The following is a 115,164-nucleotide window of genomic DNA, read 5'->3' as shown; positions in this document are numbered from 1 at the left end:
TTGTCGACCAGGTAAGCGGTATGCACAGCGTAATATAAGAGACACGAGATGGTTTAATGGGGGCCCTGTGATGTTTTGGGGCGGAATTTCCCCATTTTGGGGAGAATAAGCACAGATTTTTTTCTTTAAACATTCTGTTCCTTTCCCACTATATGTAGAAAATAATTTCATCTTAGTGGTAAGATAAGACATGGCCTCTTCACGTATCGCATGTCGTCAGTTAAAACAGATACTAAAGAATAAAACCGTCTAGTTTCTTTATTATTAATGATATCAGAAAAATTAAAAAAAATAAAATATTCGCAAAATATGAGACTACAACACAATATCGATGTATACCCAAATGTGTGTCTTTTCCTCCCTACAAGGCGTCTCAAACTTTTGTTTCGGTTAGAACACATGTTAAACTACAAAACAGTATATTTTCTTTGCTTCTAAAGATATCAGGGACATTCAAAAAACAAAATGTTCACAAAACATAAGGTTACAATACGGTTCTGATGAATACTCACGTTTGTACCTCGTCCTGCCTACAAGGCGTCTAAAACTTAACATAAGGGAAAAATGTCTTTTCTTCCAGCCTGTATAAGTACAAAAAAGAAGTTTGAGTAAACCTTTGCACAATTGTATAAATACTAAATAGAAATCTAAAATAAAAAAAAATTAGCGGAATCCGTTAATTTATTCTCCAAAAAATCAGCTATGAAAATGAGCATAATTTTCTATATCTTTAATAACACGTTGACGGACAAAACGTCTATAGACGTCTAATTTCCATTGATGTAATGTGACACAAAGTCCATAGACGACATTTTTAAAATAACGAATTGTGACAAAAAATCGGTCTCAAAAAATAATGTAACAGTACATCTACGATGCATATTAAATGTGACACGATGTCTATGGTCGTCGTCCACATGTTTACAAAATATGTTAAAAAACTCATTGTTTCCATAAAATATAAGCGCTAAAAGAATTTCCCTACTCTACTTTGCAATATACATAGTGTCACAACACTTGCCTATACATTTGACGCACTCTCCGTCAGCGAGTTACCTTCTGACGAGCAGTTTATTTTCTCTCGATGGTCGATGAATATCATAAAGACGAATTACAGATGTACAGTGCCGGATTATAGACCACGGCGCATCTGTAAAAATATTAGTACATTTGGACGTTGAGAGGTGACTTAAAATTGTCTGCAGGAATTGCTTGAAAATAACTCAAATAATAATATTTGAGTTATCCTCCCTCTCAAAAAGGTCCGGAACATTTTTTAAATAATCAAAATGTCAAAAAATTAAGGAAAAATTCGATTTTTTTCTTGGTTTTTTTATTATAACTTTAAAAGCATTCATTTCCGAGAAAAGTTGTGCTGGCATAAAAGTTGCGTCATTAAATTTCCTACAATATAGAATTGGTTAAAAATTTAAAAAATAGTTACCCTTGTTGCAAAATAGTAATAATTGCGAAAAAACCGTACAAAAACAAGTATTTGCATTTTACGTTTTTCAACCATTTATGCTACAATTAGGACCTTCATATTTCACCCAGAAAAACTTTATAATACAGTAAAACAATACTGTAAATTTAATTAAGATCAGTTTAGTAGATTTTGCAAAATAAATTTTGCAATCCAGCTTTCGCAAAAAAATTCATTTTTTCAAAATGTTACAGGACTGAAAATAAAGCAGATAGCAAGTTAAAATTTTTTTGCGTATAGAAGTGTACTGTCCCTTTCATTTGCAATTTGCAAAATTAAAATCGATTAACTACCACGGCGTCAGGAATTTTTTTAATAAACATTAAGTATTGGTGCTACCCGCAGGACAGCGGATAGTTTGCTCTGATTGGGCATTCCAATGACCTTTGATAATGATTGATACATTTTAATTTTTATTACATTTCGATATAAATAAATAAATTTGTTTATTGCAAAATAAAAACACATACTCTATCCTTTGAAATAACACTTTTTTTAGCAAAAACTTTCTTTGTTCATATATTTTAACTTAGAGAATAAAACTTTATTATTTTTAAACATATGCAATTGTTTAAACAATATTTCACAAACAATAATAAAATTAGTTTGATTTTTGTGGAATTAAAATATTAAAATACAACAAAATATAGAGTAAGAAAATAATATATTAGATAAAGATTGAAAGAAATTTTGGTGGAAATCAACTTGTGTGAATCGAACACCGCTGTCCTGCGCGTAGCACCAAAAATTAATGTTTATTTAAAAAATTTCCTGACGCCGTGCTAATTAATCGATTTTAATTTTGCAAATTACAAATGAAGGATACGGTACACTTCTATAAGCAAAAAAAGAATCAACTTCCTATCTGCTTTATTTTCAGTCCTGCAACATTAAAAAAAAATGAATTTTTTTGCGAAAGCTGGATTGCAAAATTTATTTTGCAAAATCTATTAAACCGATCTTAATGAAATTTACAGTGTTGTTTTACTATATCATAAAGTTTTTCTGGGTAAAATACGAAGGTCCTAAGTGTAGCATAAATGGTTGAAAAACGTAAAATGCGAATACTTGTTTGTGTATCGTTTTTTTCGCAATTATTGCTATTTTACAACAAGGGTGACTATTTTTTAAATTTTTAACCAATTTTATAATGTAGGAAATGTAATGTCGCAACTTTTATGTTGGCACAACTTTTCTCAGAAATGAACAGTTTTAAAGTTATAATCAAAAAACCAATAAAAAAATAGAATTTTTTCTTCATATTTTGACATATTGATTATTTAAACAATGTTCCGGACCATTTTGAGTGGGAGGCTAACTCAAATATTATTATTTGAGTTATTTTCAAGCAATTTCTGCAAAAAAAATTGAGTCACCTCTCAACGTCCATCTCAAAACAGATGCGGCCTGGACTATTAACCATTAGGCAAAGTAGGCAATTGCCTAGGGGCCTCGGTCCCAAGAGGGCCTCGCAGGCCCAACAAAATAATAATTAGATTTAAATAAAAAATATAAATAATATTGTGTTGAAAAATTCATATATCCCGCAATACTATGAAGGTGATGGTGAATAAAACTACATTAAAATGAATAACTTTGTTCACATAGGCAACCTATGTTGTGAGAATAAGTCGCTAATTAATGCCGTTTAGTACAAGGAACAGTACTGCGCCTATCAGTCTGCGCGGTTTCTTAGAAAAGTAGTAAGAGCAAGAGCAACAAATAAGTCAGCACCCCCTCGCTACCCTCTACTTCTACTTTATTACGCATGTCTATCGCTACATGTCAGGAAAATACAATGGTCTTCAGGCTCATTTATCTAAGATTAACAAACTTGCAATTTACATTCTTGTGCCGCACACTCTTTTAGTTTGAGTCTGCTGCTAAAGTTGCGTTGGATCAATATCGTATTTTGGATTTGTTCAGTCCGTGTACAACTTTTTTTAGTCTATACTCACCGTTGGGAAGCTACGATCAAATGCTTAAATGAAGCTTCTCTAAGCGATCCCATTCGCCACGATCTAAACCTTGTCCTGAGAAGAACAAGCAACACTAGATGAACTGCAAGGTCTGATGCAACAAGAGTATTGTCTAAAGATTAAAACGCCTTCAAATATGCCTTTCATACTCTTACTGAAGACCATAATCAGAAAGCTGAAACGTTTCGTGAGGCTACTAAGTGTTTGTTGAAAGAAATGTTAAAAGAGAAACGTTCATAATGAAAAAGTTTTGGGCAACAATTTTAGAACTCATCAACGTTGTCAGCAAATCATTACAGAGAGAAAAGATTGAACTTTAAACTGCAGTTCAGCTTTAAAATTTACTTTTGGAGTTCTTAAATTCCCAAAGAGACAATTTTGCTTACTACGAGCAGAAGGACTGCGATCTACAATACTCTGGATATTCCGACGAGAGTAAACAAAATCCAGCATGAAAACTACATCTTAGTGATGCTAATTCTAATGAAGTTTTTAAACAGGGTGGAGAAAAGTTAAATTTTGAAAAGATTCTACCAATTTTGGATAAGCTAATTATTGAGCTGAGTCGTCAGTTGACAGCGTACGAGTTAATGAACTCAGTATTTTGTGTTTTGTGTGTTTTTTCAAAACTGAGTGACACTCGAATTTAGGAGTTTGCTTCAAAACTACATAAAACTATACTGATGATATAGAACCTGAAATTTAAAATAAAATATTGCAGTTGTTCCTACTATCCTGCTGCATAGTCTTTTTAGGTTATTTATGAGATCAAATTCTAATCGAAGATTCAAAATTTGTCAGTAGCTTTTAAGATTTATCTTACGCTAATGATTACAAATGCAACAGGCGAACGGTCATTTCAAAAATGAAAATTAGTAAAAACTGTCGCCGTTCAACAGTGGCACAAAACAGACTAGCATTTCCCTCAATTATGCCTATTGAGAATTATGTGCTCGAATATTTGTAATCTGAAGATATTTTAAGTAGTTTTGTTTCTATGACATTCAGAAAAGTTGCTTTTATAAGGCTTTGAAAACTCAAACTAAATTTAATATACATTTATTTATTTATTATTACATAATTATGTAATAAGTATAAGTAATAGTATATTATTCAACGAGCATGTAATCATGGATATTATACAGGGTGACACGAGCCGAAGGCTCTTCTTCTTCTTCTTCTTCTTTTTATATAGACATTATTCTGTCTGTTTTTCAATGTGCCTCCAGTAAGTTGTCATTCCATCTTTTTCGTGGTCTTCCCACTGATCGTCTTCCTATTGGGGAACTCTCTCGCCGTACATACTACTCTATTTGCTGTCATTTTACTTATGTGATCGTTCCATTCTACTCTTCTGCTTTTCACCCAGTTATTAATGTTGTCCACCTTGCACTTCCTTCGTATATCTGCACTTCTAGCTCTATCACACAGCGTCTTACCATCGATTTTTCGCAATGTTTTCATCTCTGCTGTTTCTAGCATTCTTTTTGTCCTTTCTGTATCAGGTCGTGTTTCTGCCGCGTATGTCATAATTGGTCTTATGACTGTTTTGTAAATTCTGCCTTTCACTTCTTTTCCGATGTTTTTATTTCTCCATATTGTTTACTTCAGGCAACCTGCGGCTCTGTTTGCTTTATTCACCTGATCTTCCACTTCTGTTTAGAGCTTTCCGTAGCTGCATAGTGTGATGCCTAGATATTTAAACTCCATGACTTGTTCTATTATTTGACCCTCCAGCTCTAATTTACACCTTATTAGATCTGCTGTTATAACCATGCATGTCTTTTTTGGGGAAATTAACATGTTAAATTTTCTAGCGGTTATACTAAATTCGTGCACCATAAGTTGTAAATCATCTTCACTTTGAGAGATTAGTATTGCGTCGTCTGCATAGCAGATTATTTTAAGTTGTTTTTCTCCCATTTGGTATCCTTTTTTGTTCTTACTTTTTTTATTATTTCGTCCATGATCAGGTTGAACAACAGAAGACTCAGGGAATCTCCCTGTCTTATCCCATTGCCAGCTTCAATTGGGTCAGTTAGTTCTTCATCTACTTTTACTTTTATTGTGTTGTTCTGGTAGATATTTTCGATCGTTTTAATTATTCCTAGAGGTACCTCTCTTGCGTAAAATAAATGGATAACGTCCTTTAATTTGACCCTGTCAAATGCCTTCTTAAGGTCCACGAAATATAAGTATGCCGATTTGTTGTATTCTAACGATTTTTAGTGAATCTGCCTCATTATAAATATAGCGTCGGTGCATGATCTTCCCGACCTAAAACCTTGTTGTTCTTCTGCTAATGTTATAATATTATTCAGTTTGTTTGCTATCACTTTGGTCGTTAATTTTGGTGTTGTGTTTAATAAATTAATTCCTCTGTAATTCTCCGGGTCCGATTTTTCTCCCTTTTTGAAGAGGTATTAGGATGCTTGATTTCCATTCTTGTGGTATTCTGTTTTGTTTTATTATTTTTTGGATTAGTTTTAATAATTGTTTGGTCAGGTCTTGCCCTCCATACTTTAGGAGTTCATTCGATACTCTGGCCTCTCCTGGTGATTTTCTATTTTTTAATTTTTTTAATGCTTCCGTTACCTCTGCTTCTTCAATATTTATTTCTTCGTTTGGTGTCACTTTAGGTGTTGGTGGTTCGTTATCGTTATTTTTAGCAAACAGAGATCGAAAATAGTCTGCCCAAGTTTTCTTCTGAATGTGTTTCGTTTTTATTAGTTCGTTCATCTCTTTTCTTTGTCCTCTGATCATTCTTCATATTTCCTTTTGTGCTCCTTAGAAGTCGTGTTCCATCTGTTTTGAGAAACTCTCCCAGTGTTCTCTTTTTATTTATCTGACTAAAGTGTTTGTTTCGTTTCTAATTATTTTATAGTGGTTGTATGCCTGTTGTGTTTGTTGTGTTCTGTATTGTAAAAAGGCTTTCTTCTTTTCTTCACATTTTATCTTCACTTCCTCTCAAAACCGTGGGGTTTTTTTTTATATATTGGTATTCGTTACTTTCCTCTCTCCAGGTGATCCTGTTGATGCGTTAATTATGTTACTTTTGAGTTTTTCCCAGCGTTCCCAGCTTTCCTCGAGCCGAAGGGGAGTGTCGTTATTCATCAGAGTGAGTAATAGCCATTACCTGTGAGTAGAATACTATACTTTTTTTACGACCTTTTTTTCATTAGTAGAAAAATTTTGTACTTTAAAATAAATCGTTCGTATATTGATAACTACAACAAAAAAAATCTACAATTGAAGAAAAAGATCTTCTGTGTAAGAGGTATATTTATTTGAAAACCCCAATAAAGGGCCACATTAAAAAACAGAAGGTTTTAGCTCTAAAGAGAGCATCATCACTGTTCTAAGCAAGCTCTACATGCTAAGCCACCAAAAATACATGGGTTGAAACATTGGCGTGTTATATATTAATCCCTGGCGATGGGTGAAATTTAAGAAATATATACCTCAAAGAATAATATGACTATACCACGAGCATGTGGGTGGTTGAATTGATTTCTCTGTCTTCAACAGAGACAGAGAGATCAGACAGAGGAATCAACTCAACCACCCACATGCTTGTGGTATAGTCATATGATGCTTTGAGGTATATCTTTCTTAAATTTCACCCATCGCCAGGGTTTAATATATAACATGCCAACGTAAGGCTTTTAGTCGGCATTTTAAGGGTTTTAACCCATGTATTTTTGGTGGCTTAGCATGTAGAGCTTGCTTAGAACACTGATGATGCTGTCTTTAGAGCGAAAATATTCTGTTTTTTTAATGTGGCCCTTTATTGTGGTTTTCAAATAAATATACCTGTTACACCGAAGATATTTTTCTTTGATGTTTGTAATTAATGGTATACAGCCAGCTACAGGAAATTTTTCCTTATGGATTTAAAAAAAAAACTAAAATACATAATTTCTTATTGCTTTAAAATTTAAAATATCTTTTGAATTATTTTCGTTTTAATTTAAATATAATTATATAAATAAACAGTTTCTTGACTATTTCTTGGTTTTATTTCTTCAAGCAAGTCGTTTTACAAAACTGCGTACCACATGCCCTGTTCTTCTGAGACTATTAGGCTTTATATATCTGACTAGATTTTCCTTTCCGAAGAGAGACTCAATTAGTCCAGAAAGCCACTGCGCATCCGCTAGGAAAAATATTGTAATTCGGATTTTTTGCACAATCTTACTCAAAAAGGACTCCTTTTAACAAATTTGCATGTTGCCAGGACCAAAAGGTGGTCAAAATTTTATAAACGTTTTTTTTTTTGTTTTTTTCCTAAAATTATTTTTTTTGTATAGAACAAGTTTTTTTGGATTTTTTGGATCATTCTAAACAGAAAAGGTCTTTAGTGACTTTTCTCTAAAGTTTATAGTTTTTGACATAATAAGCGATTAAAAATTGAAAAATTGCGAAATCGGCCATTTTTAACCCTAAAAAACTATGTGAAAAACTGAAAATTTGAATGTTGCCAAGGTAGATAGTTATTCTTTAAACATCGATTGATGAAATCCCAAAGAGCTTTTTGCAATACAATATCAACCCCTTTGTTTTTTAATTGCTAATCAAGCGTGCGCGACACTATTTTCCACCGTTGCATGTATACAGTATGGTGCAAATGAAAGGAATAAATTCGTTATTTCGTAAACCGGTGACTTTAAGGAAAAATCAAAAAACAGGCCGGTTTTTATTTTTAAGTTATGATATTGTGGCATATATGGTATACTAGTGACGTCATCCATCTGGGCGTGATGACGTAATCGATGACTTTTTTAAATCATTTGAAAGGTTCTTCAATTATCTATTCAGAAATATAAACATGTACATAATTATTTATACAGGGTGTCCAAAAAATTTTTATTAAATTAAATCATTTGGCAAATTGACAAAAAAAATAAATTATTGGACACCCTGTATAAATAATTATGTAAATGTATATATTACTGAATAGAGAATTGAAGAAACTTTCAAATGAGCTAGCACACGACCCCTATTCTTATTTAAAAAAAATCATCGATTACGTCATCACGCCCAGATGGATGACGTCACTAGTATACCATATATGTCACAATATCATGACTTAAAAATAAAAATCGACCTATTTCGGGATTTTTCCTTAAAGTCGTCGGTTTACGAAATAATGAATTTATTCCTTACATTTGCACCATACTGCATACACATGCAACGGTGGAAAATAGTGTCGCGCACGCTTGATTAGCAATTAAAAAACAAAGGAGTTTTGAATATTGCATTGCAAAAAACTCTTCGGGATTTCATCAATCGATGTTTCAAGAATAAGTATCTACCTTGGCAACATTTAAATTTTCAGTTTTTCACATAGCTTTTGAGGGTTAAAAATGGCCGATTTCGCAATTTTTCAATTTTTAATCGCTTATATGTCAAAAACTATCAACTTTAGAGAAAAGTCACTAAAAACGTTTTCTGTTTGGAATGATCCAAGAAATTTAAAAAAATTTTGTTCCATGCAAAAAAAATAATTTTAGGAAAAAAACAAGAAAAAAACGTTTAAAAGATTTTTGACCAATTTTTGGTCCTGGCAACTTGCAAATTTGTTAAAAGGGGTCCTTTTTGAGTAAGATTATGCAAAAAATCCGAATTAGAATATTTTTCCTAGCGGATGCGCAGTGGCTTTCTGGACTAAATTGTCCGCACAATATATAAATTTTAAATTGTATTGTATAGCGCCTATTCGGTTGTCAACTTACATTTAAGAAATTGTAAGCATCTTATATTTTACCTTTGTACAAACTGTGCTGAGATGTGCAAATCATTTTAAATTAAAATATGTTGAGAATACAGAGCTACCGATTTCGCGTTTCTATCATCCGATAGCATTTCCTATGACTTATATTTTTTACCTCGAGTTATTTCATCAGTACATACTGTGGATAAAAACATTGAAAATGAGATAATTTTTTCACTAAAATCCACTTTAACCTTATACAATAAAAAAAAACTTGCCGGTCCTAACTGAACTAATTAAGTTATAACTAGTTATTTTAACTAAGTCTTATAAGCTAGTATTGAGAACATCCTATTTTCGTAGACACAGTTCAATTTATTTTTATAAAAAAATTATAACAAAATAGTTTAACCAAAAAATCAATAAATATATAACAAGATTCAACAAGAATTATTCATGTCTTAATGATGGTATGATGGAGCATGGTGGGCAGAGGGAGCGGCTAAGAGCACTTTTCCGTGTCCGTAAGATGGAGCTGGATGTACAGGGTGTCCAGATTTTTCTACAACAGCGTTGAAACCATTGTGGTCGTCAGCGGTGTAGTGTACAGTACGAAGAGTACCATCAGGTTCAGCTACGGTGTAGGAACCTTTTACTACGTCACCATCACGTACTTCGTGTTGAGTTTTGTGGTCTCCAGTGTGGCCATCTTGAACTCCGTAGTTGAATTCGTATTTGGGGTGAGCCTACAGCAGTAAATAATACATAGGTATATGAAAATATATAAAGTATTATTACTTTTATAACAAAAAAAGCAATATACAAATGTAGTATGCTTACATAATAGTCTACATCATGATGTGCGGAATGTCCATGGGCTGCCAATGGAGCAGCATATCCATGTCCATGTTCTGGTCCACCAAGATTTGATGAAGCATATGAGGTAGCATGACCATGACTATAGTCCAAAGCTCCAGCTTGGGCTAAAGCTGTTAGGGCTAGCACCGACAAAATCTAAAAGCGTGAGAAAATTAGATATAATAGTCCTTAAAGTTTACTTTTATTACTACTATTACTTTCGTTATAAAAAGGGAATATTCCAAAGGTTGTAAAGATTTTTTTACACTATACTACATGTCAAAGAAAACTTAAATATGAGTAGCTTAAGTATCAAAAACTGATAAAAATGTGGTGTAGGATGCTTAGAGAAATATAAAAGAAGAAATATTTAGTACACAGAAAACACGAAACGAGTACAAACGAAACAATACAAACAATAATTTGTGAATTTTTCCGTCATAGCAATAATGCTATTTGAATAGAAATAGTTCAGAAGACTTACTTTAGAGTACATATTGTTGATTTAATGAATAGGAATTAACTGAATAAAAATAAATTGGCTACGCCTTTTATATGCAATAATATGTAAGCAAAACATTCTTAAATTCCAATAATCACGGTCAAATTATGAAAGAATATCAAGCGTACTCACTAGCCCACTTTATTACTTTTATTTTATTTTATTACCTATATCAGTTTGATGGCGGTGTTAAAAACTTCTATTGTTATAATTGCCTTTGACAAATTATTCGCACGAAATGATTTATAATAAATATTTATTATGGTTTATCAGTGGCTATTTACCAATTATTATCTTAAAATATTCAGCAAAAATAGATAAAATACAGTAATCACAAAAAGTATCGCATAATTTTTGAAACAGAAAAAACGTTTAAAAATAATTTTTAATTTTTAGCAGAATGTGATAATACGCGTCTATCGTTTTCTTTAGGTGTCTAAAAACCCATAACATTTCAAGTTGAAGCGTGTTTTTGCTGAAAATAATAAACAGTAAACCAAACGTTGTTAAAGGAGAATATTTATTTTGGACATTTGTGTTCGATAATTTGATCTGTTAGTCTAAGAGCTAGTGAATCCTAGAGAACCCTAGAGAACCCTAAGAGCTAGTAAATAACGTTCATCTGCGGGGTTCGTGCACCTAGGACGTTCTAGAACTGGTTTTCTTGTGTATCTTCCACTTCCTCTACACCTTCTTAAAGCTCTTGAAACGCTGGATTTTTGGATTCCCATAATATCAGCAAAATTTTGCTCCCATAGTCCATCTCCAATTAAACCTACAATTTAACCTGCTTGTTCTGACCTTATATTATTCATTTTTTGTAAGAACTCACATCTTCATTGAAAACTTAAGCAGACATAGTGCACATGGCCTAAGAGCTAATGAACCCTCCGACTAACGGTCTTCCTGTAAGGCTAGAAATTTGTATAGGGATAATTTATAGCACACCAAGGTTAAAAACCATGACTTGGCCGGCGTCAGCCCTGCACGTGTATCTACCAGGTGAATCCAAATGTGCATAGTTTAGGGGGAAAATAAAGTTCTCCTGTAAAGTTTAAATTTAATTATGTGTTTGAGTAAGTCATTTAGAAGAAATGTGTACAATGACAGGCGATTCTGAACAGCATAAGACCTTGCCAGGCGAGGGGAAAGATTAGGGGTTTTTCTTAAAATTATTTTTTTTGCATTGAACAAATTTTTTTTAGGTTTTTTGAATCATTCCAAACAGAGAAGGTCTTTGGAAAATTGCGAAGTCGGCCATTTTTAACCCTAAATCGGACATTTAACTAAAAATTTCAATGTTGCCAAGGTAGGTAGCTATTCTTTAAACATTGACTGATGAAATTCCGAAGCGTTTTTTGCAATACAATATCGAAAACCCCTTTGTTCTTTAATTGCTAATCAAGCGGGCGCGACACTGGAGTATAAGTGACGACGTTTGAGTTTGCATAAATTCATTATCTCGAGAATAAGCCAATTTGAAGAGAAATCCTCAGAGAGGTCGATTTTATTTTTAAATTAGACCTTTTTCGCATATATATAATACTAGTGACGCCATCCATCTTGGCGTGATGACGTAATCAATGATTTTTTTAAATGAGAGTAAGGGTTTTGTGACAGCTCATTTGGAAGGTTATTTAATTCTCTATTCAGCAACATAAACATTAATATAATTATTTATACAGGGTGTACAAAAAAAAAATTCTTTTTTTGTCCAAATTGATATAATAAAAAAATAAATTGTTTCTGTACACACTGTGTAAATAATTATGTTAATGTTTACATTACTGAATAGAAATTTAAATAACCTTTCAAATGAGCTATCACGCAACCCCTACTCTCATTTAAAAAATTCATCGATTACCTCATTGCTCGCAGATGGATGACGTCATTAATATTATATATATGCCAAAAAGTCCTAATTTAAGAATAAAAATCGACCTGTCTGAGAATTTCTCTTCAAATTTGCCCTTTCTCGAGATAATGAATTTATGCAAACTCAAACGTCCTCACTTATACTACAGTGTCGCGCCCGTTTGATTAGCAATTAAAAAACAAAGGGGTTTTCGATATTGTATTGCAAAAAACTCTTCGGGAATTCATCAATCAATGTTTAAAGAATATCTACCTACATTGACAACATTGAACTTTTAAGTTAAATGTCCGATTTCGCAATTTTCAAAATTTTTAATCGCTTATAATATAACGTTGATTGGGAAGAATAGTATGATAAGTCAAAAATGCTTCATTTTTAGTTTATATCAACAAACTACTCAAAATAAATGGATCTATGATGGAGAAAAGTATTGTAAGTGCAGTTTAAACGACAAGCACTAGAGAGCTCTGTGACCATGACCAAGTATGGCATCTCCCACTTCCACACAACCGGTGTGGAGAAGACTCGGGTAACTCAGTTGTCTACAGTTCGTGCTAAGCTTAGGTCATTTTTATTCAATCAATACTATTATAAGTCAAAATATTAACACTGCTTGCATCTTATTAGTGAATATTTTTGGAGCAAGAGAATTATATTTCAAAATATCATACTCTTCTTTAACAGGTAAGCATTTATTTTTATTATAATTTTGGTCAGTATGATGATTACAAATAATATGATACTCTTGATAGGAACAGCAGAATAGAAACACAAGAAACGATCTACCGTAACGAACATCAATGCATGGCCTACGCCGACGACCTTACACTCCTAGCAAAAAATAATACCGAATTAAAGAAAATCATGAGAAGATTAGTCAGAGAGGCAAAAAAATTCGGCCTAGAAATAAATGAAGAAAAGACGAAGTATATGGTGCTAGGCAACACAGAAAGAGAACCTGTAGATATGCTAAAGTTAACAGCGTTCGATGGAAAAGAATATAAATTTAAACGAGTAAATCACTTTACATATCTAGGTGCCATTATAGATGAAAAAGGACACGAGCAAAACGAACTAAAGCACAGGATAGCTAAAGGTAACCGAAAGGTCGGCAGTTTAAAAAAATTATTAAAGTCAAATTACGTATCAAGAAAGACGAAAATTAGAATATACCAAACTGTAATAAGAGCAACAGTCACCTACGGATGTGAAACATGGGTACTAAACAAAACAGAAGAAGAAATGATAGAGAGATGGGAACGCAAGGTACTGAGGACTATTTTCGGGGGAAAAAATACGGCAGATGGTTGGCAAAGAAGAACTAATGAAGAATTAAGGATGCTTTACAAGGAACCAACTATAACAAGATACACAAAGGCACAAAGAATCAGGTGGGCAGGTCATGTCGAGAGGATGGATAGGTCAAGAATGCCAAAGAAGATACTATTAAGAAAACCAGTTGGGACAAGGAGACGAGGTAGACCAAGAAAAAGATGGCACGAAAAGTTTCAAGAAGATATAGGATCGATGGAAATTACAGACTGGAAAGAGAAAGCGAAAAACAGGATACAGTGGAGAAACATAGTGCAGCAATTTCTACATAGTCATTAAATCAAATTATATAATAAATATAAGACATTAGTATATATTGTTATTTGTATTATGTAAAATTGTTATTGTTAAGTTGTAAAGCCCTAGGCCTCCAAGGTCTGTAGAGCATGTTAAATAAATATGATACTCTTGAATAAAATAAGTACACCTGTGGGCATTTTATCTTTATTTCATTTTGAGTTAACATAGTTTTGAATATAATTTTGCGCTAAGTATAACGTGATATTTTTAGTTAACATTGTCTTCAACATAATTTAACTCAAATCCAAGAAATGATTTCGTTTTATCATTCTATTCCTTAAAATTTTTTTTTCTTACTAGATACTTAATAACGCATTTTTTTTCATACGCAGGAGAAAAAATTCGTGTTTGCAAATCCTTCTTTATGGCAACTCTTTGCATTAACTCTTAAGTAATTAAGACCATTTTTCGCAAACAATATAATAAAGTAAATGGAATAATACAGGCAGATAATCGAGGTAGACATGGAAAACATAGCAGTGTCCCTGAGGCGTTGAAAGAAGAAGTGCGTAGTAATATTCGATCTATTCCTCAGATGGAGAGCCACTACTGCCGATTTCAATCAAAGAAAGAATACATTGAAGAAGGAAAAACTATTGCCGACCTGCACAGAGATTATGAGCAGCGTTGTAAAGAACTCGGGAAACCTAACGTAAACTACTTGATGTACTCCAATATATTCAAAGGAGAGTTTAATTTATCTTGTTTTGTTCCAAAGAAAGATAAGTGTGATTTTTGTCAGGGTTTTACTAATGCCTCCGAGGTAGAAAAACAAGAACTTCAGGAACAGTACAATAACCATATTGATGACAAAGAACTGGCAAGAAAAGAGAAGGACATGGATAAAAATTCTCCGGATAAAATTGACGTTGTTTATGATATGCAGGCAGCATTGCCATATCCACAAGGGGACTCGTCTTCTTTTTATTATGTATCAAAACTAAGTGTGTATAATGTAACATTGTATGAGCTTAAAAGTACGGAAGCAATGTGCTTTATATGGCACGAAGGTCTTGCTCACAGAGGTGCAAATGAAGTGGGTTCGCGCGTTTGGAATTATTTGCAGTCTGTGAACGCCAAAAATACTAAAATGGTAGATGTATTTTATACTGACAACTGTTTCGGACAAAATAAGAACCGCTCCGTATTTGCTTTATACATCTATGCAGTTTCTATTCTGGAAAATATTAGGTCCATCACCCATAAATTTTTAATTAGTGGTCATACTCAGAACGAGGGAGACCACGTTCATTCTGTAATTAGAACGTTCAATTTATAGAACATATATAGTGTTATAGAACGTTTACGTACCAGATAGATATGTAACATTGGTTAGACAAGCAAAGAAGCATGGAAATCCATTCAATGTACATGAAATTAGTCATGAGAAATTTTATGATCTAAAACAACTATCAAGTGATATGGGCATGAAGGATTATTTTAAGACGGAAGAACGTGGGTCAGTCCCTCTCTCAGGAATATGCGTTTTAAAATTTACCAAATAAAATCCTAGTCACCTGCTATATAAAATGTCGTACAAAGAACAGGAATTTAAAACCATAAACGTTCTTCAAAGCAAACGACGAATTCCATCAGCACGTGACGTTGCTCTAAAACAAACTTACAAGAAGAAAGTGGGAATAAGTGAAAAAAAGAAAGCTGGCCTGCTCCCTCTTTTTGAAAAGAAAAAAAATATTTATAGCAAATTTTTTGGTTTTTTATATTGGTATTGTACTATAACTGCGATTTTTTTCATTCATTGTTGTTTAAACTCTAATAAAACATTTAAATTGTTCCGTTTTATTGTCCCTAGTAACCTTATAATTGTGAAATAGTACAAAATTTTTATGAAGAAAAGTATTATAACTCAAAATGGGGATGAAAAATATGAGTTGGGGGTGGTATATGGATTGGATGTAAAACCCATATTGTCAGTTAATACTGTAAGTTTTAATTATTCTGATGAAAAGGATATTTAATATTGTATTGCTTAAGTAATCAGATCTCGTAACCCATCTCAATCTTTAATTGTCTTTTCTGAAAACTTAATGTTTTTTAAATATCATACTATTCTTCCCAATCAACGATAACAAAAACTATTAACCTAAGAGAAAAATCACTAAAGATCTTTTCTGTTTGGAATGATTCAAAAAACCTAAAAAAACTTTGTTCGATGCAAAAAAAATTATTTTAGGAAAAACCCCTAATCTCTCCCTTCGCCTGGCAAGGTCTTATGCTGTTCAGAATCGCCAGTCATGGTACACATTTCTTCTAAATGACTTACTCAAACACATACTTAAATTTAAACTTTACAGGAGAAAGTTTATTTTTCCCCTAAACTGTGCACTTTTCGATTCACCTGGTAGATACACGTGCAGGGCTGACGCCTGCCAGGTCATGGTTTTTAGCCTTGGTGTGCTATGAATTATCACTATAAAAATTGCTAGCCTTACAGGAAGACCGTTAGTCGGAGGGTTCACTAGCTCTTAGGCCATGTGCACTATGTCTGCTTGAGTTTTCAATGAAGATGTGAGTTCTTACAAAAAATGAATAATATAAGGTCAGAACAAGCAGGTCAAATTGTAGGTTTAATTGGAGATGTACCATGGGAGCAAAATTTTGCTGATATTATGGGAATCCAAAAATCCAGCATTTCAAGAGCTTTAAGAAGGTGTAGAGGAAGGGGAAGATACACAAGAAAACCAGTTCTAGAACGTCCTAGGTGTACGAACCCCGCAGATGAACGTTATTTACAGCTGCAGACTTAACGTACACATAATGTTACAGCTAGAAAATTGCAAAATGAGTTTTCCACAGCCCCTGGCCCGTAATGTTTGGTTCGTAAAATGCCAATTCGGTTAGAAACAGATTAAGGGAATTTGAAATCATGGCCAGACTGCCTGCTACTGTTCCACTGTTAACGAGGGCACATCGTATGACACGTTTAAGTTTTGCACCACGACATGTCGATTGGGATATTAACGACTGGGCTAATCTCTCTGTGTTCAAGTAAGTGATTATCACTTACTTGAACGTTACCGCCAAAATAAGGAACTGTCATTCATTGTTCTTACATTTTTCTTGACAAGATGAAGTATCCGGCAAATTTTAATTAATTTTTGATCTGTTTGTCCTTCGTCCAGTGTGTGTTTAATGTTATTTATTAGTTCCAAAATTTTTTGAAATAAGTTCTTGCCATACAAATGTCATCTACATTTTGCTGGGATATCTTCCTGTTTTGACGAAGTAAGTCTACGTTATTGTAATTTTGTGTCCAACATCAAATTTAATTTCTTGTCAAAGTTTTTTCCACTTATTGCGTCTGTTACATTGGCGTTCTTTTGGCTTATTTCAGATGCCCCTGATGATGCCAAGTTAGCGAAAGTATACTTGGGCAAGAATTGATTATACTTTATGCTCGAAATCTGCCTTTTATTCCTATAAATTAATTTAGTTCTGTCATTGTAATCAGTGTATTGGTAGTCGAAGCAATAAAGCACTGAAACTCCGAAAAAAAAAACAAAAAGACGGAACTTAATAATTTTTTTGCATTTGATTTGTGAATGCGCCAGGAAACTTTGTGACCCCTAGCCATGAGATAGTATTGAAAAAGTGCACACAAAAAACGTATTATAAAAGTGCACCTCAAACAGACAATAAAAAAATAAGAACTCGTCAATTATCGGCGGAAATGAGTTCAATTTGGTTACCTGGGAGTTTTTGGGGTCGCTGAAAACGAATAGGATGTCGTAAGTGAGTTCTGGAGTATCTGTTGTCCAGGGTACCTACTGCTTACCTCGTCTTCTGGAGTTTTCGGCAAATTCATTAAAAAATTAGTCAAAAATCATTACTCGGGGGGTTTTTGAGGTCGCTGACGACGAATAAGACATCTGAAGTGCTCTCCGGAGTACCTGGTGCCCAGGGTACCTACTCGTTACCTCGTCTTGTGGAGTTCTAACTTATTAATCCACGCACAAAAATTTAAAGACGGGCACTTTCTATCGAAGAAGTAGTTGAACATGGCTGTCAACTACTTCTCGCGATGCAAATTGCTTCAATAACTTTTAGCAAACAGAAATTGCCGGAGGAAATTCTATTGAGTACTAATCAGTTGGCTGAAACCTACAGATACAGAATGTATCTAATGGCAAGTTCTAAAAATAAAAAAGTTTCTGTTGGTAAAATACTTCTTATTGTGGATGCCTTCACCTAACATTTCAAAAGGATTTACTTCCAAATTTAAAGTTGGATATGGAGAAGGAAATGTTGCGAAATTTAAGGGAGTGGTATGGGTGCAGTTCAAGAGAGTTGTTCAGAGCTCCATCCAACACAGTTAAGATTGCTGTGATGGTAGCCAACCTCCGATAGGAGACGGTACTGCAAGAAGAAGAAGTATCGAGAAGGTGAAGTTTGGATCCAAAACAGTGGGGATGGGAATTAATGGATAAATGATTAATTCCCATAAGCATGACTTAGATGCCTGGTCCACTCAGTATAATGAATTTGATATCCTGTAGTTGTAAGACAGACTGCGGAATTCATGTGGGTGCAGGAAATATGGCCTTGCAGCTCCATTGCATATAAATATTGTGCAGGAGTAAATTGTACTACATATAATGTTAAATGAAGCCGTCTTTGAGCTTTCCCTAGTTTATAATAAAAATCTTAATCTTTACATTATTTGCATCTAGAGATCACCTGACTCCCCCGTGGAACTATTTTTTCAGAACCTGCTAAATTTGTTAGATGACTTGCCTCATAGAAGCAGAAAAATTCTATGCGGGGACTTCAACATTAATTATGATGCTGCTTGTGCTACCCAAATGTCCTTGGTCAATATATTTGAATCGTATGGTCTCTCAATGCACGTTAATTCTCCTACAAGGATTACAAAAACTTCATCTACCCTAATTGACTATATTCTCTCAGATTTCTCACCCCTTGATGTCTGCTCTACAATTATTAATGCGGGATTATCAGATCATGAAGCAGTATTTACGAAGTTTAACATCTTCAGCAAACCCTCCTCGAAAACCCGACGTTTAGGTAGGATTTTTTCCGCTCGGAATTTTCATAAATTTCAAAATTTATGCTTAACTTCTGAGTGGCATTTTCCTTCTGCGGACGTGGACTATAATTTCAACGATTTTATAGAAAAGCTTGTCTCTATCTTCAATAAGGTATTTCCTTTAATTTCAATTAAGCCAAAACATCACAAACCCTGGGCTACCAAAGGTATCCGCATATCAGCCAAAAATATGCGCTCACTATTGTATATCAAGAATTTTGCTACCAACGTCTCTGTCACTCAATATATCACAAAGTACAGGGTAACCTATCTAAAACTCATCAAATCAGCTAAAAAAGCCTACTATCAAAATCGTATGGAAAGCTCTAAAAGTGTTGCAAAAGAAACTTGGTCCATAATAAACGATCTTCGAAATAGAACTCACGCAGTTCAAACATTTGCCCTTCCAGACCCGGAAAATCTAAACGAATATTTCGTTAATGTTAGTAAAAATATAACTTCTACTATTTTGCCACAAAAAGATCCCATTTCCTATCTCCCCAATTCAGGAGTGTTCTCGAATTCATTCTTTTTAAGACCAATCGATATATCTGAACTGATCCAAACTATCAATAGTATCAAAAGCAAATCATCCTGTAGTACTGATGGACTATCCATAAAAATCTTCTCAAATCTCACAGAAAATGTGTTGGAAATCCTCGTCTCACTAATTAATGATTCATTTGAAAGAGGCAAATTCCCAGAGTGCCTAAAGATAGCCATTATTATTCCCCTTCATAAGGGTGGTGAAAATCTAATGCTTGCTACTATAGACCTATTGCCTTACTACCTGTACTTTCAAAAATTATTGAGAGACTCATAAAAACCCGTCGTATGTCCTTTCTCATTGATAACAACATCTTGTCACAAAATTAGTTCGGCTTTTTAACTAATAAATGTACCACTGATGCCTTGTTTTCTGTGCTTCATGAGGTTTACCAAGCACTAAACAATAATCTTTATACTGCCAGTTTTCTGTGACTATGCCAAAGCTTTTGATTGTGTAAATCACGACATTTTGATTAAAAAACTAAATTTCTATGGGATTCGAGGTATTTCTTTGAATTGGTTCCAATCTTACTTGAATAATAGGAAACAACTAGTTAGAGCAAATGATACTGACTCTAGTCTCAAAAACATTGTATGTGGAGTACCACAAGGTTCAGTATTGGGTCCTCTACTGTTCCTTATCTTTATAAATGACATCACTAACTTAAAAATCGATGGAAAAATTTTTCTTTTTACTGATTATACCAGTATCACTTGGAGCAACTCAACTATTGCATCTCTTCATGCAATTATAACTTCTGATCTGCTTACGATAAAAGCCTGGCCTGACTCTAATTTACTCTCTTTTAACGTGGATAAGACAGTAGCGTTATCATATAAAAGTGCTCTTCAACCCCTGCTTGTAAATAACGGCCAGATCTCTACCGTTGATTCTGTAAAATTTCTTGGTATTTTTTTAGACAGCAACCTCAAATGGTCCCTTCATATCGATTTGTTAAGTAAGAAACTCGCCTCAGCCTGCTATGCTATAAGATCTGTTTCGAAAGAACTCAATTTAGCATCTTCTAAACTAACATATTTTTCTTTGTTCGAGTCTCATCTTCGATATGGACTGCCTTGTTGGGGTTCTAGTACAGCTGCCCAATTAGATGTTATTTTTAAATTACAAAAAAGAGCAATAAGGTATCTGTTTGGCCTCAGAAGAACAACACATTGCAGAAGTTACTTCAAAGATCACGGCATTTTAACCCTTACATCTTTATATATTTTAGAAACTGTTTGCTTAATTCGTAAACACATGCATGTTTTCCAGCAAGGCCTCGTCATGACTACTCCACCAGAAATTCAAATTTTGATGTCTATTTACCGATCCCGTCCTCTGAGTTAGTAAAGAAATCTATATTATATTCCGCAAAAAAACTATACAACCATCTTCCTTTAACTCAAATCTGCAACATCGTTCCCCAAGTTCCGTAAAATGACAAAAGCTTATCTATCTAAAAGATCATATTATTCAGTAGAAGAGTTTCTTAATGACTAACTAAGAAATTACAGTAATGCACAAGTAACCAAACTTATCTATATTTGAGTGTCACATGCAGCAGCTTAAACTTATTAGTTCCTATGTCTATAAATAGAGTACTTTGTTGTATATTCACTTTGCAATTTCTATAAATTGTTGCAATATATCGATTTTGTTTTTTTTTTCTTTACTTTATTAACTTATATTTTGTATTTATGTATATTTTTTTTATATTGACGATTTATCAAATTTCAGAAAATTGTATTTGTTATTGTTATGGTTAGATGTTATTTATTTATTTTTTTCTGACTTTAATTAAGCTTTGTCCATAAAATTTGTATTTTCAGTGACAATAAAGCATATTTCTACTCTATTCTATATAGTCTATTTCTTCTTCTTCTTGGCTATCATCACAGCTATCCGTACCTTATTGGCGGCTGCTCTGAAAAGATCTACTGAGCTGCAACTATTCCACTCTCTTAAGTTTCTCAGCCAGAAAATTTGCTTCTGGCTATAGATCTTTTACCCTTTATTTTACCTTGCATTATGAGCCTTAATATCTCATATTTCGCACCTCTGGTAATGTGTCCTAAATATTCTAGCTTCCTTGTTTTGATATTCTAGAGGTCTATTACAGATAGTCTAATAAATCCATTGGAAAACGAAGAAGAAGAAGAAGAAAATATTTAAATATAAACATCTATGTATCCATCTATTTAATTGTATTTTTTTTAATAAAGGTATTTCTAAAATAGAAAATCAAAGAATTCGCATTAAAACCAACTGCAATCTGTATTATATACCTTGAAGAATATTAACATTCAGAAATTTACTTTCGGTGAATCCAATAACTTCAAATTTAGAGGTTTGACTGATTGTATAATAAAAATTCCAGAAGTTGACGTAAAAGGTAGGTATCCAGGCACCAGGTAGTATGGACTGGAGATAATTTTCAATGTCATCTTCTTTTTCAGCGAGCCCAAAACCCCCGAGTGACTAATCTTTAACTAATTTTTTAATGAATTTGCCGAAAATTCCAAAAGACGAGGTAAACAGTAGGTACCCTGGGCAACAGGTACTCCGGAGATGTCCATCAATTTAGCAGAACAAAGTCAGCAGAACAAAACTATTCTTATACCATAATTAAGTGTAAATTAATTGCAAATTTAATATTCCAAGAAAAAATTTACTGCTCTTCTTCTTTAAAACTTATCGCATGTTCTGCTAACTTGATAATCAAGCTAGCAGAACACTAGTTCAAAAATTTGATAAATCATTTATATAATTGAATGCCAAAGTGTTATCTGAATTAAAAACTAATTTCAGGTTACAAGAAAAAATTTATTGCTCTTCTTCTTTAAAAGTTATCGCATGTTCTGCTAACTTGATAATCAAACTAGCAGAACAGTAGCTCTAAAATTGATAAATCATTTATAATTGAATGCCAAAGTATTCTCTGAATTAAATGCAAATTTAATGTTCCAAGAAAAAATTTATTGCTCTTTTTCTTTAAAAGTTATCACATGTTCTGCTTACTTGATAATCAAGCTAGCAGAACACTAGTTCAAAAATTTGATAAATCATTTATAATTGAATGCCAAATTATTCTCTGAATTAAATGCTAGTTTAATGTTTCAAGAAAAAAATTATTGCTCTTCATCTTTAAAAGTTATCGCATGTTCTGCTAACTTGATAATCAAGCTAGCAGAACAGTAGCTCAAAAATTTGATAAATCATTTATAATTGAATGCCAAAGTATTCTCTGAATTAAATGCAACTTTAATGTTCCAAGAAAAAAATTATTGCTCTTCTTCTTTAACAGTTATCACATGTTCTGCTAACTTGATAACCATCTAGTAGAACAGTAGTTCGAAAATTGATAAATCATTTATAATCGAATACTAGAGTATTCTCTGAATTAAATACAGATTTAATATTCCAAGAAAAAAATTATTGCTCTGTTTTTTAAAAAGTTATCGCATGTTCTGCTAACTTGATTTCAAGCTAGCAGAACAATTATCTGAAGAATCTCCAGTCTTCGTTTGTGGGGTGAGTTTCTGAATTTCATCCTGTATATAGGCTGGTTAGGTTGCCAAGGTGTTATATTTTCTCGACTCTGCTTTATGGGATAGAAGCATGGACGCTTAACGCGTCGACTACTAAAAGTTTGGAAGCATTTGAACTGTGGGTGTCTAGAAGAATTCTGAAGATATCATGGACCGAGCATGTAACAAATAACGAAGCCATGGGAAGAGTCAACAACGGAATGGAAATATTGGAAACCATTAAGACATGAAAGCTGCAATACCTGGGGCATGTTATGCGTAATAATAGATACAACATACTTCAATTAATTATACAAGGAAAATCCAGGGCAAGAGAAGCGTAGGAAGGAGACGAATCTCGTGGTTGCGTAACTTGAGGGAATGGTACGGATGCACATCAACCGAACTATTCAGAGCAGCAGCATCTAAGATCAGATTAGCCGTGATGATTGTCAACCTCCGTCGCGGATATGGCACGTAAAGAAGAAGACCAGAGTATTCTCTGAATTAAATGCAAATTTAAACTTCCAAGAAAAAATTTATTGCTCTTTTTTAAAAAGTTGTCACATATTATAAGAATACCACAGTATTCTCTGAAATAATTGCAAATAAAATGTTCCAACAATAAATTTAATTCTCTTTTTTTTCGGAAAACAAATTTAATTCCACTGGTGCTATGTAATACCTAGAGTTACGTTGTTATTCTTTGTAGGGGTCAAACCTTACCGGGGCTGCATTGTACAAATTCGTTTACAGTTTTGCTTAACTCTTTACGGAATGAGATTTTATAGATTTTCTAGACACTTGCTGCACAGAAACAATCAACTGTATGTACAAAATGATCTTACCCTCACATTTCAAGAAACATATCGATACATCAGTATCAGACTGCACCAACTCAAAATTTTTCATTATTGAGATAAGTGTGAGGAAATGGTTAAAATATGTTTATTTATCAGTTTCAAATTACACCATCTCAAAATTCCAACACCATTGTAAAAATTTTGACTTGTCAACATGCAGAATCGAATATTTTTTTACAATGTCCTAGTTTCATACCGCATCACTTTGAGTTAGTGCATAATGAAACTTGATCGGTAGAAATAATGTCAGCTACTAACTCAAAATAGTCTGTGAAAGCTGTTTGCACTGACCGTTACTAAATTAAATGTTCGAAACAATTTAGTGATACAGAAAGAGAAGAACTGTCAAGTTCCTACTGGAGTCTTGGTGATTTAAATAGGCAGCGAGATTTTATAGTTAACAATGTAATGCCGGTTAAGCCAAAAATCAATATAAGAAAGAAGGGAGTCATAGAAGCGAAAATATAGCTAATTACTTTGAGATGAGAAATGAAAAAATTAGAGTATTTAAAGTTTTCTTTATGAATACTTTAAACATTTCGAATAGTATAATAATGAAAAAGCATGCACAACAATTAAAAAAAACAGAGCTAGGGTTTGTACAGCATGACAACCGCGGAGGAAAAAAAAATGCTGGGCGACCAAGGGTGCTAGATGATGAAAAAGAATTCGTGAGGTCCCACATCAAATCTTTTCCAGTAAATGATTCTCATTATTGCGGAGCAAGAAAAATCAAATCTCTAAACTTAGCCATCGTGTACAGACTGTACCAAGAAAAATGTAGAGAACTGAAAATTCCCGTAAAACTCCATTATTACACCAAGATTTTCAACAGGGAATTTAATATTGCCTTTTTCAGACAAAAAAGACCAGCGTTGTAAAAAGTATTACAGTAAAACCTGTCAATAACGGTCACTAAAAGTGACAGAACTCTTGGCCGATATAAAAAAGTGGCCGCTAATACCAGGTTTTATAGTCTATAAATTTTGGTTTGGAAAACTTTGAAACTGGCCGGCTAGTTCAGGTGGCCGGTTTTGATAGGTGGACGTTAACACAGGTTTTACTGTACAACAACTTAAGTATGATGAAGTAGATTCGGTTAGAGAAGGAGTTGGATATCAAGGATTCAAAGGAAGATGACAGTACTCTGTAGTTTGTTGCTTTCATCTCAAAGTTGTATTATCGCTACCTAATGGAGATCGGAGTGATTTTCTTTTTACATGAGACGCCTATCATGTTACAACTTCACTATATTTGATATTTCTCACAAACCTAGCTATAGTTTTTTGTGGCACGAATGTATCGGAAGCAGAGGTGTTAATGAAATAAGTACGTGTCTTTGACAGTATCTAAAGAACCATGGGACCTCAATATGAGCACATATTTTACTCCGATAATTGCCTGGGCCAAAACAAAAACAAGTTCATAGCTTTCTTGATTTTATGTTGCTGTCAAAACTTAGCAATTAAAAGCCTAACCCACAAATGCTTAGTAGTTGGACATACTCAAAATTGAGGGTGATGTGATGCAAGCCCTCATAGAAAAAGAAAAAAAGATACCTAAAAGGAAACCCGCTCTATATTTTATCGCAAATGGTACCGATAATAATTAGCCTGGCTAAGAAAACTTCCGATAAAAATATCGGAAAAGAAATGAAAGGCAGAATTTACAAAACAGTCATCAGACCAATAATTACATACGCGGCAGAAACACTACCCGACAGTGCCCGACACAGAGAGGACAAAAAGATTGCTCGAAATAGCCGAGATGAAAACCCTTCGAAAAATCGATGGTAAGACTCTATGGGACAGAGCTAGAAGTATAGATATACGACGGAGATGCAAGGTGGATAACATTAATAACTGGGTAAGAAATATAAGAATAGAATGGAATGAAAACAAATATAGTAGTCAGGACAGCGAGAGACGGTTTCCCAATAGGAAGACGATCAGTGGGAAGACCACGAAAACGGTGGAAAACGACAACTTACTAGAGGCACATTGAAAAAACAGACAGAGTCACATCTATACCAAAAGAAGAAGAAGAGAAGAATAAAACTGGATGGCCTGGTACGCTAGAGAAGAAATTGCCGAAATGTATGAAGTAAAAATTTACAAAAAATTGGGAACATTTTTATATAAATGAAGCCGGAGACAAAATAGACAAAATAAAATGGAGAGAAATACAAATTCTAAGAGTTGAGAAAAACCAGCCACACAAAATAATGTAAAAGAAGTCTTATTTTGATGAAAATTATAATGTCAAATATTTGATAAAACAGAACCAGCATGGCTTATGAAGAACCATCTCTCATCCTCTCCAATAAACCTCCTGGAGTGCCACCACTTAAAAAATGTTATTTGTTGTCGCTCTGCTCCTCCGGTTGAATACCCAGAATTCACTGTGAGTTTTTTCAGAACTTACCACTTTTGCCGCTACTGAAGAAAGTGACAATTCAGAATTATTTTGATTTTATTATATTTTTTCATAACACGGAAATAATAATGATATTATAATAAAAAATACTTAAATAATTTTATTTTATTTCCATACAAATACCCTATACAAAATGCACTAACTGTTAAAAAATGATGTGTCAAGAGTTTCATAGTGCACCAACTCAAAAAAAATCTGAATTCTTTAAAAAAAAATTAATCAAAAACTATCATCTAAAAGAACCATAAAATAAACATCAAATTCCAAAATTTTGTTCCATTTGCAAAACAAATGGACCATTTACAATAGATTAAAAATATTTACTTCCAGAAAAAATAAGTTAAAGCTGATTTGTGAAGAACTATGTTTTTTGAGTTATTGCACTCTGATACTGATGTATCGATATGATAACCATTCGCGTTTGGCTGCACGAAGCTAAACCGTGGGAATTTTACCAATAATTACCAAAAGCAGATGCGATTAGAAACTCTAGATCTATTCTCCTTCACTACACAATTGAAGTTTTTTTACCATTATTATTTGTCAATATTGCTTCAATAATATTGACCGTGTAAAGTTCGCCTTTCTGACAATTCAACAAAATTCATTTCTTGGCAATTCTCAACGATTCGGACTATAACGTTTTCGATAATATTAAAAAATATTATTTTACAATGACTTACACCGACTGAGCAACACAAAAAAAATGATTTCGGTATCACTATTAAGAACTTGTATGATTCTATACAAATACCACCTTCACATGTGCTTAAAAAATTTAAGGATGAAAATTTAATGGTCACTCGTGTCCCAGTAGAGGGTGTACATTCAAGGGTTAAAGAGTTAATAATTTTTTTATTGGAACATTAAATTTTCATTTAATTCAGAGAATACTTTGGCATTCAATTATAAATGATTTATCAAATTTTTGAACTACTGTTCTGCTAGCTTGATTATAAAGTTAGCAGAACATGCGATAACTTTTAAAAAGAACAGCAATACATTTTTTCTTGGAAAACTAAATGTTCATTTAATTCAGGGAATACTTTGGCATTCAATTATAAATGATTTATCAATTTTTGAACTACTGATCTGCTAGCGTGATTATCAAGTTAGCAGAACATGCGATAACTTTTAAAGAAGAAGAGCAATAATTTTTTTTTGGAACTTCAAATTTGCATTTAATTCTGATAACACTCTGGCATTCACTTATAAATTATTTATCCATTTTTGAATTACTGTTCTGCTAGCTTGATTATAAAGTTAGCAGAACATGCGATAACTTTTAAAAAAGAACAGCAATACATTTTTCTTGGAATACTAAATTTGCATTTAATTCAGAGAATACTTTGGCATTCAATTATAAATGATTTATCAATTTTTGAGCTACTGATCTGCTAGCGTGATTATCAAGTTAGCAGAACAAGCGATAACTTTTAAAGAAGAAGAGTAATAATTTTTTTTGGAACATTAAATTTGCATTTAATTCAGATAATACTTTGGCATTCAATTATAAATTATTTATCCATTTTTGAAATACTGTTCTGCTAGCTTGATTATAAAGTTAGCAGAACATGCGATAACTTTTAAAAAAGAAGAGCAATAAATTTTTCTTGAAATATTAAATTAGCATTTAATTCAGAGAATCCTTTGGCATTCAATTATAAATGATTTATCAAATTTTTGAACTGCTGTTCTGCTAGCTTGATTATAAAGTTAGCAGAACATGCGATAACTTTTAAAGAAGAAGAGCAATAATTTATTTCTTGGAACATTAAATTTGCATTTAATTCAGATAATATTTTGGCATTCAATTATAAATGATTTATCAAATTTTTGAACTACTGTTCTGCTAGCTTGATTATAAAGTTAGCAGAACATGCGATAACTTTTAAAAAAGAACAGCAATGCATTTTTTTCTTGGAATACTAAATTTTCATTTAATTCAGAGAATACTTTGGCATTCAATTATAAATGATTTATTAATTTTTGAGCTACTGATCTTCTAGCGTGATTATCAAGTTAGCAGAACATGCGATAACTTTTAAAGAAGAAGAGCAATGATTTTTTTCTTGGAACATTAAATTTGCATTTAATTCAGATAATACTTTGGCATTCAATTATAAATGATTTATCAAATTTTTGAACTACTGTTCTGCTAGCTTGATTATAAAGTTAGCAGAACATGCGATAACTTTTAAAAAAGAACAGCAATACATTTTTACTTGGAATACTAAATTTTCATTTAATTCAGTGAATACTTTGGCATTCAATTAAAAAAGGTTTATTAATTTTTGAGCTACTGATTTGCTAGCGTGATTATCAAGTTAGCAGAACATGCGATAACTTTTAAAGAAGAAGAGCAATAATTTTTTTTTTCTTGGAACATTAAATTTGCATTTAATTCAGATTATACTTTGGCATTCAATTATAAATGATTTATCAAATTTTTGAACTACTGTTCTGCTAGCTTGATTATAAAGTTAGCAGAACATGCGATAACTTTTAAAAAAGAACAGCAATACATTTTTTCTTGGAATACTAAATTTTCATTTAATTCAGAGAATACTTTGGCATTCAATTATAAATGATTTATTAATTTTTGAGCTACTGATCTGCTAGCGTGATTATCAAGTTAGCAGAACATGCGATAACTTTTAAAGAAGAAGAGCAATAATTTTTTTTCTTGAAACATTAAATTAGCATTTAATTCAGAGAATACTTTGGCATTCAATTATAAATGGTTTTTCAAATTTTTGAACTACTGTTCTGCTAGCTTGATTATAAATTTAGCAGAACATGCGATAACTTTTAAAAAAGAACAGCAATACATTTTTTCTTGGAATACTAAATTTTCATTTAATTCAGAGAATACATTGGCATTCAATTATAAATGATTTATTAATTTTTGAGCTACTGATCTGCTAGCGTGATTATCAAGTTAGCAGAACATGCGATATCTTTTAAAGAAGAAGAGCAATAAATTTTTCTTAAAACATTAAATTAGCATTTAATTCAGTGAATACTTTGGCATTCAATTATAAATGATTTATCAATTTTTGAACTACTGTTCTACTAGCTTGATTATCAAGTTAGCAGAACATGCGATAACTTTTAAAGAAGAAGAGCAATAAAGTTTTTTTCTTGGAACATTAAAGGTGTATTAAATTTAAACCTAATTATGGTATAATAATAACTGTGTTCTGCTCACTTGATGGACGTGATCCGGAGAACGCCTACAACGTCAAATTCGTTTTCAGCAATCCCAAAAACCTCCAAGTAACAAAATTGAACTCATTTTCGCCGATAATTGACGAGTTATGATATTTTTTTAATTGTATGTCTGAGATGTACTTTTAGAATGCATTTTTTGTATGCACTTTTTCAATACTATCTCATGGCTAGGGGTCACAAAGTTTCCTAATAGTCCAGGGCGCAGCTGTTTTGAGATGGACGTTGAGAGGTGACTCAAATTTTTTTGCAGAAATTGCTTGAAAATAACTCAAATAATAATATTTGAGTTATCACCCCGCTCAAAATGGTCCGGAACATTGTTTAGATAATCAAAATGTCAAAATATGAAGGAAAAATTCAATTTTTTTATTGGTTTTTTGATTATAACTTTAAAACTATTCATTTCTGAGAAAAGTTGCACTGACATAAAAGTTGTGTAATTAAAGCTTCTAGAATACAGAATTGGTTAAAATTTAAGAAATAGTAACCCTTGCTGCAAATTAGCAATAATTGCGAAAAAAACCATACAAAAACAAGTACTCGCATTTTACGTTACTCAACCATTTACGCTACACTTAGGACCTTCATATTTTACCCAGAAAAACTTCACGATATAGTAAAAGAACACTGTAAATTTCATTAAGATCGGTTCGACAGATTTTGCAAAATAAATTTTGCAATCCAGCTTTCGCAAAAAAAAATTCATTCCTTCAATCAACAGGACTGAAAATAAAGCAGGTAGCAAGTTGAATTATTTTTTGCATATAGAAGTGTACTGTACCTTTCATTTTAAATTTGCAAAATTAAAACCGATTAATTACCACGGCGTCAGGAAATTTTTTAAATAAACGTTAATTTTTGGTGCTACGCGCAGGACAGCGGTGTTCTTTTCACACAAGTTGATTTCCACCAAAATTTCTTCCAATCTTTATCTAATATATTATTTTCTTACTCTATATTTTGTTGTATTTTAATATTTTATTTCCACAAAAATCAAACTAACTTTATTACTGTTTGTGAAATATTGTTTAAACAATTGGATATGTTTAAAAACAATAAACTTGTATTTTCTATGTTAAAATATATGAACAAAAAACGTTTTTGCTAAAAAAGTGGTATTTCAAAAGATAGAGTATTTGTTTTTATTTTGCAATAAACAGATTTATTTATTTATATCCAAATGTAATAAAAATTAAAATGTATCAATCATTATCAAAGGTCATTGGAATGCCCAATCAGGGTAAACTATCCGCTGTCCTGCGCGTAGCACCAATAATTAATGTTTATTTTAAAAAATTCCTGACGACGTGGTGGTTAATCGATTTTAATTTTGAAAATTGCAAATGAAAGTTACAGTACACTTCTATAAGCAAAAAAAAATTTCAACTTGCTACCTGCTTTATTTTCAGTCCTGTAACATTTTGAAAAAATGAATTTTTTTGCGAAAGCTGGATTGCAAAATTTATTTTGCAAAATCTATCGAACCGATCTTAATGAAATTGACAGTGTTCTTTTACAATATTATAAAGTTTCTCTGGGTCAAACACGAAGATCCTAAGTGTAGCTTAAATGGTTTAAAAACGTAAAATTCGAATACTTGTTTTTGTATGTTTTTTTCGCAATTATTGCTATCTTGCAACAAGGGTGACTATTTTTTAAATTTTTGTAGGAAATTCTATATTGTAGGAAATTTAGTTACGCAAGTTTTAGGTTAGTACAACTTTTCTAGGAAATGAATACTTTTAAAGTTATAATCAAAAAACGAAGAAAAAAATCGAATTTTTCCGTCATTTTTTGACATTTTAATTATTTAAACAATGTTCCGGACCTTTTTGAGAGGGAGGATAACTCAAATATTATTACTTGAGTTATTTTCAAGCAATTTCTGCAAAAAAATTTGAGTCACCTCTCAACCTCCAAATGTACCAATATTTTTACAGATGCGCCCTGGTCTATAACGCATTTACAAATCAAAAATGAAAAAAAAGTTATTAAGATCCGTCTTGTCGTTTTTCTTTTCGGAGGTATGGCCGATTTTAGTGCATATGACATGCTGATTTCCATAGAAGTCTTTATCAAATAAGATAGTATTGAGGAAAAACTATTTTTGTAAATTAAGTTCAATTTATTTTATTTAAAAAAATTGATTACACAGTAATTCAGCCAAAAAGTCAATAAATATATAACAATAGTTAACAAGCATTTTTAAGTCTTAATGATGGTATGCTGGAGCATGGTGGGCAGCGGGAGCAGCTAAGAGCACTTTTCCGTGTCCATAAGCTGGAGCTGGGTGAACGGGATGTCCGGATTTTTCTACAACAGCGTTGAAACCGTTGTGGTCATCAGCGGTGTAGTGGACAGTACGGAGAGTACCGTCTGGTTCGGCTACGGTGTAGGAGCCTTTAACTACGTCACCATCACGTACTTCGTGTTGGGTTTTGTGGTCTCCAGTATGGCCGTCTTGAACGCCGTAGTTGAATTCGTATTTGGGGTGGGCCTAGAATAATGAATATGGTAGTATGAAAATATTTTTTTTTAATTTTAACTAAAAATGAAATTAACAAATGCAGTATGCTTACATAATAGTCTACATCATGGTGTGCGGAGTGACCATGGGCTAATGAAGGAGCAACATATCCGTGGGTAGCAGCTACTGGAGCGGCATAGGCTTGACTTAAAACAGGAGCAGCATATCCATGTCCATGTTCTGTTCCACCAAGATTGGATGAAGCATATGAGGTAGCATGACCATGACCATGACTGTAGTCCAAAACTCCAGCTTGGGCTAAAGCTGTTAGGGCTAGCACCGACAAAATCTAAAAGCGTAAGAAATTTAGATATAGTCCTTAAAGTCTACTTTTATGACTACTATTACTTTTGTTTTAAAAAGTGAATATTTAGTATACAATCATGTTTTACATTTTGTATCATTTAGTTAACATTCCAAAGGTTGTAAAGATTATTTTAATCCATACTATATTTATGTCATAAGGAAAACTTGAAGATGAGTGTTATAAGTATCAAAAATTAATAAAATTGTGACATTCTAGAAAAAAATATGTGGTATATGAGGCATAGAGAAAATATGGAAGAAGAAACATTCACTATAGAGAAATATGAAAAAAATACAAACGAAACAACATAAACAAATAATAATGAATTTGTCGGTCACAATAATAATGCTATTTAAATGGAAATATTTCAGACTTACTTTAGAGTACATATTGTTGATTGAATGATGAAAAATTAACTGAATAAAAATAAATTGGCTACGCCTTTTATATGCAATAATAGGTAAGCAAAACATTCTTAAATTGAAAGAATCACGGTCAAATTATGAAAGAATATCAAGCGCACTAACTAGCCCACTTATTACTTAGGTGCTATTATTGTGGTAGCGGTGTTAAAAAATCCTATTCTAATAATTGATTTTGGTAAATTATTTGCACGAAATGATTTATAATTATAATTTATAGTTTATGAATGAATGGTTATTTGGTGATTATTTTGAAAACATTTAGCAAAAGTACATAATTATGTAAATTTTACGTTATATGCATTATATATGTTAAGACCCCATCTGTCTTATATGTGTACAACTTTTATATTTAAGTTCATCATCATCACAGCTGTTCAACCATAGTGGATTACAGCAATGACGAGGCATATAGTAATCCTTTTTTCCATGTGGATTATTCCTGTTTAGTTTATTTATTATAGTTCTATATGGATCTTTTGGGTCTTTGCAGCGTTGGTTATGTGTTTCCAATTGTTTCTAGTTGTGCATCTTGTCTTCCGGTCTTATAATTTCAATGTTTTTATGTCTTCCACTATCGGGTTACAGCATCTTATCCTCGGTCTTCCTCTTTTTCTTGGTCCCAGGGGTGCCCAGTTCGTGATTCGCTTTATCATTTCTGTCGGTGCTCTTCTCATTATGTGGCCCGCTCATTCTAGTCGTCTTGCTTTTGTGTATCTTACTGTGTTCTCACCTTTCATTTCTTGTTGAGCTTCTTTATTGGTCTTCATTTTTCTTTCTACTATTCTTAGATCTTCATCTTTTTTTGTCAGTGTCGTGTTTTCCATTGCTTCTTCTTCTTCGTCTTTTTGTATAGACATGACTCTGTCTGTTTTTTCAATGTGCCTCTAGTAAGTTGTCATTCCATCGTTTTCGTGGTCTTCCCACTGATCGTCTTACTATTGGGGAACCGTCTCTCGCTGTCCTGACTACCCTATTTGTTGTCATTCGGCTTATGTGGTCATTCCATTCTGTTCTTCTGTTTCTTACCCAGTTATTAATGTTATCCACCTTGCATCTCCGTCGTATATCTGTACTTCTAGCTCTGTTCCATAGAGTCTTACCATGGGTTTTTCGAAGGGTTTTCATCTCCGCTGTTTCGGGCCATCTTTTTGTCCTCTCTGTGTCGGGTCGTGTTTCTGCCGCGTATGTCATTATTGGTCGGATAACTGTTTTGTAATTTCTGCCTTTCATTTATTTTCCGATATTTTTATTTCTCCATATTGTGTCATTCAGGCAACCTGCGGCTCTGTTTGCTCTATTCACTTCTGTTTCGAGCCTTCCGTAGCTAGATAGTGTGATGCCTAGGTATTTAAACTCCATCACTTGTTCTATTATCTGACCTTCCAGCTCCAATTTACATCTTATTGGATCTGCTGTTATAACCATGCATTTTGTCTTTTTTGAGGAAATTAACATGTTAAATTTTCTGGCGATCTTGTTGAATTGGTGCAGCATACGTTGTAAATCATCTTTACTTTGAGAGATTAGTATTGCATCGTCCGCATAGCAGATTATTTTAAGTTGTTTTTCTCTCATTTGGTACCCTTTTTTAGTTCTTACTTTTTTTATTATTTTGACCATGATCAGGTTGAACAATAAAGGACTCAAGGACTCGTCTGATGTTGTTCCCTAAAATTTCATTTTTGCTTTGGGGTCTGCAGGCACATCTGCTGTAGTTTTATCAGTTTGTTTGAGATTTCTATTTACTTTAGTGCCCTTCCCACATTGGTTACATTTATGGAGTCAAAGGCACTTCTGAAATCAATGAAAATTATATGTCGGTTCTTATTATATTCCGTATATTCCTGTATTATTTTTTCTACTGTGTGCATTGTATTTGTGGTTGATCTTCCTGGACGGAAACCGCTCTGATTATATCCTATTATATTCTCTGCCTGTGCTTTCAGTTGATAGTTTACTAGATTGGCTACGATATTGTAGGCTGTATTAAGGAGTGTAATAGCCCTATAAATAATTGGAACATTTCTCATTGTGGCCTTTTTTGTGTATTGGTAAAACTACGCTACTATTTCTAATTACTTAGATTCCTTAAGCAATGAATTTTGAGAAAAGATTTATTGATTTTAGAGAAATTAGGAAATGTCTTCTATAAGTGGAAAATTGCTAGCACTTACAGTCCCTACCCATATTATTATGACCACCTATGAATTTTTTACAAAAATCAACTATTCCACTAGGTACGTTTTGTTTAAAATATGATTTTTTCTACGGCCGTGCTAAAAGAGCCACTTTCACGCACGCATTTCGTTCCCGAAAGTTGCACTTTCCCACACAGCGTGCGTGAAAGTAAATTTTCCCGCATGGCGTTCGGAAACGTAGAATACCGTGTAATATTGCATTATAGTATATTTTAATACATGCAATAAACCAATCTTTAGATATTTCAAATTTATCTTATTTGGTTAATGTTTTAATGAAATTAACGCAATAATTCGATGAAATAAAATTTTTTTGACATAATATTTAAAAGTCAGATCATTAAAAAATTACAATGGTTTTGAATCGTCGTCATGGAAACCAATATCGTTGTCGTGGTAACCCATTAAATTGAAAATTTGGTTTTGACAACCTTGTCAAAGAATTAATTTGTGAATTTTCACTTCTAAATAAAAATTGATATAACTTAATTTTTTGTGGCTTTTTTCCAAACGTACGGCCGTAGAAAAAATATTGTTTCTAACTCATGCGGAAAGTGTCTTCTCCGCACTCGACTTCTTGCCCGAACTCCGCTATCGCGTCGTTCGGGTGAACGTCAGTCTCGTGCGTGAAAGTATCACTTTCCGCACTAGTTGGGAAAATAACTATTTAAATTTAATTTTAACTAAAATATATTTAATAATAAACAGCAAGAAAATATTTGAAAAAATTATATATTTATATTTTTTTAATAGTTTGTTGAATTTCTGATCTTAATCAGATGGAAAATATTTGGGAGCTTTTAAAACGAGAAATTTCCGATGAAAAGGTCACTAACGAAGTTGTTTTGATTAAAGAACTAATATATCGTTGAAACCACAATGACAAATTTAAGCAAAAAAAATTTAACTGGATTCAAAATATTCCATGACGGGTACTAGCGGTAATCAAGTTAGAGGGGGCTCAGCAAAATATTAAAAAAATAGAAATATGTGATATTTTCAAATGGTTTATTGCTGTTTATTATTAAATGTATTATATTTAATAATAAACACTAATAAAACATTTAAAAATATCGTATATTTTTATTTTTTCAATATTTTGTTGAGCCACTTTTAACTTTGATTACGGCTTGTATCCATATTGGCATACTTTGAATGCAGTTAAATTTTTTTTGCTTCAATTTGTCATTGTGGTTTCAATGATATATGAGTCCTTTAATCAAAACAATTTAGTTAGTGAGCTTTTCATCGGAAATTTCTCGTTTTAAAAGCTCCCAAATATTTTCCATCTGATTAAGGTCAGAAGTTCAACAAATTATTAAAAAGTATATAACTATATAAGATTGTCAAATGTTTTATTGGTGTTTATTATTAAATATAATATACTTAATATATAACATTAACATTACATAACAAAATTAAATTTAAAAATACTATTTTTAACAAAACGTACCTAGTGGAATAGTTGATTTTTATAAAAATTCATGGCTGGTCATAATAATATGGCCACGCACTGTAGAATTATATTAGCCGCTACGACATAACTTGCGACATTGGGATTTAATAGCGCAAAGTTTACAGATGAACTAATTGATTTTAAAAATGATACAAATCTGGAGGAAATTTTTAAAGAAACAATGGACGCAAATCAATAAGAAGCATTCTGCATTTGGAAATTAGTGTGCCGGATAACTACAAAACTCTCAAAAGTCGCCCTTACTCATACCTGTGCGAATCCTCATGTTCAAAAATGAAATATGCAAAAAATGTCTACCAATCCTGACTCACCGATTTGCACCTGGACAACGTTGGTATTTCGTAATCGGGCGACTTTGGGGAAACATCTTGAAACAGGTGGTTTTTTATTTTTAAATTATGATTTTTTTAAATATTTGTTATATATCATATTATATGAATAGTCATCCATATGAACGTAATGACGTAATCGATAATTTTTAAATGAGAATGAGGGTCGTGTGCTAGCTCTGTTTGCTCTAAATGTTCTCACACAGCTATGATTGGACTTCAATCAAGAGACATGCACCAGTTTCGTTAATTTCTAAAAGGCTTTTGACAGGGTATGTCATAATTTCTATCTAAGTAGTTAGCCCTAAACATCCTTTCTTAAATATAGACCTCCTCTTCCTTCTTCCATGCCATCTTGGGCAATTTGTATTCATTTTAACACGGAGTGTTTCTTCAGGTCATCTAGCTATCGTATTTGTGGCCTTCCCCTTTTTTCTTTGTGGTTCCGTTCCACGGTCTCCATGTCCCCACCTACCATGTCATGATTTAATTATGGATATTATTGAAAGCACCATAGATGATAAAGATCTAAGAAAAATCCTGAGTTTATAATAAAATAACCCAGCAATTAGAAAGAATATAAAGAAGATGAAATTTCAGACGTAATAAGTGTTACACGTGGAGTGAGGCTGGGCCGTATATGCTTTGTTGTCGACAAGAGCATCTGAATAGCTTCAACTTTGACTAGAAAATATAAATACAGCATACAATGAATACGGTATACAGATACAGATTAATACCAAGAAAACCTAGTATTAACCATCATCATCTTATGGATTTATAATTAGAAATAGTCGAAATCTCACTAATACTAAGGCCATTAAATTACTGTTTTACACTTTTGTACGCTGTAAACTGGAATATGCTTCTATCATTTGGTCACCGTTTTATGATGTACACATCCAAATTATAGAACGGGTTCAGCGTAATTTTTTAAAATTTTTGTCTTATAAAATTAATGGTATATATCCTACGAGGGGTATAGTCTGTTCGCTAAACTCAGACGCAACTTTCTAGATATTTTAGTCGGTAATTTTGCCAATTTTAGTAAAATTGGCAAAAATAATTACTAAACGGTTAATAATCACTAAATAGTTAGTAATTTTGCCAATTTTTGCAAAATTTGCAAAAAACAAAAAAATTATCGACTAAAATATCTAGCCAGTTGCGTCTGAGTTTAGCGAACCGACTATATCAGCAATAATGAGTTATGTAGCGGTTTGGACGTAGTTTCATTAGAATCTAGACGAATTAATGCCTCCCTGGTATTCCTGTACAAGCTACTGCATAATCTCATTGACAGCCCTGTTATCATTCGACAAATAAATTTTAACGTTCCGTCTTATCCAGTAAGAAATTCGATTACGTTCAGAAATACACAAGCTAGAACTAACCTTATGTCAAATTCTCCTCTATTCGTCATGTGCAGCTATTATAATGCCTTAAGTATTTACTGCGATATATTTAACTGCAGTTTAAAGCAACTGATTTCTATGGCCAAGATCTACCTAGGTGATTAATAATTTATTTCTTTAGGTTCAAATTTAGTTTTGTAAAATTTTTGTTATATTATCGATACCTATGAATTACTAATATTTTATTTAATTTTTTATTTGTGTAATATTTGTCCTGTAAATGGATTCTGTTGGACAATAAACGCTATTATTATTATTATTATCATACAGATACATTTTTACAAATAGCACCCCCATTCAAACGGTAAATAACTACAAATACCTAAGAGCTATCATAAACGAGAAAAGTTAATAAAATATAGAGATCAAAACATGTATTGAAATTGTTAGCTATATTTTGTTTTGTTAGCTACATCCTTGGTACGAACGTCAATGAAAATTGGGACCATTCCATAGAAGTCAAATGTAGGATAGAGAAATCAAGATCTGCATTTCAAAAAATAGCTAAGGTATTCAAATGTCCTGATTTGTCCATACCTATAAAAATCAGGTTACTGCGATGTTATATCTTTAATGATATACTGTTGTACGAAAGTCGTAGACTTCTCACACACGCCACATGCAGGAAAATTGAGGCTTTTGAAAGGTGGCTTTATCGCTGAATCCTGAAAATATCCTTATGCCGACCACATTACTAATCAGGGTGTTTTGATGAGAATGCAAAAAACAAGAGCTGCTAATCACAATAAAAAGAGCCAAAATCGAATACCTCGGTCCTCGGTCACATCACGAGGACCAGTGAAAGATATGGACTGCTGCAACCGATCTTGCAACGAAAAGTGGAAGGAAAGCGAGGACCAGGAAAGTGAAGGATTTCCTGACTGGAAAATGTACGTACGTGGTTCAACACAACAACCATAAATCTTTTTATAGCAGCAGTGTACTAAGTACAGATTTCCATGATGGTCGCCAACATCCGAAATGGATAAGCACTACAAGAAGAAGCTACATTTTGATAAAGATGAAGGAACTGTTTATTATTCGTGATATCAATCAGTCTCCACGAATAAGAATGTTAAGAATATAATATGTGTCTAGTAGCTTGTATGGCGTGGGAGCATGGACTCTCTAATAAATCAATATAAAAAGCATTAAGAATTTAATGAGACTGAGACACAAATGAAGAACTATTATTACGGCCAATTGATAAAAGACCTAAAGTAATAGGCTATTGATTATGTAGTTTAGAAGGAACTACAACGTTGACGGGGTCATATTGTTTCATATAGTCAATGGACCTGAAAACATGAAAAAACCGCGGAGTGCTACCATTTAAAGGGGTGTGTTTTTCAGAAAGGGGTGAATTAGTGCCTAGGCACAGGGCGAATTCTATGCACTTTTGGTAGAAACACGTCTTCAGGTAAATTGTATGTATACACCGTTCTTAGGCGTCAACGCCCTTCGGTAGGGATCTATGGAGGAGTATCACCAAGCCGGAAGCCCTTATCCCTTCCCGTACCGCTCCTCCATAGGTCGATCAGACGCCAGTTTATTCCAGACCAAGCCGTAGACTCTATTGAGTTTTATACTACGGCGTTGGCCTTTTATAAATTTCATGACCTAGCTGAGGCTCGAACCAGCGACCGCAAATCGCAAATCCACTAAACTTGTCGATCGACTGAGCCCCAGCTAACTGGACCGTCAAGACCGACAGGTAAATTGTTCCAGGTTAAATTTGTTATCGAAATATCACATTTTAAAATCAAAAATATTTTTTTTACAAAAATATATTCAAAAGAAAAGCAAGAAAGAAACAGGAAAGATAGCAATTTTGTTTTTGCCCCATAACTTTTTTCCACAGAGATAGTATTGGCATTGATTTACAGAAAAAAAACTTCCATCTTTCCTCTTTAAAATATCTTATAGTAGAAATCTATAATTTACAGTTTCCAAAATATGATTTTTCAAAGTTCGCCACTCACAGCGATTTTGGGACATTTTCCTTGTTACTTCGCAAACATTGTTCTGTAACTTTTTTTCTACGTAGCTTTGGGTATATACAATGTCACATTTAATAGGAAGAAAAGTCAATTACCTTTAAAATGGTTTACTATGGAAAGCTGTAAAACTATTTTTAAGCAAGATATGATTTTTCAAAGTTTTATATTTTTAATGATTTTTGATATATTTTACAATTATCTTTAAATTTCTCATTATTTTTTATTAAACTTTTTTATAATCAACTTTATAAAAAAAGATTATTCTTTATAAAATACTCTGCATAGCCTAAAACCTAAGATGCATTAGATATAAAATTTTATCAATAATGTACGAGGTATGTTAAAAAATATGAATTTCGCTCAAGAGTAAAGTACCTTCATATTTCACAATATCAAAAAGGGTTATTAAGAAAAGTTATTTTTAATTAAAAATTATGTTATAATATGCATTTGTGTTCTTCTAATTGAAAAAATCAAAAAATTTTTTTTTTTTTTAAATTACGGATACCCTTGGACATCCTACAAATATCTTGTTTAAAAATAGTCCTAGACTTTTTTGCAAAACACCATTTTAGAGTAAAGAAAATAAGCTTTTTTTATTCCACAATGTATGTACCTAAATTTACAAGAAAAAAGTAATAATGAGAAAATAATCATAAAAAATATCAAAAATCATTAAAAGTATAAAATCTTGAAAAAGCATAACTTGCTTAGAAATAGTCGTACAACCTCAACCAATAGACCGTTTTAAAGATAATTGACTTCTCTTTCTTCTATATGTACCATTGCATATACCTAAAAATGCGTAGAAAAGTTACAGAACAATAAGACTAAGTTTTCACTCTAATGGCATATAAAACAACATAATGCTATTCTACATCCCACCAGAATGAAAACAATGGGAACCTTCTCTGGTTACACCTCCAAGGCTTCTACAATTTGCAAGCCATACGGATTCTGAGACTAAGGAAGATGAGGGAATTCTACAATTTACAATTCACGTCCCATCTGCTCAGCGCGGTAAAGTTCCAACGAGAATGGTTCCCTTCATACTCCACACAGAGTAAATGTAAATCAAAAATTAATAACCATTTTCAATTTCGTTGCAAAACGAAAACACAGCCGAACCATATTCTAGTCCAATCAGAGAGTGCTGCAAGCACCCCTACCGGTTTCGAAACTTATTAGCCTCTCATCAGGAGGCAGATATGCTGCTCTTCCTGATCCAACCAAAACAAACCCCAGCGTGCAGTCCCGGATTGCAACGAACGAAATGGCATAGATGCCCTAGCGGCAACTGCTAGCAAAAAGACTAAGTTTTCACTCTAATGGCATATAAAATATGGGGATGTAGAATAGCATTATGTTGTTTTATATGCCATTAGACTGAAAACTTAGTCTTTTTAACTTAGTCTTTTTGCTAGCAGTTGCCGCTAGGGCATCTATGCCATTTCGTTCGTTGCAATTCGGGACTGCACGCTGGGGTTTGTTTTGGTTTGGCAGGGAGAGCAGCATATGTGCCTCCTGATGAGAGACTAATAAGTTTCGAAATCGGTAGGGGTGCTTGCAGCACTCTCTCATTGGACTAGAATATGGTTCGGCTGTGTTTTCGTTTTGCAACGAAATTGAAAATGGTTATTAATTTTTGATTTAAATTTACTCTGTGTGGAGTATGAAGGGAACCATTCTCGTTGGAACTTTACCGCGCTGAGCAGATGGGACGTGAATTGTAAATTGTAGAATTCCCTCATCTTCCTTAGTCTCAGCATCCGTATGGCTTGCAAATTGTAGAAGCCTCGGAGGTGTAACCAGAGAAGGTTCCCATTTTTTTTTCATTCTGGTGGGATGTAGAATAGCATTATGTTGTTTTATATGCCATTAGAGTGAAAACTTAATATTTTTGCTAGCAGTTGCCGCTAGGGCATCTATGCCATTTCGTTCGTTGCAATCCGGGACTGCACGCTGGGGTTTGTTTTGGTTGGATGAGGGAGAGCAGCATATGTGCCTCCTGATGAGAGACTAATAAGTTTCGAAACCGGTAGGGGTGCTTGCAGCACTCTCTGATTGGACTAGAATATGATTCGGCTGTGTTTTCGTTTTGCAACGAAATTGAAAATGGTTATTAATTTTTGATTTAAATTTACTCTGTGTGGAGTATGAAGGGAACCATTCTCGTTGGAACTTTACCGCGCTGAGCAGATGGGACGTGAATTGTAAATTGTTGAATTCCCTCATCTTCCTTAGTCTCAGCATCCGTATGGCTTGCAAATTGTAGAAGCCTCGGAGGTGTAACCAGAGAAGGTTCCCATTGTTTTCATTCTGGTGGGATGTAGAATAGCATTATGTTGTTTTATATGCCATTAGAGTGAAAACTTAGTCTTTTTCTAGCAGTTGCCGCTAGGGCATCTATGCCATTTCATTCGTTGCAGTCCGGGACTGCACGCTGGGGTTTGTTTTGGTTCGATCAGGGAGAGCAGCATATGTGCCTCCTGATGAGAGACTAATAAGTTTCGAAACCGATAGGGGTGCTTGCAGCACTCTCTGATTGGACTAGAATATGGTTCGGCTGTGTTTTTGTTTTGCAACGAAATTGAAAATGGTTATTCATTTTTGATTTACATTTACTCTGTGTGGAGTATGAAGGGAACCATTCTCGTTGGAACTTTACCGCGCTGAGCAGATGGGACGTGAATTGTAAATTGTAGAATTCCCTCATCTTCCTTAGTCTCAGAATCCGTATGGCTTGCAAATTGTAGAAGCCTCGGAGGTGGAGGTGTAACCAGAGAAGGTTCCCATTGTTTTCATTCTGGTGGGATGTAGAATAGCATTATGTTGTTTTATATGCCATTAGAGTGAAAACTTAGTCTTTTTGCTAGCAGTTGCCGCTAGGGCATCTATGCCATTTCGTTCGTTGCAATCCGGGACTGCACGCTGGGATTTGTTTTGGTTGGATCAGGGAGAGCAGCATATGTGCCTCCTGATGAGAGACTAATAAGTTTCGAAACCGGTAGGGGTGCTTGCAGCACTTTCTGATGGGACTAGAATATGGTTCGGCTGTGTTTTCGTTTTGCAACGAAATTGAAAATGGTTATTCATTTTTGATTTACAGAACAATGTATACGAAATAATGGGGGAAATGGCAAATGGCAAATGCTGTGGGCGGCAAACTTAAAAAAAAATCTTAAAATGGAAGTTTTTGGCTGAAGCAATGCCTATACCTATATCCCCGTGGAAAAAGTTATGGAGCACAAAACAAAATTGCTTTCTTTCGTGTTTTTTTCTTGCTTTTCTTTTAAATATATTTTTGTAAAAAAAATAATTTTGACTTTAAAATGTAATATTTCGATAGTAAATTTAACCTGGAATAATTTTCCTGTAGACTTGTTTCTACCAAAAGTACGTAGAACTCACCCTAATTCGCCCTGTGCCTAGGGATTAATTCACCTTTTTTCACAAACGCACCCATCTAAATGGTAGCACTCCGCGGTTTTTTCAAATATAGCGGTCCATTGACCATATTATGAGATAATAAAATCCCGTTAACGTTGTAGTTCCTTTCAGCTCTCTTATTTCGAACATAATCAATAGCCTATAATATTAACCCTACAAATAATTGGTATACTTGGGCCATCTAATGATTAGATTAGTTTGGTTGTACCACTAAAAAACTGTTTAAAACGCACCTTGAGAAGAAGACTGCTCCAATTCAAAATATATCATTTTACAGGAGAGGCATTTTAATGTTTGAAGCAAAATGTTAAATCCAATAGTAGAAAAAAGATATTTCTTTTAGCGGATATAAATAAAAAACAACATCATAAATGAAAGTAAGTTTTAGTATTTTATTAAAATACATCTTATAAATAATTATACACATTATTTTGACTTGGTACTGTTTTCTTCCCAAAAAGAGTTCTATTTTTTGGTTTTGGTACAGATACTCAAAATTACTCCCATTATGATAGTTGTTTATTATTATTATTTTTCAAACGTAGAGATCAAGATTTTACTACAGTAAAACCTGTCAATAACGGTCACTAAAAATGACAGAACTATTGGCCGATATAAAAAGGTGGCGGCTAATACCAGGTTTTGTAGTCCACAAATTTTGGTTTGGGGAACTTTGAAACTGGCCGGCTAGTTCAGGTGTCCGGTTTGACAGGTGGCCGTTACCACAGGTTTTACTGTAAAATGAAACACAGTAGCAGAACTAACGTACATTTATTAAGTTACATAGAGCTGATTACAAATTATAAAAAGGTTGGTTACACTTAAATACATACTGAAATAATTATTACTTATATTAAATCTTTAATTACATTAATTATCTTAGTAAATTTTCATTGACTTCAGCTAACAATTGTTTGTATCAACTGAATTTGAAATCGGCAAAGACTCATAAAAATTGTGATACTGTTTATTTATTATATTAGATGTACAAAGGGACAACAAATCTTGTTTTTTAGCAGACGAAATGCCAGGAGGGTCTTGTACGCTGGTTTCAATTTTAATTGTGCTTGTCGTCCTCTCTTTTTTTCTCTTATATCTAAAACCTTAAATTCATCTTTGAAATTGTACTTATAAAAAATATGGAATGGGCTTCCTCTTTCAACTCGAACGACACTAATTTCTTTCCATTTCACAGTCTCGCCTAAGGTATTTTTTGAGAAATTTGATTTATTTCCCATCATTTGCTTTATGTCCTTAACATCCTCTGTACTCAGCTCTTGAACCTTTAGTGGATTACCATTTTTTTTAGCTGTCTGAATAACAGTGATCCATTGCGCTGGAACAGAAATAGTGCCAGAACGTAACGCTAATTTTTTTTGTTTTTCGATCAATGAGTGGACCATGTCACCTTCGTTTTGGGTATGTCCAGTCGGCAAAAACTTGTGAGTAATAGAATTAACATTAAATTTTTCTACTGCATAGAGAAAGGCTAACGGGATTGTCTGATTTTTATTTTGCCCAGGACAATTGTCAGAATAGAATATGACATCTCTATTTTGGCAATTGTTCTGTAGAAAATATAGAAGACAAGAACCAATTTCGTTACTGCCTCGTCTTGCCTGAGCTTCGTTCCATACATAGCAAAATCCAGTGGCATTTCCTATATCATATACCGTAAAATTTAAGGTGGAAAGTCGTCTTTTATAATAGAATAAGGATGCATCTCCACATGGAGTTGGTAGCACAGCTTGTAGGTCAAAAGCAGCTGTGACACACTCTTTATTTTTTGCCCTTAATGAATCTATTCTTTCCTCTTCCCTAGCTTGTTCCTTTACTTCTAAATGTGCATCATAAATTAATTTAAATTCTTCATTTTCTGGACAATTTTTATATTGTTCACATGTACTGCAATTGTCTTTTTTCGGAATAAAAAAACTTATGTTAAATTTTTCTAAAAATTTTTTTCTGAAAGCTGTATAATTACCAAACAATGTTTTATTTTGTTGGCATTCAAGTTTATAATCTCTATGTAAATCAGAAAGGGTTTTGCCACCATCTATGTATTCCCTTGTAGTTTGATTCTTCAAATAATGGGATTCTATCCTAGGAATTGCATTGATAAAATTGAACATGCCTTGTAATAAATTGTCATCAAGTTTTATGTGTTTCCCATGCTTACCACGTCGCTCACCTTCAATAAATCCCTCATTGTTGCATTTTTCTAAAGCAGTACTAACAGTTCTTTTACTAATGTCTAATGTGTTCAAGAAAAAGTGCCTACATACCTGTATTTTACTACCATTACATTCAAAAAAATAATTGTTATTATAAGATCGTTTGCTTCCTTCTTTAGTATACCGATATTTTGGTTGGACCTTCTTTATATTCCTTACAATCCAGTCTCTCTGACGTGTTAGGTCTTGTAAAGCATAGAAGTTGTTGAAAATTATTTGACGTTCTTGATTATTAATCTTCTCAGTGCATTTTAGACGACAGTTTATACTGCATGGAGGCTTTAATGATTTTGCTTCAATCGTTTTACCACTTGAATTAATATACGAACTTCCTGAATTGCGTTTGATTTTTGCTGCAGTTTTTTTCCAATTTAATTCGTTACGAAACCTTTTCCGTACACGCTTCTTAGGCGTCTCTGCTATGTCACTATCAGAACTACTTATAACTACATTATGAGTACTAGCACTACAATTTTTATTAATATTACTACTAAACCTGTCTGATGAAGTATCTGTGTCCTCTGAATCACTTGAATATACTCTATTATAATACCGTTGCTTGCTTTTTTTTGACAATGGTTCCCAATTTTCATCCTCGGAAGTATTATCAACATAGTCATCATCACATGATGTAATTATTTCCTCCTGCATGGCTGAATTAGAAGACATATCATTTTGAGATTCAGCAGTTAAATCAGGTGCAGCCAATTCAGTAGACCCACTTGTTTGTGTAGCATCATCATAAATTTCTATTTTGTTATTAACAGCTGTCTCATTATAAGATTGTGATACATCATCTGGAAAGAAAAAGTGATGAATTATAATCATAATAATTACTTAAACTGGTAGGTAGGCTTACTTTGTAAAGTTAAATGAAACCCTCAACTAAATTGAAATGAATACATAAACAAATATTAGCTTACTATTTCACTTCGAAATAGTAGGTAAGTATGTATCTACATAAAATTCTTTTCAGAAACTAATTTAGATGCTTATAGAAACAACAAAAATTAGGTTATATAATATGCAAAATTACAACTTACCTTGAGATATTTGTTTTAAAGCCGACTCAATTATTCTTTGGGCTCTTGACATTTTTTGATTGGATTTTTCTACAGATAATCTATTTTCCATTCTGATATGAACGAAAACCGAAAAGTACTAATGTTTTAACCAAAATCTCCTGTCAAAATTAGTAATTGTCAGTCATAATGTTAAGTATGCATAACATAACCTAACTTTTAATGGTGCCAACCCACGATCAGCTGTGTTATTATTGGGAGAAGAGTGTACCAATTCAAAAGGAACACTCTTCCAGCAAATTATAATAATAATTCTGACTGCATATTTTACAAGAAGACTGTTCCATTCTACTTGGCACAGTATTCTTGCCAATATATGAAAGATTTAGCCAAAGGAATACTGAACTTTTAAAAACTGAATGAACTATGAGAGGTTTTAGAGTTGGAACACTCTTCTACCCAAAAGAGTACATTAAAAACTATCGTTTAGTCAACTTAACTCAAAATTGCCATTTTTTGAGTTGGCACACTCTTCTTCCCAAGGTGCGAAAACATCTCTAAACAAAGTTCGATCGGCCATAATGATATCGAACCTCCGATGGGAGAGACAGGAAAAGAAGAAGAGTAAATACTATGTTTGTAGATTCAGTTCAATTTATTTATACAAAAAAATTTATTACACAGTAATTCAATCGACAAAATAAATAAATATAATAACAATATTCAACATGCATTCTTCAAGTCTTAATGATGGTATAATGGAGCATGGTGTTCAGCTGGAGCGGCCAAGAGCACTTTTCCTTGTCCGTAAGATGGAGCCGAATGTACAGGGTGTCCAGATTTTTCAACAACAGCATTGAAACCATTGTGGTCATCAGCGGTGTAGTGTACAGTACGAAGGGTACCGTCAGGTTCAGCTACGGTGTATGAACCTTTAACTACGTCACCATCACGGACCTCGTGTTGGGTTTTGTGGTCTCCAGTATGGCCGTCTTGAACGCCGTAGTTGAACTCGTATTTGGGGTGAGCCTAGAATAATAAATATAGTAGTATGAAAATATTTTTTTTTTAATTTAACTAAAAATGAAATAAGCAAATACAGTATGCTTACATAATAGTCTACATCATGGTGTGCGGAGTGACCATGGGCTAATAAAGGAGCAGCATATCCATGGGCAGCAGCTACTGGAGCAGTATAAGCATGACTTAAAACAGGAGCAGCATATCCATGTCCATGTTCTGGTCCACCAAGATTTGATGAAGCATATGAGGTAGCATGACCATGACTATAGTCCAAAACTCCAGCTTGGGCTGCAGCCGCTATGGCTAGCACTGACAAAATCTAAAATAAATCAAAGTATGATATTTACATAGTCTGTAACATAAAAATTAGTTTTAATTTAGACATCAATATTTTTTATTATTTAATCAAGTTTTACATTTTGTATGATTTAAGTAGAACTTACATTTTGTAAGCTTAGTAAAGATTATTTTACTGTGTACTACATGTCATGAAAAAATGAATATAAGTGTAAAATATCAAAAGCTGATAATGGGGTGCATTCCTAGAAAGAAAAATATGATATAGGAGATATATAGAAAACATTGATGAAGAAACATATTGCGGGGTTCAATTATTGGCAATAATACATCTTAGTTTAGGTCATACCAGTACCACACACAAGTTTTTAATAACAAAAGAACCCGAACCGAATTGTGAGCAATGTAAGCCAAGCCGCACACCAAAGAAACATGAAACGAAAAACATGAAACATGAAACGAAAAACATGTTTCATGAAACGAAAACACTGCTAAACAAATCTCAAAGTCCGCCTACCAATGAAACGAGTGTGATTCATGCTCATGACACATTTTTATTTTCGGAGAGTTTCATAAATGGCCGGACATATATTTGTTTAGCAGTGGTTTATTTCCATGAAACGTAATTTACGTTTCATGTTTCTTTGATGTGCGGCCTGCCTAACGTTAAACCCTCAGTGAAACATAAAATTGTATACTGTCCAGTTTTCTCCACAACAAGAAGAATTTACAGTATCCCAATAAACTTAGAGAAAGTACTCGGTGACAATTGTTCATTCACAAATATGTTCAACTTAAAAGCTATTAATTTTAAGCTCTCCCTAAGCCAAGCCGCACACCAAAGAAACATGAAACGAAAAACATGAAACATGAAACGAAAAACATGTTTCATGAAACTAAAACACTGCTAAACAAATCTCAAAGTCCGCCTACCAATGAAACGAGTGTGATTCATGCTCATGACACATTTTTATTTTCGGAGAGTTTAATAAATAGCCGGACGTATATTTGTTTAGCAGTGGTTTATTTCCATGAAACGTAATTTACGTTTCATGTTTCTTTGATGTGCGGTCGGGCTTAGGGTTGATCCGAATTTCTAATTAAAAAAAGCATATGGCACGAACTAAGTAAGTAAAATAATTTATTAATATAAGAAGCCAGAATTAATAGAACTATCATTATCAATGAAATAAAATTTATGTGGCACAATTTAAAATTTTCTTGTTGTGGTATTTGACGAAACATTTGTTTCGGTATAACTAGGACTTACTTTTGAATACATATTGTTGATTCAATGACTAAGAATTAACTGAATAAAAATAAGTTGGCTACGCCTTTTATATGAAACAATATAAAGGCAAAACATTCTTAAGTTGAAAGAATCACGGTCAAATTATGAAAGAAGCCTACTAACTAGTCCACTTACTATTATTATTTTGGTGGCGACGTTAAAAACTCCTTTTCTAATGCCTAATTGGTTTTGATAAATTATTTGCACGAAAAGAGTTATAATTACAATTAGTAATGATGGTTTATCAGTGACTATTTAAGTATTATCTTAAAATATTTACCAAATGTAGATTAAGCATTAGAATATCTTAATTTTACATTAGCTTAAATATGTATATTAATAGTGCATAAGTTTTTTTGTGCGAATTTGATGACCTTGGCCTAGCTAATTAGCCAGACATTTTGTTATTTTAAAAACAAACAAATTTTTGTTTTCAACCAACTCTAAATATATAATAAATCAACATACTACAATTATTATCTAAATAATACACTGTTGGTTGTAAATATTTATTTTTTTTTTGTATTTTTTTTTATTTGGTTAGGTATACATATTTTTAATTTGTTTTTTATTATTATTTTTTAATATTATTTTTTATTAATTATTTTTTACCACGCTAAGTCATAAACCCGATTCAACATCTCGGAGGTTTACAGCTTCTTAGTTTTTTTCTCTTTTTTTTTGCTTTTTTTTTCTTTTTTTTTTCTCTTTTTTTTTTTCTTTTTTCTTATTTTTTTCTTTTTTCAATTCTAATATACAATAATTACTTAAATCTACAGGGTTTAAAAGAAATAACAACAAAACAAACATGTTTGTTTTGTTTTAACAATATTACTTAAATACAGGGTTAATTTTATTGCTACAATTTATATTTACAATTTTTGATATGTTGGTAAATTGCTTTTAATATATTACTCAGTAGCCATGGCAGGAGAAGCACGTTCAAATAACACTGCCGATATCAGTAGTAATATAGTTTGCAGAAAATGTAAATCTAAAGTTGTTTCACCGGTAAAGTGTATAATATATGTGATAGCTGTTATCATCCCAGTTGTGCCAAAAAACTGGAGTTACAAATTTTTGACAAAGTTTTTACTAAATGTTGTGAAAAAACCGAAGATAAAGCAAACGGCGACTGTGATGACAAATTTTTCGATGCCTTCGAAAACTTAGCTGCGTCGACAGAAAATAAGGTAGATATACACATCTTTAAATATATTATCAAACAAAAATGTCTCTTAATATCAGAACTAAAGGAAAAAATATTCCTATTAAATACACAAATTGACTCATTGAAACAATTAGAAACAAAACAAGTTCCGGAAAAAACCTACTATTCTTTATTTAAAAAATCTAAACACAAAGCTGATAACAACAAACAAGTCTTCAATTCACCAGAGTCAACAATAGGCCAGGAGAAATATAAGGAAAACAATTCAATTAGCGCTAAAGATGTCAGCGAAGCCATAAACCGAGCGCAAAATATAATACCTGCATCTAGTCGAACCGAAAAGACTGGAGATGCCAACATGCAAATAAGCAGTAACATTCCTAGGGATTGGCAGAAAGTGACTTACAAAAAAAGAATACCCAGAAAAAACTTATTAGTGGGTAACTATTCTGAAAATTCTAATGTAGAAGGAGTGGATCAAACAGTTGCTTTACACGTATTTAATCTGAAACCGCAAACATCTGCAGAAGACCTTCAATCATTTTTATCAAAAAACCTGCCAGAAGCCAGCTGCTCAGCTCTTCCATCTCGTCGTCCTGCTATATATTCTTCTTTCAAAGTGGAAATTTTGAAAGCAAACTACAATAAGGCGTTGGATGCCTCGATTTGGCCAAACAAAGCCTGTATACGAAATTTTTTTCAATTGAGGAAAAAAAAAGAGCAAATCGAGTAGAAGTATCTATCGACAATGAAACAAAGCATACGGCAATTTTTAAAATAAATACAGTTAAATACAGCGTCCATTAGAAACAAACTTGAAAGGTTGGAAATTCTGCTTGACCAAGAAAATCCCATTGTCGTCAGTATTGCGGAGCACTGGTGTAAGCAGGATGAAATATCTCTAATGGTAACTCCGGGTTACGATCTTGTAACCAGTTATTGTCGACCTATCCATGAGCATGGCGGATCGGTTTTGTATGTGAAATGTGGGTATGAATATCAGATCATCAATGTGTGCCAGTTGGCTGTGGAGATGCATTATGAGTGCAGTGCGGTAAAAATAATGTTTTGTGAAAGAAAAGTTGCAGTCATCAGTATCTACAGGCCTCCCAGTGGAGACTTTTATTTGTTTTTGAAGCAGTTTTCCTATACGATTGAACTCTGTAATAGGTATGTTGACGACATTTTTATATGTGGTGACTTAAACATTGATTATTTAGAAAATAGTTTATTTAAAATTCTTTTTTAACGATGTTCTAATGAGCTACAATCTTAGCATAACCTCTATGGTTCCCACAAGGGTAGCGACAAATTGTTTGAACCAAACTTCTATCAGTAAGATTGATTATATTATAACCAATACAGCTAATATACTTCAATGCAATTCTAATGTTTTTGAAGCGCATTTAAGTGACCATAGAGCAATTAGTTTGGAATTTGTAGTAGACATTAATAGTAGCTGTATTAAATCCAATGACCAGCCTAATTATAAATATTTTAGAGACTTGTCTGACAACAACCTTAAACAAATTTCTTCTGTGCTATCTGTAACTGACTTTGACGATATTTATTTAGCCGATAATGTTGATAAATCCTTTGAAAATTTTATAAGTAGTTTAATATAATATGTGTTAGATTATTGCTGTCCAGTAAAACGGTATAATATGAGTAAGCAAACTTGCAATAAAAAATGGATTACTCCGGAAGTTAAGCAGTCTAGTTCCTTTAAAAAATGCTTACTGGCTTAATAAAGAACTAAAAGATGCCAATTCTCTTGAAAAATATTAAAAAATTAAGAAAGACCACGCGGAACTATTACAAAAATCTAAATTAAAATTCCATGATCAATTGATAAATAATTCAAGTAATAAAAATAAAACTGTATGGAATCTTGTTAACAAGGAAACTGGCAGGAAGTCTATCCAAAGAAACATAGCATTAAATATAGATGGTGAAAGTTGTATTGATTCTAAGCAGTTGTCTGAAGTTTTTTGTGATTATTTTGCTACAGTAACCGAAGAGAAACTGTCAAATCATTTTGGGAATTCTCGATCTAATAGTTGCACATCTTCTACTATTCTTAAAAACAGTTTTTTCTTTAGACCTGTTGTTGGTAATGAGTAATGAGGTAATGAATGTGACCAATAATTTAAAAAATAAAAAAAGCACTGGACTTGATTCTATCTCGATAAGAGTATTAAAGGCTATGTCATCTGATATAATAAACCACATTGCACATTTGATAAATTTATCAATAGGTAAAGGAGTCTTTCCAAGTATTCTAAAAAAAGCAATCGTTATTCGTATTTACAAAAAAGACGATCCGGAAGACATTTCAAATTATAGACCTATTTCCTTATTGTGTGTACTTTCCAAAGTATTTGAGAGAATTGTGTATAACCGTATGTCTGAGTTTTTGGGTAGATTTAAAATTGTAAGTGATTGTCAACATGGCTTCCGTACCGGTAGATCCACTCAGTCTGCTGCCTGCAGATTTTGTGAAAGGGTCTACAGATCTTTGGATGCAGGTTAATATGTGGCAGGTCTCTTTTTTGATCTAACCCGTGCCTTTGATTGTCTTGATAGCCGTTTTGTTAGCAATAAACTGTATAATATTGGTTTTAGAGGTATATTTTTAGATTGGCTAATCAATTATCTATCACATAGGATAATTTGTGTTAAAATCAATGAAGCTATTTCGGAGGAACGTTTTATTAATCTGGGAGTTCCACAGGGCTCTGTATTAGGACCCCTAATTTTTTTGTTGTTTATTAACGATGCATCTAACCAGTTTGATGCTTTGGACCTGACGTTATTTGCAGATGATACTTCTCTTGTAGTCTCAGCACAGACCTATGAGAAATTGGCATCTACTTGCAATAGTTTTTTAGCTCGATTTAATGACTGGTGTCGATCTAATAACCTAATTTTAAATGTAGACAAAACAAAAGTAATATATTTTAATAACTTAAATTCTGTAAATCCTGTACTACACCTAAGTTTTAACAATGTACTACTGGATTCCTCAAATCATACAAAAATTTTAGGTATCCAACTCGACTCAAAATTAAAATGGTCAGTTCACATAGACATGCTCAGTAAGTCCCTTAATAAGTCGTACTATGCATTATCCCGTATTAAAAATATTATGCCCATCTCTGCGCTGTTAAAGGTATAGGTACTATAGCCTTGTTTATAGTAGACTTTTTTACAACATAGTTTTATGGGGGAATGCAGTCAACAGTGACAGAATATTTATAACACAAAAACGTATAATACGAAAAATGTTTGGAATTAGACCTCTTGAGACCTGTAAGCCCATATTTATTAAGAATAATATTTTAAGTTTTCCATGTATTTATATCTTCAGAATGTTACTATATGCTGTTGATAATAGTCATACGTATGACAGAAATTCTAGTTTCCACAATTATTCGACGCGAGGTGGCGACTTGCTGAGTGTACCTGGTCATAGATCGAGTAAATTTGAAATGTCACTAAAGTATATGAGCATTAGATTGTTTACCGTTTTACCAAAAAAATATAGAACAATGAATAAATATTTCTTTAAGAAATCCATTAAAAGCTTATTGCTTATCAAATGTTATTATACTGTGGAAGATTTTGTTTAGGACAGAAATATAACCTAAATGTTATTAATTCTATGTACCTTCAAATGTTTATAAAATTTATAAATGTATCAATTTTATTGTTTGGTTGTTTGTAAAACTAATGACATGTCCTATACATTGTATGCCTTAAAGGACGAATAAATATTATTATTATCCAGATTTAGCCATACGGTTCACACTCCCTCTAAGGGGAAAATTGACTCATCCCAGATACCTACGGTATCAAAAGGATTGAGCTCTGGTGGGACTCTTTCCGTGTTATCGAGCCCTAGGTGACTTGGTATGCAGGTGTATCTCCCAAAAATTTTCGTACACATCTGGCCGTTGCGAGTAGTACAGCTTTCTGCATGGTCTTGTAAAGATGTTCATTTAGACCCAGCCTTTTTATGCTTTCGAGGAGGTTTTGCGGAATGACTCCAGTAGTAGACATAACAATAGGTATCGTCTGGGTACTTTGCATTCTCCATTGCCTTCGTATTTGAATTTCTAGATCTCTGTACTTGGCGATCTTTTCAGTGAATTTACTACGTAGATTATTGTTGTTAGGTATCGCCACATCAATTAGTGTTGTTTGTCTTGTTAATTTATTAACTAGTACGAGATCTGGTCTATTATGTGCCACTGTTTGGTCTGTGAGCACAGTGCGGTCCCAGTATAGCTTGTAGTTGCCATCCTCAAGCATACTCTCAGGGACGTATTGATAATACGGGAGATGGTCCGTTTGGAGAAGTCCCAGCTTGATAGCTATCTCTTGATGAAGGATTTTTCCCACTGCGTCATGCCGTTCCTTGTATTCAGTTGCAGCAAATGCCTGGCAGCCCCCTGTAAGATGTTGGATGGTTTCTTGGGCTTGACATCCATATCGGCATCTGTCGTTTTGAACCTGAGGGTCTTTGATGATATATTTCAGGTAATTTCTGGTTGGTATAACCTGATCCTGAATGGCCAGTAATGAACCCTCCGTTTCAGGGAACATCTTTCCTGATGTCAACCAGTAGTTCGACGCTATATTGTCGACATAATCTTGACTGACCTCATTGGGATGTCGCCCGTGCAAAGGTTTACCCATCCAGGCGCGCACTTTTTCGTCCTTAGTAAGGTGGTTTATGCGCAGTTCTGCTTCCCTCAGTTTGATCGGTGTTGTGTCATCTACTGCGCAGATAGCGCGATGTAGAGTAGATGTCTCAGCCTGCATCTGAAAATAAGTTCTTAAATTAGCAATTTGTATATCTAATTGCTCACCTATATCCATAAGTCCTCTTCCTCCTAAATACCGAGGTAATGTCGTTCGTTCTACTGCACTTTTAGGGTGGTGTTTTTGTGCCTTTGTGAGGTGTGTTCGTACTTTTCGCTGAAGATTTTCTATATCCGTTTTTGTCCACTTAACAATACCAAATGAATAGCTAAGCGCGGAACAAGCGTAGGTGTTTAGTGCCTTAAACAAATTTTTACTGTTAAGGTGTGAACGAAGCAGCTGTTTTACCCTTCTTATAAACTCAGTAGTTATCTCAGTTTTCATTTGCTTATGGTCAATTTTCCGCACCTGCTTTACTCCAAGATATTTGTACATATCGTTGTCGCCCATGGCCTCGATGTTCTGGCCATTTTGCATATCGAATCCACCGAGCTGTACCTTTCCTCTGACTATATTCAAAACACGGCACTTGTCTAGACCGAACTGCATACTAATATCATTAGAAAATGTTTCTACAGTTTTTAGCATCTCTTCTAGGTGTTCTCGAGTGGAAGCCATTAATTTCAAATCATCCATATACAACAGATGATTGAGCTTCGCTACCACAGTATTATTGCTTTTAATGCTAAAACCTGAGTCAGTGGAGTTTAATAGCTGGGAAAGGGGGTTCAAAGCTAAACAGAACCACAATGGACTCAACGAGTCTCCTTGAAATAATCCCCGGTTGATTGCGATATTTTCGGTTTCGATATTGTTTTCACCAGGTATTTGGAGGTGAATTTTAGTCTTCCAATCTCTCATTATATGCCTTAAAAAGGTCACTATGTTATCATCTACTTTGTATATTTTCAATATATCTATTAGCCATTCATGCGGTACTGAATCAAAGGCCTTTTTATAGTCAATAAAAGCAGCAAAAAGGTTCCTTTTTTTAGTGTATGCCTGGTTAGAAATGACTGAGTCGATGATAAGTTGTTCTTTGCAACCTATGGAACCCTTAGCGCATCCTTTCTGTTGAGGCTCTATGATATTGTTTAGAGCACAATGTTGGTAGATACGCCGGGTTACACAGGATGTGACCAATTTATACAAAGTTGGAAGACAAGTAATTGGGCGGTACTTGGATGGATCTTGGGTGCTATTTTGATCCTTGGGTATTAAATAAGTAGTTCCCTGAGTTAGAAATGATGGTAATTCCTGCGGATTAGAAATAACATGATTAATTAATGTTGATAAGCACTCATGAATACTCCAAAACTTTTTAAGCCAGAAGTTCTGAACTCCGTCTGGTCCAGGAGATTTCCAGTTATGAAGCTCTTTGATGACATTTGAGACTTCTTCAGTCGTGAATGGTTCGTAGTTAGCAGTGACGTAGTGGTGACAGTTGTGCGTCGTATCTTCTATCCAGCCAGCATTGTTGTTAAAAGCAGCTGGTGTGGAAAGTTGATTTCCCCAAAACTCATGAATTTCTTCTTGGCTTGGGTAAGACTTGTCGACACTTTCTACGGTGGAATTGAGTTTTCGGTAGAACGCCTTCTCAGAGTTCTCAAAAAGTGCATTGTCAGATTTTCGGTTGTTACTAACTTTATACCTTCTTAATCGTCCTGAATAGACGGAGAGTCTTTGTTTTAATGTATCCAGACACTGTTGGGCTGTGTTATTTTCTGGATCATATCTCGAGTGTCTTGCAGTGCTCCGCATTATTTCTTCAGCTCTTTTAATGACTTTTCTACTTGTTACACCTCTTATATATTCCGTGACTTGCCCAATATCCCTACGCAGTAATTCAATTTTTCCGAGAAGTCTTTTTTCCCAGGGTGCAATTCTGTTACCAGTCCTTTCGTTATTAGTACCCCCGTCGTGTTCTGATCTTAACGCCCATTACATTGGCAATTGCTGTAGCTGCACAGTAGATTAGCATATGCAGATACTCCAATGTGTGGGCTTCTACGACATAATTGGGTAGGACTTCAGTATTCACAATTTGTAACAGGGCACCTAGTTTCTTACAAGAGTTTATTCGTGGTAGCGGTGGTCTGCTAAGTGGATTTGTTCCATTAAACTCTTGTACGGCACGAGCCATTTCGTTTTCTAGGCTATCGCGCAACTCGTTGTTTTCCTGCTGTGTATTGTCAGGTTGAGTTTCTGGTATGGGAATCTCAGGAATCTGCTCATCAAGGATTTCATTAGGGACTTGATCTAAAACTAGCTCTTGGTTATAATCTCCCGTTCGACTTCGCTTTTGATCGTATTGCGTCTAGTCTCTGGGATAAGGTTGTTTCTTACGATTACCCGGTATTGATCTGATACTCTTTGCTCCGATACTTGAATATCTGGGTACTCCCTGCAAAATTCGGCATACATCTGTTGTCTGTAGCCGATCGTTTCTTGACCGAGGTTTGTCACCTTATAATAGAAGCGCAAGATGCTTTCGTTAATGGACACAGTCCATTTCATGCGCTGCCTCGGTCGTCCCGCTTGAGTGAGCGCCGGCTGATGTTCCGGCGCAGCACCTTCAGCGAGTGGAGCTCTTGCTGTTGTTTGGCTCGCTTGTGGTTGTTGTTCTTGTTGTTGGGCTGTAGCTGTTTGTGTGACAGGGGCCCGCCTCCTCAACACCCTGCCACCGACGTCCCGCATGCTGTCACGTCCAGCGTCGGCTCCAGACGTGCCCTGGCGATCCCCAGGCAGCGGCCCTAAACATAAACTATTTGTCTCCATTCTAATGGGTGTGCATTTTATACCTACTGCCAGGTGTCAGTTTTTGTTCCACGGCAAGTATTCCTGCTACTCTCTGGGTATTGGCGCTACGAATACCCAGAAAGCATCCCCCATTCGCAGGGGGCCGCGCCTGATAGAAGAACTGACATAAAACTCCCACAGCTTTAGCCATACGGCTCACACTCCCTCTAAGGGGAAAATTGACTCATCCCAGATACCTACGGTATCAAAAGGATTGAGCTCTGGTGGGACTCTTTCCGTGTTATCGAGCCCTAGGTGACTTGGAATGCAGGTGTATCTCCCAGAAATTTTCGTACGCATCTGGCCGTCGCGAGTAGTACAGCTTTCTGCATGGTCTTATAAAGATGTTCATTCAGACCCAGCTTTTTTATGCTTTCGAGGAGGGTCTTCGGAATCACTCCAGTAGTAGAAATAATAATCGGTATCGTCTGGGTACTTTGCATTCTCCATTGCCTTCGTATTTGAATTTCTAGATCTCTGTATTTGGCGATCTTTTCAGTAAATTTACTACGTAGATTATTGTTGTTAGGTATCGCCACATCAATTAGTGTTGTTTGTCTTGTTAATTTATTAACTAGTACGAGATCTGGTCTATTATGTGCCACTGTTTGGTCTGTGAGCACAGTGCGGTCCCAGTATAGCTTGTAGTTGCCATCCTCAAGCATACTCTCAGGGACGTATTGATAATACGGGAGATGGTCTGTTTGGAGAAGTCCCAGCTTGATAGCTATCTCTTGATGAAGGATTTTTGCTACTGCATCATGCCGTTCCTTGTATTCAGTTGCAGCAAATGCCTGGCAGCCCCCTGTAAGATGTTGGATGGTTTCTTGGGCTTGACATCCATATCGGCATCTGTCGTTTTGAACCTGAGGGTCTTTGATGATATATTTCAGGTAATTTCTGGTTGGTATAACCTGATCCTGAATGGCCAGTAATGAACCCTCCGTTTCAGGGAACATCTTTCCTGATGTCAACCAGTAGTTCGACGCTATATTGTCGACATAGTCTTGGCTGACCTCATTGGGATGTCGCCCGTGCAGAGGTTTACCCATCCAGGCGCGCACTTTTTCGTCCTTGGTAAGGTGGTTTATGCGCATTTCTGGTTCCCTCAGTTTGATCGGTGTTGTGTCATCTACTGCGCAGATAGCGCGATGTAGAGTAGATGTCTCAGCCTGCATCTGAAAATAAGTTCTTAAATTAGCAATTTGTTTATCTAATTGCTCACCTATATCCATAAGTCCTCTTCCTCCTAGATTCCGTGGTAATGTTGTTCTTTCTACTGCACTCTTAGGATGGTGTTTTTGTGCCTTTGTAAGGTGTGTTCGCACTTTTCGCTGAAGAGCTTCTATATCTGTTTTTGTCCACTTAACAATACCAAATGAGTAGCTAAGCGCGGAACATGCGTAGGTGTTTAGTGCCTTAAACAAATTTCTACTGTTAAGGTGTGAGCGAAGCAGCTGTTTTACCCTTCGTATAAACTCAGTAGTTATCTCTGTTTTCATTTGTTTATGGTCAATTTTCCGCGCTTGCTTTACTCCAAGATATTTGTACATATCGTTTTCACCCATGGCCTCGATGTTCTGGCCATTTTGCATATCGAATCCTCCGGGCTGTACTTTTCCTCTGACTATATTTAAAATACGGCACTTGTCTAGTCCGAAGTACATACTAATATCATTAGAAAAAGTTTCTACAGTTTTTAGCATCTCGTCGAGTTGGTTTCGAGTGGAAGCCATTAATTTCAAATCATCCATGTACAATAAATGATTAAGCTTCGCCACCACATTGTTGTTATTTTTGATGCTAAAACCTGCATCTGTGGAGTTCAATAGCTGAGATAGTGGGTTCATAGCTAGACAGAACCACAGAGGACTCAACGAATCTCCTTGAAACAGGCCCCGGCTGATTGCGATATTTTCAGTTTCGATGTTACTTTCACCAGGTATTTGAAGGTGAATTCTAGTTTTCCACTCTGTCATTATATGTTGTAAAAAGGTCACTATATTATCATTGACTTTATATATTTTCAATATATCTATAAGCCATTCATGCGGCACTGAATCAAAGGCCTTCTTGTAATCAATAAAAGCAGTAAATAGGTTCCTCTTTTTGGAATATGCTTGATTATAAATGACTGAGTCGATGATAAGTTGTTCTTTGCAGCCCATGGAACCCTTAGCGCATCCTTTCTGTTGAGGCTCTATGATATTGTTCAGCGCACAGTGTTGGTAGATACGCCGGGCTACACAGGATGTGACCAATTTATACAAAGTTGGAAGACAAGTAATTGGGCGGTATTTTGCTGGATCTTGGGTGTTATTTTGATCCTTCGGTATTAAATAAGTGGTTCCCTGAGTTAGGAATGATGGTATATCCTGCGGATTAGAAATAACATAATTAATTAGTGTTGATAAGCATTCATGAGCACTCCAAAACTTCTTGAGCCAAAAGTTTTGAACTCCGTCTGGTCCAGGAGATTTCCAGTTATGAAGCTCTTTGATGATATTTGAGACTTCTTCAGTGGTGAAGGGTTCGTAGAGAGTAGTAGTGTAGTGTTGGCAGTTCTGTGCCGTATCTTCGATCCATCCAGCATTGTTGTTTAGAGCAGCTGGTGTGGAAAGTTGATTTCCCCAAAACTCATGAATTTCTTCTTGGCTTGGATAAGACTTATCGAGATTTTCTACGGTGGAATTGAGTTTTCGATAGAACGCCTTCTCAGCAGTCTCAAAAAGGGCATTGTCGGATTTTCGGTTGTTACTCACTTTGTACCTTCTTAGTCGTCCTGAATAAACTGAGAGTCTTTGTTTTAACGTATCCAGGCACTGTTGGGCTGTGTTGTTTTCTGGATCGTATCTTGAGTGTCTTGCAGTATTCCGTATTATTTCTTCAGCTCTCCTGATGACTCTTGTACTTCTTACACCTCGTATATATTCTGTGACTCGACCAATATCCCTACGCAGCAATTCAATCTTTCCGAGCAGTCTTTTTTCCCAGGGTGCAATTCTGCTACCAGTCCTTCCGTTATTAGAACCCCGTCGTGTTCTGATCTTAATGCCCATTACATTAGCAATTGCTGTTGCTGCACAGTAGATTAGCATGTGCAGATACTCTAATGTGTGGGCTTCTACGACATAATTGGGTAGGACTTCAGTGTTCACAATTTGTAACAGCACACCTAGTCTCTTACAAGAGTTTATTCGTGGTAGCGGTGGTCTGCTAAGTTATTAATAACTCCCACATAATAACTCCCACATAATAACTCCCACATAATAACTCCCACATAATAACTCCCACAGCTTATTATTATCCAGATTTAGCCATACGGCTCACACTCCCTCTAAGGGGAAAATTGACTCATCCCAGATACCTACGGTATCAAAAGGATTGAGCTCTGGTGGGACTCTTTCCGTGTTATCGAGCCCTAGGTGACTTGGTATGCAGGTGTATCTCCCAAAAATTTTCGTACACATCTGGTCGTTGCGAGTAGTACAGCTTTCTGCATGGTCTTGTAAAGATGTTCATTTAGACCCAGCCTTTTTATGCTTTCGAGGAGGTTCTTCGGAATGACTCCAGTAGTAGATATAACAATAGGTATCGTCTGGGTACTTTGCATTCTCCATTGCCTTCGTATTTGAATTTCTAGATCTCTGTACTTGGCGATCTTTTCAATGAATTTACTACGTAGATTATTGTTGTTAGGTATCGCCACATCAATTAGTGTTGTTTGTCTTGTTAATTTATTAACTAGTACGAGATCTGGTCTATTATGTGCCACTGTTTGATCTGTGAGCACAGTGCGGTCCCAGTATAGCTTGTAGTTGCCATCCTCAAGCATACTCTCAGGGACGTATTGATAATACGGGAGATGGTCCGTTTGGAGAAGTCCCAGCTTGATAGCTATCTCTTGATGAAGGATTTTTCCCACTGCGTCATGCCGTTCCTTGTATTCAGTTGCAGCAAATGCCTGGCAGCCCCCTGTAAGATGTTGGATGGTTTCTTGGGCTTGACATCCATATCGGCATCTGTCGTTTTGAACCTGAGGGTCTTTGATGATATATTTCAGGTAGTTTCTGGTTGGTATAACCTGATCCTGAATGGCCAGTAATGAACCCTCCGTTTCAGGGAACATCTTTCCTGATGTCAACCAGTAGTTCGACGCTATATTGTCGACATAATCTTGGCTGACCTCATTGGGATGTCGCCCGTGCAAAGGTTTACCCATCCAGGCGCGCACTTTTTCGTCCTTAGTAAGGTGGTTTATGCGCAGTTCTGCTTCCCTCAGTTTGATCGGTGTTGTGTCATCTACTGCGCAGATAGCGCGATGTAGAGTAGATGTCTCAGCTTGCATCTGAAAATAAGTTCTTAAATTAGCAATTTGTTTATCTAATTGCTCACCTATATCCATAAGTCCTCTTCCTCCTAAATACCGGGGTAATGTCGTTCGTTCTACTGCACTTTTAGGGTGGTGTTTTTGTGCCTTTGTGAGGTGTGTTCGTACTTTTCGCTGAAGATTTTCTATATCCGGTTTTGTCCACTTAACAATACCAAATGAATAGCTAAGCGCGGAACAAGCGTAGGTGTTTAGTGCCTTAAACAAATTTTTACTGTTAAGCTGTGAACGAAGCAGCTGTTTTACCCTTCTTATAAACTCAGTAGTTATCTCAGTTTTCATTATTATTATTATTATTATTATTAATATCTTCAGAAAAAAACAAATTGTTTAGGTAGACGGGAAGTGGAATTTTTAATTAATTAAGATTATGATAAAATTTGTTTATATTTACAGATTGATGGGAGCATTCGAGGGGAATATAATATTATAGTAGATCACCTTCTTTTCCACACTCGCAGTAGGTGACTCTGTGAGACCCAAACTGTACATAATATATGAAGGGAGGTAAGAACGTGATTGCATCTCAATCTATTTATAACTATTATAAAATGGCGATTTGATACAGAATGAAACCATCCTTTTATGAGAATTTCAGGCTGCATTTGTTTGTAATTACTTCCAGTTCTCGTTTTTCGATAATACGTCTGCCAGTTTTCTTTTTGATGTTTACTAATAACATCAATATCCGAAATTTTAAGACCCACATTTATTTCTCTAATGCAGTGTGGTAGATGAACCAGTTTTTACGGTACCTATCCGTTCCAGATGTTGGCGATCAGCATGTCTAATATGGTCATATCGTTTCATAGCTATACGAGTAGCTATCATATATGAATCGTTTATTTCAGAAAGGGGTCAAGTCACAAAAACCTGCTTTTGAGAAAAACAAAAAAAAGCGTGTTTACATTCAACCTTAATTTTATTTATATAAAATAAAAATTCTCACTAATAACCTGTAGTGTTTGTCAAAAAGTATTGTATTTTTCAAAAATTTATCTTGTTAATTTGTTTAAGAAAAAAATAAATAATTTTTTGCACTTGACCCCTTTCTGAAATAAAGTTGGTGGTTACACAATTTTTAAGCAAGGAGTCATGCGTTGCATGGCCCCTTTCTGCACTAAACGCTAATTTCCCTGCGCTGCCAAGGCAACACCTATGGCAGCAATTGATTCCTTTCTGCAACAAAAGCTGTATTTACGTTTAAATTAAAAAAATCCACCAAAAACTCATTTTGTCAAAATTAGTCATTTGACCCCTTTCTGAAATAAACGATTCATATGTAATAAAATTGGGCTTATACTCCAGGGAAATAAGGCAAAAATATACCATGTTCGGGACACTTGAGCAGCCAGGTTGCAAATGGGTTTTTGGGTACTATATACCTAATACATTATACATACAAAAATGTCCGTCACAGTTCGGACGAGAAATTTAGTTATTAACAAATAAGTGTCAAAAATGGCAGTTTTTTCGTTTAAATCGCTACGGGTAAAAATAGAGCAATTAAATATCTTATTTATACTGTTATTCTTTTAGTAAATGAGCCAAGGTTTAAAATGTCAGTTTTTGAATTTCGGTTCGATCATTTGTTGCTTCAGAAATTGCAAAATAAAACTAAAATTTCGAAAATAAAAAATTGCTATAACTTTTGTGAAAATGGCCTTAAGACTTTCATATTGCAAGAAAAGTTGAGACAAACAGTCCATATAATGAACAAAAAATTTTAAGACGATTCGTTAATTAGTTTAAATTTTATTCAATTTGTTTATCCCAATGAGCTTTTTTTCGCAATATTATTGTTCAGAAAATAGTAACGTAAGAGCAATTCTGTGAAAACCACATGAAAGAAGAAAAGTCATGATTTCAAAGTATTTTAAAAAAATCATTAAAAAGTCATTTTTATCATTCCGAAAACATTTTAATAAAGTAGGGTCATTTTTAGTTCATAAACAATTTGAATAACTTTGTTAATATTGACTCTAGATTAAAACTACTTTGGGATTTGCAAAGCTGGTATTTTTGTACGAATTTTCAAAGAAACATTTTTTGCCTAGGTTAATTACAGTCAAAGTTAGTCACTTTTTTTAATTGACAGCTACTTTGTTTATAACAATTAAGCAACCCAACTAGCGCCATTTCGAAGTTAAAGGTATATAGTTTATGTGTAAAAGTTTGAATAAACTTTAAACTTCAACAGAGTTGTTAATAAAGCTTTAAAAATAACGTTCTAACGAAATCGATTTGTGGTCGGTGGAAATGAATTATTAAAATCCGTGTACTCAAAAAATGAAACTGATTCTTCAAACATATGCTGCGATTAATATCTCCAGAGCTTTTTGATGGATTTTGGCCATAACTTTTTTAAATTGTATGTACTCGTAGTCTTGTAGAGTACGTTATGTACGTAAATCCCCACCTAACATTTCAAAATGTTAGGGGGAGTTCCCCCTATCATTCAGGGATATGAAAAATAGATTACGACCGATTCTAAGACCTACCGAATATAGATATATAATTTCATAAAAATCGGTCAAGCGGTCTCGGAGGAGTATGACAACTAACACTGTGACAGGAGAATTTTATAGATATAAATATATAGCTGGGTATTAACAAATAGAGGTTAGTGATGGAAAAGTGTAAATTAAGGGTTGTATGTATTTTTTAATCCTACATCATATAAAATTAAGATAAACAATTTTGTCCAAAAAAATAAGAAAAGGTCAGGGGCAACCCCCCTTATAACTTATGGGTATGAAAAATAGATTAAAACCTATTCTCAGTCCCATAGGATACACTTGTAAAATTTCATAAAAATCGGCCAAGCCGTTTCGGAGTAGTATGGTAACTAACACTGTTACAGGAGAATTTTATGTATATTGAATTAACTGTGAATTAAAAAATTAAAGTGGCTAACTTTAAGCGTAATTAACATAGGCGAAAAGTTTTTTTTTGAAAATTTGTGTAAAAATACCAGCTTTTGAAATTCCAAGGTAAATTTACTATACAGTCAATATTAACAAAGCTATTCAAATTGTTTTCAAGCCAAAAATGACTACTTTAGTAAAATGTTTTCGTAGTGACAAAAATTACTTTTGAATGATTTTCTTCAATAATTTGAAAACAAGACTATTGTTCTTTCATGTGGCTTTTACAGAATTTCTATATAATTATTATTTTCTGAACAATAACATTACAAAAAAAAGTTCTTTGGGATAAACAAATTGAATAAAATTTAAACTAATGGACGAATCGTCTTATAATTTTTTGCGCAGTATATGGACTCTCTGAATCAACTTTTTGTTAAATATAAAAGTCGTAAGGTCACTTTGGCGAAAGTTAGAGCAAATTTTTTATTTTCGAAATTTTAGTTTTATTTTGCAATTTTCGAAGCAACAAATGATCGGACCAAAATTAAAAAACTGCCGTGTTAAACATTGGCTCATCTACTAAAAGAAGAACATTATAAATAAGATATGTATTTATACTATTTTTACCTGTAGCGATTTAAACGGAAACACTGCCATTTTTGACCCTTATTTGTTAATAACTAAAATTCTCGTCCGAACTGTGACGGGCCTTTTTGTATGTATAATGTATTAGGTATATAGTACCCAAAAAACCCATTTGCAACCTTGCAAGTGTCCCGACAGAAACCTTATTTCCCTGGAGTATTAATATGCAGCCTTGTCTGACGGTTTTAGTTATATTGAAACTTTCAGTTCGTTCTCCATTTACTCTCACTCTGGCATAATTGTTATTCCATAGGCTTTAAAGAGAACTATCAAATCTTGTGGAACTCCCTTCTTCTTCTTTGTGCGCCGTGCTTGTTTTCAAGCGTTGGATATCATCGTATGAACAAGCTGATGAAATGTTTCTCGGTCGGCAGCTACATATATGAAACAATTCCTCGACCGTTCAACTTGTCCATTGTCTAATGTTACGCAGCCAGGACAGTTGTTTAATAGAAACCCAGCGTTTTCCTTCTATTTTGCATTTTACCCTTAGTGATCAACCACATATCGCTTACTCCGGTTGATCATTCGTGGGACTCCCATTTCAGACAAAATCTGCCACAATTTAGTCCAGTTGACTAGGCAGAAGGCTTACTATAATCTATTGATAATATATTAAGTATGAAAGTATGATGGGTATGTGGCGATATTGAATTTTCGGTTTTTTCTATAATCTGTCGTACGTTTAAAATTTGTTCCCTATTGCCCCGCAATGAGAAAAAATCTGCTTGTATATCCGCAATTTCAGAAAGGAAAAGGGATTTATACTCTATAATTATTTCTAAACTTATGTTGCAACACTGCGTAATGTGCGTAACGTGCCTCTCGCTCTTTAAAGAGCTTCCACGTAAACACCAAACCCGTACTTACTCTTAAGGAAATTTCACCCCAAAACATCACAGAGCCTCCATTAAACGATCTCGTCTCTTTTATGTTGCGCTGTACATACTGCTCACTTGGCCGACAAATAACTCTTAAGGTGCCGATTAGAATTGTTAACATTATGTGTCTTTCTGTTTTAAAGGTTCGTTAACTGTTATTTTTTATGCAATGATACAATAGGTGCTATACAGGGTGTTTCATTGGGAAACGGAAAAACTTTAATGGTCAATACTGCCGTGCTAAGCCCAAAGGCGGGAACTGATTTTTTATCGAAAATGAGATTTTTGTATTTTTAGATAGAATAGGGTATTTAGTATATATTTATAAAGTCTTTGGAGTTGTAGAAGCATTATATTTTAAATAAAATTGCAATTTTGTTAGCGGTATCTACACTTTTCAGTTTGGCGACAAATGTTAAATACTATGGCGTTTTGACGGTATCTGCTACAGTTGCCGTCCATATACCTTAGCATATTGCACTTACCGCTAATCTACTTTCAAGAATGCTACGCCTACATTTAGAAACCGCCAAATCGCCGTTATTATTACAAAGTAAATTCGGCCTAACTTTACAAGGTTGAATTATTGTGTTAGTTAAAAGAGTTGTGTTAGTAAAACAAATAATTAGCGAGGATGGTAAGTAATTTTCGAGATTATTATATCTATTGAAATGTATTTTCATTTTTGTTTATAGTATTTCAAGAATTAACCAAATTATGTTGTCCTAAACAATATGAATCTGCGCCAAGTGGATGATTTATGGATCTTGAATTAGGTGGTAAGAGATTTTCATATTTAAAAAATATGTCCTTTTTTTTAATTGGGTTTTAAAAACTTAATAATATATCCACACGCTGTCCACAAACATTTTTAGAAAAAGAGACTTAAAATAGGTATTTTGTTTTTTTAGAAAATCTTAATCTAGATCTTTACTTAATCTTTTGAGAAGCCTTTACCTAAGTTTTATACAAAAATACTGGTTTTATTCCTTTATAAATTTTCTAAGAATGCGTCAGTACTTGGATAATGATACAAAAATTTGTTTGCATATTTTAAAAATCTTATATATCCCATAATTAGGTATTTTTCGGTCTAAAAGACAATGTCATCATATTTTAATCATAACAAGTATAATATAACTACATAGTTTGTACAATACAACTAATAAAATGTTAAAATTTGCCCTAATTACTGTAAGTAATGGTATTTTCCCGAATATAATATTGTGAAATACCCAATAATATAACAATGCATAATAATATTAGGGTAGGTGTCGGTCATCATAAAAATCTTAAAACTCTATAATAACGTATAACTCAGGCCTGTCGTAAAATAGCAAACCTTTGTCGCTAAGAAACAAAATAAAAATAGCTGAGAAAGTCAAAAGTATGGTTTACATTTACAATCTCATTCACAGTTGAAGAATTCTTTAAAACGCTTAACATCACCAGATGTTTAAACATCTATACCGATCTGAACGGTTTCTGTTTTTTCGTAGAATAAGTACAGTCGTACAGTTCTGCCCAAATTATTAGACGCACTATAAAAGAATTTATAAAAAATGTTAATTATGAGGTAATACCATTGTAATACTAAATAGGTTTTGTATATGTACCAGACACAAGGTATGTTGTTTGGTTGTGTATTAAATTGTCTATATTGAATCACAAATAGAACATTAATATTAATGAACCAATATGTATTTATTGACTCTTGAAAGAAAACAGATATAACTACAACTAAACATTGTCAATTTGTTGTTGTCATATTGTGGCTCAACAAAATAATAACATTTAATACTACTTTAATTCTTTCAATTTAATAAACTGTAATACACAGAAAAGCTTTTTATTTCATATCAATCACAACTGTAAACCACATACCGCTAATAGGCTTAGTTTTATAGTAAGTTTTGATAAAACGTTTTAGCGGTATCTACCTCTTTTTATATAAAACTTTGTTTTAAAATATAATTAATGGTTCCCTTAATAAACTGGGGCATATATCCATGCATAAAAACTATTAGCTAGTTCATAAATCCCTAACGGGCCAAAATTTTAGCACTCAATTTTAAAATCGATTTTGCCACCATTTTGTCAAATGTTAGTTACCGCCTTTGGGCCTAGCACGGCAGAATAGAGGTCACCGAGCCGGTTCTAGATATAGTACAATTTTTGCCCTACCAACTTTTATAACCGAGCTACAGGGTGTTTTATCGATTTTGCCCATTTCTTTCCTAAGCCATAACTTTAGAACCACCCTGTATATTTTTTTGATACTTGGTACACATATGTCTCATTTAAAACCCAAACGACTGACATACTAACCATAAGAAAAATCCAGGTCCGGATTAACAAAAAATTATAAAGTAATTGTGACCTTAAAAAACACCCTGTATATTGAAATTTTGAAAATCTGTTTGCATATTTGAAAAGGGCGCAAAAAAGTAAGTTTAATGGTTCGCTTCAATTTTTCGGCCAGACAATTTTATGACTTTAATTTTGAAATTATATTGAATTTTTTAAGAACTTTGACATTAAAAAGCAGATATTATTAACTTTTACTTATACATTATTAAAGTTAATGAATAAATACTAATTTTACAAATAATCAATACTTATTTACCACATTGGAACGACCCAATTACTAATGACAAGAAAAATCCAGGTCCGGATTAAGAAAAAAATAGAAAGTAATTTTGACCTTGAAACAACACCCTGTATATTGAAATTTTGAAAATTTGTTTGTGTATTTTAAAAGAGCATAAAAACTGCGTTGAAAGGTACATGTCAAATTTTTGCGCAGATAATTTAATTAGGGCAATTTTGAAATCATATTGATTAATTCTGTCAAGGTCACAAGAAGCTACCAGAAAAATGAGAAACAATCCCAATGTACTTACAAAATCGATTCGAAATATTTTAAAACGAGCAAGGAAATGCATCGAGCAAAATGGTGGACATTTGAGCAACTGTTATAGTTCAAATATTTTTAATTTATGTTAAATTGTTGAATTGTAACGAATTTTTGTTTTATTAGATATAGCAGTTTTTTAATTCTTTACTAAATCATTACAATATCCCAATTCTCGCAATTCTCGCAATTATAATTTTTAATGATGTGTATATAGCTCCAAATTTAGAGAATCTATGAAGCCAGCGTAGTAAATAAGTATTAAGTATTTTTAAAATAAGTATTGATTCATTAACATTAAATTATTATTAAAAGTTAAAAATACCTGGTTTTTAATCTCAGAGTTCTTTAAAATTTCAATATAATTTCAAAATTGATGTAATTAAATCAACGGCGAAAAATTTAAAATAAGCTTTTAATCACAGTTTTTCATGCTCTTTTAAAATGCCTCTGCAGTAGATACTCGTTAAATATTTTTATGAATTAGATCTACTACAATGTCATGTAGGACCAAAATGATTTTAATAGATATGTTAGGTATAAACATCCGACAATGAATAGGGCTGAATTTTGAATAGCTAATAGGAACAGCTAATGACAGAGAAACCGTTGCAATTGTAGTAGCTGATTTGCACTGAAGAGAAGGCAATGTAAGCAGAAAAATGTTTATCTTACTATTACTATTTTCGATAGCTCGATACTAACTGATTTGGCGCATTGTAAGAGACCGTCTTTCTCATTCCTCCGGTTGGTACAGATTGGAGTTATATGTGACATACTGCACACTGCCATTAGTCCGTGTGGTGAGACCGCTCCCGTCCGGAAAAATTTCTGATTCGGTTTCTTTGTGGATGCCTATTCAAAAATATCCCCTTTAAACAAATTTGAAGGGTGCCGGGCGGAATTTTTGGGCAGAAATTGTTTAAACAAATTTTTTTAAACAAATACAAAAGATCACGTTTTTTACTATGGGACATATATTTTTAAATTTTGTGGGTCATTCTAAACAAGAAAGTTATCTTGTAAATTTTCTCAGAAATTGATAGTTTTCGAGTTATAGGCGATTTAAAATCTGAATAATGTGAAAATACGCATTTTCGAGGCCTAAAAACTTATATTTAAATTAGTATTTTTGAGGTTGCCAGATCCTTAAATTGAAGTTTAAATATTCATTTTCAAGATTCTGAAAATTGATTGCGTCTATCCTTAATTTAAACCGTTGTTTTTTAATTGTTAAATTATGCATGTCCGTCCGACATTCTAAATAAAATAAGTTTCTTGACATTTTGCTCAAAAGTTAACAGTTTTAAAGTTATAAGCGATTTACAATCCAAAAATGCGTTTTTTGGCATTTTTCGGATTTTAAATCGCTTACAACTTTTAAAACTATTAACTTTTGAGAAAAAAATGTCAAGAAACTTATTTTATGTAGAATATCCCAAAGATTCTAGAAAAAATATTTTTCGGAGGAAAATAGGAAATTTTTTGAAATAGAGACCGTCGCACCGGCAAAAAAATCGGATAAACACGCATATTTAACAATTAAAAAACAACGGTATAAATTAAGGATAGACGCGACCACTCTTTAGAATCTTGAAGCGGAATGTTTAATCTTCAATTTAAGTATCTGGCAACCTTAAAAATAGTAACTTAAATATGGGTTTTTAAGCCTCGAAAATGCGTATTTTCGCATTTTTCAGATTTTAAATCGCCTATAACTCGAAAACTATCAATTTTTGAGAAAATTTACAAGATACTTTTCTTGTTTAGAATGACCAAACAAATTTAAAAATATATGTTCCATAGCAAAAAAAATTCCGCCCGGCACCCTTCAGATTTGTAGGGGACATTTTTGAATAGGAATCCACAAAGAAACCGAATCAGGAATTTTTTCAGACGGGAGCGATCTCACCACATGGACTACATAAAATATTTTTATTTTGTATTCTAGTTTATATCTATAATAGGTCTTATGTCGGCTGAATAAAGAGCGAAATGACCACATTACATAAAATGTTACATGGACTACATAAAATATTTTTATTTTGTATTCTAGTTTATATCTATAATAGGTCTTATGTCGGCTGAATAAAGAACAGTATATTATGTATTAAGTTTCTTGTAAAGTAAGCTGTAAGCTGTAAGCCTTTTTTGAGGTTGAACAATAGTATATTACTTTATGAGGCGGAGAAGCATGACTTTTCTTGACGCGCCCGATATTACGCGCCGAACGAAGTGAGGCGCGTAATAGAGGGCAAGTCAAGAAAAGTCGCTTCTTTGCCGAATAAAGTATACTATTTTTTCTTCAAACGTAGCAAAATCTAGAATGCCTCAAACGACAGGGGGGCTGGAAATCAAGCACGGTTGCCGAAGGATATATAGAGGATTCAATAAGAAATAAGAACGATAATGCTCAAAAAATTTTAAACCCTCATGATTCGCCAACATCGGGAATGATTGCTGAAAGTTGTGCTCGACCATCAGTATCATCAACAATTACCAATGCGTATCAAGAGTCGGGAACATTTTTCCACGGTTTCAATTTTGAAAATGCCTCATTAACTTTTAATATTACTATAAATAAAAATGATGTTTAATTGTTGTTAATGACATTTGTATTGTTGCTTTGTGACATGTTTCATATTGTTGCCATGACAACATTTTTCCCTCCGCCGTAAAGAAATGGGAAAAAAAACTGCTGCTGGCGGAGACATCAAACTTTGACAGGATCAAGTTAGATAAGTAATGTCATCATTATTTGACGTCTGAAGAAAAAATAAGTTATCTGACAAATTTTGAGATTTGGCAGTGACAGTGACAGTATGTAAGTAATAATTATGAGGTTTCTTAGCATAAACAGAATAAAATTATAATGCTCAACTAGCTACAACTTATTTATAATTCATGCTTATTACTAATAGATTATGTTTGTTATTGTACCTTGTACAAAAAGTAAATATTTAGTCAAAGTTATCACCATAGCCAATTTACTTCAAAAGAGATCAAGAAGTAGACATATTCGGTGGGCCCGACATGTAGCCCAGTAAATGAACGGGAAATTCGGCGATACCGTGTAATTTTCAGGGGCAACTCCGAATTGCATGAAAATTTGGATTTAGGTTCGACTTACCCTCCACTTCAATGTTGAAATTGTGCCGTTGGTTGCTTTTACTTGGGGGGTGACAGTCACCCCTTCTCGCGGGTGAAAAAACATACATTCAAGATAAGACCGGAAATGGATAAATTGACTGATTTTAAGCAACTTTTGTTTCATAGAGTTTTTTACTTAAGTCAATACTTCTCGAGTTATTTGCCATTGAAAATGTTGATTTTTCAACAAAAAAACTACGTTTTCAGACGGTTTTTCGCGAATAACTCAAAAAGTAAATATTTTATCGAAAAAAATATCCTTAGCAAAAGTGTAGCTTATAAAAAACCCAAAAAACTGGTGTATCAGTAAAATTTATCAATCAAATAAAAACAAAGTTGTAGCTCTTGAAAAATACGTTCTTATTCGGCTAATTCTAAATCGAATATTTCAAGGTGAAATAACCGAAAAATTAAGCACTTTTCAGGAAAAACCCATTTAAACTTTTTTAAAGTGTTTATAAAAAGCTTTGTTTTAATTGTTAACAAAAGTTTTAGCATTAAAAATAAGCGAGTTACGCTCAAAATAAAGTTGGCGCTCTTTTTTTTTGTAAAAAATCATGAAAATCTCGCCTTGTTTAGCTCCCCAAATGAAATTAATCGCTACCGCTTTACAAACAATTTACTTAGCTATCTATTTTTCATATGATCTGTCAGTCTGTCAGTTATTTTTGAAAGGGTTATAATTGAGAAAGCTTTGAATGTGTCACTAATCACGAGTGTATCCAAATTTTGAACAGCCATATCTTTACCAATTTTTGTCTTACGGAGAAACAAAATGAAACTAGCATATTTATAATAGCAAAACCTTTACTCTTTAAGATTTTTCTTATTACTAATACTTTTTAAGTTATTTTGAAAAAATGAAATTTTTCAAAAAATTTTAGAAAATTTTTTTACTATAAAACCAAATGTTTTCAAAAATAAGAACTTCAAACCAATCAAACTTACAGATCATATAAACAATACACTTACAGTTAAAATAAATGGTAAATCCAAACGATTAATTTCATTTAGGGTGCTAAATAGAGGGAGGTTTTCACGATTTTTTTTACCAAAAAAAAAGGATCCAAATTTTTTTCAGTGTAACCCGTTTATTTTTGATGCTGTAAACTTTTGTAAAAAACAAAAAATAAGCTTTTTTCGATACTTTAAAAATGTTAATAAGATTTTCCCAAAAAACGCTTCTTTCTTCGGTGATTTCGCGTTGAATTATTCGATTTGATTAGACGAATAAGAACGTATTTTTCATGAGCTACAACTTTGCTTCTACTCAATTTGTAGACTTTACTGGTACCCTATTTTTTTCGTTTTTTTATAGTTACACTTTTGCTAAAAATATTTTTTTCGATAAAATATTTACTTTTTGAGTTATTTGGGAAAACCCGTCTGAAAACGTAGCCTGAAATTGTCGAAAAATCAACATTTTAAATCGCGAATAAATCGAAAAGTATTGACTTACGTAAAAAACTTTATAGAACAAAAGGTGCTTAAAATAAGTCAATTTATCAATTTCCGGCCTTTTTTTAAACACGCGTTTTTCACCTCCGGGAAGGGGTAAATGTCACCCCCCCAAGTAAAAGCAACCAACGGCACAAATTCAACTTTGAAGTGGAGGGTAAGTAGAACCTAAATCCAAATGTTCATGCAATTCGGAGTTGCCCCTGGAAATTACACTCCAAAACGGTCATTTATTGGGCTAATGGCCATGAGCCAGTCAACGTCGTGACCGCCAACCTGATCAAGCTGGCCAAATTGCATAAAGCAAGGCCAATAACCAAGCAAGCAAGCAAGCAAGTATTTATCCTTCAAAATGCACTGCTCAATTTTCTACAAAATACGCTTTAAGAGTCGTATCAGTTTTTTTAGGCACCAGCTGTATATCAATAAAAATCCTTGTTTAATTAATTGCTGTTATAATAGTATGTACAAAAGTGATTACACAGTAATCTATCTACAAACACAACACAAAAATGTTCGAAAGCTATTCTGGCCTTTAATGATGGTACAATGGGGCATGTTGAACAGCGGGGGCGGCTAAGAGTACTCTTCCGTGTCCATGGGTAGGAGCTGGATGGACAGGGTGTCCAGATTTTTCTACAACAGCGTTAAAACCGTTGTGGTCATCAGCGGTGTAGTGAACAGTACGGAGAGTACCATCAGGTTCAGCAACGGTGTAAGAGCCTTTAACAACATCACCATCACGTACCTCATGTTGGGTTTTATGGTCTCCAGTGTGGCCATCTTGAACTCCGTAGTTGAATTCGTATTTGGGGTGAGCCTAAAGCAATAAATTATACATATAGAATGAAAATCTATATATTTTTTTAATCTTTAGCAAAAAACTGGAATTACTATACTTACATAGTAGTCTACATCACCGTGTGTAGAATGTCCATGACTCAATGAAGGAGCAGCATATCCGTGGGTAGCGACTACTGGAGCAGTATAAGCATGACTTAAAACAGGCGCAGCATATCCGTGCCCATGTTCTGATCCAGCAAGATTTGATGAAGCATATGATGTAGCATGACCGTGATTGTAGTCCAAAACGCCAGCTTGGGCTAATGCTATTAGGGCGAGCACTGACAAAATCTAAAATAAATCGTAATGTTATAGTCTTTAACGTGAATATTACATTTTTTTATTTTAGGGAGTTTTATTTATTATAGTATCAAGTTACTCTGCAAGCTTTAAATAACCTAAGAAAAATTTGAATATGGTATGAAATATCAAAATAAAGTGCCTAAATAACTAGAGAAATATAATATAGAAAACATGGATGCAGAAACAACAATCAAAGGAAATATGTAAAATGGGTCGAAACGAAACAACCTAAATAAGTTATGAGTTCCTAAAAAATATCCCAAAGAGAAGCTAAAGTTGCTAAAAATATAAATAAAATATATACATAATAATAATTGTTGTGGCATAATTTCTAAATTTCATTTTTATGGTGGTGATATTTAGGTAATTAAACATTTTTTCTGCATGGACTTACTTTAGAATACATATTGTTGATTCAATGACTAAGAATTAACTGAATAAAATTAAATTGACTACGCCTTTTATATGAAACAATATAAAGGCAAAACATTCTCACATTGAAAGAATCACGGTCAAATTATGAAAGATTATCGAGCGTACTCACTAGCCCACTTATTACTATTATTTTGGTAGCAGTGTTAATAACTCCTCTTGTAGGTAATATTAATTGATTTTGACAAATTTTTATAAATATTCGTCAATTTGTTATAAACATTTTTTTCAAATTTGTTTTCTCTAGATGTGATAAATAAAAATTGACACAAAATATTTTTTATAAAAAAATTAACAAAATAATACTGAATTAGCATCAAAAATTTGTTAAAGATTTTTTGATTTGTACAATGTTAAAATAAACAAATATTCAGTAAGTACGTAAAGGTTGGAATACATTCATTTTCTCGAGAATGGACGATTTTGGAAAAAAATCCCGAAACAGGTCAAATTTTATTTCTAGATTACGACTTTTTGGCATATATATCATACTAGTGACGTCACCCATCTGTGCGAGATGACATCATCGATGATTTTTATAAATAAGAATAATAGGTGTCGTGTGATAGCTCATTTTAAAGGTAATTCAATTCTCAATTTAGTAGTAGACATTAATATAATTATTTATCTTATAAACTACTAAATATTTATCGACAAATTTTTTTGTCAATTTTTAGTGATATTATAGCGCAACTTTTTCTGTAAAACAATAGTTATTTATCAAACAGTTCGTGAAGTATGCTTTTTGCTAACGTACGCGATGTTAAGAGCACGAGCGACAACGAAGCGGGTGCTATACATCGCGTAAGTTCGCAAAAAGTACTTCACGCACAGTTTCATACAATATTTTATCTATGATGAACAAATAAAAAAACTGTAACTCTTCGTCACTGGAGTTTATTTCTATTCTACAATGTTTAGAATTTTGGCATTTAAAAATTCTAACTTCTTTCAAACCACAAAACTGTCAAAACTTTTGTCGTAATTTATTGCTCATTATGTCATCACCATGACAACGCGAAAGTTAAGGATATTTGATTATATGAAAGTGTGTCAAAAACAGTGCGAAAAAGTAAGTCTCATTTAAAATACATTGTTCCTTCACGCACACTTTAAACACTTCACGCACTGCCATCTATAATGACAGTTTTCACAAACTAAAAACTTAATATGAAATAGAGTAGATAAAATATTTTATAGAGCTTATTTATATTGCAAATAATATTTTTTTTGGAAATTTTTTATTCAATTTTGATTTACAATTATTTAAATAAATTAAGGGTCAAATTTAATTTAGTAAGTCTCATATAAAAACTGTTTCTTCATCTTTGCAGAAAAAAGTTGCAAAATCCTTAATAAAAACACGAATTACCGCAGCAGTTAAAAAAGTAAATTTTGTGCAAAAATTACCCATTTTTAATTATTTACACAATGATCCCCTCATGTGAATCATATACTTTCTTGAAAATATATTTTGTCTTTCTTGAAAATATCTAAACTTTGATAAAAAATGTAATCCAACCTGTACGGAATTACATTTTGATTTACATGTATTGTAATTTTATTTGATCGGTCTATGAATCTTTCTCATGTTTATGACGTTGATCAATTCTTGCTCTTTGTGCATGGGCTCATTTATACGAAAATATTTATATATTTTTAAAATCATAGCCTCTATTTCCATGAAAACCATCATATATATAGACTTGTTGTTTATACCCCGTTTAGGCTTGAGCCTCTTCAGGGTGAAAGAACCTCCTTTTCAGGAGTGTGTGGATGTAGTCCTGTCGCCAGGGGGGGTACAACGGCCTCGTTAATTCAGATGGACTTACTCAAGTTTTTTTTATGTATTTTGACCCGTAGAACACGAATTTTTTGGGTAACAGTTGATCCGGATGTCGATAAGATTGTTATAGACCAAGAACTTGAGGAATCAAATAACAGCGATTTTTGGCAAAACAAAACAATATTTTGTATTTTTTGGGCCATTTTAAGTAAAAAATATTTCTACAAGTTTTTTCGTAGGATGCACAGTTTTCGAGATAAACGCGGTTGAACTTTAAAAAAATCGAAAAATTGCAATTTTTGAACCCGAATAACTTTTGATTAAAAAATAAAATAGCAAGTCTGCTTACCGCATTTGAAAGTTTAAGTCAAATTATATCGGTTTTGATTATTTGCATTGGTAAAAATTTATTTTTTTATTGTTTAACAAAGCTATAAACACGTAGGGTTTCCCGTGCTTTTACATGCGTTTTAACGCATGTAACGTAGAAATAGTCTTGATTGCACTAGTACCTATTCTACCTACTCGTTCGATTTTAAATGAGAAATCATAGAAACATCACTCACGCACTAGTTGTTTGTAGCTTTGTTTAGCAATAACACAATAAATTTTTAGCAATGCAAATAATCAAAACCGACATAATTTGACTTGAACTTTCAAAGGCGCTAAGCAGAATTGCTATTTTATTTTTTAATCAAAAGTTATTCGGGTTTAAAAATTGCAGTTTTTCGATTTTTTGAAAGTTCAACCGCGTTTATCTCGAAAACTGTGGATCCTACTAAAAAACTTGTAGAAATATTTTTTGCTTAAAATGACCCAAAAAATACAAAATATTGTTTTGTTTTGCCAAAAATCGCTGTTATTTGATTCCTCAAGTTCTTGGTCTATAACAATCTTATCGACATCCGGATCAACTGTTACCCAAAAAATTCGTGTTCTACGGGTCAAAATACATAAAAAAAATTTGGGTAAGTCCATCTGAATTAACGAGGCCGTTGTACCCCCCCTGGCGACAGGACTAATGATAGAGTGAGCTTGTTGTGAATGTTAGATGAATGGTGGAGAGGCAAAGCTGCCAGTGGATCAGGGGTTCAGAAGGAGGATTTAGCACAGAAGCTGTAGAGGTGAAGGAGAGAAGTTGCCATAGCCCAGTGAAGCGTCCAGTCAGTCAATAAAGGTCCAAATCTGTCACCAAAAAAGGAACGGCTCTTGGATCAGCGTGTGGGGATGCAGCTTGGTTATCTGCGATACATTAGGGGAGTTTGTTCTAGAATTTCGTAGTACTCATCGGGAAGTTCGTTTCTGGCCAATTGTAGAAGGTTGGCCGGAGGGAATGGAACTTTGTTGAAAACCATCAGCTGCATATTGGATTATATTGTGAACGATGGGTGTGCGCTGCAACCAATGCTTATGTTAACGCTTGAACGAGTCACTAATCACGAGTGTATGCAAACTTTGAACAGCCGTATCTTAACCAATTTTTGTCTTACAGAAGAACAAAATACAACTAGCATATTTATAAAGCAAAACTTACATTTTTTACTGTTTGAGATTTTTCGTATCACTAATATGTACTTCTTAAGTTATTTTAAAAAAAGGGTATTTTCAGAAAAAAATGTTTTAGTATAAAACCAAATTTATTTAAAACATAAGCACTTGGAACCGGTCAAACTTACAGAAGGTATAAACAGTACATACACATACATATAGAGTAAATGATAAAGCGCTGACGATTAATTTTATTTAAAGTGCTAAATAGGGGGAGATTCTCACGATTTTTTTAACCAAAAAAGGGACATTTTTATTTTGAGCGTAACTCGTTCAATTTTGTTGCTGGAAACTTTTTTAAAAAATAAAAATAAAGCTGTTTTTAAATACTTTAAATAATTCAATAAGTTTTTTCCTAAGAGTGATTAATTTTTTGGTTATTTCACGTTGAAATATTCGATTTGGAATTTGACGAATAAGAACGTATTTGTCATGACCTACAACTCTGCTTTTTCTGGTCAAGTATATTCAAATGGGAAATAAGCCACAATTTTACCTAAAAATGATTTTTATTAACGTTTCGACGCCCAAGTCGGGTGTCGTTGTCAAAATACAAAATAATACTAAATAAACAAAAATGGTGTTGCTTAGTAAAAAATTCTTCTAATAATTTATTTAATCTGACTCATTTATATTGGCAATTCAGACACGTATTATACATTTTAAAGTAGACGACTTTAAAATGATATTGCCAATATTGATGAGTTGCGTTCCTGGGACGACTTTACTAAAAGATATTTCATTCGATTACATGAAATCAATCCCAACTCAAGAATATCCGCCACAAAAAATCATAGCATGTGATCTGTCTTTAAAAAGACAACCAAATGCAACGGTGGCACTGAAATTCTCGCGTTAGAGATTCCATAGTAAATCACGAGGGAAAACCAGGAAAAACCTCGTGATACTATCCCGACATCGTAAGTATTTGGGTTTACATTTAGTTTATTCTCAAAAATAATACCAAATTCTGACTTGATATTTTAAATTTTAAATAATACTAAAATACTAAATATGTACTAACTCGATATGTTACTGATTTACTAATTGTGGTATTTTCTTTCTATTGACTTCCTCCTTTAATATGGGTAACCACATCCTACTGCATTCTACCGAGGAATTTGCGACACAATTGGTTTCATTTAGCATAATTAGAGCCGCTTCTTTGATTTTTCTCTTTTTACTATCTGCTTCTTTCAGGACTATACTTGAATCTCTCCACTGAACTCTATGTTCATTATCACATGCGTGTTGACATATTTGAGATCTATCAAATTCTCTATTTTTTATATAGGACTGATGTTCATTTACTCTAACGTCTAATGGTCTTGACGTTTCATTTTTAGGTAAAATTGTGGCTTATTTCCCAATTGAATATACTTGATTAAAAAATGCCACAAGAAAATAGCTTCAGAACAACATTAAGAAACCGGTATGCTTTTTCTGGGTTTCTAGACTTCATTAATATACTATATTTTTCGTTTTTTATAAAACTTTTTAACCCTAGAAAGACCAAGGAGGGTTAAAAAGTATCCACAACATTGCATTACATCCGATTTTCTAAATACCCTTATTCCTAAAAATCTCAAATAATTAGTAGTTGTCGGCGTACTACTGCCCTATTAGATGGCATAATTAGCATTTCTATAATTTAATTCATTTCCTCATACTATTATAAAAACTTGATAGTGGACTATAAATAATCCCCTTAAATACCTTCAACACCATCCCAAAATGGAAAGGGACAATATCATGCATGTGTCAAATTAGTAAAATATAAAAGAAAAAAGGCCAATAAGTGGGCAAAAACAATCATGGTTTGTTCAAAATGCAAGTATGTATGCGGTAAGCACAGCAAGAAGTCAAAAATATTTCTGTATCCTACTTAACTTATTTTTAAATTAATTTAAATAAAGAAGAACGTTTTTGATTAATTTATGTGTTGACATTTATTGACCCTCCTTGATCCTCGCTGTTTCTACTAAAAGGGTTCTACTGCGAGGGTTAAGGATATTTTTTTCAATAAAATATTTACTGTTTGAGTTAGTTGGCGAAGAGCGCATGAAAACATGTTTTTTTTGTCGGAAAATAAATATTTCCAATCGCAAATAACTGGATAAATGTTGACTTACGTAAAAAATTGTATGGCGTGAAAGTTTCTTAGAATTAGTCAATTTATCCATTTCCGGACTGATTTTAAACACGTGTTTGTTCACCCCCGAGAACGGGTGACTGTGACCCCCAAAGTAAAAGAAACCAACGGCACAAGTTCAACTTTGAAGTGGAAGGTAAGTAGAACATAAATTCAAATTTTCATGTAATTCGGAGTTGACTTTGAAAATTTCACTCCAAAATTTACACACTATGAGCGTAGAAGGGACGTTCTTGGTGCGTCGCCTATTTACCCCTCCGAAATTTGTATTACAGTTATCACCACAGAAAGTAGCCACCTTGTTTTCTATTTTGTGTTTTTTGATTATCGAAATTATGTGATTTGCCAAGATTTAAAACGTTTCTCCGGCACCAAATCGAAAATTGAGCGAAAATGCTCAAAAAATTGCATTCTTTCTCTCGTTGTGTAGTCTCGGGTCTAGGTCGATAACACTTCGTCGACGTTAAATTAGTCGACATTATTTGGTCGGCAAACAGGGCCCTGATTCTAAATCAAATTTCGACACTAAACAAGTCGCTTTCAATATGGCGACGGTTGAAATGCGATTGTGCGAGCCTTGTGGATTTTAGTTGAACTAACGAAGTGACGTCATGAAATAGCGACTATCGAAATTAATAGCGACTTTAAAAAGGGTGTTGATATTATAATTTCGACTGTCGAAATTATTTGACACGGAGATGAATGAATGGCCAAAAGCGAGGTTAGGTTTAGTTTAGATGTGTTTTGTTTATTTCTTGCAAGGAAAACTAAAGCAAAAGGTATTATAATATAGCTGGGTTTAATTGAAATTTGCTTGTTTTGAGGAATTAGATAGAATAGTATTAAATTAGAAATATAATAATTGAGAATGTCCACAACATGAATCATCAACTCAATGAAAGATGTAAGGTAATAATCTGGGAAAATTAGTAAAAAACAAGAAAAATTAATTACCTGCTATTTTATTGCTGGACATGCCGAAATCAAATCTTAAGATTTCCTATATTAGTAATATAGCTGTGCAAAGTCCACAGAAAGTGTGCTATTTTGTTTATAAACAAATTAGCGCTCCGAAATCTTTTTTTTTATTATTGCTCTATAACTCCGAAAATTTTAACTTTAAACCAAAACACTCACATAAAAATTTACAGTAATTTAATTCTGCACATTGATAATTTATTCCAATTTCCTTCGAAGGAAATTTTCCTCGGAAAATTCGGGTTTTCCAAACAGAATCTTTAATTTTCAACTAAAATTTGAGGGGAGTAATTATTTATCAATAATTAAATAATTTGGTAACAGTGACATAAATCTTTTTTTTTATGAGTGTCTTGAAGATATGAAAATTTGTATGTACAAAGAGGACCGGAATTAAAAGGTATCTAATGGTTCAAAGATTAAAATCCTGTTGTTTATAACTCTGTCGCAAATGCCGGTCAAATTTGACCGGTTATACCTGGAATCACTCCTCGCAATTCAATTTGTTTGTCTTCGAAAAGGACACAGAAGCCGTGCCCTTTTTAACAGCGTTAACTTAATTTAATTTAATCTAATATTTTCTGAGGGGTTCTATTTGTTTATAAGCCAAAAAATTGTTTCTTTATAACATTCCTGAGACCGCTCAAATGGTCCAATTTCCATCCTGTAAGGTACGTTGAATAGGTATAGTGCTTTTTTATACGAAAATCATAGTTATTCTGGTGTATCATAATCTTTCTGGTTATTATTTCGACCGAAATGTTTTAATTAACATTTTAATTATTGCTAAACTATTGGTTAGATTGTCGCTGGTCTCCTGATATACAGAGAGAGGCTAAATTATGGAATAAGTTCATTTTCTCTAAAATGGACGATTTTAGAGAAAAATCCCGAAACAGGTCGATTTTTATTTTTAAATTAAATTTCTTGGCATATATTTCAAACTAGTGACGTCATCCATCCGAGCGTGATGACGTAATCGATTATTTTTTTAAATAGGAATAGGGGTTCGTGTTGTAGCTCATTTACAAATGCGTTCAATTCTCTAGTTAGTATTATAAACATTAATATCATTATTTATACAGGGAGGCCAAAAAATTTTTTGAATTAAATTAATTGACGCAAGAAGAAGAATGCATGTAATTTATTTAACTCAAAATACATTCTATTGCTGTCAGAAAATAGAAAAAATGTTTATTTTGCAAATAAACATTGCTTTTAGCTTAAATTAAATGTTCAAACTGCCAATAGGTAGGAGGGAGGCTGTTTGTGATTTAATTTAAGCGAAAAGAAATGTTTATTTGTGAAATAAACCTTTTTTTCTATTTTCTGACAGCAGTACAATGTATTTTGAGTTAAATAAATTACATACATTCTTCTTTTTGCGCCAATTAATTTAATTCAAAAAATTTTTTTGGCAACCCTGTATAAATACCTAATGATATTAATGTTTATATTACTGAATAGAGAATTGAACGCCCTTTCAAATGACCTACCACACGACCCCTATTCCCATTAACAAAATTATCGATTACGTCATCCCGCTCAGATGGATGACGTCACTAGTATGAAATATATGCCAAAAAATTGTAATTAAATAAAAATCGACCTCTTTCGGGATTTTGCTCCAAAATCGTCCTTTTTAAAGAAATGAATTTATTCCATAATTTAACCCCTCTGTATAATCTACTATAATAAATCTTTCATGTCATCAATCATTTAATTATTGATAAATAATTAGGTACTTCCCTAAAATTTTAATTGAAAATTGCAGATTTTTTGGGAAAACTCGGATTTTCTGAGTAAAATTTTTGTTGAAGGAAATCGAAAAAAAAAAATAACTTTGTGCAGAACTAAATTACGGTGAATTTTTATTTGAGTGTTTTTGGCTCAAAGGAAAAATTTTAGGAGTTACAGACCACTAATTGAAAAAAAAAAAAGAAGATTTAGGAGTGCTAATTTGTTTATAAATAAAATAACACACTTTCTGCGGACTTGTCAGACCCCATATTACTAATATATGCGGTCTTAAGATTCGATTTTAGCAATAAAATAGCTGGTAAATAATTTTTCCCAAAAATGGCATTTTTTCGATAATTTTCCCAGACTATCAACAAATTCCAAGAAACCGAAGCGCCAACCCAAATTCTGAGCAGTCTCAACATGATAAGGTTAATATCCCCAGTTGGAACTAATATCGAAATGAATAAGAATCGCTATACTCTGCGGCTGTCATGGCGGTGTCGAAATGAAATTGCGACTGTCGAAATGAATTAGAATCAGGGCCCTGTTGGTCCAATGCACAATTATTCATCGAATGTACAATTCGTCGACGAACATTTGATCGAATGGATTTTTCGTCGACAAACTGTTATTTACCTTTAGGATAAAGGGATAAATGGTGACAAACGACGGATTATTGGTTTTTATGTTGTTAACTAGAATATTGTATTATAAATACCTGAATTTATTTTTTTTGGGGTTTTGTTATTTTTTTCTAAATCTTAATTATTTTTAAATTTAATGAAAAAATTGGCTGCGGTGGGAGAATAGACAGCAAATATAATATAAACCGATATTTTTAATTAGTGATGTACCGTTCTTCCTTTTGGTGTCGGCTCATTTGCAAACGGAGCATTTCCGGACAAGTCAAATTTGGGGGCACTTGCGGACAAGACGAAATATGCGAGATGCTGAGGAAAATGAATTGCTAGGGAATCGAGGCATTTTCGTACAATATTTTTGACTGCAATAATCAGTCAATATTAATAAAAAAAGTAAAGAAATCTTGAGAATAAACTTCCCTTCACACTTTATCCAAGACTGAGGACTGGTAATCTCTAAAATAATTTTTTTTGATATGGTACAGAAAATTAACTTTCTATATTGGCGTGTTTCCGCCATGTGTTATTCCCTTTGGGTCTTTGTCGACGAATTGTACATTCGATGAATTGTGCATTCGACCAACTGCTTGTCGACCAAATGTTGTCGACTAATTTTCCGTCGACGAAGTGTTCTCGACCAACTTTCCGACACCGGTTTATCTCTTGCCATCGGTGCGGTCACTCCCGTAATGATCGCTTTGCACTTGGTACGCGCAGACCCGAATTTGGGCTCAAACAGCTTCGATATTAATTTTGAGGAGCAATCAGATGTTTGATAACTTATATCGTGCCCTGCTGTATGGAAAGCAAGAGTAGCTTCTTTAGCAGCAATGGAAAGTTAATTTTCTGCGGGTTCGGCATTTTTGAAAAAGAATGTTATGGTAGATGAACTTGCAATGGCACTTGTGCTGGCATTTGTGCAATGAGCAGGGTGTTGGTGTTGTTCAAATTTGACCAGGAAGCTAATGCAAATCAGCTGGGACGCCGGGACAGTCTCGATCAAACCGTGATGTATGGTAAGCTTAATCATATCTAACCAGTCTATGCAGAAATGTTGCAAGAGCTACGTAGATAGGACGGCCTACAGCAGTACTCATCTTTTGTAGTCGCACAAATTTTAGCGTTGAAATCATCTATGACGGGAAGCTCCATTCAACAGAAGGAATGCTTATTCGATGGCCTATTTTAAAACAAGCTTATATCTATCTTACTATTACTATAGTCGATGGCTAGATACTAAGTGGTGTGGCAATGTGGTGTAAGAGATCGTCTTTCTCATTTCTCCAAATTGGTGGAAATTTTAGTTATATGTGGCATGTAGTATGTATACTGTCTTAAAATGCAGTCTAATGCAGTCTCTAATTGCAGTCTTATATTTCAGTCTAATACACATATAAAACACGCTGTATTTTCCAGTCACCGTGTCACAAAGAAAATTGTCCAGTGCAAGTACATGTAACAATAATTATTACATGTACTTGCGCTGGCCAATTTTTTGTGTGACACGGTGACAGGAAAATACAGCGTGTTTTATATGTTCGTTCATGGGTACTCTTTCATTTTTCCTACTGTAGGTATTCCTTATATAGGCTGATCTACAGATATTTATGTATTAAATTTTTTGTAAATATATCTAAATTTTTTTGCAATGAGCCGCAAGGCCTTATCCCTTGCCGTACTACTCCCCCATAGGCCGATTGGACAATGCATATTTCAGTCTAGGCCTCAAATTTCTACGAATTTTAAACTGCTGCATTATCCTTTTTGTTTTCTTTTTTTTTGATTTTTTTGTTAATTAAGTTGTAAATCATGTATATCCATAACAAACATTGTTTCATTAATTGCTGTTTAATAATATGTACAAAAGTGATTACACAGTAATCTATCTACAAACAAAACAAAACAAAATAATGTTTAATATACGAAAGCTATACTCGATTTTAATGATGGTACAATGGGGCATGATGAACAGCGGGAGCAGCTAAGAGTACTTTCCATGTCCATGAGCTGGGGCTGGATGAACAGGATGTCCAGATTTTTCGACAACTGCGTTGAAACCGTTGTGGTCATCAGCGGTGTAATGAACAGTACGAAGAGTACCATCAGGGTCAGCAACGGTATAAGAGCCCTTAACTACATCACCATCACGTACTTCATGTTGGGTTTTATGGTCTCCAGTGTGGCCATCTTGAACTCCGTAGTTGAATTCGTATTTGGGGTGAGCCTAAAGCAATAAATTATACAAAGAATAAAAATAATTATTCGTTTTTATTTTTGGCGAAATAATACAATTGCTATACTTACATAGTAGTCTACATCACCGTGTGTAGAATGTCCATGACTCAATGAAGGAGCAGCATATCCGTGGGTAGCGACTACTGGAGCAGTATAAGCATGACTTAAAACAGGCGCAGCATATCCGTGCCCATTTTCTGATCCAGCAAGATTTGATGAGGCATATGATGTAGCGTGACCATGATTGTAGTCCAGTAGACCTGCTTGGGCCACAGCTGCTAGGGCTAATACTGACAAAATCTAAAATAAAATGAAAAAATAAGTGCAAGCATAACACTTTATTGTATTTACAAACAGACGCTAATTGTATTCGAAGGCCTGCGTTTCCTCAGAGGTTTGGATACAATTAGTTTCTCTTTGTGAAAGCAATGCAGTCGACTTAACTAAGTAACAAGATATTTACTCAACACCCCCACTACACATTACACTATAATTCGATTGCGAAATCAACTGTACCATGCCAATGGCCTTAGTTGTCAAGACATATAAGCTAAATTAACAAAAATATATCAATTATGGATACTCGATACCTTACGCTTAGAACAAGAATTAAAATGTAGAATAAAACAGGCCAGAGAAGTATTTTTCTACAGATCAAACAACATTTGACTATAACCGATATATTGGCCTAAAAATGGCCAATTCTACTATATGGCATGAAAGCCTGGACGCTAACAATTAGCTCGTTATGACATCGACTACCTTGAAAACTTTGAGAAATGAAGATTTCGGCTCACTTCTAAAAATTCCATAGACTGATCGCGTTAGAAATGAAGAGGTTTTAAAACTTATGGATAGTGATACTAAACTTGCGGAACTTTTTAAAAACAGAATACATATTACCTTGGACACATATTCAGACACGAGCGATATATAACTTCATACAATGAATAATGGAAGGAAAAATAGAAGGAAGACATGGTCCTTGTAGACGACAAATGATCTGGCTGCATAATGTCAAGAGTTGGATAGGACTAAACTTCTAAATCCAAGTTATAAAAACACATGATAGAGATGACTTTGCAAAAGTTGTCGCCAACCACCGTTAGAGATGTAGAAAAGAAGAATCACAGTATTCAAAAGAACAACAAGTTAAATATTTATACATCAATACTTGAAATAGCCGAATTGTCATTACAAAATTAAATAATTTTATTTCATTAACAAAACTAGAAATTTCGTAAATTTTAAATGTGTTTTTGGAAAGCTTTTGATTTGAAAACAGTTTGTTGTTAGTTCGGAAATACTATATTATGAAAAAAGTGAGATGCCAAAATATAAGAGGCCCTAAAAATTAATTCTGCAGCAGATTATAAAACTGGCAATATAAAGTATAAACTTGCAATAACAGAGTAGGCCAAAAATTATTAGGGATCTCTGACAAGACAATAAAATAATACAGAGATCTAAAAAAATATCCATACTCATATTGACTTTATTATTCTGAAATGAAAGAGTACATAAAGAGAAATGAAGGAAAACCAACGAAGATAAAGAAGTGTTACAATATTAAAATCTTTAGACGTCTTACATAACTTACACCACCATCACACACTTTAACGACAGCACTCATAGTATTTTTTAGGTTGTTAACACGTTGACGGACAGAACGTCAATAGACGTCTAATTTTCATTGATATAATGTGACACAACGTCTATAGACGTTGCACTTTTCCTATTCTACTTTGCAAAATACATTTAGTGTAACAACACTTGCTTATACATTTGAAGCACTGTCCGTCACCGTGTTAAATATAATTAATATTAAAATCCGCTAATTGGGTCTTACTTTGGAATACATGTTACTGATGCAAAACCTGAGAGTTCACTGAATCAAATCCAATTGATTGCGCTTTTTATATATGGTACAATAAGTAAACAAAACATTAATGAAATTGAAAGAATCACAATCATGGTCAAGTTATGGCATAATGGTATGCTTATAACCCAACCCACTTGTTAGTCACTATCGTTTCGGCATTCGTGATAAAAGAATGTATTTTAATAATTGATTTAAAGCAATTTTTAAGCGGCTTATTTTGTAATCGGAGGTTATTAGTGTAAATATGTAATGGATCTATTTGCTAAAGCTTTTATCATTCTAAAACTGTTATTTTATAGTATCTTTATTTTTATTTGAAACCTTTTTAAAAATCAACCAACAGTTTTACATTAAATTATATAATTATGGGTTTTAAACTTTTAGCTAAACCCAAAGAAAGAGAAACGTCTTAGGGTCGAACCAAAGTCTTATCGCTCCATATGTCTCATTTCCTTTCTCCTATAAGCAAGGGTGAAACTAGTAGACTACTACATTAGCTAAACTCTAACGAGGAAACCGCTTCAAAAACATCAATTATTTACCTTCCAGACAGGTAAATCCACTATAAATGCTCTGAACTATAATAGTGATAAAAGTAACTCTTTGCGCTTTCACTGACATAGAGGGAGCATTCAATAATACCTCATTTCCTCCTCCTCTAGTGGATTGTCTTCTCTATTGAGATTGGCGATCAATATGGCAAATTTCTCTCTGCTCTGGGCTTGATGAATTAAGTCATTCCCTGTTGTGTGGGTCTAATCTCTGATGTTTCGGAGCCAGGATTTTGTCTTTCTTCCTACACCCGTTCTACCTTCGATTTTACCTTCTATTATTACCTGGAGCTTCTCAAATTCCCTATGGCGCATTATGTATCCTAGATATCTAATTTTGATTGTACACCGAGAGAACAATTTCTTTTCTCCTAAAACACCGATTTCTTTGAGCAATATTTCTTAAAAGTTAACATATCCTATTAACTTAAACATACCGGTTCAAATATAAAGAAACGAGTTTTTTAAACACAACTCAATAATTTCCTTCAGATAATTTCTTCAATATTAAGAAATGCATTAATGGTTACATTTAATTTTCTTATCCTAAACTTTTTATTTCTTAAATTGAAAACTACAAATATTTTGCAGTATAAGAAATATAATGTTAAGTTAATCCATACTTATATTTGTGAACAAGAAATTTTCTTGCAATCAAATAAATATTTTAAACCACAAGAAATAATTCTTCAGAAATACCCTCTGTAGTAACTGTGGTTATAAAATAAAAACTTTGTCATTAATGCCGAAATGTTACTTGCAAAGAGATTTTCTTCCACAAAAGAATTGCGCAGATTAACTATTTATGATTTAGTCGTCAGTGTTTGTCAAGATGGCGTGATATGTTCATGTTCATATAGATGGATTTTAGATTTATTGGTGTTCCTTAAAAATTAACGGATATTTTGAAGGTACGTACATATATAGGTATTAAATAAAAGTAAATTGAGTAATTTAAGATGTAATAATACTATTGTAGCGTATCCGAATGGTTAAAAAAGAAACATAATAGTATCTTTTTATGCTTCTTAGGTATAATGATGGACGACTCTGAAATAAAGGAGCTTATTATTCTAACTGGGAAATATGCCACAATTTAAAGCTGGGACAGAATGATATAATATATAGCTTCAGAACAATATTAAGAAAGGAGTTATTAACCAACTGCGGGGCCTTCCAGAAATAGTAGAACTTCATACATGTAAGTACCTTTTTAAAAATGTGTATACTTATGTATCAACTATAATAGGTTTTTTGAATGTATCGTCTTCTATAAAATATACAATACAACGCTATATCAAACATGGCGGGTGTAACGCTGAGGATGTTTTCTGTTAATTTGTTTGAGATAAAGAAATCAGTTAGTCTAAAAGAAATATATGTTTATGGTTAAGAAATATTATTGCCGAAAACCGTGAATTAGTTAATATGTAGTAAATGACTTAGATGTAAACTAATAATACTTTCCCGTAATAAAATTTCTTAATGATTAGGTATGCTGTCTCTTTTAGATTATAAAAATTAAGAAAATTACATATTATTATGTCTGCTTCAATGTTTTACATTGGTTGTATTTTCCCTCTTGTTTTAGCTAAACAATGTTTATTGTGTGACTTAATATTATACAGATAAATAATTAATATTTCAGTAACAAAAAGAAAAAAATAAACAAAGATGTGTAGGTTAAATAATGCCATGTTTGAACTAAATATGATTGATTATTATTAGTATTAATAGTTCTTATGTGGGGCCGTACATTTGTTCTTTGTATTTCCTAAATTTGTCAAAATAAATATCTATATCTTTATAAAAAAAAAATTATTAAAGTAAGTTTACTCTTTCTACATAACGATTTTGTTTTAGTGAATTGCTGATATACAAAGTGCTATTAACAAAAGAAGGAAAATTTGAGGAAGTTGGATTTGCCTCTCCATCATTTTATTGTTGTGTAGAAGTCAGTAGTTTAAGAGTGGAGAAAATATTTGTATGTAATAATAATAACGTTTTATATCTTGTTTTATTAATAAATAATGATTTTACCTTTACACAATGATTTATTTCGCCGTATGTAATATCACTTTATTTTCAAGAAATATTAACTTAACTCTAAATATACGTTTATCTCTGCGAAATATATTTCTTAACATTAAATATATTAATTATTAATAGTAAAATAATAATATTCCTTACTAAGAAATATTATTGCTCAGAAAGAATAGTTTTGTAATGTGTAGAAAATATATTTTTATGACTAATAAAATTAATTAACATCAAGTGTAATTTCTTTCTGATAAATGGGTTTGAAGTTTGCCAGAAAGTGATAGTTCAATCATGTTTAAGATATGTTTCTTTGACTATGGTAGAATTTATTTGAAATATTTTAGAAAATTATATCTTACATACAAAGATATATTTCTTAGGTAATATGCCAAGTCGATCTTTCTTAAATATTAATAAAGTTTCTTTATGTCAAGAATTTTTTTCTCTCGGTGTATTGACCAGATGAGGACGTTTGTTCATTATTATTTCCAGTACTTTTTCATTTGTAGTTCTGCTGTCCAGCTTATTCTTAGCATTCTGTGGTGCATCCACATTTCGAAAAAATTCTGTTTGTTGACGCCATACTGTTTTAATATCTAGGTCTTATAGCCATATAGTAATAGAGATTATTGTCTTATTGTGACTGATAGCTTGGGGTTACAGAGCATTTTACGCATGTCGATGAAACCAGACGTTGTTATTTCAATGCGTCTTCTAATTTCTTTTGAGCGGTCTAGCTGACTATTTAGCTCTCTGCCCAGGTATATGAAACTTTGGGAACTCTGAAGGTCGATACCATTTATTTGTATGTTGGATGTAATTTGTTCATGGGGTTCTTGTGAAATACGACGATATTGGTTTTGGAAATGCTAATGTCCAAGCCCAGCCTGCCTCATTTGAATCAATAAAAAGAGCTCTAGTAAAAAGGAGAATTGAAGGCTTACTAATACAATGGATTAGGTTAAGGTTATCACCAGGATCATCACTGTAACTATTTGGGGAGAATCTGTGACTGTGACAGTAGTAAGAGGTGCCCTCAAGACGAAGTACTATCTCTCCTGCTATGGTCTCTGGTCGTGAATGACCTCCTTACTAAGTTGTATGATTCTGGTTTTACAACTCAAGGTTACGCAGATGACCTAGTGGTTATAATTACGGGCAAAGCATCACACGATGCATCTAGTCTCATGCAAACAGCTCTTATCAAAAATAAAAGTTGGTACTCGAAAGAAAGCTTAAACGTCAACCCCAGCAAAAAGACTTTGATACCGTTTATAGTGAGAAAATAATGTAATTTACAGGCTCTAATTCTGGACCTCGGAGGTAAACTACACTATGTCGACATGGCGTTGTTTTGTTTTTATTTTTTTAACTCACTCAGCTCTCCAATAGCTTTCTAGAGGTATACTACACTTGGTACTAATGACCACGAAAACGAAATTACCAAAAAAATATAACACTATGTACAAATAATTTGAGAGGTAAAAAGCGCCATGTAAGCTTCGGTGTTTTTACCTCACAGTTACTAACTGAGTGTTGATCGCAAACAACACTATGTTGACTTAGTGCACTAAACACCTAGCGGCAAACGGGTCATAGGTAACTGTTCTTCTTAACAGAAATAAATCTTTTTGTTTTTATCTATTCTTTTTTATAGTAGTTACCTAGTTGTTCTTATAAAAATCGTGGTTATTAATACATTGTAATAAACAATCAACAAATATTGTGTAGCTTCTCTTAGAAATTGGCGTTTCTATTTCGAATGGTATTAGGCTAATTATACACATAGTTTTAAAAGTTATGCTTCACTTAAAATTATGCTAAATTTAAAAAAAAATATAAAATAAACAGAAATTACCACAAGTATTATTAAATATTATTATTTTGTTGAGCCACAATATGTCAGCAACAAATTGCCAACATTGTTGTTATTTCTGTTTTCTTTCAAGTGTCAATAAGTACATATTGGTTCATTAATAATAATGTTCTATTTGTGATAAAATATAGACAATTAAATAGACAACCAAACAACATACCTTGTGTCTGGTACATACATAAAACTTATTTAGTATTACAATGGTATTACCTCATAATAACCATTTTTTTAAATTTTTTATAGTGCGTCTAATAATTTGGCCAGAGATTGTATACTACGGAAAAACAGAATCTCTTCAGATTGTTATCAGATGTTGATGTTAGCGTTTAGTGAATCGTTTTAAAGAATTCTTCAACTTACTTTGATTTTTTTTATAATACATCTTTAATAATTTTACAACACTCTATTTTTCGGCAAACTTTTGTAAATTTAAACCAGACTTTTCACTTTCTCGGCTATTAGGTACATTTTTATTATGTTTCTTAGCGACAAATGTTTCTTATTTTACGACATCCTTCCTTCGTGTTACCGACCATCGGCCGTAATAAAAAATTATTATGCAGGGTATTTCGCAATATTGAGTATTATCAACAAGTACTAATACAAAATATTTTGGCCGATATTAACTGGTAAATTTCTATGAAGTGGGTTTTAAAAATAATGAGATTATTTAAATGGCCGTTAGTACAGTTTGCCGATTTTCACAGGTGGCCGTTAACACAAGTTTTACTGTAATAACATTTAACTAAATTAAAAATGTGTTTCATGAGAAGTATCTAGCTAATTTTTTGGGCTTAAATACCTTTAAATTCAATAAATAGTTTATAAGTATAGATCAAACCTATCAGAGGTAAACTGCACTATGTCACTGTAAATTACCATTAATTACAGTAATTAGGGCAAATTTTAACGTTTCATTAGTTGGATTGTATAAACTAGTTATATGTTATAATTAAAATACGATCGCATTGTCTTTCAGAGCGAAACATACCTAATTATGGGATATATAAAATTTTTAAAACATTCAGAGGTAAACTGCACTATGTCACTGTAAATTACCATTAATTACAGTAATTAGGGCAAATTTTAATGTTTTATTAGTTAGATTGTATAAACTAGTTATATGTTATGATTAAAATATGATCACATTGTCTTTCAGAGCGAAAGATACCTAATTATGGGATATAAAATTTTTAAAATATTCAAACTGCTCTACTGAAAAGTTGCTTAAAATGACATAGTGTAGTTTACCTCCGAGGTCCAGAATTATGAATGGCATAACATTACACTATTCCCAAGAAGTCAAATATATAAACCAAAAACTTGCCTGGAATAGTCATATTGAAAAAAATCTTATCCAGAGTCTTGGTGGCAGGTTGGTCCTGCTGCAAGATATTTGGAAGTACTTATGGCCTAAAACAACTGAAAAAATCCCTCTGGTAATATACAACGAATATTAGGCCCATGGCCACATACGCATCACTCGTCTTATAGTGAGCTACAAAAAGTGCAGCGGCTAGTTTGTCTGAAAATCACAGGGGCAATGTCAACATTGCCTCTGTAATTTTATTCACACATGCATTTTATTCACGGAAAATTAAAATCTTGATCTTTAATAATTTAGAAAGTATTAATTTATTTTATTAGTTTGATATAACAAAGTTTGCTTAGAATTTTTCCCTCTATCGATTTATGCGGTTATTATTAATAAAATAATTTTCACCCCCCGAGAAGGCGTGGCACCCACCCCCAGGGTAAAAGCGCAAGTTCACGCCATGCCACTTTTTTTTCTTGAGGTATCTTCTAACTTCTCACCAATTTTCATGAAAATCGATGGATGTTCAACGAAATCGAATGTGAAAATCTTGTGACTGCACTATTTCCCAATATTTTCTTTTTATTTTTTTGGATTAAGTATTTATTTCATTTCTGATTCGTTTCTAATCATTGTGTGCCTGTTGTGTTCTGTATTGTAAAAAGGCTTTTTCTTTTTCTCTTCGCGCTTTGTCTTCACTTCCTCTCTAAACTATGAGGTTTACTTTTGAATATGTTACTGTTCTTCGTTTCTTCTCTTTCTTCGCGTGCTTTTATTGTTAAGTTGATTACGTTATTTTTGGGTTTTTCACAGCTCTGCCCGATGTTATCGTTTTCTAATATTTTATTCTCAACTCTCAGCAATTTCTCTGATAGGTAATCTTTTTCTGTAAAAGTATAACGTGGATTCTTTAGTGTTAGTGTTTCTTTAGTGTTAGTGTAGATTTTTGTTTCTGTTGACACAACTTGATACGTCTACTGAAATTCAATATACAGTATGGTGCAAATGAAAGGAATAAATTCGTTATTTCGTAAAACGGCGACTTTAAGGAAAAATCCCGAAACAGGTAGATTTTTATTTTTAAATTATATTTTTGGCATATATATCATACTGGTGACCTCATCCATCTGGGCATGATGACGTAGTCGATGATTTTTTTAAATGAGAATATAGGTCATGTGCTAGCTTATTTGAAAGGTTATTCAATTATCTATTCAGTAATTTATACATTAACCTAATTATTTATACAGGGAGTCCAAATATTTTTTTCATTAAATTATTTGACAAAAAAAAAGGATTTATGTAATTTACTTAATTCAAAATATATTTTGTGTTGCCCTAAAACAGAAAAAAATATTTATTTCCCAAATAAATGTTGCTTTTCGATTAAATTCAATGTTCAAGCCAGCTCCCGCTAGCCACCTGCCTCTTGTCACATACTTTGTTCTTTGTTTTTGTCAAAAAATATAATTTAAAATTTTTTTGAGCGCCCTGTATAAATAATTATGTAAATGTTTATAATACTGAATAGATAATTAAATAACCTTTCAAATGAGCTTCACACGACCCCTATTCTTATTATTCTTATATAAAAAAAATCATCGATTACGTCATCACGCCCAGATGGATGACGCCACTAGTATGAATTATATGGTATGAACCAAAATATCATAATTTAAAAATAAAAATCGACCTCTTTCGGAATTTTCCTTAAAGTCGACGGTTTACGAAATAACGAATTTATTCCTTTTATTTGCACCATACTGTATGTATAGTATACGAAACTAATAACAAAATAACTGATTTTAAATTAAAATAAATATATTTTATTAACAAGAATCAACAACTATTCAAAGGTTCCTTAATGATGGTATAAGGGAGCATTATGGGCAACAGGAGCCAAGAGTACTTTTCCGTGTCCATGAGCTGGAACTTGGTGAACTGGGTGTCCTGATTTTTCAACGACAGCGTTAAAACCGTTATGGTCGTCAGCGGTATAGTGGACAGTACGAAGAGTACCGTCTGGTTCGGCTACGGTATAGGACCCTTTTACTACATCACCATCACGGACTTCATGTTGAGTTTTGTGGTCTCCAGTGTGGCCATCTTGTACTCCATAGTTGAATTCGTATTTGGGATGAACCTAAAATAGTAATTTTTATAGTAGATTTATATTGCGTTTTAAACAGATATATTTAAATATATCTAGTTATTAAAAAGAAGTATATTAAATACTAAAAGTATAAACGTACATTATAGTGTTCATCTTGATGAGCTGAGTGTCCAGGAGCAAGAAGGGGAGTAGAATATCCATGTGCAACAGGCGCAGCATATGCATGGCTTAATACTGGGGCAGCATATGCGTGACTTAAGACTGGAGCAGGATATCCGTTTCCATGTCCAGATACACCTAGATTTGTAGATGAGTATGAGGTGGCATCTCCATGACCATGGCTGTAGTCCAAAACACCTGCTTGGGCTACAGCTGTAAGAGCTAGTACTGACAAAATCTAAAATAGTAAAAAAATTATTAACATATAATATTGTACGTACAATAACTTCAAATAAATTACAATTGTCATGTCGGATATCGTTCTCAAAATAAAAATTTCAAGTTTGTCGAAAAAATAAGATACAAAATATTTCGAATACAAGAAAAATTTCAGTTAAAACACGTCATGTTAAAGAATAAAATCGTACATTTTCTTTGTTTCTAAAGATATCAGAGAAGTTAAAAAAACAAAAGGTTCACAAAACGTATAAGAACACAATACGATTTCGATGTATACCCATACTTATACCTTGTACCTACTCTATACAGGGTATCTCAAACTTAACATAAGAAAAACATTTATTTTCTTCCACCCGGTATAAGTTCAAAAAAGAAGTTTAAGTGAACCTTTGCCCAAATGTGTAAGTATTACCAAAGAAAAATCTAATAATAAAAAAAAATAGCGGAATCCGTTAATCTGTTCACGAAAAAATCAACTATGACAATGAGCAAAATTTTAGGTGATGCATAACTTTTGAAACAATGTTTATATAGCTAAAGCAAAAGACAATGGTAGTTTATAATCTTAAAACTTTTGTTTCATAATTACTACAAATAAATCCATACAAACGTAATTTTGTACAGATTTAAACTTACTTTGGAGAACATATTACTGATACAAAGCAACAAAATTAACTGAATCTAATTATAATGGTACGCTTTTATATGGTACAATAAACAGCCAAAATATAACGGTCTGCGAAGAATCACGGTCAAGTTTTGTAATATTGTTAGGCGCTGTATCCAGCCCACCCATGTCTTCAGGCATTTGATAATAGCGCTTTAAAAGTGCAATTTATTAATTAGTATCTGACAAATTATTCAGTCAAATTACTAACAAGTGTATATTTATGTAGTTTTTTCTCTATAAATGGAACATGTAAACAAGTAAAACATACAGATTTTGTCAAAATAAACAGTACCAACAAGAAAATTATAAATAATTGATTATTTCTATCTTTTGACTGATAAATTTAAAATACATAATATGTAACATCGCAGTGCAAACAAGCGTAATTAAGATTTTGCAGATTATTGAACGCTTATACAAATAAATAATAATTTCGCTGTGTCTAGGTACACGCTAACGTGTACGCAAATAAAAAAGTTAGGTACACGCGAAACGTCATCAAGTCAGTGACGTCACTATTTAGCGTGCACTGTTACTGGTTTTTTGCGTACACGCTAACTTGAAAATACCGCGAGCGTCAGTCAGAGTGAGGTTCACATTTCTCTAGTCGCGTTGTGTTTACATTTTAATATTGATTAGTAAAGAGATTTCTTATTTTTATTTGTTTGTTTTTTTTATTTATTTCTTATTTTAGTGTTTGTTTTTAAATTAATTATGGAGTGTGGACCATTATTTAGTTCTTTTAATGCGTTTAACAATATTTTAAAACAGGGTAGCATGATGTTTTAAGATAAAATATATACAGGGCGATTGATTAGTGTGATTAAGTAGATCCATAGATAGCAATAATAGTTAGTAACAAAAATTGTAGCAAACTTTGAGCTTCATAGTACAAAATTAATTAGAATGTTACAGGGCGTTCGATAACATAGTGGCAGACCAAAATTATGTTTTTTTAAATGGAACACCCTATATTTTATTTTATGTTCGAAATCTTCTTAACTTCCCCATCACAAAAATATAAAGGTTGGGTATGTTATACAGGGTATTTACAAAGTTATAACCAATTTTGTATGAAAATCATAACAAGTTCAACTCCCTGTATAAATAGAAATAAACACAACAGCATTGGTTTATGTTTATAAACTGTTATAATTAACTTACGTTTACGTATAAAAATAATTTTAACAGTATTTTGTACATACATGCCATGTCAACTGAATATTTATTTTGATAACCTGAATATATTAATATATAATATATGAATATAATAATATATTATAGTATATTATACTTTTATACAATATAGGTACACATTGATTTATTACAATTAAGTTTGAAATATCTGAATAGTTCTGCTTCCCTTCCCTTCCCTTCCCTTCCCTTCCCTTCCCTTCCCTTCCATTCCCTTCCCTTCCCTTCCCTTCTCTTAATAACAAATATTTTTCTATCAAACACTAAACTTATCAAAATAGCGTGTACCAAAATATACAGTCACTGTGCACGCTAAATAATGATGTCACTAGCTTGATGAAATTTAATTCGCGTGTACCTAACTTTTTTATTTGCGTACACGTTAGCGTGTACCTAGACACAGCGTAATAATTTAGCAATTGCTAAAAAGAGGTTATTACCATTTATCGAAGTTGTTTAATATTTTCTTGGCAGATATTTTGACTTAAACACCAACTCCTTTATCATGTTCCAAATATTGGCCACGATTCCGTAAATCAAATAATATGCACGGAAGATTCTAATCATGGTATGAAAATCATAGTGGTTTAAAAAATCGCTATATAAAAAAAGAAGGATGAAAAACCACTAAACGCCGTAAAAATGAGTAGCGCACACAATATTCCAACTACAAAACAGCTGATATGAATATTAGGTGGCGCAAAAATGTATTTCAGTTTTGATGGAAAATAAAATTCTAGTTTTATTCTGAATCATTTTTCCATACTATTTGCTAAATTTGAAGTAAAACGCAACACAAAAGAGTAACTTTGATACAGTTTGCATTTTGAAGCCCTGTTGTGGCGCGTTTTATTTTGGAGACCACGCGAGCACGGTTTTAGTAGAGGAAGACCACAAAAACGATGGCTAGACGACATCAAAGCAAAAATAGGGAGAAACTGTCACCAAATAGCACAAAACAGACAAGAATGGAGAATTTATGGTGAGGCCTTTGTGCACGACTGGATGCAAACAGGATGAAGAAGAAGAAGAAGAAGAAAAAGAAGAAGAAGAAGAAGAAGAAGAAGAAGAAGAAAAAAAAGAAGAAGAAGAAGAAGAAGAAGAAGAAAAAGAAGAAGAAGAAGAAGAAGAAGAAGAAGAAGAAGAAAAAGAAGAAGGCTGTCTATGAGTCTATAAATATTTGATGAGAATCTATGCCATATTCCAGTGTTTTTTCTAAAACTGACCCAGGGTTGCAACCTGATGAATGGTCGATTTAGTGCATCTGAAACTGTCTGGTATTTTAGTATTCGTTCTGCATATTATGGTGCCATATGATGGCATAATATAGTAGCGAATATTTAATACACTGCATTTAGAAGCCTAATTCCTGCGTGGTTAGAGTATTTAAACATATCTACTTTTTTGTATATGTTGCAAATTATTCTAATATCAAATCACTGGGAGTGATTTATATATTTCTTTTATGAGCTACTGTAGTGCCATTATGGTACCGTGGCTACCTTATTTATATAGTTCAGTTTGGAAATTATTTATTCCGGGTGATTTATTTCTGGCTAGTTTTTTAACTTCGCCTTTAACTTCAAGAATCATTGGTGTAGTCGAGGAAATGAAGCTGAAAAAATGGCAAAACCTCGCAATTTTTTCGTCCAGCATCGATTTGTACAAAAATTTGGGATTAGGCTCATTTCACCCTCTAGTTCATTTTCTATATTGAGCCGTTATACGCTTTTGGTTTTTTAAGGGTGAAAACTACCCCTAATTGTAAAAAATTATAAAATAACATTTTAAACTTTAATATTGTCAAAATTTGGTTCTTATTATATACATAATTATTGTTTTATGCTTTAAGATATACTATCATAATATTTTAACCCTTAAAACTACCCTTGTTGGAGCTATATATAAAAAATTTACTTATCCTAAAAGAATAATTTCGGCTTGCATCGATTTATATAAAAATTTGGAATTAGGATAATCTCACCATGTAGTTCATATTCTATATCATGATTAAGGGCGTTGATTATTTTTAGGGGTGTAAACTACCCCTTATTTTCAAAAAGTATATAAAAATATTGTAAACTTTAATATGGGTAAAACTTGGTTTTGATTGGTTAAATAATTATTGTTTTTTACCTATATATAATATAATATCATAATATTTCAACCCTGAAAAACCACCCTTAATAACATTAGAGTTTTTATAAGTAAATATTTTAATAGATCTATACAGAAAAAAAGTAGAAATAAAGAATTAAAAAACATTTATTTACACAAAAATATGAATTTAAAAATATGTATAAATAGATACAAATAGTTTTTTGGTCATCTTCCAGTATACGAACCGGTTCTGTGGTATTATACATACATTGAAAATTATCCATAAGCGGACTATCCGAACTTTTCGAAAAAAAAATCGTTTTATAAACGTAGCTCCGTCATTTTTGGCGATAAAAAGTTTATTCAAAAATGACTTTGTAGGATCTTTGAAGAGTTATAACACTGTGTAAACTTAATTCCGTAAGATCCCTTAGTTTTTAATTAGGGTGGGTTTAAAGGGCTCGAATTAGGGGGTGTTTGCTCGTAAGTAAAGGTTTTAAACAGCTATATCTCGCTAACTGTTCACGGTAATGAAAATCTATGAACAAGTATATTTTAGTTATTAAAAATGCTATAATTCAGCAGTCTATAATTTTTTTCGTATCTCCAGTATTTTCGGAGATAATTTGGAGTAAACGGTGAAAAATGGGAAATTCCAAAAAAAATATTTTCCTTTAAACTCCAATTTTTCTAAAATTAGGCCTTTTAGATAGGTCAAACATCTTGGGTGTATTTATAATACAAATATAAAAGGAATTACAGAAAGGTGAAGACCAATTTTTAATTAGGAGGGTAGTTAGGGGGTTGTTTTCACTGATTTTTTCATAGAGAAAAGCAGGTACCGACCTTTTTTTGATCATAAGTCGCCTAATTTTCAGGCTAGAAACTTTTTATTATTATATTTTGAGGGGCCTAACAATATACTTGAAAAAAGATTATTAAAGTTTTCCTCGAAAAATGCAAAGTTTTTCCGTTATTTTACTTTGAATATGTCAAATTATGCATTTGACGAAAAATCTAATTTTAACATGCCGTATTTCGGTTTGTATTCGTCTTAAAGATATTACAGAAAAAAAATTTGGTTTGTGTTACTAAAAGGTATAATTTTGATATCCACAGTTTTTTTGATTAAATGCATATTTTTCGAGGTATTCTCAAAAAACTCTCTTAAAAAGTCGATTCTTTCATCGAAAAACTGTTACTTTCAAGCGCGAATAACTCGAAAAATATTAGTTTTACGAAGAAAATGTAAAAAACATTTTTTTCTTAGAATCACTTTTTACATCGACTTACATGGTTAAAATGTAATAAAAAATTCCCACCCCCGAGATGGGGTGACAACCACCCCCAAGGTTTTAGCGTACAGCGGCATGATATAGAAAATGATCCTTGGACTATTCCCTACCTTCTGTGAAAATTTCAAGTAAATCCATGCTGGACTAAAAAATTGCGAGCCAAAATGCTTCATTTCCTCGACTAGTGGTTCCACTTCCCTCTTTTCTGTTCCACTTACCTTATCTCTTTCCTAGTGTGGGTTTTCTTCTTTTTTCTCTATATTATGTACATATATTATCGGTGTACAACGTTCTCCGTCTTCTGATACCCGTTCGCCATTCCTCTCTGTCCGCACATTGATCTACTTGCAGACCTCTTTCATCCATGGCTTTGTTTATTCCTGCCTGCCAACTCTTCCTCGCTCTATCTCTTCTTCTTCTACCTTGCGGTTTCCAGTTTTGTATTTGTTTTGGGATTCTGTCTTCGTGCATTCTTTGTACGTGACCAAACCATCGTAGTTGTATTTCGTTGATTTGTCATTTATTGTATGTGTGACCTTCATTATTTCTCGTATTCGTTCATTGGTGACATGTTCTCTTCTTGATCTTCCTGCAGCTCTTCTCCAGAAATCCATTTCGGTGACCTCTAACATTCGTTTTGATTTTTCCTTCAAAGGCTTCGCGGCTGTATATTATAATGCTTTTCACTACGGCGTTATAGATCTTTTTCTTGTTTTGGTTGTTTATCTGCTTGTCCCAGATTACTGAGTTTAGGATCTCTCTCTATATTATGTACCCGGTTAAAATACTCCATCCATCGATTCCGTACACCTTTCCTTGTTACAATAGGTCATGATTCGGACTGTTGCATTGGTTTGTAGTTGCCTTGAGTTATTTTATGTTGATGTTAACTTTTTTATAGAAGGGTCAGAATTCCTTCTCACTGTTAAGGCTGTGTATATAATATTTAAGTTTCTTATTTAAATAGTTTTGCTTCTTTCTTTTATGTATCTTTTTTTCTTCTCTTCTGCTTTTTCTAGAAATCCTCCACAGTTGTTCGAGTTTGTCGGGTAAGCATTATCCTGTAGATTTCATTTTTTCTTTTGTCACGTTTTTACATTCATCGTCAGTCCAATGATTTTTACGTGCACAAGTTTCTGTTCCTATTTGAATTTCTGCTTTTGCATTTACATGTTGATTCCTTAGCCTGTTGGTGATGTTTCCCGAGTGCCGTTCTGCAATTATTACATCTCTTAGCTTCTGTCACATTCCATTTTATTCTTTAAAATTCTAGTCCTCAATGTTGAATTCACTAGGCAATAATCTTAGTTTTCAATTGCGCCTCTATAACTTCTGAAGTTCATTATATTCTGTCATATGTCTACAATCGATTAATATTTGATCAATCTGACTCGTTATTTTTTATCAGGGGAGGTCCAGGTTACCTTGTGTGTATTCGTGTGTTCTTGTGTTCAAAGATTCTTGTGTTCAAAGATTTTTGTGTTCAAAATGACAGGTGATAACGGCTGTCATGTTTAGTGCTGCTGTTAAGTTTATCACTCGTATTCCATTATCGCTTATGACTTTTTTGTAGGCCATGCCTTCTTAGAGCGGGGACAAAAATTAGCTTTCGTTCTATTCTTCCATTTACGTCACCTAACACAATTTTAGTGTCATTTCTGGGACGTCTTGCGTAGGATCGCTCTAGGTCAGGGGTGGGCAAAAGCCGGCCCGCGGGCCGGATGCGGCCCTTTTGCTTACTTACTCCGGCCCGTTGTTGACAAATCCTGCAAGCAATTTTTGTCTCTTCTCTCCGCCAAAAACATTAGCGTATGCAATAATACGTACGCGGTGTCGTCTTCCGGCCCGGGAGACATTTTGAAAATTTCATTTTGGCCCGCCTTTAAAAGTATTTGCCCACCCCTGCTCTAGGTGTTCGAAGAACTGTAATTTCTTTTGATTTGATATCAGTCGGAGCATGTGCATTAATTAAATGCAATTGAAGAATTTCTCATTGAAGCGCAAATAGCACAATATCTGACTATAAGTTTCAAAGTCCATATTAAGGGCTTTTATTCTTTGATGTACAATAAATTCGCTTATATTAAATTAGAACTTAGCGTTTGTCGACTACGAAAAAGCTTTTGTCAGCGTGGAGATGTGAGCAATAGAAAAAGCTATAAACAACTGTTGAGTAGATTCCAGATAAAGAATGCTAATACACAATATTATACAGGGTGGTGAATCGTAAAGCGCGCCATAGGAAACTCAATGGAAAATTCTAACTTGTTAAATTCCTGCTTCGCTAATGATTTTACATCAAAAGTCATGGGAAGCTATTTGTAGAGGATTAAAATCTGTATTAAAAACAAAAGTTAAAATTGTTCTATAATTTAAACACATTCCAAAATTTTGAAAAATATGTTACATTTGCTACAGTAGACACTTATTTAAAATTTAGGCTCACGTTACTATTTTACTGACAGTGCGCACACTATTGATTGAATAAAACGTTTTTATTATTATTACTTTCCCCTCAACTGAGGGTATCTTATCAACTTTATTATTTTTAAACAATAAACGATAAAATAAAAATTTGGCAGTTGCATTATTGTTAATATTAATAACTTCATTGTGACCGAACGCAACCATTACACAGCATGACATTGTGTGTGGCCTGTTTGGCGTGATAGTCTAAAAAATTTATTATATTTTTATTTTACAAAATTCTGGAATATGTTTAATTCGTAGAACAATTTTAACAGTTGTTTTCAATACAGATTTAAATCCTCTACACCAGTGGTGCTCAGACTTACACTGCATGAGATCTACCACATAAACTGCAAGCGTCCAGCGATCGACAGCTTGTAAAAAAAATTGAAAATAAAAAGCTTTATTTCACATTTCTATTTGATAAAACGTTGTAACTACAGAGAGTTGTAATTAAAGATATTTTTCATCTTAATTTTACTTGGATGTTAATGCACTTGATTAAGTGCATGCCACTTCAAATCATCCACAAGTTAGCGCAGTCTCCACCTTTTCCATGTGTATTTTTTCCGTGAATTCCGATCGACTTTAAAAACTTTGGCGATCGACCAGTCGATCGCGATCGACCGTTTGAGCACCGCTGCTCTACACATAGTATCTTACACGTTTTGATGTAAAATAGTTAGGGAAGCAGGAATTCAACAGTATAGAATTTTACATTGAATCTCCTATGGCCACTTTTTCCAATTCACCAGCCGGTATGAGAAAGCAACAATGATAGTACAATTGAAAGAAACCACAATGCCTATACCAATTAACAGAGGAGTGCGACAAGGGGATGTTGTTTCTCCCAAACTATTTACATTAGCACTGGAAGATGTTTTCAAAACAATAGAATGGACAAACATGGAAAAAAACATGTATAATAAAACTAAACCACCTAAGATATGCAGACGATGTAGTAATAATACTCCAAACCATGCTAACCGGACTAGCAAAAGCATCCGAATAAATGGGTCTAAAAATGAATTTTACCAAAACAAAAATAATAACAAACATACAAGATAATAGAAACGTAATACTAAACGAAACCACAATAGAACCGGTTAATGATTAGATATATTTGGGACAGGAGGTAAAAAGAAGTGCCAGATTAGCCTGGGCAGAATTTGGGAAATTAGAATGGGTCTTAAAGAATAAAAAATACAACAATATTTAAAAACACGAGTGTTTGACCAGTCCATACTCCCAATTCTCACATAAGCATGCCAAACATGGACCTTGACCAAAGCAAACATGGATAAAATTATGAGGACACAAAGAGCCATGGAGAGAGCAATGCTAGGAGTAAAATTAAAATAAAAAAAGCAAAACAACTGGATTAGAAATAAAACAAAAAGCCAAAGACGCAGGACAACATATAGCCAGGCTAAAATGGAGCTTCGCACGTCATAACGCCAGACAAACTGACAATAGGTGGAATACCACGATACAATCATGGAGCCCATAGACAGGAAAGAGAGCAAGAGGACGACCCCCGATTACATGGGGAGATGACATTAGAAATATACGAGGAACACACTGGAAACACAAAGCACAAAACAGAAGGGAATGAAGGGAACTGGGGGACGCCTATGTCCAAAAATTGTTCAAAATCTCACTCTATGCTTCATTCCAGCTATAATATATGAAATGGTTCCCGTTCATCGCATATCCTGTAGTGACCATCTGCTTTGTACGTGTATATGCTTTTGGTAGACTACAAAACTACGTTAAAAACAATTTGATTCGTCTACTGAAATTCAAAGTATACGAAATAAATTACACAGAGACTGATTTTAAATAAAAATAAATATATTTTATTAACAATAATCAACAACTATTTGAAGTCTCCTTAATGATGGTACAAAGGAGCATTATGGGCAACAGGGGCCAAGAGTACTTTTCCGTGTCCATGAGCTGGAGCTGGGTGAACTGGGTGTCCTGATTTTTCAACAACAGCGTTAAAACCGTTATGGTCATCAGCAGTGTAGTGAACGGTACGAAGAGTACCATCTGGTTCGGCTACGGTATAGGACCCTTTGACTACGTCACCATCACGGATTTCGTGTTGAGTTTTGTGGTCTCCAGTGTGGCCATCTTGTACTCCATAGTTGAATTCGTATTTGGGATGGGCCTAAAATAGTAATTTTTACAGAATTTTATTGTGAGTTTAAACAGATATATTAAACAAGCGAAAGTTTTACTTCAATAACATTAAAAATAATATTAAAACAAAACTTTTATCGAGACCAATTTTTTAATAATGCCCTCGCGGTTTTTATTATTATCAAACCATACGAATGCTGAGACAAAGAAGGCTAGGGAAGATCTATGAATTCCATCTCACTTCGTACCTGCTCAGCGTGGCAACAATTCCAACGAAGACTTGCTCCCGCATACACTGTTACGAGTAAAACTAATAAAAATAAATTGATACATAAATAATTTATATATTATACTAAATTGACATAAACTAATAGAAAATATAAGACGTCTCTGATTTTCGTTTTACAACTAAATTGTTATTTCTAGATATATTTAGTTAAATAAATACTCAAATTATTAACGTACATTATAGTGTTCATCTTGATGAGCCGAGTGTCCATGGGCAAGAAGGGGAGCAGAATATGCGTGACTTACTAGGGGAGCAGCATATGCGTGACTTAAGACTGGAGCAGAATGTCCATGTCCATTTCCATGTCCAGATACACCTAGATTTGTAGATGAATATGAGGTGGCCTGTCCATGACCATGACTGTAGTCCAAAACTCCCGCTTGAGCTACAGCTGTAAGAGCTAGGATTGATAAAATCTAAAGTAGTAAAAAAATGATCAAAAATTAATCTTGTGCGTAAAATCAGTGCAAGTAAATTTCAACATTCATCTCAAAAATCGTTTTCGAAATGAAAATTAACCTTTTGTTTTGTGTTTAGTAAAAGGGTATCTTAGGAAAAAAGGAGGTCCAAAATAGTCCTAGACCACCTTCATTACAAATATCATAAAAAAAAAGGAATCCTCAGGATTTATTTTTATAAAAATATCATTCTATGATTTGCAAATTGTACATCATGTAAAGAGCAAAAGGAAAGCAAAATGGATATAAAATGATATTTTATAATATCAGTCTATTGTTTTAAAATTACTATAAATAAGAACGTAATAACATATTTTTTATAGATTTAAACTTACTTTGGAGAACATATTACTGATACAAAGCAATAGAATCAACTGAATGAAATTATAATAATTGTACGCTTTTTATACGGTACAATAAGCAGCCAAAATATGCAAAGAATCACGGCCAAGTTTTGTAATATTGTTAGGCGCTGTATCAAACCCACTCATGTCTTCAGGCATTTGATAATAGCGCTTTAAATAGTACAATTTATTAATTAGTAGGTATCTGACAAATAATTATTCAGACAAATAACTAACAAGTGTATGTAGTTTTTTCTGTAACATGTAAACAAGTAGAACATACAGATTTTGTCAAAATAAACAGTACCAAAAGAAAAATATAAATTAATCATTATGTTTAATTATTAGTACATTTTTTCACGGTTTTTGCTTTAAATTTAAAAAAACCGTTTGGATTGACATGAAATTTGGCAAACGCATAGCTAACATATCAAAGAAAAAAAGTGATATGGCGTCGATGTGTGCTTTTGCCCTGGAGGTGAGTTTCACCCCCTCTTGGGGGTGAAAAAATATATGTCCAAATTAAGTCCGTAAATGGATAAACTGACCAATTCTAAGCAACTTTTGTTCTATAGAGTTTTTTCACCAAGTCAATACTTTACTAATTATTTACGAGTGCATATGTTCATTTTTCAACAAAATGACTACGTTTTTAGACGGTTTTTCGCAAATAACTCAAAAAGTTAGTCGTTTGTCCAGAAAAACATTCTTAGCAAAAAATTTTTGCTTAGAATGTTTTTTATATAGGCCTATATTTAATATAGGCTGTAGAAAAGTTAAAAAAAAATGGTGTGTATTAATTGGTCTGTATAGCTAGTAGAAGCATAGTTATAGCTAATGAAATATAGGTTCGTATTCACCAAATTTCAAATAGAATATTTCAACGTAAAATATTCAAAAAATTAAGCACTTTTTGGGGAAAACTCATTACAACTTTTTAAAGTGTTATAATAAAAGTCTCTAGCATCAAATGTAAGCAAGTTACATTAAAAATAAAGTCCCTTTTGTGTTTGCAAAAAAATGGGGAAAATCACCCCCTAATTACCAACTTAAATGAAATTGATCGTTACCGCTTCACTTTAGTTATGTTGTGTTTATATGATCTGCTGTAAGTTTCATCGATTCAAAGTGATTATTTTTGAAAAAAATTGGTTTTAAAATAAACTTTTTAAGTTTTTAATTTTGAAAAAATGGCCTTTTTCAAAATAACTTAAAAATTGTTAGAGATACCAAAAATCTCAAACTATAGTAAAGGTCAGCATTGCTTTTCTGAATATTTTGTATTTCTTTTTTATTTCTGAAATACAAAAATTGTTTAAAATTTGGTGTTTTTAAATTTGCATATTCTCGTGATTAGTGACTCGTTCAAGCCCTTTTAACTAGAGCTCTTTCAAAAATAAGGACTTTGAACCGATAAAACTTACAGATCATATAAACAACACATACACGAGTAAAGACACTTCTGAAGTGGTAACGATTAAGTCCATTTGAAATACTAATCAGTGGGTGATTTTCTAGATCTTCTTACCAAGAAAAAAAAGGACCAACTTTATTTTGAGCGTAACCTGTTTACTTTTGATGCTACTTTTTTAATCAAAAATACAGCTTTTGTAAAAACCTTAAAAAAGATATCATGAGTTTTCCCAACAAAGTGCTTAATTTTTTGTTAATTTTACGTTAAAATATTCGATTTGAAATTTGACGAATATGAACCTATTTTTCATTAGCTATAACTCTGCTTCTACTAGGTATAGAGACCTAATATATACACTATTTATTTCACTTTTTACCAGGATATAATTTTTCTAAGAATGTTTTTTTCGACAAAATACTTACTTTTTAGTTATTTACGAAAAACCGTCTAAATACATTGTCAGTTTGTTGACAACTGAACATATTCACTCGCAAATAACTCGAAAAGTATTGACTTAGAGAAAAATTTCTATAGAACAAAAGTTGCTTAGAATTAGCCAGGTTATCCATTTCCGGGCTTACTTTGGACATATATTTTTCCCCCCAAGCGGAGGTGAACCTCACCCCAAAGCAAAAGCACACATTGACACAATATCATTTTTTTCTTTGACTTGTTAGTATGGATATGCCAAATTTTATGTCATTCCAAGCGTTCTTTAAAATGTATAGGTTTTGCAATATTTTACCTTGAAGAACGTTATGCAAAATCGCAATGTAAACAAGCGTAATTAATATTTTGCAGATTATTGAACATATACAAACAATATTTGTGCAATTATTGAAAAAATGTTTTATCGTAGTTTTTCAATTTTTTCTTCGAGGATATTCTCACTTATCCATCTTCCTTATTATACTCTAAATATAGGCCATAACTCCCTACATCAAATATACACACAAGCCCTGAACCATGGCATCAAAATAATATTAAGTGCTATTCTGCCGTCCTAAGCAAGAAGGTAGTATCTCCAATTTTTACAATTTTCGAGTTTGCTCTTTTATATGGGTTACTATAAAATTATTAATATACCTAACAAAGTTAGAAAGCAGTAAGCCTTCATTCCTGGGTCTGGTACACTATCAAAATTGCAGTAACTCAACTTGTTGTTAGGCATTACTTAGTTAAAAGGCAGTAAGTGTCTTATACAAGCCTAAAATGCAGTATCTCCTACAGAAAAAAATGGAGATACTGCTTTTTCATCTAGCAACTGCTTGGCTACTTTTACTACTTTTAAGCAAGTGTCTATAACATACCTTGTTTAAAAGCAGTAACCGCCATTTTCATTAAAATTTATAAAAATATCTTATAAAAAAATAAACTTGTCCAATAATATGAAAAAGAACTGCAACGCAGTTAAACAATTCTGAAATCCATAAATATTTTCATGGTGGCTCACTGGCTCAGCCTCGTTTATTAAAATCTGCATTATCTCGAAATTTACATTTGTGGAGATACTGCCTTCTTTCTTAGGACGGTAGTATTAAGTTGGTAAAAGAAGTCAATCTTGCCTGAGCTTTATTTAAAAAATAAAAGTGAACGTAAAATACATCGGGGAAATAAATAGTCCTGGATCCCGCGTGCCAAAGAAAAGTTTATTAAAAGCAAGCTATAAGTTTGTTCATAGCTTAACGGTGTCAAGTCGGACAAACTTTGATGAATGGAAACACTGGAACAGGGGAAGTTTTAATTATGGTGTGTGGTTTTAATTAACATGATAAACGTGTCATCCTGACAAGTTTATGATTGTGAAAAATAGCATGTTGTTTTTAAGTTTATTCGATAGCCAACGTTATACAATATATGAAAAAATGTTTGTCCTGCAAAAACGTTGGGCATTTTAACGAGTCCGAAACGTAGAACATGTCAAATGACAGGAATTATGTTGGTGATAAAAAATAGCAGTCTGATTTTTGTACAGAGGGTTTAATTGTTATGATGGATATAAAATGATATTTTATAATCTCAAAAAATAAGAACGTAATGTATAGTCGAGGAAATGAAGCATTTTGGATCGCAATATTTTCGTCCAGCATGGATTTACTTGAAATTTTCACAGAAGGTAGGGAATGGTCCAAGGATCATTTTCTGTATCATGCCGCTGCGCTGTATACCTTGGGGGTGGTTGCCACCCCATCTCGGTGGTGGGAATTTTTTATTACATTTTAACAATGCAAATCGATGTAATAATTAATTCTATTTAATTCTATTTCTATTTTTTTTTTTTTTCATTTTCTTCGTAAAACTAATATTTTTCGAGTTATTCGCGCTTGAAAGTAACAGTTTTCCGACGAAAAAATTGACTTTTGTAGAGGGTTTTTTGAGAATACCTAGAATGCATTTATTCAAAAAAACTCTAGATAGCAAAATTGTATCTTTTAGTAACAAACACCAAAGTTTTAAAAAACCAAATTCTTTTTCTATAATATTTTTAAGACCTATACAAATCGAGATAAGGCATGTTAAAGGTTAGCTTTTCTCGTCAAATGCATAATTTAAAATATTCAAAGCAAAAGAATGGGAAAACTTTGCATTTTTATGGGAAAACTTAAATTATCTTTTTTAAGTATGCAATTAAACCTTTTAAAGAATAATACTAAAATATTTTCTAGCATAAAAATAGAGCAACTTGATCAAAAAAGGTCGATACCTGCTTTTCTCTACAAAAAATTCAGTGAAAATAACCCCCTAACTACCCTCTTAACGAAAAATTGGTCTTCAAGCAAGCAAGCAATTTGATTTAACCCGACCTGTGGGATTTGTTCACCCTCTCGAAGGAGTACATTCGGGTGTAACAAGTCATTGGGGCGAGGTGTTTTGACCCGAGTTATACAGGGATCACCCCACCTCGCTCCAATGCCCCAGGCCATCCCTTTCCCCCCCATAGCACGCTGATGCGCGATGGAAGCACAACTATCGTAGCCAAATGCTCTTCACAATGGAACCCTGGGTAATAAGATTCCACTGTGGTACCCTAATCGAATGCAAAAAACTAGGCCCAGCGTGATGCGCTCTATGCCTTTATCTTCTTAATAACTTATCCGCGGTACTAAAAATTGCTTGCTTGGGCCCCGAGTCATCGTGCCGAGCCCCACTGAGCCCTGTTGGGCCCTGCTGGGCCCCGCCCGATGACTCGATGCTCTAATTTTTATGTGTTTTTGGTTTTTTTAATTTTTTTGGGGGCTTTCGCCATTTTTTATTTTATATAAATTTTTTTGGGGGCTTAAGGCCCTTCTAATTTTCTAATATTTGCTTACCTTGGAGGTGATCGTGGTACTTGGACTTCGTGGGTAACGCTATCTTCGGCACTTGTTTCGAGCTACGAACACACTACTATCACTTATCACTTTTAGTTTATCCTATAATTTGTTGTTTCGGGCGTCTGTGCTTCCATCGGTGGAACTCGTCGTATCTTAGCGTCTCTCGCAGTATGTAATTTGGGTGATGTTCTAACTCTGCGAATTTGACCCTTGCCTTGTCTGTCATGGTTTCTGTGACTCTCACCTGTTGGAGTTCTCTGAACAGGAATCTTTCAGCTACATATCTTGGGACTCTGACGGCCTCCCTCAAGCTGTTGTTATGGACTGCTTGGATCTTCTTCTTGTGTGTATTACATACGTGTCCCCATGCGAGAGACGCATAAGTTAATACCGGTAGGATTATACTATTTATCAATCTTAACCTTGTTTTGAGTGTTAGTTTACTTTTTCTGCCTGTGAGTCCTCTTAGATTCGCTCTTGCTATGTTGGCCTTCTGGACTGTGGCTTCTACGTGTTTTTGGAAGGTTAATCCTTTATCCATAATGACTCCTAGGTATTTGGCTTCGTTTTTCCACTCGATGGGCCTGTTCTGCACCCTCAATTGTTCCTCTGGCTGCTGTCTCCCTTTCTTGTATAGAACCGCTTGTGTTTTCTCTGAATTTATGGCTATCTTCCATTTGATACACCATGCTTCAATTTCTTCTAGTGCAGTTTGTAGGTTGGTCACTGCTATATCTGCGTTTCTATGCTTGGCCGCTATTGCTGTATCGTCGGCGTAGAGGCTCATGAGGGTACCTGGTGTTCTAGGTACATCTGCGGTGTATATCGTGTACAGCAGGGGTGACAGGACCGCTCCCTGTGGTACTCCAGCCTCCGGGATTCCGAGTTCGGACAGGACTTGTCCTATCCGAATCCTGAACCTCCGGCCGCCCAAGTACGACGAGATTAGCCTCGTCATCGCTCCGCTGTACCCGTAATCCCGCATTTTGAATAGGAGCCCCTTGTGCCAGACTCTGTCGAATGCCTTGCTTACATCCAGGAACACTGCTCCAGTGTACTGCTTATCATTGAAACCGGCTGCTATGTACTCGGTTAGCCTGAGGACTTGTAGTTCGCTGGAGTGCTCTGCCCTAAATCCGAATTGAGCCTCTGGGATGATATTTAGTCGGGTTGTTTCCGCTTGCAGTCTGCTGAGGATGATTCTTTCCACTATCTTGCTGATAGCTGGAAGTAAGCTGATTGGCCTGTAGTTCTGTGGGAATGTGTGATTCTTGCCAGGTTTTGGAATCATGATGACACGGGCCTCTTTCCATCTGTTTGGGAATGTCTTGAATCTTAATATTGCGTTTATAATATTTGTGAAATACACTATAGCTTTTCTGGGCAAATATTTTAGGGCTCTGTTGGTTATTTCGTCGAGGCCAGGCGCTTTTCTCGGTGATCTATTTTTGATATGTTCATTGATTTCTTCCGGTGATGTTGGGGGGATGAAGTCCTCTGGGTCTTCTGGTCCTTCTTCTTGTTCTTTGACTTCTTCCAGGAAGTCGTCGTCTTCGTCTTGGTGGAAGTTCAGTCTGCATTCATCTTCGAGTGTAGTCCTCATCGCCTCTGCTTTGTCTTCTATGGTGTATACCATGCCGTATCTTCCATGTAGTGGGGGGATGGGTTTCCTGTCGCTTCTCAGCATTTTCTGGAGCTTCCAGACATTTCTCATGTTTGAGTCTTGTTCTTCTATCTCTTGTACGAAGTTGTCCCATTTTTCGCTACGGTGGAGTTTTAGGGCCGTTTGGACCTCCCTATTTAAAATATTTGCCCAGGATTTATCTACTCTGTTTCTTGTTCTTCTTGCTGTTTTCTTTGCTCTATTTTTT

At 33.4% G+C, this 115,164-nt stretch overlaps 5 protein-coding genes across 7 annotated transcripts; all 5 read right to left on the bottom strand.

Annotated features, from left to right (window-relative positions):
* Positions 1-9,529: 9,529 nt before the first annotated feature.
* Positions 9,530-32,944, bottom strand: LOC114335205 (cuticle protein-like). Its single transcript, XM_028285402.2, has 5 exons — positions 32,933-32,944; positions 32,301-32,537; positions 31,940-32,218; positions 10,016-10,189; positions 9,530-9,921 (listed from the first exon to the last, which is right to left on the bottom strand). The coding sequence occupies exons 1-5, from the start codon at positions 32,942-32,944 to the stop codon at positions 9,637-9,639; spliced, it is 987 nt and encodes a 328-aa protein (XP_028141203.2). The 3' UTR covers positions 9,530-9,636.
* Positions 32,945-44,823: 11,879 nt separating this feature from the next.
* LOC126890131 (uncharacterized) lies at positions 44,824-47,634 on the bottom strand. The gene is made up of 2 exons (XM_050658980.1): positions 47,127-47,634; positions 44,824-46,880 (listed from the first exon to the last, which is right to left on the bottom strand). The coding sequence occupies exons 1-2, from the start codon at positions 47,215-47,217 to the stop codon at positions 44,824-44,826; spliced, it is 2,148 nt and encodes a 715-aa protein (XP_050514937.1). The 5' UTR covers positions 47,218-47,634.
* Positions 47,635-47,734: 100 nt separating this feature from the next.
* On the bottom strand, positions 47,735-76,313 carry LOC114335206 (cuticle protein 19.8-like). The gene is made up of 5 exons (XM_050658979.1): positions 76,302-76,313; positions 75,665-75,895; positions 75,309-75,581; positions 48,217-48,447; positions 47,735-48,134 (listed from the first exon to the last, which is right to left on the bottom strand). The coding sequence occupies exons 1-5, from the start codon at positions 76,311-76,313 to the stop codon at positions 47,850-47,852; spliced, it is 1,032 nt and encodes a 343-aa protein (XP_050514936.1). The 3' UTR covers positions 47,735-47,849.
* A 10,703-nt stretch (positions 76,314-87,016) lies between these two features.
* LOC126890582 (cuticle protein 19-like) lies at positions 87,017-89,325 on the bottom strand. The gene is made up of 3 exons (XM_050659647.1): positions 89,272-89,325; positions 87,492-87,722; positions 87,017-87,411 (listed from the first exon to the last, which is right to left on the bottom strand). Exons 1-3 carry the CDS (start codon positions 89,281-89,283, stop codon positions 87,169-87,171), a joined length of 486 nt encoding a protein of 161 aa, XP_050515604.1. The 5' UTR covers positions 89,284-89,325; the 3' UTR covers positions 87,017-87,168.
* A 7,570-nt stretch (positions 89,326-96,895) lies between these two features.
* LOC126890581 (cuticle protein 8-like) lies at positions 96,896-108,582 on the bottom strand. 3 transcript variants are annotated; one of them, XM_050659645.1, is made up of 3 exons: positions 108,557-108,580; positions 97,339-97,596; positions 96,896-97,229 (listed from the first exon to the last, which is right to left on the bottom strand). In XM_050659645.1, the coding sequence occupies exons 1-3, from the start codon at positions 108,566-108,568 to the stop codon at positions 96,948-96,950; spliced, it is 552 nt and encodes a 183-aa protein (XP_050515602.1). In that variant the 5' UTR covers positions 108,569-108,580; the 3' UTR covers positions 96,896-96,947. The 3 variants fall into 3 exon arrangements, with proteins under 3 accessions (XP_050515602.1, XP_050515601.1, XP_050515603.1); XM_050659644.1 differs by lacking the exon at positions 108,557-108,580 and adding an exon at positions 98,235-98,259; XM_050659646.1 differs by lacking the exons at positions 96,896-97,229; positions 97,339-97,596 and adding exons at positions 107,182-107,502; positions 107,940-108,179 and having other exon boundaries at positions 108,557-108,582.
* Positions 108,583-115,164: the final 6,582 nt, after the last annotated feature.

Source organism: Diabrotica virgifera, chromosome 8, assembly GCF_917563875.1.
Source record: "Diabrotica virgifera virgifera chromosome 8, PGI_DIABVI_V3a".
Taxonomy (NCBI): domain Eukaryota; kingdom Metazoa; phylum Arthropoda; class Insecta; order Coleoptera; family Chrysomelidae; genus Diabrotica; species Diabrotica virgifera.
Note: the sequence above shows the minus strand (reverse complement) of the source record. Positions and strands in the feature narration are given on the sequence as shown.

Excerpts from the sequence above, each read along its gene's own strand:
- LOC126890582 (XM_050659647.1), bottom strand. Across the intron at positions 87,412-87,491 it reads ACGGTGATGTAGACTACTAT|GCTCACCCCAAATACGAATT; the intron begins GTAAGTATAGCA and ends TTATTGCTTTAG.
- LOC114335205 (XM_028285402.2), bottom strand. Across the intron at positions 32,219-32,300 it reads ACCATGATGTAGACTATTAT|GCCCACCCCAAATACGAATT; the intron begins GTAAGCATACTG and ends TCATTATTCTAG. Across the intron at positions 10,190-31,939 it reads ACCATGCTCCAGCATACCAT|ATTTTGTCGGTGCTAGCCCT; the intron begins CATTAAGACTTA and ends TCACGCTTTTAG.
- LOC126890581 (XM_050659645.1), bottom strand. Across the intron at positions 97,230-97,338 it reads ATCAAGATGAACACTATAAT|GTTCATCCCAAATACGAATT; the intron begins GTACGTTTATAC and ends TTACTATTTTAG.
- LOC114335206 (XM_050658979.1), bottom strand. Across the intron at positions 48,448-75,308 it reads CTGTTCAACATGCCCCATTG|ATTTTGTCAGTGCTAGCCAT; the intron begins TACCATCATTAA and ends GATTTATTTTAG. Across the intron at positions 48,135-48,216 it reads ACCATGATGTAGACTATTAT|GCTCACCCCAAATACGAGTT; the intron begins GTAAGCATACTG and ends TTATTATTCTAG.
- LOC126890131 (XM_050658980.1), bottom strand. The coding sequence starts at position 47,217 with ATGGAAAATAGATTATCTGTAGAAAAATCCAATCAAAAAATGTCAAGA. Across the intron at positions 46,881-47,126 it reads TTTAAAACAAATATCTCAAG|ATGATGTATCACAATCTTAT; the intron begins GTAAGTTGTAAT and ends TTTTCTTTCCAG.